Source organism: Elephas maximus, chromosome 12, assembly GCF_024166365.1.
Source record: "Elephas maximus indicus isolate mEleMax1 chromosome 12, mEleMax1 primary haplotype, whole genome shotgun sequence".
NCBI classification, from domain to species: domain Eukaryota; kingdom Metazoa; phylum Chordata; class Mammalia; order Proboscidea; family Elephantidae; genus Elephas; species Elephas maximus.
Genome location: NC_064830.1, coordinates 48,002,754 through 48,146,932, shown reverse-complemented (window position 1 = coordinate 48,146,932; position 144,179 = coordinate 48,002,754). Strand labels below are relative to the sequence as shown.

Here is a 144,179-nt window from a genome sequence, read left to right as displayed (position 1 = left end):
TTCAGCAAAGTATCAAGATACGAGATAAACAAAAAAATCAGTTGAATTCCTCTACACCAACAAAGAGAACTTCAAAAAGGAAATCATCAAACTGACGCAATTTACAATAGCCCTGAAAAAGATAAAGTACTTAGGAATAAACCTAACCAGAGACATCAAAGACCTATTGAAAGAAAACAAGACACTACTGCAAGAAACCAAAAAAGACCTACATAAGTGGAAAAACATACCTTGCTCATGGACAGGAAGACTCAACATTGTAAAAATGTCAATTCTACGCAAAACAATCTACAGATACAATGTAATCCTGATTCAAATTCCAAAAACATTTTTTTACCAAGATGGAGAAACAAACTACCAACTTCTTATGGAAAGGGAAGAGGCCCCAGACAAGTAAAGCATTACTGAAGAACAAAGTGGGAGGCCTCACACTTTCTGATTTTAGAATCTATTATACCTCCATTGTAGTCAAAACAGCCTGGAACTGGCATAACAACAGATACATAGACTAATGGAACAGATTTGAGAACTCAGACATAAATTCATCTACCTATAAGCAGCCAATATTTCACAAAGTCCATTAAATGGGGAAAAGACAGTCTCTCTAACAAATGGTACAGGCATAACTGGACAACCATCTGCAAAAAAATATGAAACAAGACCCATACCTCACACCATGTACAAAAACTGATTCAAAATGGATCAAAGACGTAAATATAAAATCTAAAATGATAAAGATCGTGGAAGAAAAAATAGGGACAACGCAAAGCTAGGAGCCATAATATATGGCATAAACAGAATACAAACCATAACTAACAATGCACAAACACCAGAAGAGAAATTAGATAACTGGTAGCTCCTAAAAATCAAACACTTATGCTCATCAGAAGACTGCACCAAAAGAGTAAAAAGAGAATCTATGGAGTGGGAAAAAAATTTTGGCTACGACATATCCAATAAGGGTCTAATCTCTAAAATATACAAGATACTGTAAAACTTCAACAACAAAAAGGCAACTCAATTAAAAAATGGGCAAAGGATATGAACAGATACTTCATCAAAGAAGACATTCAGGCGCTAACAGATACATGAAGAAACGCTTGGAGAATGCAAATTGAAACTACCATGAGATACCATCTCACCCCAATAAGGCTGGCACTAATTCAAAAAACACAAAATAATAAATGCTGGAGAAGTTGTGGAGAGACTGGAACACTTATGCACTGCTGATAGGAAATGTAAAATGGTACAACCACTTTGGAAAATGATTTGGTGCTTCCTCAAGAAGCTAGAAATAGAAGTACTGTACGATCCAGCAATCCCACTCCTTGAAATATATCCTAGAGAGATAAGAGCCCTCACACGAATAAATAAACGCACACCCATGTTCATTGCAGCACTATTCACAATAGCAAACAGATGGAAATGACTTAGGTGCCCATCAACAGATGCATGGATAAATAAATTATGGTACATACACACAACGGAATACTATGCAACGATAAAGAACAACGATGAATCTGCAAAACATAACACGGATGAATCTGGAGGGCATTATGCTGAGTGAAATCAGTCACAAAAGGAGAAATATTGTATGAGACCACTATTATAAGAACTCAAGAAAAGGTTTAAACACAAAAGAAAGCACTCTTTGGTGGTTATGAGGGTGGGGAGGGAAATCACTAACTAGAAAGTAGACAAAGTTCATCTTCGGTAAAGGGAAAGACAACACAGAATACCGGGGAAGTCAGCACAACCGGATGAAAGCAAAAGCTAAGTTTCCTAAAAACATGTGCAAACACTGAGGGACAGAATAGCTGGGGCTGGGGCCTGGGGACCATAGTTTGGGGGACAGCTAGGTCAATTGGCATAACAAAATTTATTAAGAAAATGTTCTGCATCCCACTTTGGTGAGTGGCGTCTGAGGTCTTGGAACTCGTAAGCAGCTATCTAAGATGCATCAATTGGTCCAACCCACTTGGAGCAAAAAAGAATGGAGAACATCAAAGGCACAGGGAAAATAGCAGCCCGAGAGACAAAAGGGCCACAAAAACCAGAGATTCTGTAAACCTGTGACCAGAACTAGATGGTGCCAGTCTATCACCAGTGACCGCCCTGCAGGGAACTCAACAGGCAGTCCTGGACGGAGCGGGAGAAAAGTGTGGAGCAGGACTGAAATTCACGTAAAAAGACCAGAATTAATGGTCTGGCAGAAACTGGAGGAACCCCCAAAACTATGGCCCCTGGGCGCTCTGTAACCCATTCCTGAAGCCCACTCTTCAGACTAAGATTAGAGTGGACTATAAAACAAAAACTAATACTCGTGAGGAGTGTGCTTCTTAGTTCTATCAGATACCTAAGACCAAATGGGCGTCTCCTGTCCCGAGGCAGGATGAGAAGGCAGGAAGGGGCAGGAACTGGTTGAATGGACACAAGAAACCGAGGGTGTAAAGGTGGAGTCTGCTGTCACATTGTAGGGATTGCCACTAATGTCACATAACAATATGTGTATAAATTTTTGGATGAGAGGTTAACTTGAGTTGCAAACTTTCACCCAAAGCACAAAAAAAAAAAAAATCTATAAAAGAATCCTGATCAAAAGAGAGAAAATGCAGAACAGAATTTCAAATTCTTATGGAATCTAGACTTTCTGGAGGTGTGGAGGAAGGATGAACCCCTGAAACTATTGCCCTGAGATAATCTTTAAACTTTAAACCAAAAATATCCCCTGAAATATTCTTAAAACCAAATAATAGTTCAGCTTAACTAGTAAAAATTATCTGCCTTCAGCATTATGTTCTTTGAAGAACTATGTATATGGAATCAAAGTGACAACAGCAACTTGAAAGATTAGGGGGTGGCAATTCTATGCTAATGAGGGAAGAACAACTCAGAAAAGGAGGGTGAAGATGGTTGCACAGCTCAAAGAATGTAATCAATGTCACTAAATTGTACATGTAGAAACTGTTGAATTGGTGTATGTTTTGCTGTGTATATTTTCAACAGTAACAATAAATAAATAAAATTCAGAAAAAAAGAAAAATGAGTGGCACTGAATAAAGAGCGTCCTAAATTATTTGGAATAGTCAAGAAAACTAGTCTCCAAAGTACAGGGGCTGACAGCTGACCCTCCGGGCAAATACTTCAATTTTGATCATTGCCTTGGAAACAGCTTTAGCCACTTAGATCAAAGGTTTTCACAAAGATGATCCAAGCTAGGGCCTAAATCCCAAGAGGAGAAGAATTTACACAAAGAGCCCTTCAGATGAGCCTTTCACTCTATTAAAACGGCAAGGTGGAAGGGGTGAGGAGTCCTCCCACGTGGCTCCTTGTTTACTGGCGCAGCCCAGCCTGTGACAGAAATGAGACAACATCCTGATGCCTAACACAGCTCGCCCCCAGGCACTGATTCAGCTTTTTGTTTCCCATGAGCTCTGCTTCAAATAAACAGATGAGAGAACTTTATTAATTATGCACTCTGGGGCATACGCTGTGATGGGCACCGGGCTCCACACAGCCACAGCAGCTACTCTCCAGCTTGCTCCTGCAGAAGAGGCGTCTCTAAGTCTTTTCTGTTTCTGACACCCTCCTGACGCCTTCGCTGTTGCTTTCATTGGTGGCACAGGGCGCAGTAACACAAAATGAAGACTATAAAGTCAAAATACCAAATTTGATTGCAGTAACTTAAGAAGAAGCTCCAAGATGCTCAATGCAATTTTTCTATTAGGAAAATTAAAAATTGACAACAGTGTAAATAGCCAAAGATGGTTTAAAAAAGCCCCCCTTCCTTCTGCCGACAATGGGAATCATTGTGTGGTAAAAGCAGAGAAATTAAGAGCAGTAAGACATTAGGAACATCTCGAGGCAGCAGTGTGTGGGCAGAGAGGCAACGAGCACAGACACAGGAAGGCCAAACACCCTGATCCAGAGAAGGCTCTGGGCGCACCAGTAGGCAATCATTTCCAGACGATGCAGGGGAAGATCGAGGTTTGTTCCTTGACAAACCAATGAGTTTTCTTGGATGTATATTGTTCTAAGTGGCCTGGCTACCAGGGAGAAAGGAATAAGGAATTACATTTGGTGGTTTAGTAGTAGACTTTTTACTTGCTGTCCATGCAATAGACCCGGGTTTGATTCTAGCCAGTGCACCTCAGGCACAGCCACCCCCTTTCTGTCACTTGAGGATTACAGGCTGCTATGCTGCTAAACAGGTTTCAGTGGAACTTCCGGACTAAGACTAGGAGGAAAGGTCTAGCCACCTACTTCTGAAAACCATCCAATGAAAGCCCTATGGATTACAATGGTCCAAGCTGCAACCTACCATAGGGATGGTGCAGGACCAGACGGCATTTTACTCTGTTGTATCTGGGGTCTCCACGAGTCAGGGACCAACTCAATGGAAGCTAACAACACTGCCACCATCTGCAGGCAGTGGTCCAGTTACCAAGCCTTAATTGACTTAGTCCCCACAACAGTTCCAGGAAGCAGATACCATTGTCCCCATTTCAAAGATGAGCTCTGGTTCAGGAATGTTAAGTAACTGGCAAAAGATCCCCCCAACTAAAAAGAGAAAAGTCAGGATTTAAACCCAAGCCCTTACTCTAAACTTTACTGACAACAAATAAAGCTTGAAAGGAGTTTAAAATGGGTGCTGCTACCCTTAGCCACAGCCAAGGGCACCATGCTCAGATTGAGTAGAGAGCTGTGCTTAGAAAGAAAAACACATTTTTTCCCCTTGTGTTCTACTTCTAACGATTAAATGGCTCTCCACTGCCCAATTTGAGCAGATTTTCCTATGAGAACTTTGTAACAAGCCTCCTCCCATGAAGTGTTGCCCTTCCTGAGTCTCCACGGTCCATAGTGACGGGCCTTGAGCTCCATATGGCAGAAAGTTTTCCTGCTTCCCCCTCCCAAACCATGGAGGATGGCTTCCCTGCTATCTAACTCACTTCTCCAATGTAAAGGAAAGCAACCTTGTCTTCCTTATTCTCTGATTAGGAGACATTCTCTATCACCAGAGTCATAGTGTTGTTATAAATCACACAAACAACAATGCATTGCCTCAGTTACTATCTATGTGTTTTTTGAGGCCCTTCTGACCACAGCAGGTTGGAGCACACTCAGCTGGTTTGCCCTTATTCTGAAGGTCACTTTTCTACCAAGATTTGTAATCGGGGAGCCCTCACTTCTCTTCCACAAATGCATCTCTTCCAGAGCCTTTTGCAATTATGCCTCACTTTTCTGGGTTTCATACGGCAGGCATCTGAACAGAAGTAAAAGCACAAGCAAGTGCAAAAATAATCTGCTTCCCAATATAGTAAACTCTGAGAAGTTCTGTATTAGAACACACTGTGAGCGCTAACTGGCTGGGGCATGATTAACCTAATAGGCTTAAAGCTGCACTTGCCATCCACATCTGTCAGGACACGGGCAAAACACAGGCCTGTAATCCCTGAGCCTGAGGCCCCTAACCTTCGCTAACAGCACAGGTTCACAATAACAGAACCACAACAGGATGGCAGACACCACTACCTCTTTGCAGGGGGCCAAGTAAGTTGGCATCAAGGGAAGCTGGTTTCAAGTTTAGGACATTGTGCCATAGACTTCTGGAAACTGCCTGGATGGACTAGTAAGACTGCCTTTTGTTTCCCTTTCAAATACAATTCTCTGAAAATTGTTAAGGTTGTGGGTAGAAGATGATGATAAGCTGAAATCATGGGGTGCACACCTTCCCACAGTGACATTGTAAACAGCATTGCAAAGAATGGCATTCAGTTTTTGAAAAAGCCCAAGGTTATTTTGCCAGGGCGTCAGGAGGACAATGAAAGATGCTCTGTCCCTTTGCTGCTTAGAAGCCCCACCTGCCCTGACTCTGGCAGTGGCCAGCCCCAGGGACAAAGGCCAGCCGAGGAGCAGCCAAGTTCCAAGTGGAACCAAACTACAACTGAAGGTCTTTGTCAGCTCACAGGAAATCCTGCTTCAGGCAAAAGGAAAGATATGGAAGGATGGATCCTAGAAGCCAAAACCTCCCCATCCCAGCTGACCAAATCACAGAGCCACACAGCTAAGGATATTCTTTTTAAGACACAGAGCTCCCACAGGTCACAGGGGACACCCTTTTCTGTGGAATTGAGTGAGGAAAGTAACACCCAGGAGACCTCCACCCAGGAAAGGAAGCCAAAATGCCACAGACTGGGCGAACAGGGCCATCGCTCCCAAACTGTCCTTCCTCCTCATGGATCTGCAGGCAGGGTGGACTTTCCAGAGCCCCTGGTAAAGGCCCATCACGACACTTACACCTACCTGCACTCCAGCCTCTCCGAATATGAAGCAATCCTGCGCATTGTCCATCAGGCCGCCCAGACCCAGGAGCTGCTGCAGCCCATGGTCAGCTTCCTGCTGCTCTGCTTTGATGAGGTCAACCAGCTCATGGGTAAGATATCCAAGGATGGAGAAGCACTCCTACAGGAAGTTAGGGCTGATCTGGCTTGGCCGTTGAAGGAAGGAGAGCCCCAGGAGCAGCCAGATCTCCTGGAGCAGCTCCTGCAGTACACAATCAGCAAGCTGCAGGGGCTCAGGGGCACCGTAGACTCACTCACCTGCAGCCTCCTGGAGGGCTCAAGCAGCTACTTCCACTCTACTGCAAGCCGCTTGGAAAAGAAGCTAAGCATAAAGAGGGGCATGGATGAGCACCTCTTAAGGGTTCTGGGGCAACTAGAGAACTTGGCAAGTGGCCATGGTGACCCCGGGGTGCAGGGTCTCCCCTTGTTCTCTGAGGACAGTGGCATTGGTGCTGAAAATGAATCCGGGCAGTCCTTGGACAAGCTGGGAAAACAAACCAGTTGGGACTTTGTGCTGGAGCCCATAGAACAGAAGCCAGTCATTTCACCCCAAGTGGAAGCTAGGCCGTCAGGATATGCCTGGCAGCCAAGTCCCTTCTGGATGGGTTCAGACAGACCCCAAGACTGTCCACTCTCAAGGCCTCCTACTGCAAAGTTTCAGCCAGCAGCAAAGGGAGAAGCGGGGATTCAGTGTTCATCCAACACAGACCCAGAAAGTATTTCCTCTGGGCCTTTTTGGCCAGGCAAAAGCACTCCACATGATTCCCTTGGAATTGGGGTCCCTGTGGAAGCATGTCTCTCTAAAGGCTCCAGTTCGATGGACTCTCCATCCCTCAGTGAAGATGAGGACAGCAGCCCAGACAAGGAGGAGGAAGATGAAGTTAGCAGTGTGAGTCTGTGTGCATGGCAGGACACAGCTTTATTTCCAAGGCCACAGTCTTCACCTGCTAGCCGGGAAAGCACGTTTCAGCCTCACTCCAGGAGATTTAGGAACCCCCCGGCCCAGGAAATGATTCTGAAGATGAAGGAAGCCATTAGTGAAAGGATCAAATTTGTCCCCGTGCCCTCTGGGCCCCAGGACTGGGCTGAGGAGGATGATAGGAGAACGATGGTCCCGCCAAGACCCAGCACGGTCAGTGGCAGCAGAAAGGCTCCAGTGAGGCAGAGGAGGTCCCAGTCGGAGGTGAGTCTTAAGAGCCACACAGAGGACCCCACCCTCCAGGAACTTCGGAGGGTCCAGAGAGACCTCAGCCAGAGGCTGGAGGCGTTCTATGCCCTGGGTGCACAGCGCCAGCAGCACAGCACAGAGCAGATTCTGAAGCCTAGAGCAGCAGGTTTGTGGCCAGAGAACAACTGCCGGGCGACCCCAAGTAACACCATCAGCAAATTGAAGGCATCCCTCACCAAGAATTTCAGCATTTTGCCTAGTCAGGACAAGAGCATTTTGCAGAAGGGCAGTCCCCACCCCAAAGGTGAGCAGCCCTGGCAGAGGACAGCTGAGCAGCATGCCAAAACTACCCCATCAAGTGAAAAGGGAAGCGAGGTTCCTGGGACCGAGGACCACCACATCAGAGGCCATCCCACAAGAACTTCAGTCAAGAAACTGATTGAAACTTTCAGTCCCACAGACCATCTGAGGACACTGGGGGATTCCAAGGACTCTGAGCCAAGCCCCTGCCTCAGGAAGTGGGGGGTCCCCATCATGCAGCCCAGATTTCCCATTTACAGGGGGCTTGCCCCCTTGTGCCCTAAACTCCACATTTCTCCAGCAGCAGGCAGAGACGCACTCAATGTGGGCACAGGTTGGAGGCCCTTCGCACCTATCTTTCCCCCTGCATTTACAGCAGAAGCCTCCAGAAGTAAAGATGTCAACGGTGAGACAGACGAGGACCCAGAGCACCTCCCTCCACCACCTCTGGAAATCCTGATGGACAAATCATTCACTTCTCTGGAGCTCCCAGAAAGCAGTGCACCAGCAGGGAGCTCCCCCAAAGGGACCGGCATGCCAGGGCTGGAAGGGGTTGGCCCTCCTAGGAGAACGTGGGCTTCCCCAAAGCTAAGAGCCTCCGTGAGCCCCATTGACCTGCTGCCCAGCAAGGGCACCGCCAGCCCCACCAGGCCTCGAAGCACAGGGCCAGGGAGCATCAAGAGTGGCTGCAATCCAAGAAAGTTTGCCTTAGACTTGAACCACCCACTAGCCACCAGCCAAAGCCCAGAGGCGGAGGATAGGGCTGAGAGTCAGGCACAAGCAGAGAAGGCTACGAGCCTTGGCAAGCATCCCTGGAAGGCGATAACCTGGCATCACTCCAGGCACACATCTGGACAAAATGGAACCTTAGAACCCAGCCAGGCCAGGCCAACCCGAGGGCCACATTCTCCTGAGGCCTCAAGGCAGAGCCAAGAGAGAAGCCCCCTGGTGCTCAAGAAGGCCTCTCCCCCAAGGGTGCACTGGGCACCCCGAGCCGAAAAGAGGCACCCTAGCCTACCCTCCTCCTACAGGCCTGCCCAGCCAATCCTCCCCTCCGTACACAGGTCCCCTAGCCCACCATTCAGCACTGGAGCTCCGAGCCCCCCAGTCAGCCCCAGGGTGCTAAGCCCACCAACACCAAAGAAACGAACATCCCCACTACCCCAGCACAAGCAGCCCAGCCCCCCACCGGTGAGCCCCCCTACCCAGAGCAGAGAAGCAAGTTCCCCTTCGTCTGGGCCCTCTCCATCCACCCCAGTGTCTCCCTCTCAGGAGTGCAAAGAAGCAAGAGATTCTGAAGACTGTCCGTCAGCCGTGGTCAAAGTGTCTGGGAACACCTGCTCCATATTCTATCCAGCCACCTCCTCTCTGTTTGAAGCTAAGGTGCCACTCTCAAGACCTCACCCACTGACCTCACCATCTCTGCCACCAGAGGCTGGGGGCTCTCTTGGAATGCCAACAGGGTGTTGGAGGAGCAGCTCAGGACCACGACGGAGGGTGGAGTCACAGAGGAGGGTGGCTCTGTGTGCCCTCAACCCTCAGCCTTTCATCAGAAGGACCGCTTCAGACCACCGACAGGGCACCCGACTGCAGCTGCCGGTCTCAGGGTGCACTGGCGCAGCCAGTGAAAGCCAGCTCAGCCACCGCAGGTAAGGAGCCATCCTGCCGTTACTTGGAATAGAGAGGGGCAGAGCTAACAGGCCCTAGGATCTTCTGGGTCAGTAGTTCTCAAACTGTGCTGCAAGAAAAGAGGCAGCTGGGAAAAGGGGCCCAGGAAATGGAGTCCCAGTCTCCCCCATTTCAACCTTGAACAGCCGTGTTCTTACCTATTACACATTTTGGGCTTCTGAGAAAGATTCATATTGAAAAGAGGTTCTACTATATTAAAAGTAAGGTTTAAAACCATCAAGTTAGCCCCAAACAATCAAGTTAGTCCAGTCCCTCCTCCCTTATTTTACAGATGGGGAAGCAGGCGAAGCGACTCACCTTGGTGGTTAACTCACGTCACTCTGCCATCCCAGCCCGATCCAGCAGCCTGGCTTCTGTTGGTGCTGGTTTGCTGCAGTAGACCAGCATCCACAGTAGGCATTCCCAAATGTTTTGGTCCCAGGACTCTTTTAAACTCTTAAAATTTGAGAACCCAAAAGAGCATTTGTTTATGTCGGTTATATCTAATGATTTTTGCTGTATTCAATTTATTAATTACATAGTGATCAAAAAACTTTAAGAGAAGGAAAATCAACCCATTATGTGTTTACGTAAATAATATACTCTTATGAAAAATAACTATATTTTCCAAAACAAACAAACAAAAAATGTAGTGGAAAGAGTGGTATTGTCTTATATTTTTGCAAATCTCTTCAGTGTCTGGTTTAACAGAAGGGAGCCAGATTCTTATGCTGGCTTCTGCCATAGATCTGTTGTGATATCACATGTCATGTAGACTCTGGAAAAGTCTCTGTATTCACAAGAGAATGAGAGTGAAAAAGGTAAATAATATTTTAGTATGAAAACCCTAAGGAGCCCTGGCGGCATAGTGGTTAAAGCACTTGGCTACTAACTGAAAGATCTGCAGTTCGAATCCCCAACTGCTCCTCGGGAGAAAGATGTGGCAGTCTGCTTCTGACACTCATGGAGTCATCGTGAGTCAGAATCAACTCGATGGCAACCAGAGGTGGTGGTGGATTATTATGGAAATAGTTTAGGCCTCCTGGACCCCATGAAAATGTCTTGAGGATACCCAAGGGCCTCCAAACTGTGCCTTGAGAACGGCTGGTCCTGGAGGTTTGGCGTGTAAATGTTTGGCTTCTCCATACCCTCAAGTATCTAGCCCCACTTTTCCTCAGACCAAATCAGGTCTCTGCCTCCCCACCAGAGTCGCAGAGTAAGAACAACACTTCATGAGGGATTCATCAGAATCCAGGCTGACAGGTGCCGCCTCTGCCCTTGGCAGACTGAGCGCTAAGCACACTTTTCTCATGGTGGGCAACTAACTTGTATGTCACTTGCCCAGCCATGCAGACAGGCCTGGGCGTTGGGGCATTGGGGCATGAGTCCAGGTATCGCCATTGCTCGAGCCATTGAAAGAAGGGTTCACAATCCAAGTGGTCATTTCACAGGATACACAGGAAAGTGTGCCTTTTCTGAAACTCTGGCTTGGGGGGAAGAAAAATGTAAATTTGAGGCTTACGGGAGAAGGACTCTTCTCAGAATGTCTTGATATCAGAAAAGACAAAGCTCAAACAACACCAGTCCCTGCTACCTTTGTGTTGCCCTTGTGTAAATCAGCAGTTAATTTCTGCCAGAGTGATAGGTGTTGCAGATCGTAGTCTGCCAAGGCATAAATGGTAATTTTTTACAAAGTACCCGGCAGTCAATCTTAAGTAAAGATACTATCTCAGGAAAGTTTTGCATTATTATGGTTATAAAAACCACTTGAAAGAAATGAAATATTGATTATTTTTTGCAAGAATCTTAACGTAATACTGCTCTTTTCTTAAATCTAAAATGAGCTTCCTACAGCACAGTGGTCTTCATCTAAGAACCTCTACAAATGTTAGCGCATTATTCTCCACACCAGCACTTACTCGGTTATTAGATTTCTAAAACGGTATCCTTCAGAAGAGCTTGCGAGGACAGGGACGATAAAACAGCATTAATTAAAAACACTTAACATTTTAAAACAGCAGGAGCAATAATAAAGTAACATAAAATTGTTCAAGAAGAAAACAATGCCCTTCTCTCAGGCTTCTCCTCAGAATAAAACCCGTTGCCATCAAGTCGATTCTGACTTATAGAGACCCTATAGGACAGGGTAGAACTGCCTCATTGGGTTTCCAAGGAGAGGCTGGTGCATTTGAACTGCTAACATTTTGGTTAGCTGCTGTAACTTTTAACTACTGAGCCATCAGGGCTCCTCCTCGCCTAAAAGATTATTTTGGAAACCCTGGTGCCATAGTGGTTAAGTGCTATAGCTGCTAACCAAAAGGTCGGCAGTTTGAGTACACCAGGCGCTCCTTGGAAACTCTGGGGCAGTTCTACTCTGTCCTATAGGGTCATTATGAGTGGGAATCAACTCGACGGCAACGGGTTTCAGGTTAAAAGATTATTTTATGTCCTGGATCTCTATTTGGGGGGTGTGTGTTGGGATGGGGAGGGGGAGGGAACTTGCATCTTTGAAAGAGAGGACATTCCCAAATAGGGGCCTTCCCAAGGTCGGCATGGAAGGTCATGTAATGATACCCATTCCCCTGTCTCCCTGTAAGACCAAGCCTCTAGGCCATCCCAAACTGTGAGCATGTGATGGGAAGATGCTCAGTCCTCAGCCCTGCCCCAGGTGTAAATTTGGCATCTGGGAACAGAAACATGCCAGCTGTGGACTTGCCACTGTATAGATGGCAATCATTTTTCTGCCATCCTACATCTGGGGAAGCAATGCCAGGGAACTGGGCATGGTTTCCCCAAGGCCATGAGACAAGCCAGTGCCAGAGAGCCAGGAACGGCTTACAACAGGGCTGTTTCCCCACACAGGGAATTGCACCCACACCCACCTTACCTCACAGCCCTGAGGCAGACTTGCAGGGGAAATCTGTCCCACACCTGCCATGGATCCCCTTCTAGCCATTCCGTGCCAGGCATGAGCCCGTTTTCTTAGGAAAAAAAGGATGATGTTTATATCCTCCTGATCTTGGGGCCCTGGAGGATGGGAACAGTCCTCTGAGGCTTACCCAGAAAGCTCAGTTACTGAGCTTCAGCTGTTACTTATGTGTCGAATCCCCTAGTCAAGTTACCAGTCTCCAGCTCTCAGGATGTTGGAGCACTGGGTGTTCAAGAAGAGTCTGCCTTTCTCCCTTAAATGCAGTGGTCATCAGCCTTTGCCTGGACAGGACTGGCCAGGCAGGGGCTCTCTGCAGCCCCTCGCTCAGAGTCCTGGGCCAAGTGTGGCTAGGGGTCCAGTGGGTGGGCAGCCTGCTTCCCGAGCCGTTCCGGGAACAGGTAGAACCACAACTATGTTGTGGCAACTGGGAAAATGAAGGCCCTAGCCTGAGCCACTGCAGATGTGGAACCTAAGTGGGGCTGGGGAAGATACAGTATAGGACAGATTGTTTGTCCAGCCGCAACATCAGCCTCACAGCATCCTGCCCCAGAGTTGCCAGCCGAGGACTTTCCCCTGGATGTGCCCCTCCCATTTCTGCCAGTCCGGTCAGAGGCAGCAATGGGTGGAGTTACGGAGGGAGAAGAAGTAAGTAAGGTGGGAGCCAGTGGCTCACAGGCTGGGCCCTGATCACCTGCAGGGCTTCATGATCAGGTCAAAGGCTCATACAAATGAGATGAGCTCTTAACAGCACGGTGGGCTCCTCACTGCGTCTTAGACATCTCCAACGTGCCTAGAGATCACATATGCATGCCAGACTTAATGTGTCTTCTTGTCCGGATTCAAATGCAAACTTGTCCTCCACTGGTTTGGTGTCCCCTGTAAGCCTGATCACACGGGGCTGAACACGCTACTTAATAAAGCTCAGGGAATAGGCAAGATCCTGCTGTCATGAGCAGAGAGAAGGGCTTCTGGTCTGTGCATGTGGGGCCCTGGGGTCAGGGCTAGGCCCTGAGGTGACTGATTGTGAGGCTCTGAACAAGGCCCCCCAACTCTCTGAGCTTCAGATGCCCACCTTCGTATGACTTGGAGTCCCTAGTGTTCTCTCCAGGTGTGACTTTCTGTTAATTCTATAAAGCTGCACCACAGTGACAGCTAACCATGTACTGAGCACTTCCTATGTATCAGTTAGTATGCAAAGAGTTCACATGCATCTAATACTGCTATCTGTGAGTGCCCTATGAAATGGGTACTATTTGTATTTCCATTTTACAAACGTGAAGCTGAGGCTCAGAGAGATTACATGATGAGAGTCGCACAGCTGGTAAGTGGAAGAGCCAGGACATGAACCCAGGCAGCCAGGCACCTACCTCTACCCAGTAATCGCCAGCATATAACCAAGCGTGGCTTTCTGCGCTGGTCCACCCTTCTAGCCTAGGCTTGCTTATGCTCATGTCCACCCTCCACTTCATGTTCCCAGAGCCTGCCCATCACACTGAGGTTCATTTGCTGGTGTCCCCAGCCCCATGCAAAGCCCCTCCTAAGCTGTGTCACATGGGGCTTGGCAGCCGGGAAGCCCTGTTCTAGCTAAATGCTGGACCTGGGCTCTGCCAAGAAGTTTCCATTTTCTCCATTCAGGAAATGGGTGGTGAATGAGCGAAGCAAGGTTTTTGTGTGTATGTGTGTGTGTGCGTGTGTGTGTTTTAATTCAAGTAGCTAAGCCCAGACCTTTATTAAATAGAAGTGTTCATAAAACAAAATAAAGGCCCAGCTCCCACAGCTCCTGTGGGAGTTGCTTTGTTCATGCAGCAGGATCCTGGGCATCAGGGAAAAGGACACAACTCAACCTCAGCCAAACCACCTCGAGCTGTGTCCCCACAGTGCCCAGCCTCAGCAGGCAACACAAGGACAGCAGCCTTCAGGGCACACCTGTTACAGAAAGGCAGACTCCTGGCACCCAGGGGTCACCAGCTATGGGTGAGGGAGAGATAGGAAGAGACAGTCAGCAGGCGAATGGAGATGGGGAAGGGGCAGAAGGAACCACAAAGGAAGAATGTCACCTGCACCTGTCTTCTCTCTGCAGCAGCAGTGAGGAGAGCCCCAGGAAGGGCAACGAGGCTTGGAGCAGCTCCTACAGCCCAGAACTGAAGCAAAGGCGTGTTTCTCCCCCAGAGCTCTGCATACTGGGCCACGGGTTGCAGAGGGAGGACAAGCCCCAGCTGGAAGCACAGCCCCAGCGGGAGGAGGCAGCCTGACTGGCCAGCCAGCAGAGTCACAGTGATGCCAGTCGCCCCAAAAGGCAAAGGGTGACCAGCAACCATCCAGGTTGCCTCATAGGTGGGGGGCAAACCAAACTCCTACTGGGGTGTCCTGGAAATGCATGCAGGTGCACTGCCAGGTGCGTCTGCTGAGACTGGCTTTGCAGGAAAAGCAGGCAGGGAGGCAACTTTTAAGCAATTATCATTTTCAGTCCTAGTACCTGGTACTAGTACCTAGTACTTGGTTGGCCTTGGGGTTCAAAGGGTAATCATAAGTTTAGAGCCCCACAATGACAGTTTTTAATCCTCCAAGTGCTGGCCTTAAAGGAAAAAACAAAAATTATTCATTGCATGCTTCATGATCAGGTATTTTACCTGCGGTGTCATTGTTGTTAGTTATTATCAAGTCAGATCTGACTCATGGCAACCTTATGTATAACAGAACACAACATTGCCCAGTCCTGTGCCATCTTCATGATCATTGGTATGTTTGAGTCCATTGCAGCTATTGTGTCAATCCATCTCACTGAGGGTTTCCCTCATTTTTGTTTTCATTGACCCTTCATTTTACCAACTGTGATGTACTTGTCTAGCGATTGGTCTCTCCTGTGTTAGCTCCATTAAATCATTTAATTCTTACAACGATGGATGAAGTAGACATCATTCTTCCAAGGGGGGAGGGAGCCAAAGTGTCTTGCCCAAGGTCACACAGCCAGAAGGAGAATACAGGCAGCCCTGGATGACCAATTGTTCTGTCCTCAAGTCTGTCTTTAAGTCAAATTTGTACATAAATCAGAACAGTTAGCTACTCTTCATATCTAACATCAGTTAGTCAAATGTTTCTCTTACTATATAGTATATAGTATACCTTTCTACGCATAAAAAACACCAGCAAAACACTTCCAGGTACCATAAAACATCTTTAGCATAACACAGTCATAATAATAACAACACTTCGATGTGGTCACAAAGTAGCGCCCATTTGTTATTAGGAACCATCGTATGTACCTTCTCCACAGCTGAAGAGATACAACAGGGCAAACGTTACTCAAAATGCTCAGGAGATTCTGTTCTGTAAAATCTTGGAGACCAATTAGATATTTTAATGAAGACTCCTAACTAAAAATCTGCATTGTACCACCAGGCGGCATTTCTGCTGGGTTTTGAACCCTCCTCAGCAGACGCAGGAGGGTTGGGAGCCTGGGTAGGATGGTGCTGGGACCAGAGGGATCATTCCCCCATCACTTCTTCATCACATTGTCAGCCCCACCACCAACTAGAGCCCCTGCCTCGGGATACAAGGAGGAAAGTGCGGCTCTGGATGTGCTAAGAGCCCACTGCCCAAGGGTTGGGAAGAGAACTCTTAGGGAAACTCAGATCTGAAGTTCTCCACAGACTCCTGGAAACCGTATGGACATACAGAGGTCAGGAATCTAAGACTGCCCACCACCACCAGCAGCCACCAAAAGGCCAAGAACCGCTGCAATAGTGAAATCCCACCTATGTAAGCTAGGGGAAACAGAAGCCCAGAGAGGTGCTGTGATGGCCCAGGGCTGCACAGCACGGAGGGCCAGGCAGGATCGGTTGGGGCGGAGCTGGGTAAGGGGGCACCCCCGAGGCCCAGCGGCGCGCCCAGGGCGGCATGCTAACCGGTTGTACTCGGAGAATAGTAGAGCGCGGCGCCTGCGACCTGGTCACCGGCCACCGCCACCTGCAGGCCGCCATACGGCGAGGATCGGCAGTGCACGGGGCAGGCGGACGGCGGGGAACCGTTTCTGAGCTCTGAGGGAGGCGGGCGCATGTGGGCTCCCCGCTCGCTGCTGCGGGCCACGGCTGGGTGCACCACGTCGCAGGGCCTCGCCCGCCGCCAACGGCTGTCCAAGGACCCGCTGCGCCACCTGCGCAGCAGGAGAAGGGCGGCCGCCGTGAGAGCCTGGGGGCCAAAACACCGAGTCAGTTTTTCCTGACAGGCTTTATGGGGGTTGTTTTGTAACTGCGGGTTGTATGTAAGTCTGACGTTCTTAACATGGGGACTTCCTGCAGAGCAAAAATTTGAACAGATGTGTCTGGCTCTTTTTATGTATGGCGTTTCTTTGCCAGTGGCTCTGATCACTTCACCTGTCTAAAGCATTCAGAGATGTACCAATAGTTGGAAAGCTTTGTTTTTTAAGTTTAAATGTTGGTTCTGCACTGACTTCCCCACTGAGAGTTTTGTTTATCCAGAGATAAGAAGACTGAGCCGGAATTAAGACGCTCAGCCCCACCCGCCCTCCTCCCTCTCTTCCCAAACCCTGCTCCCTCTCAGTGCTGCAGCCAGGCTGCCTTGCGGTCGAAGTATGTCTGAAATACTCTCGCTGCCCTGTGCTTCTCAACTGAGTGGGTACAACCCAGCCTCCCGAGCAAGGTGCCTATTCTTTCCCCGTAGTGGGTGCTGGAGCTCTCCAGGGTGGCGAGGGCAAGGCACACGCTCACGTCAGTCCATCCCTCAGGCTCCTAGAGCCAGCTGCATTCCCACACGATCTGCAGGATTTCTGCTGTGGTCGAAATAAAAGTGAGGAACAGTCGTTCATGCCAAAAACCTGCTTCTGCCAATGAGCTAGATATTCGCTGCGTATCTTGGAATTTTTCCATCCAAGGCTGTGGAGTGCTTTTATTTAGAAAAGAGTTTGCAGTCACTGGGTGATTCAACGCCAGCTCAGTGCATTGTCAAAAGACAAGAATTCTCACCCACAGGGTGGAACTAAGGGGTATCCTCCAGATCTGCTGAAAAGCTTTTTTTTTTTTTTTTTTTAATTTGGGATAGCACAGTAGTTCGGAGCTCGGGCTGCTAACCAAAAGGCTGGCAGTTCGAATCCGCCAGCCACTCCTTGGAAACCCTATGGGGCACTTCTAATTTGTCTTGAGGGGTTGCTATGAATCGGAATCAACTCCACAGCAATGGGTTGGATTTATTTGTTTGTATGGGTCTCAATTCTTTGATTTTTTAAAACAGATTGCAGGCTCAGGATCACAGTCCTGGGGACCACAACTACCTCTCCGAGGAATAGGCTATGCTCCAAGTAAAGAAACCCCACCTCAACTTGCACAGTTATTAAAATGGGGATGACAAGGATTATCTCTTTGAAGCATCCCCAAAGAAGAGTTGATTAAACTACTAAGGGGGGCCACAACCCACTGCAGTATTATCAAATGCCTGCATGCAACACCCATCTGCCCTCAGTTGCACCAACTGCATCCATCAGCAGAGCAGTGCTCAGGTCAGAGCAGGGTCAGTGCCAGGCCAAGCAGACAATGGGAGGAAGTCCAGCTGCCCAGGCTGGGCGGGTTCTAAGGGGAGTGTGTGAGAACAGTCATTCTTAGGAAACTTGCTTGTTAAAGATCTGGGCATTCTCCCTGAATGGCTAGGCAGGCAGCCTGGGTACCAAGGGAGTAAGTCCTGGGGAGCCCACACCACTGAGAAAGCAAGAAGCTAACAGTGCAGAGAGATCATCTCCCAGGTGCTTTGGAAAAGACTGGCCGGAAAGTGGGCCACATCCTGTGCTAGGGTTTAGGGCCAGGATTCCAGGCCTGGAGGGCTGAAGAAACAGCCCCAGCTGCAGGAAAATGGGAGAGGGACACAGCTGATGAAATCGGGATCCAACATGAGGGCATACTACAGGGAGAATAAAAAGTCTGGTTCCTGGAGCCAGGATATGAATCGGGAGCCAGAGCAATGCTATGGAGAAGTGAGGCTGCGCCACCAGCTAGGCTCCCTCCTGGGGGCAGGGCTGAGTGGGTAGGTACTGGCTGAGTGTACCCAGCTGTGACGATAAAAGCTGGAGATGGGCTGCTGGGAGCCAGGCAGTTTATTACATCAGAGAGGGGTCAGCATCTTAGAGCACCTGGGAGAATCTGGCAGGAACCACTGCTGCCCTCCGTGAGCATCATGGCAGGAGGGGCTCCCTGGGACTAGGGACTGCTTCTACCCCAAGCAAGGCTGGTCAGCCATAGGAAACACTTATCCCCCCTCCCCCCAGGCTACAGGCAGCTCCCAGGATTCCTGCCATCCAGCCATGAAGCAGTGCATGATCCCTCCTCATCCCTCTGGAGGACCGTTACATTTATTGAGTACCTACTGTGTGCCAGGATACTGTTGTATGTTCCCATTCACAATTCAGTGAGAGGCCCCAGCTGCCTCCAGGCCCAGGTAGCAGAAACACTGAGCTCTTGTAGCTCCCATGTTGTCCAGGGACCCAAAGGCTATAAGAAAACCCAAATGAACTTTCCCAGAGCAGATGGGGAGGGGCTGCCAAGGCCAAGGGGCTGGGAGGCAATAATGGTCAAGGCTGAAGCAATGCTGAGCTGTCATTGGAGCAGGTGAGTCAAAGATGTGGGGGGGGTTTGTTTTCTCTTTTTGTGGGGGCATGAGGGAGGGCTACCGTACCAACTACCAGGCTTGGCTCAAATTAGGTGTGAATTAGACTTTCTGCAAACTCGTGTCCATGATTCTGCCTTGAAGAGCACTCTGTGACGTACAGGCCCCGTTGCACAGCTGCTCAGAGGGGCCACACTGCCTGCCCTCTCTCCTCCACCTGAGAGCCAGTCCTTGGCTGGGCCAAATCCACTTCCCTTGCTCAAGAGCGAAGGGAGGGCAGCCCTTTTTGTTTGTTTAATGAATTAAGCCACTGGACCCAACCTATCAAGGATTCATGAGTGTGCACTTTTTCTTCATGTAATTAGAAACCAAGAAGGAATGTTGAATCTGAAGACAAGGGGAACCCACCAGAGGAGATCAATTGATGGGGTGCATATTATACCAGTAGTCCCAGGGTGGCACAAACAGTTAACGCTCTCTGAGGCTAACAGATAGAGGCTCCAGTCTACCCAGAGGTGGCAATCTACTTCCGTTAAATCAGCTATCAAAAACCCTATGGAGCACAATTCTACCCAGACACATGTGGGGTCACTATGAGTTAGTCAGCTTAACGGCACTGTTGTTGTTGTTGTTGTCAGGTGCCGTCGAGTCTGCTCCAATCCATAGCGACCCTATGTGCCACAGAACAAAACACTGCCCGATCTGCCCGGTCCTGCGCCATTCTTACCATCATTGTTATGCTTGAGCCCATTGTTGCAGCCAATGTGTCAATCCATCTTGTTGATGGTCTTCCTTTTTTCTGCTGACCCTGTACTTTACCAAGCATGATGTCCTTCTCCAGGGACTGATCCCTCCTGACAACATGCCCAAAGTATGTAAGATGCAGTCTTGTCATCCTTGCTTCTAAGGAGCATTCTGGCTGTACTTCTTCCAAGACAGATTTGTTCATTCTTTTGGCAGTCCATGGTATATTCAATATTCTTCGCCAACGCCACAATTCAAAGGCATCAACTCTTCTTCGGTCTTTCTTATTCATTGTCCAGCTTTCACACGCATATGATGAGATTGAAAATACAATGGCTTGGGTCAGGCGCACCTTAGTCTTCAAGGTGACATCTTTGCTTTTCAACACTTTAAAGAGGTCCTTTGTAGCAGATTTGCCCAATGCAATGCATCTTTTGATTTCTTGAATGCTGCTTCCGTGCGTGTTGACAATGGTACTGGTTCTTTTTATGTTATACCCAAGTCCTTCCAGTGGTGTACAGCCATCATCCACACCTATGGAGGCCCCTAGCACTGTGATATAACAAACAGTTCTGCTCCAGGGCAAGAATACAATTTCCTGGTTCCATCAAAAGAATTCATGGAGGAAAAAAAAGCAAATATATGTATATGTATATATATATATATAATATTCTGGCAGAACAGTGATAGCTTTTTGCAAGTATAAATACAATCTTTAAGATGAAATATAACTACCCCCTGTGACCAAAAAAAAAAAGTTTTTTTTGTTCTGTGACTTGGGTCTGTACTGTTTTTACTATAAGCAGCATCTACTTTCTTTCCTTACATCATATACCTAGTTCAAAACCTAAAATGATCTGTGTTGATAGAAAACGCAGGGCAAACAGATCAAAGAAACTTTTCCTTCATTGTGAAGAGCTTGTCTTTGACAAGACTTGCCTCATAAAGCCTGTTACGTGAATGAAAGAGATTTTGAGAAAAACAGATTTTTTTTCCTACAATAAACCAGGGTTTTGCACGTATCAGGAGAGCCAAAACAGTAAATTATAAGTATCGATAGGTTTGTCAACTGATCATCTGGTTGACTGCTTACAGGCTGCCAAGCACTTACCATATCTTCCAAAGGAAATCTTTTCGAAGGTAATATATGTTTAAGTAGCCCCACGTCAAAGATTCTGTTGAAGTGCCATAAAGAAAATGTGTTCTGAGCCTGTATTAACAGAACATGTTATATGGCACTATCATTTACTCCGTGTACCTACCTGAAGTTTAAATAAAGGTTCATCAGTCCACCCAGATGTTTTTATGAAATGTAATTAAAGACGCATTACACACAAAGAGGAGCAAACCTTTAATTCACTCAGCGCTCTAATTCAGTTTTATGGAGGACTCTGGACACTGCTGGCTTGATTACACTCAGGGACTTCACAGAGTAACTTCGCTGGTTTTCTGTAGACCCTACACCAGGTGATGATAGAATTCTGCTGATCTAGGAGCCCAGGTTCTGCATGTTGTAATTCCAGAATCCCTGGAGTCTAGCAACCAAGCCAACAACCTTCTGGCCTGGAGATTGATGGTATCAGCAGGGCTAAGTTAATGCCCATAGACAAACCCGATGGGCTGAAATTGGAGGAAAAGGAAGGGAGAAGAACAAAAACGGAAAAGCAGGAGAAAGGAAGGAGGCATGGGTAAGTGTGACATCACCCCTAGGAGCCATAGTCTATCATACTCCTGATGGTGGGAATGAGGGGACAGGAGGCTGAGTCCTGCCAGCTCCACTGCTTCTGTGGCCTGGCTTTTAGCAGCCTGTTGCTTCATCTGTAAAACAACAAAGATAGCACCAGCCTGCTTATCCTGCCATCCGCAAGACATGGGCAATTCTGTCCTTTTTAAACCATCTTTTTGAGCCATCTTAAGGAACTGAGCTCATAATCCCTTTGGCCATTTTGTTTTAAGGCTCACTTCTGCCACCTTGCACTTGAAGATTCTGATTAAGAGAAGAACTCAGCGCTATTTGTCCCCAGTTCCAGATACTTGGAGAAATTTAAGGAAAAAAAAAAAAAAGCTGTCAAACTAAGCTAAAGTTAACTTCCTTCTTTGAAGTTTTCCATGTCTTTCAAAGTAAAGAGGAAAGACACTGAAAACATTTTGCTTGCCATCACGACTACATGTGTCAAATATACCACACGGAAAAAACAAATGAAGCCTCTCAGTCTCCCATTTATTCCCTTGTTGAATCATGGCGGTGCCTGTCAGTCAGGTGGTTGACAATTACTTTCTGAGCACCTCCTGAACAGCAGGTTCTACACCAAACACTGGGATGAGTTAATAATAATTACACCTCGTCTTTGCATATAATATTAGACTTCTTCAAAATACAATTATCTACGTTGTGTCATTAAGTCTTTGAAAAACTCCAATGCGATGAACAAACTATTTTTTTTAATACTTTTTAAAAATTAAAAAAACAAAAAACGGGACTAAAAAATGTCAAATGTCCTGCTCCAAAGACACCTTGCCAGCTAGTGGCAGACAGGTCTCCTAGCCCCTGGCCAGCCTTCATTCTAACATTTATTCTGCAGAGTACGTACTTAGATTACCCCAGGGAGGCAGCTCGAGGGGATACCACAACCTTCTTTGGAAGAAATTCTCTGTTTTTCTCAACATTATTCTTCATCTCCACCCAAAATTCAGCAGTCTGTAATGTTAGCCCTTCCTCTTAAACCAGCTTAGCTGGAAACTTGAAACAAAATTCCTAGGAGAATTTTAAAAATAATAACCTCCTTTACCTGCCCCTCAACCATCCCCAACCCTGCCTACACACATACACACACACACAAACTGTCCCTAGTGTTAAAAAAAAAAAAAAAATCCCAGAAATCTTTGCTCCTCATTGCCACGCTTCCAGGGGCAAAGTGGGCTTCCAGGTGGAAGGTGCCCTGAGGACCAGACACATCTCCTTCAGGAGGCAGCTCTTGCTTTATTGCAGTTGCCCGAAAGCAGCAGAAACCAGTGGATGAGACAGAAAAGAAATATAGACCCTGGGAAACAAATCTTCATGAAAATTATTTATCTCCAAAGGGGGCAGGGGGGAGGAGGGAGACAGGCGGGCAGGATTGGCTGTGTTTACAAACCTGTTGATTCTTTAAAGCTATTGTTTAGTTAACAGCTTCTGACACCAGAAGCTGAAGGGCTGGAGCATTTTCTAGATGTAAAAATTCTCAAGGAGAACCCAAGGTGACACTAATAAAAGCTGTCAACCTACAGAGAGGTAATTATAAAGCTGGGATTAAAACAAAACAAAACCTTCAAACATTACCTCCTTCTTCACTGTAACACCAGGTGACAGGATACAGCAAAGCCATAACACCCCCTGAATAAATTCCATGATGCTAAGGGCCAACCTTGAATTCTCAAAGAGTCCCTGACTCAGAAACCCCCACTAGTGAGCAACCTGGGCAAAATGATGCTACCATTCCTGCCTGCCCACCGTGGGACTCCTGGTGCCCTGCTAGGAGTGGGCGAAACCACCCAGGGTGCTACATAAATTTACATATTCCCATACTGTTACCGAACCAGGAAGCTGAGTCCTAGTCCATCGCGCTCAGACTTGCCAATTATCTGGACCGGTCTTTGAGAAAGAGAAAGTAACTTTATTGCAATGTGCAGAGCAAGGAGCCGGGAGGACGTTCCTCAGCTCCAACTCCCCGAGCTACAGGGAAACAGGGCTTATATGTGATTTGGGCAGCAAGTGGCCACTTGGGGTTACTGGGGAGGGAAAATTCTAGAAGGCACCTAGAAAACAAGAGGTGACCTTGTTCTTGTCGAACCTCTCACTTCAGAATAGGGTCCAGGTGATAATTCTCCTTTGGATTCGTTCCACCTGTTGCCTCCACCCCTGAGGTCAGTTAGCAGTCACAGCTGGCCCTTCTGCATATGCGGGGCGGGCCAACTCTGGTTTGGGCTAGTTTAAGAACTAATGGAAATTTACTGGCATCCATAGGGTCTGGTTACACTGCCGTATTCTCTTCTTTCTACTCCAGAGGTAGCACAGCCCACACAACTCCTTGGTCCTTAGCTGCTCCTAGATCAATGACCCCCCAAAACTGAATGACCAATGTTTATCAAGTGCTTCCTGTGCTCAAGGTCCGGGCTAAGGACTTTACAAGAATTATCTCATTAATCTTCACAACAGCCCTATCAAAGCTGGTTTTATTGTTTTGAAGAGAAAAATTAATAACAGACATCTTAATTTGATTTTAAGGTTTTCCTTACCACGAAACCAAAAATTAACCGTAAAAAAAAAAAAAAATCCTGACCAAAAATTAATACTGCCAGGGGTCCTTTTCACCTAAAATTGCTAATCTTTTGCTTCCTGTTCAAAGCCAGGCTTACTTAACTTAAATTTCAAAACATATCATGGTTGCAGGTGGGTGGAGGGCTAGAAACCACTTTGTGATCTGATAACAATTAATCTCGGCAAGAGGGGAGGGCAGAGTTCAATCCATCATGTTAAGATAGCCAATGGTTGATCTTCTAATCTCCTCCTCTTTGCCTCATTGTAACTAGCCTACTTTGAGCCATTTGCTTTTTTTTTTGGAATCAGAATGGTCTCCCTATATGCATATAGAATAACCGCTCAGAATAAAATCTTGGTTTTCAATTTCTCTCTCCTCATAAGGAAAGCAAAGATCAGAGAGGTTGACAAACTGGTCCCAGACCATACCCAGCAGGTGGCTGCTCAAGGGCTTGAGCCCTGCCTCTCTGCCTCCAGGACCCCACTTCAGTCTCTCTTCCCAACCCAAGGACACCCAGGCGAAGACACCTGGGCCAGACCAGAGCCACGCCACTTTTCCTCACCTTTGATTTTACTGTGGTTCTGAATCTCAGCCATCCATCACAATTACGTGGGGTGTTAAAAAAAAAAAAAAAAGAAGAAGAAGAAGAAAATACAGCTTCCTGGGCCTCACTCTAAACAACTGAATCTCTGGGGGTGGAACCCAGACATCAATATTTTTTTTAATCTTAGCCATGGAAAAGATGGAGCCTACAGGAAAAGTTTCCTAGAATTTGAAAAATTCCACTTTATAAGAAAGAAAGTCCTAGCAGCTATATGTTATCAGACAAGTCTTTGGACTATGATTTTCACACTAAAGAGAGGCAGACGTCTTCCGTAGCTAAATTTCCAGCCCAAGAGCACCTTAAGTAAGTAATGTTCCTGGCTGCTTGCCTAGCCAAGCAAAGAATGGAGTGGGCTCAGCCCAAACCCACTCTGATTTTCAGGAAACCTCCATTTTGCATGTCAGGCCTTTCCATTAGGACTCGTTCTTGCAGACACTCCCAACAGGCCCAGGCCTATGTTACTAATGTGCTGTCATCCTTTTGTTTTAAAACTAATGATGTGGGAAAATCTTTTCAGACGGAAATTTCCCAAGGTTCAGCAGAACTACCCTGCCTTCGAAATCCCTGCCAAGAGCTATGTCCCTGGGCTTCTACAGTTCTAAAAAATCCTGGAAGGTTCTGGTAGGTTATAGGGCCTTCTTGTTGTTAGTTGCTATCAAGTCAGCTCCGACCCACCACAACCTCTTACACAACAGAATGAAATGTTGCCCAGCCCTGCGCCATCTTCATGGTCACTGTGCGCTTGACTACATTGTTACAGCCACCGTGCATTTTGACTGCCCTCCAACCCAGGGGGCTCATGTTCCAGCGCTATATGGACAATATTCCGTTGTGATTTACAGAGTTATCATTGGTTAATTTTCAGAAGTAGATCACCAGGCCTTTCTTCCTAGTCTGTCCTAGCCTGGAAGGTCCACTGAAACCTGCCCACCATGGGTGGCCCTGCTTGTATTTGAAATACTGATGGCATAGCTCCCAGCACCACAGAAACATGCAAGTCATCACAGTAGACAAATTGACAGACAGGTGGTGGCTAGGACCTTGATAAGCAGGAAATGCTTGTCTCCAACCAGAACAAAGAAGATTACTCAGACTACAAGCAAACTCAAGTAGTTAAATTGTGTAAGACTTTTAAAACAGCTAAAAATAGCCTCTCGGCATCTTTGCCCAGTTCCCTGTCTAACACGCCTTTAATCTGGGTCTTTCAGAATCTTCAAAATGCAGTGTGGTTGCAGGGAAACCCCTGCTGTGGTCACAGTTAGGTGAGATGCAGCTTGTACTGGGACTGGAATTACCCAAGGTCACACTTAAGCCACCTATTAAAAGACCAAGTCCCAAGATGATTGGGCAGTGCCCAACCTCACCCCAGGGCACTGGGAGGGGACTTCACCCATAGTTATACTGGCAACTCAGGCAGAGATGGAAAGGTGGCCTTCCAGCCCAGGGACATCCACAGGGTTTGGGAACATATAAATTAACAGCTTGGGGGCTTCCCAGTCTGCTCTGGGCCAGACTTCTCTGGAGAGGCTAAGAACAGTGATGTGGAAACGATGTCAGATTTGGGGATGGGTGCCAGTGGAGAAGGGTCCCAGGACACTTGCTGGCATAAGGCTAGGGCCTCAGGGCCCCAGCAGGTCTGGATCTGGTGTGGGTCTGGGGTCTCGGACCCTGACTCATCAGCAGAGGCTGGAATGTGTCATTTCAGATTTCACCTTACCAGGCCTGCCTCACCCTTATGTGTGAGGGAATGACCTGAGCTCTGATTCTTCCTGGTCACACTGGCCCAGTCAAGGCAGAGCCATTCCTACTGTGTCCAGAGCGCGAGCCCAGGCTTCCCTTCCCACTGCCAGACACCATTGCTCTGGCTTCTCTTTCTCTTATGTCCTGGTCCATCCTGTGTCCTACACACCTCTCCAGCCTTGTGCTATGGCCCAGCTGGAGGAGCCCGTGCAATTTCAGAGCCCCTACATGACATCTGTATACTGTGTGGTACTGTATTCTCACCAACTCTTTTCATTTATGGTATTTCAAGTATAAAACAACACTGAGTACTCTTCAGAACTCGCCAGAATGCCAGCTTCTGGAGAAGGCTTTCATAAGGCAAATGCCAAATTCTCTCTGCCTTTTGATAAGCCAGACAGATCCCACTAGAAGTTTCCCATAGGAACAAACAGACATTGCACTGAAGGCTTTCAAGGCAGAAGTACAGTGCTCGTGCAGATGTTACATTCGCCTCATATCAGACCAGAGCATGCGGGCTGGATTTGAATCTCCAAATCACTGTCTCTGGGCTTCCAGAGGGCTTGTCCAGCTGTTCACAGATACAGGTGGCATCATTAAATTTTACTTTAACGTTGGTTAATCAGAGGCTGGTGGCTCAGTTGTTAAGAGCTACAGCTGCTAACCAAAAGGTCAGCAGTTCAAATCCACCAGCCACTCCCTGGAAACCCTATGGGGCAATTTTACTCTATAGGGTCGCTATGAGTAGAAATCAACTTCACAGCAACGGGTTTGGTTTTGGTTGGTTTTTGGCTAACTTTGGTTACTTTAATTTTGGTGGTTAAAGAAATCCTCCCACCCTTTTGTTCCAGAGAACTGCTCACTACAGATAACTGACTAAGAATAAACTCTTCTGCTTAAATAAACTTTGTTGTCATTAGCTGGCACCTGAGCCTGGTCCTGTGCCATTCCCATGATCAGCTGGGGATCAGATAGCTGTGATCTAGTTCTGATTCATGTGGTTCTTTCTGATCTGTCTTAGTCTGGAAGCTCCCCTGAAACCTCTTCAGCATCACAACAACATGTAAGCCTCCACTGACAGATGGGTGGTGGCTGCGCATGACCAGGAATCGAACCCAGGTCTCCTGTATGAGAGGCAAGAATTCTACCACTGAACCACCGCTGTCCCCAAACTAACTTTAGAATAGACTATTTCCTATCTCATCTCCCCAGCCTTCTTCCTCTCTTCCTCAGTCTTTACAATGTCCACGCACCCAACCAGAGAATCTCTTGTCTCCCTCTCCCTCCCTGAGGGTCTCCCAGGATCATGTGTCCTTATCAAAGGAAAACATTCCTGTCATGGATTGAATTGTGTCACCCAAAAATATGTGTATCAATTTGGGTAGGCCATGATTCCCAGTATTGTGTGATTGTCTACCATTTTGTCATCTGATGTGATTTTCCTATGTGTTATAAATCCTGCCTCTTTGACATTAATGAGGTGGGGTAGGTGGCAGTTATGATGGTGAGGCAGGACTCAATCTACAAGACTGGACTGTGTCTTAAGCCAATCTCTTTTGACATATAAAAGAAAGAAGTGAGCACAGAAACAGGGGGACCTCATACCACCGAGAAAGTAGCACCGGGAGCAGAGCATGTCCTTTGGACCCGGGGTTCCTACTCAGAGAAGCTCCATAGTCCAGGGGAAGATTGATGACAAGGACTTTCCTCCAGAGCCAACAAAGAAAGTCTTCCCCTGGAGCTGATGCCCTGAATTTGGCCTTGTAGCCTACTGGACTGTGAGAGAATAAGCTTCTGTTTATTAAAGCTATCTACTTGTGGTATTTCTGTTACAGCAGCACTAGATGACTAAGACAATTCCAAACAAAATGGCCCTAATTGCAACCTTTATAAATCACTCACCCATGCCAGTGATCGACCCTCCAACTTTCTTTTAAAAACCTGGGAAGTCTTTGTCCCAGTGGAGTAGGAGCTGGTCTCTCCTCCTACCACACAGTACCCCTTCTCCTATTGTGGTGGTGTTTCCCTCCCTTCTCGTAGCCCTCTCCCCTCCCTTAGAATAATCCTTTTTTGAATAGAGTTGTCCTTGCCTGTTTTAACTCTGTCTGGTGCAATTTTTTCTTTGGCAGTTCCTATGCCTGCAAATGACTGCACCATGTGGCTCTGTGCTGCATTTTTCTTCCTAACTCTTGGTTTCAATATCCCTGCAACTGGTTTTGTTGTTGTCATGTTTTGTTTTGTCCCAAAGCCAGCTGGCGTAAAGTTCTCTGAGGTTAAAAAAGTCCAAGATCATAAAATCTTAGAAAAATAAGTGATTATTTAATTTCTACTTCAAAATAAACTATGTACATCTGAAATTCTACGGGAACATACACTAGGAGATTAATCCATCATAAAAATAAAATTAAAAATTGAATGCCCATTTCAGATCTGTCTTCCATCCAGCGGAAAGGGGCATGAGCTGCCGGCTGTGTTGCAGTAGGGAGCCATCCTCTGTCGGTGACTTGGAGGTTGTCTCACAGGGGTTCCATGTCTAGGAGGTCTTGCAGCATTGTGAGGGCGTGCTTTGGCTGGCCAGCAGCAAATTCCTGCAGCCGGGGGCCCATGTGCTCCTGGAGGCTCCGGGACAGCCGGCTCACAGCCATGCGCACGTTCCCGCTACGCCCAGGCAGGACACCATTCCCAGTCATGTTGTTCAGGAAATACCAAAGGACGGGAAGGACATGGCGCTCCACGGCCTGAGGCTTCTGTGGGTAAACCGAGGTCACCAGCACTGTTGGCAGAAAAGGGAGAGCTACTGAGTCAGGCACTCTCTCCTCTCCCACTCCCTTCTTGGGACGCCAATTCTGTTCCCAAAGGGCAGGCGGACCCAGGGCCGACCTCTCCACTGGGCACTGTGCCTATGGACCACAATGCTTTTAGAGGCTCATGAAAATGTTGTCATTTCATTTAAAATCAGAAGAAAGAAATGAATATATTTGGCTTGGATTATATATTTATTTTATAAAATAAAGGGGTCCACAAAAGCAAAAGTGTCCAGAGCCTATGACAGTAAAAACGGGTCCCGACTGTCCAGGGGAGGGGAACGAGGCAGACTCAGTCAATTATAACCCTGCTTCGGCTATTCCCTAGCTGTGTGACCTACAGAAAGCCTCCCAGCCTTTCTGAGCCTGCTTCCTAATCTGTAAAATAAAGATAATGATCCTGAACCGAGCCCTTAAGGTGGTTTCAGGGATTTGATAATGAAATGTACGTAAGGAGCTTGGCACTTGGTGGGCAGGCATGTGACAACCGGCAGCCAGTACTAGGCCTGGCATTGCTCTACTCACCATCAGCACCAGTGACAGTGCTGACACACAGAGAGAGGCTGTGGTAGGCAGAGAAGTCAGGTTCCCTCAAATGAAGCGTCTGGCCCATGGAACAGCTAGTCGGAGATGAGACAGCCCGGCCCCCGCGGACTGATGCCAGGCTTCATGGATAGGACCAGCGGCAGTTCCTGAGCCATGGCGCTCTCCACACAGGCCCTCCATCCCAGTGATGAGCCCCCCAAATCCGCTTTCCCCAAGTCACGCCAAAAAGTCAACAGCAATTTAATTGCCTCATAAGATTTTTTAGCAGTTCAATTGTTTGTTCAGAGTAAGTCCCCCATATTGTTGTCGGCTGTTGTGTCTTTAAGTGTTTTTAAAGCATAGGTTCCCACTCCATCTTTTTTTTTCTCCTCTTGCAATTTGTTTGTTTGTTTTCTTCTTTTTGTGTTGTTGTAAATGTATAAATACAACACATTTGCCAATTCGTCATTTTTCACGTGTATAATTCAGTGAAACCAACTACATCGATCATACTGTGCAACCATCACCCAATATCTGTTGCCAGGTTTGCCATCACCATAAACAGAAACTCAATACTTCCAAACCCTCAAACCTCTCTAAACTCCAGAAAACCCAGAAGCCAGCTGGACCTGCCAGCATGCCCATGCTTCAGCCAATGTCACAGCCACACCGAGTGCTGCCCCACTTGGGAGGAGCTGCTCCGTCCCTCCGCTGTGGCTGGGCTGCCCAGAGTACATGAGTGCTAACAGTGCTCATTTTACAAGTAGCGCGCTCTGCCTGTCATCCTGCCAAAGGATAAGTGCTGGTGAAGGTAAACAATGCTGAGAGCAGTGCTTTATTTACTTATGGGGCGAAGAAAATGGAACATTCCTTGGGCCAGGATATGTCCGGGAAACTAGCACTGCCTGAGCACAGGCGCAGAGCTTTACAGCACCTGTCAATTTCATCCCCCCGGCCACCCTGAGAGAGCCACCCTGAGAGGCGGACAGGGAAACCAAGGCTCAGGAGTCAGGAGCTTGCCCCAGACCACACAGCTAATCAGGGCTGAGCTGAGACAGAGCCAAATCTGCCTTGCCTCCAAAGACCATGCTCTTTCCGCCCCACACTGCCTCCCATAGCTCTAGGAGATCCACTTTTTAAAACTTTTTTCTACCAGTTTTATATAGAGATTTTTTTTTTAATTGTGGTAAATATATAGGTAACAAAATATTTGCCATTTCAACAAACTTCAATGACATTGAGTATGTCCATCATGTTGTTCAGCCATCATCATTTAACTGAAGCTCAGTGTACCCTAAGTGTTGCCTCTTCCTTCCCACTCTAGGGGCTTCATTGTTCAGAGGCTGGTCTGGAGTTTTATTTTTAATGAAACCCCCAATCTGTCCTCCCCTCATCAGCATAACTCACCAATTCCCCCAGGATATTCCAAGAGCTCCATGGGGGTGCCTCTCATTTCAGAGCCAACCTGGGACAATGAGGCGCCAAAAGGGTGACCTTGCCACCCCTCCACCTCAGCCCGACACCCTCTCAGTGACGCTTCCCACAGAATAGGTATGTCAACTTTCAGGCCATATCCTCAGGGTTCCTGCACCCCATTCTGTGGGCCCCCAGGGATCCCCAAGTATCCTAGAACCCCCAGAAGGTTCAGTAAAGGTGTTCTTTATCAGTGGGGAAGGCAGGACTGCACCCTACACGTCAACCCAGCCACATCAGCGTTCATAGGAACTTTCCAGGGGACAGGGGCTGGAGCAAGAAGGTGCACTGGTTGAAAAGAGGTAAGGGTTCCGTTCCCAGTGTTTGGAACCAGGGCTTCAAAACTTTCAGTTCCACCCCCCCCCCCCCCGCCAATACCCCCACTCCATTCGAACCCCTGCTGAGAATTTCCATTCTAACAAGTTCCTAGCTGAGAATTTGCATTTCCACCCCAGATACACTGAATCTGGAACATGTTAACTGGAAAGCCAGCCTAGTCAACTCCAAGGATGGAGGCTGGGAGCAAGGGCAGAGTAAGCGGTGAGAGGAGCAAGGGGAGGTTAGCAAGGCAGCAATGAGAGGGGGGAAATGGATTATCCTAATTGGTTGCCTTCACTGAAAAAAATGTAATTCAAAGGTTTCCAAAATCTCCACTGAATCTCACCTACAGAAGAGGTGAGAGCTATCCCACCTTGGTGGCCTTGGTAAGGCACCCCTCCCCCACTGCTACCACCAAAGGATAGAGTTCATCTGCCTTTCCCATCTGCCCACACCTTACCACAAGGCTGCACTTCAGACCAGAGCCTCACCCCCTTTGAACAGTGAGGCCCATAGTCACCCCAGACACACACCCCCAGGAAGCTCACACCCTAGTCAGAATAACAACACCCGCCCCATCTCAGCTCCTCAGCCCACACTTTCTTTTCTGCTCTTTGCTGACTCAGAACCACATTCCTCAGGAATGAGGACCTGGAGCATCACCTGGCTGACAGAGGTCTTTCAAGTTGACAGAGGCTACCGTGGCCCTTCTGGGAGTCATCATGAGGAAGAGAACCCTATTAAACTCAAGCTTAAAAGGCAGCTGAAGTAATTAGCTAAAGATTTATTCCCATTAAAGAGTGCTACTATTAGTCTATGCCTTGTGTCAACTGCAATTATCTCCTCTGTTCCGGGCTGAAACTGAGGAACACACACGCTATGGAGAAACTGTTGCTTTGGGGTCTCTTGGAAATAGATGGAAGAAATTAGAATGGATGGGTAATCTAAAGTGAGGAGGCTCTCTCACCTCTGGGCCCCATAAATTATCTAGACAAGTGCAGGGAAGGGTTTCACCCAGAGAATGCTGAGTTTGAGCAGCAGGGATGGGTTTCTTATCTGGCATTCAGGGTGGTCTTGGGTTTACGCCCCTGTTGCCACCCCAGGGTGCCCACGACATTGCACTGTGCCAACATCGTGGCCCCCCAGCCTTGCTCACTTGCCCTACCTGCTTGGTGAAGGCCTGGCCCCTGCTAAGGGGCCACATCAGGGATGCTGGGAGGACTAAGCCAGGGCATAGAGATGGGGCAGTGGAGGAGGTGCAATGGGCATTTATGTCGCCAATCAGTCTATATTTGTCAGCATCTCCTGAGTGCCCAGCACTGCGGGGCACTGGCTGGGGCCAGCAGACCCATTAGAGTACCGTGTGGGGCGTGCTCTTAAGTGGCTCACATAACTCAGGAAGAAATGCTAAGAAGAAGGGAGACAGCCAGCAGTGATGTATCAAGGGGACAGCACCGGCCCTGGGTACATGGCGCCACTGAGCAGTTTCCATTAACCCAGTATGGCCCAATGTCCCTCCTCAAACACCAAAAAAAAAAAAAAACCACCAAACCCATTGGTGTTGAGTCAATTTCAACTCACAGCAGCCCTATAGGACAGAGCAGAACTGCCCCATAGGATTTCCAAGGAGCGAATGGTGGATTCGAACTGCTGTCCTTTTGGTTAGCAGCCATAGCACTGAACCACTTCGCCACCAGGGCTCCTCCTTAAGCACAGTAATGTGTTAATGAAAAGATTAACGGGCTTGACTTTTATTTTCGAGCTGATATTATGGTAAAGTTATCTAGAAAAGGGATGTCAGATGTTTGAACAGGGGCACAATTTGAGTGCTTACCAGAGGTGCCATTTTCCATAGATATGCCTCTGGCCACACCAGGTTAAAAGAAACTGCTCAGTGGTGCCACGTGCCGAGGGCCAGCACAACTTCCACTCTACCTGCCATCTTCCAGTTATGCCCACTGTCACAGGGACAGGGGAAGTGCTGCCAGAGCCAAGTGGACATCGCCTGGTGGAGGAAGAAGGATGGAGAAGAGCTTTCCAGCAGGGAAGCAACATATGGCAGGCAAAGAGCCACGAGAGAGGATAGAACCCCGGCCGGGCCTACAAGGTGGGCACAGCACAGCTGTTGAGGCTCAGCTCTGCAGCTAGGCTCGGGTACACAAATCCTCCACTACCTGCCAGGGGCCTTGGGCACTTAACCTTTCTGAGCTTTATTTTCCTCAGCTCTGAGAAAGGATAATCATGGAATCTGTTATGGATTGAATTGTGTCCCCCCAAAATATGTATCAACTTGGCTAGGCCACAATTCCCAATATTGTATGGTTGTCCTCCATTCAGTAATCTGATGTAATTATCCTATGTGTTATAAATCCTAACCTCTATGATATTAATGAGGCAGGATTAGAGGCAGTTATGTTAATGAGGCAGAGCTCAATCTACAGGATTAGGTTGTATCTTGAGTCAATCTCTTTTGAGATATAAAAGAGAGAAGAGAGCAGAAAGGAGAGGGACCTCATTACCACCAAGCAAGAAGAGTCAGGAGTAGAGCAAGTCCTTTGGATCTGGGGTCCCTGCGCTGAGAAGCTCCTAGACCAGGGGAATATTAATGATAAGGACATTCCTCCAGAACCAACAGAGACAGAAAACCTTCCCCTGGAGTTGGCACTCTGAATTTGTACTTCTAGCCTCTAAACTGTGAGAGAATAAGTTTCTGTTTGTTAAAGCCATCCACTTGCGGTATTTCTGTGATAGCAGCACTAGATGACTAAGGATCTATATCCTCCTTGCAGGGCTGTTATGAGGATTAAGTGATACAGGGCACGTAGCTAGGGTAGAGGGAGAAGAGGGCAGAGCCTGGACAGGTGAACAGCCACGCAGTGAGGGGCCTGGTGGGCCCACTGCAGGGAGCCTAGACACTATCCTGAAGACGACTCGAGAGCCATGGAAGGAGGTAAAGGCATGATCAATCAGCATTTAGGGGAGCCCTCCGGGATCTAGAGAACGGGCTGAGTTCTATTCCTTCCTCCCTCAATGGGACCTTCTCAAAACAGGAGAGCGGACTTTTGGCAAGTGAAAAGAATACTAAAGCTAAGTGAAGTAGCCTGTTCAAGCTCAGAGTTGGCAGGTGGCAAATGGGTCTGTGGATCCCAAAGCTTGTGTCCTTACCATGCAGCCACAGTAAAGGCCACAGTAGCAGGTTTTGGCCCTGGAATGAAATCCCTTGACACTTTCCCTGTAGACTCAAAGCAGAAATTGAACTGGAGCAATCTTTTCTCAGCTGAAGCTTAAACAGGGCAGAGCAGTCCAGGTTGAGTCCCCATCTGCCCACAAACAGTCCTGGACACCTGGCCAGGGGCCGAGTGGGGATAAAATCCAGCCTGTGCTCTGCCTGCCAGCTATGCATACCAGAGAAGGGCCAACTTCTCTTAATCCTCACAGTAGTGCTGTCTGCTTACCACACACACACACAGGCACTCTCCACCTGCAAGGGGTAGCATTCTTTAGTTTACACAAAGGTGCCCTATGGGCTAGTGGGAGTCTGTTTGCAAAGAGGAAAAAATACACAATAGTTTTTTTTTTTTAGAAACCATTTTGGTTATGTACAAACCTGCCTCACTTTGACCAAAGATTTTCTCCTGGCAATATACGTATTGTCACCCCCCGCCCCACAGACACACACAAAAACACCCAGAATATAAAAATAATTTAAATGACCTATGGGGATTATTCTAGGCCTAAAATAAGTTTAACCATATGCTAGGAGAGAAGAACAGATATCACTTGGAAATCTTTGGGGGCTAGGAGAGTAGGGCTGCTTACCTGACAGACGTTCTGTGACATCAAGCATTGCACGGCCACTCAGGAAACGCACCCGCCCAGCAAATGCTTGCAGGAGGCACAGGTTGTCTAAAGAGATGGAGAGTGTCAGTGACCATGATACTGTGGACCTACACACAACAGCACCAGGTGTTCACAATGCCAGGTACCCACAACAAGAAAAGGCCCTTTGGGGAGGTGAATTAATTTTCTCAGGTCATAATGAGGCACTTAAAACAGTGAGTGTACACAGGATATTTGGGGAAGGATAGGTGGCCCAAAATCATTAAAATGGCTCCCAAACAGGCCTCCTTTCCTCCCATAGAGTCCTCTGAACTGAAAATTGTCCTAATTTATATTACCTTTGCTTCCTCAAATTGCTGTGAAGTTTAGGCAAAAGAAGGATGGGTGGTCAGACGGACAGATGGACGGTCGGATAGTCGGACAGGCAGACAGACAGATAGATATTCACATATACCCATCTATCTATCTGTACACACACACACACTATAGTTTTAGGGGAAACTGAGGCAATGAGCCACGTAGGAACGTATCTATGGTCACACCAAAAGTAAGTGAAGAGTTGGGGTCAGAAGACAGAAATTACGACTCTCATCGAAGCCTGAACTTGTGCTCTACCACAGTGAGGGCAGTTGGTTATTTCACACATTGAACGTTGGCTGCTGTCCTCTGTGTAACAGGCATGGAGCCAGGAGCGAAATAAGACACATTCTTCCCCCTCTGTATCAAGAGGCCCCTTCTACAAGGAGGCAGATATTTCTCGTTCTAACACAGAAGAGGAAGCAATGTGATTGTTTTAACCAAGATCCTTCGAAGTACAAAGTTAGGGTGATCAGCTCTAGTCCTAAGATTTCCAGTCTGCCTGGGACTTCGCTGATTTTAGCACTGAAAATCCCATGTCCCAGGACATCTCTCATCCTGGGCAGATCCGGACAGGGGAGCAGCCTATCTGGAGCAAAGGTACTTGGCTTACTCTGATAGGGTCAGAGAAGGTGGGGTATTGTCAGTAGGGTGGGTAGGAGGGAAAAGATTCCATAGATATTGTAGAGGTAAAATCCATGGGATTTACAGACCAAAACAATGGGAGAAGGAGGAGTTGAAGATGGCACCTGGCAGGTGGGATGCCACTACCAAGATACTCCATCAAAGATGGGGAGGGGAAGAGGGGAAAGAGTGCCCAATGTGATAAACACTTTGACTTAGCTAACTTTGTTGTGACCATTTAATGACTGCTGCTGCCTCCAGGATGCAGTCCAAAGGTCCTCAGCCTCATGGCTCTCCCTTCCTGGTGTCACCCCCACTCAACCTTTTCTGACCCAGCTGTCCTATACTCCAGCTATGCCACTTTCACTCACCTTCCCCAAACGCATACTCTAATTTCATATCACCTTACTTTCACTCAAGGTGGAATGTCTCCCTCCCCTACTACCACACCTTTCCCAACTTTGCTCATCTTTCAGGGTAGCCCCTCTTTGCAGAGCCTTCCTAGTTGCCCTTAATGGAAATTAATCTCTCTGCCTACCCTCGTCTGTCTGTCTATATCTCCATTCTAAAACTCTACATAAATATTAAAGATACTTTCGTACATATCTTACACTCCTTTCAGACCCTGAGCCCCTGGAGGGCAAGAACGATGTTCTATGTAATTTTGTGCCTAACAGGCCCCTGCACACAGAAGAGGCTCATCAATGTTTATATAACTGGATTATATGTTCTCCTCATTTTACAGATGACAGAATTTGCTGCGGGGGAAGGGTTTAGCCCGTATGAGCAACCCGTCATGGTTGGTAAGTACAGACTCAGCAAAAATGAGGGAACCCCTCCATGATGAGATGGATTGACACAATAGCCATACCAATGGACTTAAACATACCAATGATCGTAAAGATGGCACAGGGCCTGACGACATTTTGTTCTTTTATACATAAGAGCACTATGAGTCAGAGGTGACTCTATGGCTCCTAACAACAACCACCTCTCAACTGGTTACACATGACCTCCCTGCCTGGTCCTGATTGCCCCCTTGGTTATCCTCCCCAGGTCGCCTGAGGCCCAGCATGGACATACTTGCAAAGATAGCAAAGTTTATCCTCCACATGCCCCAATTCTGGAAGTTTGGGAAAAAGAGGGATTTTTAATCTTTTTTTTTTTTTTTAATTGACCCAGAGCCCTCCACTGCTGGCCAACTCCAACAGCACTCCAGCCACATCCAGCCTGAGGAGCCAGCTCTCCCTGCTACCCAGCCACACTCTTAGGTAAAGCACTGGCCCTCTAGTTCTCTTGAAAGAGAACTAAAATACTAAGAGTGTTTACTGCAGAGATAAATCACAAATGGCCAAATCCCAGGTAAGTAGGGTGGGGAGTGCTGGAGGGTGAAGAGACTCTCTGGCACCCTTTGTACTTCTAAAGTTAACTCCAGCAGGACGCACTAAATCTAGAAACTGATGTTCTCTATTCTAGTTGCCTTCTCTTTCTCAGACTATTAAACTTGAAGCTCTGCATTCCTCACAAAGACATGCAAGGTGAGGAAAGTGGCCCTTCAGCTGACAAAGGTGTGCTAGCCTAGGAAATATACGAGATTGAAACAGTCTCCCCTTACCATCGGGTTGCCCCTGACGTGAACCGTGGAAGCACCCAGCATGGCCAGCTCCCAGCATTTTGCAACCACTGCAGTCACAGTATGATTTAGTGGGAGGTAGGGCAAGTTTAAAAATGCATTTTCCAGGGGTGTGGCTGTGGGGCTTGTTTGCACCTGTCAGGAACGTGAAGCAGGACAGCCCGCCTGGGTGTGAGCACAGCTATGCCCAGTGTCCTGGGGTTCCATTTGGTGACCATCTTCCAGGCTGTATTTCTCTTTGCAGGGTACAGAGATTAAAAGCCTGCCTGAAGAAGCCTTTCCAGATGGTTCTGAGTTCCCTGAGTCCCTTCTCACAGAAGCCTGCCTGAAGAAGCCTTTCCAGACCGTTCTGAGTTCCCTGAGTCCCTCCTCACAGAAGCCTGCCTGAAGAAGCCTTTCCAGACGGTTCTGAGTTCCATGAGTCCCTCCTCACAGACCCTTAGCATCCCATGGCTGTGCCACCCCTTCGTCCCTTCCTGGGAACTGGGCGCATTCCCACCAGGCAACAATTCTAACTACAGCTAAGCCCTGCTTCCCTCGCTCTCCTCCGGAGACCGGTAAAGGGTACAGAGGAGAAAACGCACTCATGTACATCTCTGCTGTTTGCAAAAGCTCTATCCATAAGGCAAAAATCTTTAAAATAATTTGTTCAGGGAGATTAAAAAAAAGATGCCAGCTCCTAGGATACTGCAGTTAACAAGAAGTGGTCTCAGGGTATCTTGGCAAAGATGTAATTGTTTAAATATGTTTCTATATCAATAGCATCTGTATTAGTGTTTCCAAATGCTTCTATTTGTCCTGGAAATCCTGGTGGGGTAGTGGTTAAGAGCTACAGCTGCTAACCAAGAGGTCAACAGTTTGAATCCACCAGGCGCTCCTTGGAAACCCTGTGGGGCAGTTCTACTCTGTCCTTTGAGTCGCTATGAGGCGGAATTGACTCAATGGCAACGGGTTTGGTTTTTTGTTTTGTTTTTTTGTTTCTATCTGTCCCACCCCAACATTAGCCGTAAGCTCACCTTTGAGGGCAAGGAGTTCTCCTTCCTGGATTTCCCCCCACAACACTCAGTCCAGGACATTCTCTGGACACAGCTGAGCCTTTACCCTCCTCGCCGCTGACATGGGCTTCCAGAACCAGAAAGAAGTAGACTTGGGGAGTACTTGAAAACACACATCCAGCAGACAGCTGTGCCCAACCATACTCCCACAGGGGCTGGCACACGACAGGTACTCGATAGATGCTTGCAGAGTGAAGGCCAGTGCTAAGACAGAGGCGCTGTGTTTGCCCAAGCTGGGTTCTAAGGCCCGGAATGCTACGCCTCGGGTAGCTCACCTCCCTTCCTCTGGCTATGTCTGTAGTGAAGGCTCACCTTTTGGTCACACCCAGGTTTAAAGGGAGGCAGGAGAGCATAGGGATCTGGGTCCAGACTGCCTGGGCTTGGGTCCCATTTTTAAGTTAACTATAAAAACCAGCTGCCATACAGTCAGTTCCGACTTATGGTGACCCCATGTATGTCAGATTGGAACTGTGCTCCATAGGGTTTTCAACGCAGGCCTTTCTTCTGAGGCACCTCTGGGTGGACTCAAACCTCCAATCTTTTGGTTAGCAGCTGAGCACATTAACCATTTGCACTACCTAGGGACAAGTGAACTATAAAGACTTATGCATAGTAGCATGGGAAACTGAAAACAATATGGTATTTTAAAAAAGAATCAAATTCAAAATTGTATTTACCTTACGGTTTTTAACCAGGGAAATTTGTATACATAGAGACAAGAAACAGAAGATAACAGAGAATTTTTAAACAGTTGGTATATTAGCAGGGTATCACAAATGAATTTTTAAGCTTCATTAACAATATAACGTTGGTCATACGATTTATATAAGGCAATAAACTCAAAGTCAGAGAGCAAAGCAACAGAAGGAAATCTGAAGCCACCCCCATTCCAAGCTTATCTGCTCTCTCCGGCACTGGCCAGGGGCTGGGATAAATTAAAGGGGCTTCTTTTGAAGGCAAGAAGACTGAATGTGGGGCTCTGATCTGGGGGCGGGGGAGGGGGAGATGAACTGTCAGCAGCTTGATGTTTTACTTAGTGAGGTTTCCCCTGTAACTAACCCAGTAACAGAGCCCAGCCATTCTGCTCCAGGCACTCCCCTGGTCCCCGGAATAATTTGCCTGTAACCAGAAGGCCTTGGTGCTGAGCAGAAAGGACACCATGCCACCCTTTGCTATGGAGGGCCCTTTCGGCTTGCAGTGTCAGATGGCAGAGGTTAGGGAGCAAGCTGCCAGGCACTCTCCTCCCTCACTTCACCAAAAATGGGTTATTGCTGTTAGTTGACATCAAGTCAATTCCAACTCATGGAAGCCTCATGTGTTGCAGAGTAGAACTGCTCCATAGGGTTTTCTTGGCTATAATCCACAGAAGCCAATTGCCAGGCCCATCTTCCATGGCAACACTGGGCGCATTCAAACTGCCAACCTTTACATTAGCAGTTGAGTGCAAACCGTGAGCACCACCTAGGGACCTTATACCAGAAGGGGGACATTCCCAAACCATTCTTTCACTAGCACTCCACCCAACCCACCTACCCTAGGGAAAACCGGGGAACTAGAAGAGATGCCTTTAGGCTGCTGAGTCTGCTTTATCACTGAATTCCAGCATCAAAAGGGCTCTTAAGAGGTCACCTAGCTCCAGACCCCAGGAAGACCATCTTCAAGTTTGGTCCAGTCTGGTCCTTTCTAATCCTTAGGTCAGTCCTAGGACCCAACTAATGACTAGAGAGGAAAACAGTCCCCCTCACACCTGGCTCCACTCTCCCCCCACTGCAGGTTCTAGCTGATGGACCAGAAGGGGCTTACCCAAAGAGACCCTGGCTAGGAGGAAAGGAAAACTACAGGCATCTTTCTGGTAGCTGCAGCCCTGCCTGAAGGTGTGGTCCAGTCACAAAGGTAATCATCCCCAGGACCCCTTTCCAGGGTGCCCAGGCCAGGTGGGCACACCTTGGCACCACGTAGAGGGGACCTGAGTCCCTGGACATTGTGAGACACCAGAATCTGCAGCCCAGAGCTCCCAAGCTCCAGCATGCTCCAGGAGGCTGGCCCTGAGGTAAAATGGGAACTAAAATATCTGGAGAGGGAAGGGTTAAGAGCGCCTCTCCCCAGAGAGGGGTGCTTAGCCTCTTCAAATAGCTAAAGACTGTTTTGCTTAGTGCAGGTTTTCCCAGTAAATCCAGGGCCTGCAGTGATTTACCAAGAGCCTTGGTTACTGGCAACAGCAATCTCACTTACCCAGAGCAGCGCTGAGAACAAGCTGTAATTTAGAGCTGGATTTATATTGTTTGTTCTACGGCAACAAACTCAGCAAATCATAAATTCCCTCTGAGATGAAGAACAGAAATTGACAATATTTATGAACTTGTGAGGCGGAGAAGGGCCTGACCAGGCCTTTGATTTGTAACTGAAACTTCTCCTGGAGGACCCAGCCAAGGACACAGTGACTGTCTAAGCCCCAGAGCTGGGTTCAGGCCAGGGGGAGGTGACAGGAGGGCGGGGTGGGTGGGCATGCCAAGAGGTGCTTCCAGCCCTGCCATAAGGATGGTCTGTGGGTGCTCAAGGAAGACGCATTCTATGCTAAAATGGGACACGCAGCAGTGAGCAAACAAAGGCAGTCCTCGGAGTCTCAGCATCTCACACTGATGCAAACCAAACATTGCTTATGAAAGCCCACAATTCTAGCCATCCGGACATACATCTACCCATATCCTACTTTCTCAAAACATGCCCCCTCCCACCCCCGTGACATTTTGAACTTGTGTTCTGTCTATGTACTGGATACACCAAAAATCACCTTGTAATCATCCACGGAGGGAATACAAGAACAGAAGGGGAGGCACCACAAATTCCACCTAACACTCGAGAATCAAGCTGTGACACTGTAAAAGCAGTGAGTCATGACCCTGGGGGAGCCATGTCCCTCATGTATACCAGGAGGTTAGACTAGATAATCTCCAGACCTCTCCCACTTCTAACCATCTAAGATGCACGGATGGCGTGACAGGGAAAACCTGCCAGCAAAGGGTCTCAGAGGTCCCAGGCTGCCCACCCCTGCTCTATGCAGCTCTGGGGGAAACATTTGGCCTGAGAACCATCCAGTGCCTTTAACCAGTCTGCTGAGTCCCAAGCGCGCACAGCGGTGTGGTGAATGGGGAGCCGGCCGCCTACCACAGCCAACCCGGGGCTGAGGCGGGAGGCTCACCCAGGCTCTCGATCATTGCATCCAAAGCAGCTGCGGCAGCGGCGTAAATCCCCGAGTTCTTGGAGTTGAGGTTGTCTGCAAGAGCGACGATGATGGAGAGCAGCATGGGGTGTAAGCTCTCTTTAAGGAGGGGAATCATCTTGGCGAGAGACTCCAGTGCACACTGGTTCACTTTCTTGTTGGAATCCTGAAGCCTTGGGGTGAAAGCATCAAAGACCTATTGAGGGAACAGAAACCGAGAGCCCGGCTAGACAGGAGTCCCACACAGCCAGGTACCTTGGTGCTCACTAGCCCAACCAACTGCCCCAGCAGGGATGCCTTCTGCATCCCTGCCAGGGGTCACTTAACCTACACCAGAGCACCTCCAAAAATGAGAGGAGGAACTAGCATGTACTGAGCACCCACTGTGGGCAAAGCATCTTGTTAGCTACTCTGCACTCTTTCTTTCATCAAACGATCACAACCACCAATGAGACGTGTGTTATCATACACTCTTTACGTACATACATACAAACTGTGGCTCAAGGAGGTTAACTGACTTGCCCAGATCACACAGTAAATAGGAACCTTGAATGGTAACCTATGTCTGCTGACTCTGAGCTTGTGTCCTAACTAGCCTTACTCCAAAAAGAAGCAAGCATCTTCCCTGTGAGAGGCCTGTACCTACTCTTAACCCACCCTGCCCAACCACATGCTGTGCCCACAAAACATCATGCACTTAAATAGCCCAGAAGCAGACCCGAGGCCTAAGCCACAGCCCCCTGTACCTGTACCTCCTACCCTCCTCACCATAAATCTGCTAGAAGGATGAGAGACACCAAGGTCATCTCTGAGCAGTTTCAAGGTACCCGGCAGGAAGTAGTACTCTCGTCCCCTTGGTCACTCCAGTTAGTCATATGTTGTTACAAATGTCCACTGGACAGCAAGTATTTACCAAGCTCCCTATAAACTGGCACAGTGTCTAACCTGTTGAGAGTTTTCCGATTTGAGGTTGCAACCACAGGAGAGACGGCAGGGGGGAGGGGGGCGGCAGGCAGGGATGGAGCAGTACTCACCTGGACCAGGTTGGCAGTGATGAGCTCTGGCTTGGTCTTACAGTGCCCAAGGAGCTGCCCCACACCTTCCATCCGAGACTGATATTCCTTGGCCTCTAGCAGACGCATCAACTGCCGCAGCTGCTCCACCATTTCCACGCCACACCGCATGGAGGAACGCAACCCCATCAGCCGTGGGCCGTTGAAGCCAGGTCTGTGGGGAAGGAGCGTCTGACCCCAGCAGCCCCAGGGGATGGACACACCTCTTGTTCCATGACCATTCCCATGGACATGTGGAACAGAGACAAGAGTGTCACCTCCAGCTTAGTCCACCCCCAATTTCTCCTCTACCTGCTGCTTGGGGAACACTGGCCTTGGTGACTCTGTAAATCTCTTTTCCTCAGGGGTAACAACATGGTCACCTAGAGCCCTGTGCCCTTGTCGGGGGGGCAGGGCTGTCTCTTCCTGCTCTTTTGTTCTCTCTGTTCAAAAGATGAGTGGTAAATGGGAGGAATAAAGCTTAGCGCGAGGAGGTGGGAGCCCAAGAAAGGGTGACTGGTGCACATTTAATCAATCTTAAGAGTAGGGAAAGGTCTTGGAGGTCATCGCACCCAACCTTCTGTACAGAGCTTAAACCCTGGCTGTCTAGCCTCTGCTCACCCTCCTCCAGCACTGGGGAAATGTTAGGGATCCTGTCCTCTTGAGTTGGAATCACATGCCCATCACATCCCCTTGCCCACTCCAGCCAGCATGAGAACAGCTTCCTACAGAACCCTTATCATCTCACCCCCAGATCCAAGCTGAGGCCTTTGAGCTCATGCCTTACACATGGGCCCACACAGCCTAGTATTATTCATACTGTCATTCATCCCTATGCTCTACACTCTGCCTACTGAGGCCAGGAGCTCTGTTAGGCACTGAGAACAATGAGATGGGAGACATAGTCTTTGCCCTGGAAGAGTCACAGACCAATGGGAGTTAGGTAAGGCAACAGACTGACAGAGGAAGAACGGGGGACCTCCTGCCCACCCTGTGGACATGGGGGGCACAGGTGTCAGAGAAAGCTTCTGGAAGACGTGACAGGTGAACTCAATCTTGTAGACTAAATAAGCATGTTCCAGGCAGAGATGATACCAGGCAAAGGAACAGTGTAAGGAAAGTCACAGCAGAAAAAGAGAACACGGAGGGCAGGAAACACAGCTGCTCTGCTCCGGCTGAGAGGCTGCACAGGAGAAAGCGCAGGAAACTACTCTTGCAGAGGTGGACAAGGGGCTTCTCCGTGTGCCCTGTGGAGCACTGCACAAGGGTTTTAATCATAGGAGTGATGGTGAGATGCCTGACTGGTTTCTGATTCCTCCCCTGCACTCACCCTCCAGCCCCATTCCTTCTCATCTTCTTTTATCCCAGCTCTGTCTCCAAATTAGTCCTGGCTAATCACTCTGTGATGGTCACAGGACTCGTTGACCTAAGTTAATGGAGAAATGCTGAGCTCACACAGAAAGCCCAGCCAACAGTGCACGCCATCTGTACTAGTGGAATTGCACCCACTCAGTCCATACTGCAGCAACCAACTTCTGAAAGATGTCCCCAAGCCCAGGATTTGGTCTCTCTGAGATTTGGGATGGGGGAAAACGCCCTACAAATTCATCCATCAGTGCTGGTGACCCAACTAGGCAGCCTAGATCCACACCTCCTCCCCAGAGCCACTCTTGGCCAGGGGCAAGAGGGCCGCCTCTGTCAACAGTCTCACATCTGGAGCCCCAGAGAGACAAGAGCAGCCATACCTCTCCTCAGGCAGCCCGTTCTCACACACCACCAGACTCCTCGATACCTTGCAGCCTTTGGCAGATGGAAGTTCATCATTACCTTCTATTCCCTTGAAAAATATACACAGAACATGAGCCAAAAGGAGTGCCCTCTGGGGAGCTATCAGACCCCCCAGGATAGACCACAACAAGAGGAACAACGCCTTCCACTCGGGAGAGCTTCAGAGGTCACAACTGAGCCTGCCACTGCCCTGGAGGTAGTCAAGGCAGGGGTCAAGGCCCCCATTTAACAGACAAAGACATGGAAACCCAGGGAGGCTCGAGAAACATAGGCAGTGGGAACCAGGGGGAGGTTCTGGTAAGCACAGGTGAAATGAATTCCATTTTCCCACCTGTCAGGAGTAGTGGATGAAATTAAAGCCTTCTCAAGAACTGGAAGTTTAGTCTACCTACGGTATCCGCTCCCCCTTCCCTTGGCCGTTGTGAGGTCGGCCAGACTCAGCTTTGATTTCCTTCTCTGGAAGAAAGAACCTACTCACACAGCACGGCACTCACCCTCTGTTTAATGGCCACCATGACCTTCCGCAAGTCATGAGATGGCAGGGACTGCTTCAGAAATGCATCAAACTTTGTGTTGGACATCAAGATATTCACCATCTTCCGGCCATAAAACCTGCCACAGAAGAAAGGGCAAGATGGAGAAATAGCCACAGAAATGCATCATAAATTTGCTTTACATCTTTACATAATTTTCCTAGTTACAGTAGCAGAGTTTTTAATACTTTTTCTAATTATGAAAGTCACACCTACCCAGTTAAAAAAAAAAAAAAAGAATAAACAGCAACCATGATCCTACTACCAAGACAAAACCACAGTTACATCTTTTTAGTCTTTTTCCTGTACATGTTTAGCTGGTATCAGAGCATAGTATATACAACTTGCATCCTGCTTTTTTTCACTTTATCATTAATCATCTTCCCATGTCGTTTAAAACTCTCCACAAACATTCTTTTAGTGGCTACATAATATTCTGCTGGTTGGTAATACCAACATGTCCTGAACTTTTTCCTGGTATGGGACATTCAGAAGTTTAAGGGCACAGTGGGGCAGCAGAGGAGGGAGTAGCCAACTCTGCCTGCTGAACAGTGGTGGGTAGGAGGAGGGAATCAAGGAGGGCTTCAGAGAAGAGATGACCCTTGAGTTGGGGCTTAAAATATGAGTAGGAGTTCACATGTGGTACAGGATTAGGGAGTAAGGAGGAGGAGGAGGGCCATTCCAGGATCCATAACACCAGGCAGCGCATCACCAGGCCTGTGACTGGAGAATAGTGATCAGGAGCTGGCACAGGACAACATACGCTGGAGAATAAGGTAGGACCCAGGTCCGGGAGACCTGAAAGAGGATAGCTTTAGCCTACAGGAAATGGGAAGCCAAGAAATAATGAGATTTGCATTTTAGTAAAAACGTCTCTGGCAGCAGCGTGGAGGATGGATTGGTGGGGACAAGGCTGGGGCCCAAGGGTCTTTAGGAGGCCATCATAATAGTCCAGGCAAGAAATGATGAAGACCCGAAATAAGGCAATAGAGTGGGGTTGGAAGCGGTGGCCAGATAAAACAGCCATTCAGAAGGTGAAACGGCAAGACTTGCTAACGGATTGGAGATAGATGGTAAAGATCTAGAGTTATCAGATTTCACTCAGCCTAAGACTTTTGGTTGTAAAAAGCACCATTACTTTATTTTCCAGTAAGGAAGATAAAAGACTGCCTTCACTTACACTGCCCCATGTGTGAAAGGCAATCCTCTGACATGTTATCTCAGAAACAAAAGGTACCATTACTTGTAGGTATTTTCCTTTCTGAAGTCATGTATAATACTTGGTTGTTGCTTTGCAAGAAAATGGGAATTTTAGTCATTCCTTTGACAATGAAATGTTTGCTTCATTAATATTTAACTTATGACCCACTGCTCTATTTTCATGCCTTTCACATACACAATAACTTTTCATTTCAATGCTGAATGACAGTGTCATACTTCTAAGACACTTTAAACATCAATTACATCCAACAGTTCTCCACTGAGCATCCAAACTGATTTTATAAAGTAAATCAAAGGGCTAACAAGCAAAGAAAACTCATAGTACAGTTCCTACAAAGCATATTAATTAAATAGTTTGCTTTATGGGCAATAATGACCAAGTTTGAGGATATGCAGATAATAAAACCCAACTCATAATTGCTGCCTGGTCAACAGCAACTGTGAGATGCCTTGGATTGTAAGATACATGACAATTTCAAACACATTAAATGGGGGGGGGTGTATCTTAGAATCAAAGAAGTACTGAATTCCCCTCTTTGTGTCTTGGGTGACTCAGTAAATAATGATGACTTTTAACAATATAGTCGCTGGGTGGTACAAACAGTTCATACACTTGGCTCATAACCAAAATGTTGGAGGTTTAAGTTCACCCAGAGGTGCCGCGGAAGAAAGGCCTGGAGACCTACTTCCCAAAAAAAACAGCCATTGAAAACCCTATGGAGCACATGTAGAAATTGTTGAGTTGGTGTATATTTTTCTGTGTTACTTTCAACAACAAAAAGAAAACACTATGGAGCACAGTTCTGCTCTGACACACATGGGGTCAGGAAGAGTCTGAGTTGACTTGGCAGCAACTTGGTTAGATAACAATAGAGAGAACAAAACCAGAGAAGCAGGATTGAGAAGAAAGCAATATGTTTGTTTAGAGACACACTGCACTGAAGACGACAGTGGGACTTCCAGAGATAGGCCCTATGGAGACATTAGAGACATGAGACTACAGGGTCTGTGTTGGGTGAAGAGATTGGGAAAATTAGGGCTTGCTGGTGACTGAAGCCATGAGAAGGAATGAGACCTCTTAGGGAAAGTCAGAAGAGGGGGACAAGGACTAAAGACACACACTCTGCAGGCACCTACACTCAAAGAGCAGGCAGGGTGGAGAAATCCACCACAGAGGGATGAAGGAACCAGGAATGTGCTGTGCATGGAAAGCAGGAGGCAAAGGGTTCCAGAAAGGAAAATAAAATGTAGTCAACATTGTGCAATGTAAAAGAGAGGTCATAATTGAGAAAGATATTAGATCTGGACATAGAATTCTTAATTTCCCTCCCCCTGTAGCAGTTGTTGTAAAACGTTGAGTGTATCTCTCCTGAATTTAGAGACCATAATTTTTTTTTATCAAGAATAGATTTGATGCATTAAACACTAATGACCAAAGATCAGAGGAGTTGTGGGTGACATCAAACATGAAGAAAGCAAAAGGTCATTAAAAAGACAGGAAAGAAGGAAAAGACCAAAATAGATGTCAGAAGAGACTCTGAAACTTGCTCTTGAACACAGAGTAGCTAAAGGAAAAGAAAGAAATGATGAAGTCAAAGAGCTGAACAGAAGATTTCAAACGGCAGCTTGAGAAAACAAAGGAAAGTATTATGATGAAATGTGCAAAGACCTGGAGTTAGAAAACCAAAAGGGAAGAACACCCTCAGTATTTTTCAAGATGAAAGAACTGAAGATAAAATTTGAGCCACGAGTTGCAATAGTGAAAGATTCTATGAGCAAAATATTAAATGATGCCAGGAAGCTTCAAAATCAGGTGGAAGGAATACACAGAGTCACTATACCAAAAAGAACCGATTGACATTCAGTCATCTCAGGCGGTAGCATATGATCAAGAACTGATGGTACTGAAGGAAGAAATTCAAGCTGTACTGAAGGTATTGTTCTGAAGGCTCCAGGAATTGACAGAACACCAATTAAGATACTTCAACAAACTGATGCAACGCTGGAAGCTCACTTGTCTGTGCCAAGAAATTTCGAAAACAGCCGTCTGGCCAACTGACTGGAAGAGATCCATATTTTACCTATTCCAAAGAAAGATGGTGCAACAGAATACAGAAATTATTGAATAATATCACACACAAGTAAAATTTCTCTGAAGATCATTCAAAAGCAGTTGCAGCAGTACATCGACAGAAAACTGCCAGAAACTCAAGCCCAATTCAGAAGAGGACATGAAACGAGGGATACCATTGCTGATGTCAGATGGATCTTGGCTGAAAGCAGAGAATGCCAGAAATGTTTACCTGTGTTTTATTGACTACGCAAAGGCATTCAACTGTGTGGATCATAACAAATTACGAATAACATTGTGAAGACTGGGAATTCCAGAACACTTAAATGTGCTTATGAGGAACCTATACATAGACCAAGAGAAGGTCATTCAGACAGAATGAGGGGATACTGTGTGGTTTTAAATCAGGAAAAGTGTGCGTCAAGGTTGTATTCTTTCACCATACTTATTCAATCTGTATGCTGAGCAAATAATCTGAGAAGCTGGATTATATGAAGAAGAATGTGGCATCAGGGTTGGAGGAAGACTCATTAACAACATGCGTTATGCAGATGACACAACCTTGCTTGCTGAAAGCAAACAGGACTTGAAGCATGTACAGATGAAGATCAAAGTCTACAACCCTCAATATAGATTACACCTCAACATAAAAAAAACAAGAATTTTTACAACGGGACCAATAAGCAACATCACGATAAATGGAGAAAAAATTGAAGTTGTCGAGGATTTCATTTTACTTGGATCCACAATCAATGCCCATGGTAGCAGCAGTCAAGAAATCAAAACATACTACACTGAGTAAATCTGCTGCAAAGCAAAGATGTCACCTTGAAGACTAAAGTGTGCCTGACCGAAGCCATGGTATTTTCAATTGCCTCATATGCATGCAAAAGCTGAACAATGAAGAAGGAAGACTGAAGAAGAGTTGATGCATTTGAATTATGCTGTTGTCAAGAGTATTGCCGGAGGAACAAACAAATATGTCTTGGAAGAAGTACAGCCAGAATAGTCTTCAGAAGTGAAGATGGTGAGACTTCATCTCATGTACTTTGAACATGTTTATCAGGAAGGACCAGTCCCTGGAGAAGGACATCATCCTTGGTCAAGTAGAGGATCAGCGAAAAAGAAGGAAGACCATCAACAAGATGGACTGACACAGTGGTTGCAACAATGGACTTAAACACAGCAATGATTGTGAGGATGGTGCAGGACTGGGCAGTGTTTTGTTCTGCTGTACGTAGGGTCGCTATCAGTTGAACCAACTCTATGGCACCTAATAACAACAACACAACAATTAAAGGAGTCCCTGAGTGGTATAGATAGTAAACATGCTTGGCTGCTAACTGAAAGATTGATGGTTCAAGTCTGCTCAGAGGCACCTTGAGGCCTGTTTATCTACTTCAAAATATCAGCCATTGAAAAACCTATACAGCACAGTTCTACTTTGATACACAGGGGGTCAGCATAAGTTGGAGTCAACTTGATGGCAACTGGTACAAACAAATCAAGGCCCTACTTCTCCACCAATATTCCCCATTTCAGTAAATGGCACCGTCATTCACTCAGTCATTTAGTTTAAAAACTTAAGAGTCATTTTCAATCGCTCTTTGAAAGCCTCACACTCATATCGTGTTGGCTCTGCCTTCGAAATATACCCTAAATCCACCCACCGCTCTCCTTAGCCCCATCCTATAGCCCCTCTTGCTTGGGCTGTGGAGCAGCCATTTCACTGCCCCACCCCCTTCTCATCTTCCCCAACTATCAATCCTCCATGGAGCAGTTAGTGATTTAAAAAAAAACCAAAAGGCTAGCAAGCATATAAAGAAATGCTCAAAATCATTAGCAATCAGAAAGCACTCTGACACAACAACGAGTTATTAGCTTTACCCATTATACTGGCAGAGGTTAGAAAACCAGGCATTGCCACACGTTGGGAGGCTGAGATGTAGGACCTCATGCACAGCTGGAAAGGGCAGTCCGGGCAGCACCCTGGAAGCTCCTGGTAGAATGCCTGCCCCTGACCCAGCAGATCTGCTCATGACATCTGCCCAAAGACATCTCACTTGGCTCCTAAGGGGACCTGCAGGGAGAGGTTACACCGGCACTACTTGCAGCGGTGAAGGACAGAAGGTACACCATGCACAGCAGCCCCCTAGGGCTTCCCACTAGGACTGTACTCCGTGTGAATACACAACACAGCATCAGTGTGGATGGCATCCCCTGGAGTGTGGCAGAGTGTCCAGTGAGAATGCGGATGGGAAGAAAGGGGCTAGGCATACATACTGGCATCCAACCAGACACAATGACAGTATGCCATGAACTGAGAGGTATGACAACTGAACCTCAATGCTTGCTTGTGGGGCCAATCAATCAGAACCTGTCACTGTCATGCTTAAAACCCCCTAATACCCTTATGGCAAAGTGGTTAAGAACTCAGGCTGTTAACCAAAAGGTCAGCAGTTCCAATCTACCAGCCACTTCTTGGAGACCCTATGCGGCAGTTCTACTCTGTCCTATAGGCCACTATGAGTTGGAATCGACTCGACAGCAAACAACAACTATACCTTCCCATGCTCCTACTAAGAAATCCAGTGGCTTCCCATCACATCCAAGCCAAAATCCCAACTCCTGACTATCGCCCAGAGGCCCTCCATGACCTAGCCCTGCCCACCTCTCTGCTTCATCACCTACCACTTCCCTCACTCGCCTCTGCCTTTCTCATCTTTGAACAACAAGTTTATTCACACCTCAGGGTCTCTGTACTGTTTCTATTTCCTGGAACTCTCTCACCTCAGATCTTCAAAGGGCTGGCTCCTCCAAGTGATTCAGTTCTCCTCACAGATGTCACTCTTCAGTAAGACCTTTCCCTGCCCCAATCTAAAGTACCCCCACCTCACTCATTACATCTTCCTGGTATTTTCTTTTATTTCCCTTATCTGTATCTAAAATTATCCTAATTTGTTTATCTGTCACCCCAATTAGGAGGTAAGCTCCAAAAGAACAGGGGTCTAATTTTACTTATTCATGGTTGTATCAACAATCAATAAAAGAGTGGTCATTAAATACCTCCCGAACGAATGAATGAATGAATAGTCTTATAGAGAATGGAGCTATGGTGGGATAAGAACAAGAGCAAGATTGCAATGGGTTTAGGATGAATGCAAGGTTAGAAATTTGAGGCAGGGAGAATTTACCATTCCCCAAATGGTCTTGGCTATGATGGTGGGGCGAGGGGTGGGACAGTAGCCAGAAGGAAAGAACACGGCTTCCATACATCCAACTGTATCCTGTATGATCCCAGGAAGCTGAGTTGTGAGGGCCCAGGCCCATCTACACCTGGATGCCTTGTCTGCTCTGGGACTGGCCAGTGGCAGCAGCCCCCAGCCCCCTAGCTCTGCCATCACCTGGTGTCCTGGTTGGAGTCCTGGGCCAGCCTCACCAAGTTGTGCACCAGCATGTCTGTGCTGTCCCTGGTGCCAGAGAGAAGCTTCTCGGCGCCAATGTTCTCCAAGACAGTTGAGAGGTGCTCAGCAGTACATTTCCGGACTGAAGGGTTTCGGTGGCTGAAGGGAAACACAGCACAGCCAAGAGGTCACACTCCTCCTCCTCTGAGTATGGTCCCCCCCACCCCCCACCTCCCACCTCGCCCCACCCTGCCCCCCCACCCCCACCCCCCCACCAGCAACATTAGCATCTGAATCAGAATCTGCATTTTAGTGGGACGGGGGTGTTCATATGCACAAAGCCCTGTTGTAGGATCCCCTGACACCTGACCCTGGTTCTTAGTGACAAGGGTCGGTAGTGAGCAGGTTGGTAGTGCTGAGTACCCTTACCCCTTACCTCTTACCAACCCCATGAGCTACTACTAGTGTCATCATTTTGCTGATGAGGAAGCTGAGGCAAAGGAAGGAATCCAGGAAAAGGTGCAACTGATTCCCCCAAGTCAATAATAGCCTCAGTACCACTCAATAAACGTTAGGGATCTCTAAGTGCTCCTACATGAAATCAATTTGTTTACTCCTCACAACGCTATTATTACCCCCATTTTACACATGAGGAAACAAGGCACAGAGAAATTAAGTACCCTCACCCTCCCCACCATGCCACTGCAATTAGCAAGGGTCTGCTGGGCTGTATCAGGGAAGCCTCATAGAGAAATGTGATGACTGGCTTCCTGGGGTTGAGAGGTGTTTTGCCCTGTGGGAGAAAGGGCTTGGGAACCTTTTGGTTTTGGTTTTTTCTTAAAAGGAAAGCAAATCTGGGTACAAAAAGGTCCCAATAGTAGCCAAGGATCCTCCTCCACCCCCAGGAGGTGAAGCAGCGCCAGCTGCTAGCTGAAGTGTTAGAATCAATCATGCCTTGCTCTCCTCACTAGCCCAGGTTTCATCAGAAAGGAACACTCTCCTCTGGGAGAAGGGCAGGCCACCTAGACAGCCCAGGGGTGGGGGGTTACCGCCCATTGTGTGTCCTCCCCCAACCAACCCTCCCCCGCCTCCACCTTGGAGCAGAGCAGCACAGCACCTCTCTTCCAGCCTGGAGCTCAGGCCTGCCCTGAGCTCATCCCCTTCCTCCTCTCCTTCTGGCCCAGGAAAGGTGAGGGGCCCCCAGGAAGCAGGGGTCTTCCTCCCTCAACTAAAGATGTGAGGTGCTTGCTGTAAAGCCTGAGGTGGGGTCCCTTCTTCATTCTAATCCACGACTATTGCCTCTTCCTTCACAACCAACCCTTCTATTGCCTTGCTTTCCTGCCTCCCCTTCCCTTTCCAGCCATCTCTCCCTTCCTCCAGCCTTCACCCACCTCCCTCCTCCTCTCCCTCCCCAGGACCCCTGCCTGCCTCATCTTCCCTGACCACCCCGGCCACAAATAAGGGCAGCACATACTAGATGCCAGCTGTGGTGAGGGCCACTAGGGAGCGGGCAGGGGTCACATGCTCCACCATGGCCCCCAGCGACCGGTTAGCTGCTCTCTGGATGAACTCGCTGGTGTTACCCATCTTCTGGAGCAAGCAGCGGGCGATCTCCTCGGCCTCCTGGTCCATGTTCTTCTTCAAGGCCTGGAAGAGGTCTCCCAGGGTGCTGATGGCCAGGCGGGACACCTTGGAGCGGAGGTTGGTGACCTCGGAGAAAAAGGGGAGAGGGCCCTCCAGGATTGCTGGTCCCTGCCAAGGGCTCCGGAAGATACATAGAATGGGGCCTCGCCACCCCCTCTAGCCACCTTCCCCTCACCCCAGGCCCAGCCCTAGCCAAACTGGAAATGAAAACCTTGCAGCTCTTGGCAAAATGGCCTCATTAAAATAAAACTACTATTATTGTTATCATCATTATTACTAATTCTATCATTTTATTACCTGAAATTTAGACGACACTTGATCATCAAAATACTTTTACAAATAATATCCCATTCAACCTCCATAACTACTGTGAAAGTGGAAATATGACATCCATTTTGCAGAAGAAACCGAGACCCCAGGCCACATGCAGGAAGGGGCAGAGCTGGGAAGAGCCAGGTCTTTGTCTGCCAAGGCAGAGTCCTCTGTATTCCTAACTTCCCCCACTCAGCAGCCTGATCCCAGGGATGGGGCCCAGCCTCCACATGTGATAAAATGTATCTCAATGCTCTCCCAGGCCCAGCCCAGGCCAAGCCTCAGGCCCCTGGGAGAAAGGCCTTGGGAAATGTTACAACTAGTCCTGAAACTGGGGATCTGGCCCACAACACTCCACCCCTCCTCAGGCATTTTGAGTACAGATGACAACACAGAACTGTGACAACTGGGCATACCAGTACCCAAAGATTATAAATAAGTAGACCCCAGGACTCAGTTTTCCAGTTTTCTGAGAAATGGGTGGCTACCTCCCATCTCAGTGGCAGGGGGCTAAGAAACAAGCAGGGGACACCTGTGCTCTGCGGAGCCATAGGCCCTGCTATAGCTGCTGTGTAGCCCACACTGAGCTGAGGTTGCACCAGGGATGAGGGAGGGGTTGGGGAACACACAGTGCACAGCTCTCGGGGATGACTCACCTCGCCGGTGACGGCCAAGGACACATCATGCAGCCTCCCAGCGAGGACCTCCGAGTGGCAAGCCGCCAGGTGCTGGATGCTCACCAGGCCCTTCTCTTTCATCTGCCTGAGAAGCAAGTCCAGGCCCTGTCACAGGTGGGCACGGAGGCACCCAGTTCCCTCTGCAGGTGAGGGGCAGCCCACATTACCACCTCACCCTCCCCCATGGCAGGGTGAGATTAGATATCCTCAGAGACAAGGATTTCCTCTGTAACACTCTGACCTGCCTAAAGTCATGGTGGTGGTGGTTGTTGTTGTTGTCGTTGTGTGCCTCATAGGGTGCCTAGAAATCTTTAAGAAGCCAATTGCCAAGTCTTTCTCCCACGGGGTGGCTGGTGGGTTCCAGTGGCCGATCTTTTGGTTATCAGCCGAGCTCTGAACCATTGCACCACCAGGGCTCCTGACTGAAGTCATTATAGTTTAGTAAAAGTCATTTCATGAGGACTCTGGTTCACCCTCAGCTTTGGCAGTGCTGGTATCAGAGCCCACTCCTGGCACCTGGGCCTGTGCTTAACACAAGCCAGTACCCACATGGTCAAGCCTTCAAGAGCAGGGGCTGGCTTGAAGAGTAAAGAGTGAAGAGCAGGGAGGGCTTCCCACAAATGTTCTGAACCCCATGTCCGCACCAGCCCAGTGGGAGGAATTCTCAGAGCGGATTAAATTTGACTCAGAGAATAAAGGGCTGTGACTTTTCTTTAACCACTGCTGTGGAGTCAAATTCATACTTGCCATACCTGGCTCGGAAACCCAGGTAGTGTAGTAGTTAAGTGCTACGGCTGCTAACCAAAGGGTCGGCGGTTCAAATCCACCAGGTGCTCCTTGGAAACTCTATGGGGCAGTTCTACTCTGTCCTATAGGGTCGCTATGAGTCGGAATCGACTTGACGGCAGTGGTTTTGGCTTTTTTTTTTTTAATACCTGGCTCAGGTGAGCCACAGAGCAGTGCACAGGGCTGCTTAGAAGGACTCTGGGCAAACACAGGAAGCTAGAGACAAACCCCCATTCCAGCCACTACACATGCACGTATGCACACACACTCCCCAGGAACCAGAGCCTGGGAGTAGGAAGCACAGGGCAGCTGGGAGGCAAGAGCGAAACTCTGCCCCAGGCCATGGTGCATTGGACACGGCGGAAGGTGTCTCCTTACCAGTCGCTGCTGTTGAGGCACTGTAGGGCATCCGTCAACTCCAGTTCTGGGTTCGAGAAAGGCCTCAACTCTTTAAAGGCTCTAAGATCCAACTCTTCCTCCTCTTCTTCCCATTCAGGAGACCCCAAAGTGAGCACCGCAGGTAATGAGTTAGCTACGCTCATGAAAAAGAAAAGAAATACAGCAGGTCTCACCCAGGTGGACCGGCAAGAGCCCGGGATTGCTGCTTCTTCCGCAGCCTCAGCACTCAGGCCTGGCCTGCAGCACTTGACAAGCTCTCTAACAAGAGGAGAACGCAGAGGGCAAGGGGCGGGGACGGCTGTGAGGCCACTCCCTGGGAGCCAAGGAGACTAAATCTCTACCTTTTGCTAACTTTTCCATTCCCCCATTGCCAACCTGATTATTTCATTATAAGCAGAAAGACTGGTTTGTGACATGCTGCTTGATGCCATGGGACCAAGCCTACCAAGTCATTCACCCACTTCCGATCCTGCTGTATCCGTGGTTAGAGTGAGGCCCAGGAAGTCTGTCAGTGAGGAACTCTAGGGCCTCTGCTCACTCTGGCAGCATTCTAACTTCATTCAGACCCAGGAGCCTGTGTTGTCAGCTTCTTCTCCTTTCCCCCCACTATCCATCCTTTTGTGAAATTGCCTGTGAGTGAGGAAGTGGTCCAAAGGCAGATGGCTGGAGGAAGGCAAAGGAACTGCAAAAGGCACTGACAAGACATGGGATATCTAACCAGCACCCACATGGTCAAGATGGGGCCCCACATCTAGAGACCAACACTGAGCAGGGATATTATTAAAAACTCAATTCATGTTTCTAGGCTCTCCTTCCTTGGGGACAGATGCCAGGATCATAAAATCTCAGAATAAGAACAGAAAGGGAATTTAGAGGCCGTTCCTTAGTTCAATACCCTAGTGACACATCAGTGGCCCAGGAAGGCTGGGGGATCCTCCCACGGTCCCTCAGCTACTCTGTCAGCAGAGCCAGGACAAGAAGATCCCCTTCTCTGAGCCAAGAGCTCTCGCTACCACATCTCACTTTCTAACTAGATCTCTTCAGAGGTTCACCTCCACTGGGATGGTTTTTACTAATGTATACCCAAGAGGCCCTGAGAATCTAAGTTGAGAGGCCATCCTTTCTTTAAAGCCAAGACACAAAGTCACATTCCTAGATTCTCTTCTCAGCTCTGCTACTGGTGTGTGAAAGTCCCTAATCAGCCCTTCAGTTCACCCTCTGGTGTGTAAGAGGCGACATCTAACCTCCATGTCCTTCCCTGGAATACACAGACATGAATTTGATGTTGTCTGTGACTCCCACAAAAAAGGCATTGGTATTAGAGAGAGAGCAACCCACCCTCCTACCACCCAGCCCTGCCTCAACCTCACCTTCTCCTCTGTGTGGATTGAACTGTTTCCCCCCCCACACCCCCCGCAAAATATGTACTGAAGTCTTGGTCCCTGTACCTATGGATGCGACCCTGTTTGGAAATAGGGTTTTTCATTTATGTTAATGAGGTTACACCAGAGTAGAGTGGGCCCTAAACCTAATCACTTTTGAGTTATAAAAAAGAGCAGGATAGACAGAGAGAGACACACAGGAGGAGATGCCATGTGAAGACACACACACACACACACACACACGCACGCACACGGCAGACGCAGCTACAAGCCCAGAAACGTCAAGGATTTCCACAGCTACTAGAAGCTGACGTAGACAAAGAAGGACCTCCCGCTAGAGCCATACCCCAAATTAGGACGTCTAGCCTCCTGAACTATGTTTTAAGGCCCGACTTGGGGTGTTTCAGTTACTGCAGCACTAGGTAACTAAGATGCTTCCAATGGCATTCAGTATCCATCTAGGTTTAAAGACAAACACACAAAAGGCACCAGCAGAGGGAACTCCAGCCTCTAGTCTCTTGAGGGCCGGGTTTGTGTTTGCCTATGCCCACCTCTACCCCTGACAGCTCACATTTCAATAATTAATACCTTTGGAGCCCATAATTTCCATTCTGGGACTATATCCTAAGGAAATAATCCCTGATAGGGAAAATGTTCTTTGCATACAAGGAACAGAAGGACTTGAGCAGACCCAGCTGAGTTCACCTAAAGCAACCCCTTCTCCCGTGAGGAGCAAGACTGTCACAGAATTTATTAAGAAAATCAGGACAACCAAGTGAACCATCCTGAAATTCTGTCCTTTCCAGCCAGACCCAAGAGTAGAATCAGGCGCAAATTATCAAGCAACTTTATGTGATTCTTTGTTCACCATCAGGAGAGAGAAGAAGATTCAAATTCAGCCTCCAGTGAGGGTGTGAGAGGTGAATGTTGGTTTTTTGTTTTGTTTTGTTTACTGTGCATCAGGTGAAAGTTTACAGAGCAAATTAGATTCCCATTCCATAGTTTGTACATAAAGCGTTTCATGGCCTTGGTGTCATTCTCCACAATGTGTCAGTACTCTCCTCATTTCTGTCCTGAGTTCCCCATTTCCTTTCGTCCTAGTTTTCTACCCGTCCCTTCCTTCTGATCTTTGTGTTTGGGCAAATATTGGCCTTTTGATCTCATATAGTTGATTGTTCTAAAGAGCACGTCCCTCTCAGCTGTTATTGTTGATTTTATTGACTTGCCTATTGTTTCTGTGGAAGGTGGTCTCTGGGAATGGCTTCAATTTCATGTCCGAAGGGTGTCTTAGGGTCATAGTCTCAGGGCTTCCTCCAGTCTCTGTCAGATTAGTAAATCTGGTCTTTTTTGTAAGTTTGAATTTTTGTTTTACATTTTTCTTCGACTTTGTCCAGGACCGTCTATTGTGATCACAGTCAGAATAGTCGGTTGTAGTAGTCGGGTACCATCTAGTTCTTCTGGTCTCGGGGTCATGTAAGCTGTGGTTCATGTGGTCCTTTAGTCTTTTGGACTTATTGCTCCCCTCAGCCTTTGGTTTTCTTTACTCTCCTTTGCTCTAGATGGGAAGAAATAAATACCTGTATCTCGCACAGCTGATCACAAGCTTTTAAGGCCCCAGGTGCTACTCATCACAGTAAGATACAGAACATTGTCTTTATGAACTATGATGTCCCCTGAGTCTATGGTCCTTTGCCTTCAAGCCTAAGAACTTCATCCCACGAGATGTTTGGTTATGGCTGAGAGGGTTCCCTGACTGTGCCCCTTGTATGCTCTATTGCCTATATTGATATATGAGGAGCACCAGCAGTCATATATGTAGAAATACCCACCACCAAGCCTGTTATCTGCTGGTGGGTGTACTCCCTTACACCCCCCCGCCCCGCACCTCTTGGCATATCTATGTCTCCATTTGTTAACTCTATTGTTGCAGGATTGTCTATGCCATGGTAGTTACCAAAAAAACCAAACCCAGTGCTGTCGAGTCGATTCCTACTCAAAGCAACCCTGTAGGACAGAGTAGAATTGCCCCGTAGAGTTTCCAAGGAGTGCCTGGCGGATTTGAACTGCCGAAGCTTGGGTTAGCAGCTGTAGCACTTAACCACTACGCCACCAGGGTTTCTGTAGTTACCATAAAAAGTTGTCCTTTATTCCTGCATTCCTCTCAGTGTCTTCTCTTGCCTTGGTCATGTTGTGCTGACTTCTCCCACATTGTGTACTGCCTTTCCCTGTACCAATTTTAACATGTGTCTTCTATCTATTTGGTAATTTTCCCTTCATTCCCCTCCCATCCCTGGTAACCATCAAAGAATTTCTTTTTATGTGTGTGTGTATAAACTCTTTGTTGTTACTTTATAATAGTGGTCTCATACAGTACTGGTGCTTTGTAATTGACTTATTTCACTCAGCATAATGTCCTCCAAATGCATCCATATTGTGAGATATTTCACAGATTCATTATTATTCTTTATCGTTACATAGCATTCCATTGTGTGTAGGTACCACAGTTAATCCATTCATCTGTTGATGGGCACTTAGGTTATTTTCATCTTTTTGCTACTGTGAATAATGCTGAAATGAACATGGGTGTGCATATGTCTACTTGTCACAGCTCTTGTTTGTTTAGGGTATATACCTAGGAGTGGGATTGCTGGATCATATGGTATGTCTCTCTCTAGCTTCTTGAGGAAGTGCCATATCATTTTCCAAAATGGTTCTACCATTTTACATTCCCATCAGCAGTGTATAAGAATTCCAATCTCCCCACAACCTCACCAACATTTGTTATTTTCTGTTTTTTTTTTTTTTTTTAATTAGCACCAGTAATGGGGTGAGATGGTATCTCATTGTAGTTTTCATTCGCATCTTTCTAATTGCTAATGATGGCTAGTGTTTCTTCCTATGTTTGTTAGCTGCCTGAATGTCTTGTTTGGTGAAGTGTCTGTTCATATCCTTTGCCCATTTTTGAATTGGATTGTTTGTTTTTTTATTGTTGAGGTGTTGAAGTTTTCTATAAATTTTAGAGATTAGACCTTTGTTGGATATGTCATAGCCAAAAATTTTTCCCAGTCTGTAGGTTCTCTTTTTACTCTTTTGAAGAATTCTTTTGTTTGAGCCTAAGTGTTTAATTTTTAGGAGGTCCCACTTATCTAGTTCATCTTCTGCTGTGTGCATTTTTAGTTTTGTTTGGCATTCTATGTATGCCATACATTAGGGCCCCTACTTTGTCCTCCAAGATCTTTATAGTTTTAGATTTTATATTTAGGTATTTGATTAATTTTGAGTTCATTTTTGTATACTGCATGAGGTATAGGTCCTATTACATTTTTCTACAGAAAGATTGTGTGAGGTACTACACACAATTCAGTTTTGCCAGCACCAGTTGTTGAAGAGACTGTCTTGTCCCCACTAAATGGACTTTGGCCCTTTGTGGAAGATCAATTGTCCATGGGTGGATGAATTTACATCTGGGTTCGCAATTCTATTCCATTGGTCTATGTGTCTGTCATTGTACCAGTACCAGGTTTTTTTTTTGACTACCATGGCTGTATAGTAGGTTTGAAGGTCAGATAGCATGAGGTCTCCTACTTTGTTCTTTTTCAATAATGCTTTACTTATCCAAGGCCTCTTTCCTTTCCATATAAAGCTGGTGATTAGTTTTTCCATCTCAAGAATGCTGTTGGAATTTGGATCAGGATTACATCGCATCTGTAGATTGCTTTGGATAGTACTGACATTTTCACAATGTTAAATCTTCTTATCCATGAGCATGTTATGTTTTACCACTATGTAGTTCTTTTTGTTTCTTACAGTAGTGTTTTGTAGTTTTCTTTGCATAGAAAACTGTTTACATTTATTCCTAAGTACTTTATCTTTTTAGGGGCTATTAAAAATGGTATTGTTTTTGTGATTTCCATTTCAAAGTTCTGTCTGTTGGTGTTTAGGAATCTAACTGATTTTTGTATATTGATCTCATATCCTACTACTTTGCTGAATCTTTCCATTAGTTCCAATAGCTTTCTTGTGGAATCTTTAGGAAATTCTATGTATAGTATCATGTCATCTGTGAACAGAGAGAGTTTTACTTCTTCCTTACCAATTTGTATACCTTTATTTCATTTTCTTGAATTATTGCCCTAGCTAGGACTTTCAGTACAATGTTTTTTAAGAGTGGTGATAAAGGAAACTCTTGTCTAGTTCCCATCCACAGTAAAGGATCAGTGAAAAAGAGGAAGATCTTCAAGGAGGTGGATTGACACAGTGGCTACAACAACGGGCTCAAGCATAATGACAATTGTGAAGATGGCACAAGATCAGGCATTTTTTTGGTCTGTTGTAATAGGGTTGCTATGAGTCGGAACCAACTCGACAACATCTAACAACACAGCAACAGAATTTTGTTGAGAATTTTTGTGTCTATATTCATGAAGGATATTGGTCTATAAATTTTTTTTTTTTCTTGTGGTGTCTTTGCCTGGCTTTAGTATCAGAGTTATGCTGGCTACATAGAGTGAGTTCAGGAGTATTCCTTCCTTCTCTATGTTCTGAAATAGTTTGAGTAGGTGTGGGCTTTTCTCTGAATGTTTGGTAGAATTCTCCAGTGAAGCCATCTAGCCCAGGGCTTTTTTTTTTTTTTTTTTTTTGGTGGCGGTAGGGGAGGGAAGTTGGGAGTTTTTTTAATTACCTCTTCAATCTCTTTTGTTATGGGCCTGTTCAGTTTACCTACCTCACTTTGTGTTAGTTTAGGTCGGTAATGTGTTTCTGGAAATTTGTCCATGCCCTTTAGGTTTTCAAATTTGTTGGTGTACAATTTTTCATAGTATTCAGTTATGATCTTTTTTATTTCACTTGGTTCTGTTGTTATACCACCCATCTCATTTCTTATATGAGTTGTTTGCTTCCTCTCCTGCTTTTATTTTGTCAATTTGGCCAGTGGTTTGTTGATTTTATTGATCCTTTCAAAGAATCAAGTTCTGGTCTTGTTGATTCTTTCTATTATTTTTCTGTTTGCTAATTTATTTCTGCTCTAATCTTTATTATTGCCTTTTTTCTAGTGCCTGTGGGCTTCTTTTGCTGCTCTATTTGTTCAAGTTGTAGGGTTAATGTTTTGATTTTGGCCCTTTCTTCTTTTTTGATGTGTGCATTTATTGCTATAAATTGTCTTCTGAACACTGCTTTTGTTGTGTCCCAAAGGTTTTGGTAAGAAGTGTTTTCATTCTCATTTGATTTTAGGAATTTTTGGATTCTGTCTTTGATTTCTTCTATTACCCAGTGGATTTTAAGCAAGGTGTTATTCAATTTCCATGTATTTGATTTTTTTTTCCCCCTTGCTCTTCTTGTTAATGATTTCAACATTTATAGCATTGTGATCAGAAAAAATGCTTTGTATTATTTTGATGCTTTGGATTTTATTGAGGCTTGCGTTGTGCCCTAAAATGTGGTTTATTCTGGAGAACGATCCATGTGTGTTGGAAAAGAATGTATACTTTGCCGCTGGTGGGTGAACCGTTCTGTATACGTCTATGAAGTCAAGTTGGTGATTGTGGCAATTGGCTCTTCTGTGTCTTTGTTGCATTTCTTTCTAGTTGACCTGTTCTTCACCAAAAGTGGTGTGTTGAAGTCTCCTACTATTTCTCTTTTCAATGCTGTTAGAGTTTGTTTTATGCATTTCGATGCCCTGTCATTGGGTGTGTATATATTTTTTATGGTTATGTCTTCTTGGTGAATTGAGCCTTTGATCATTATATAATGCCTTTCCTTGTCTTTTGCGATGGATTTTGCCTTAAATTCTGTTTTATCAGAGATTAACATGCCACTCCTCTTTTTTGGTTACTGTTTGTTTGATATATATTTTTTCTATTCACTGGTTTTTAGCTTATTTATATGTTTGTGTCTAAGATGTGTCTCTTGTAGACAACATATTGATGGGTCATCTTTTTTTATCCACTCTGTCTTTGACTGGTGCATTTAACTCATTTACATTTAGTGTGATTATCAATAGGTACAAATTAACTCCTGTCATTTTGTTATCCTTTTTTTGCGTGTGTGGTGTTGACAGTGTCTTTGTTCCCCTTGCTTTTCTGTACTGAGTTCTTTTTGCTTATGGAGTTTCTTTTCTTTTCCTTCATTGTTGTTGATTTTCTGTTTATTGAGTCTTCATGGCTTTCTTCTTCATTTCTTTTTTTTGGCAAATAGGATTATTAATTTTCTTTGTGATTACCCTGAAATTTACCTTCATCTTCCTAGGTTTAAAACAGTCTGTTATATCTTGATATTGCCTTGACTCCCTCTCCACGTGGAAGTTCTGTAACTACACCATTTATTCCCTCTTTTATTTTGAAGTTGTTGTCATTTACAGATTGACATTTCTAGTTCCCTCTTTTTCCATCTTGTAGCTTTAATTTATTTTTGAGAATTCTTTGTCTTCGTTGGTATTTGGGTGACACTTAATGTGTCTTAATCTCAGGTTGTTGTCTTGCGTTTTTGTTTCTCTGACCAAAGGATTCCCTTTAACATTTCTTGTAAGGGTAGTCTGGCTTTTACAAATTCCTTCGATTTTTGTTTATCTGGAAATGCTCTTATTTTGCCATTGTATTTGAGAGACAATTTTGCTGGATATATAAAATTCTTGGTTGGCAGTTTTTTCTTTCAGAGTTTTATGTTCTTGCCAACACAGTTTCTGCTGAGAAATCAGAGCTTAGTCTTATTGGTTCCCCTTTGTAGGTGACAGTTCAGTTTTCCTGAGCTGCTCTCCGGATTCTTGGTTTGTTCTTGGTTTTGGAAAGTTTGATTCTGACATTTCTTGGTGACTTTCTTTCTGGGGTCTATCCTATATGGGGTTTGTTGAGCTTCTTGGATGGATATCTTCTCATTTTTCATGATATTAGGGAAGTTTTCTGCCAGCAATTCTTCAAAAAATTTTTCCATGCTTTTTTTTGTCTCCTCCTGTTGTGGGATTCCTATCACATGTAAGTTATTCTTCTTGATAGTGTCCCACATAGCTCTTAGGCTTTCTTCATTTTTCTTCTTTCTTTTCTTCTGAATGTTTCTCAAACAAATTCGTATCGAGGGATCTGTCCTTCTCACTGATTCTGTCTTCCATCGATTCAATTCTACTCCTATGTCCTTCCATTGAGTTATCTATTTCTGAAATTTTTTTGTTAATCTCTTGGATTTCTATTGGCTGCTTTTGGATGGTTTCTAGTTATCTATTTATTTTGTCATTTTGTTCTTATATTGTTTTTCTGAATTCTTCTAGGGTTTTGGCTGTGTTTTCGGTGGTTTTGTCTGTGTTCTCCTTGATCTGTTTAACGACCCTGTATATAAGACTTTTGAATTCCTTATTAGGTAATTCCATTACTGTTTCTTCCTCAGGAAGGTGTTCTGCCTGTTTATTTTGGTCATTTGCTTGAGCCATCTTGTCCTGTTTCTTTAAATGATTTCATATTGTCTGCTGTCTCCAAGGCATTAAGGTGTTATTTATTTATGATTTTTTGTTTTGTTTTGATATATCAGTGTGGGTGGGTCAGGTGCTTTGCTGATCCTTCATCTGGCAGCACAGGACTATTCACCACCTGTCTCCAGGTGGGTGTGACTGTGGTATACAGGGCAAGCCCATGTCGCTGCTCACTGTGCATGAGAGACATCTGTCGGCGTGCTGGACGGGTGCTGACCACTGGGTGCCATCTCTCTCCGGTGCAGTGGCACAGGAATGCTCACAATCATGGAGGTGCTCCCTCTGCCTGCTCGATGGGACAGTGGGCAAGGGGCAGGGAGGGGCGGGGCATGCAGCTGGGGAGCACAAAGGCAGTCTCTCCTGTGCGGGAAGGGCTAAGCTTGGAGCTGGGAAGTGTGCAGGCACTCTGCAGTGGGGGAGGAGTGGGGCAACCAGCCAGAGTGTGTATAAGCGCTCTCTCCAGTGGAGGAGGGGCAGTGTGCAGATACTCTCTTTGGCAGGGGAGGGTTGGGGCAGCCAGCTGAGGTGTGTGCAGGTTGGGCAATGGCTAGGCAGATGGATGGAGAGGGCACAGGTGCTCTCTCCAGTGGTGGGGGAGGGTTGGAGCAAACAGCTGGGGAGTGTGGGGAGTAAGCAGGTGCTCTCTCCTGCAAAGGACAGATGGAGGAGGCTTCTGAAGCATGCTCTTTCTCTACACCACTGTCCACTAGGCAGGTGTAGGGGGTGGGGAGGGAGGGCAGTAGACAAGACTGGGTGGGGGGAGGGAAAAAGAAAAAGAAAAAAATTAGAGGAGCTCATACCAAGGTCCCTGGTAGCTGGAGCAGTAGGGATGTGTGGGGGTTCATGCCACCAATCACCAAGAGGGTGGGGAGAGGGAGAACACACTCCTATGGTCACTGGGTGGGGATGTCTGTGCTATTCTTGCTGGGCACAGGCAGTAATCGGTACCTTGCTTTGCTCAGAGTGCATCTTCATAGTTTCTCTGTCTTTTCTTTGGTGCTCCATGATGCTGCCTTCCTATGCTCCTCAGCTGGGATCACTGCTGGCTGTGTCTCAAGATGTCCACGTTGTGCTGGCCAGTTGGCAGGGTACCTCCTCCTTATTTCTCTCCTTATTTGCTGTTCTCACTCAGTTTCATTTTCCAGTTGATGTTTGACCCAATTCTGTATCCTTTCTATTGATGCTCGAATTCCAATACTGTCATCCATATTTGTTTCACTACTAGGCTACCATCTTAGGATTCCTCCAGTTGGTTTGTTTTTTACCTACTACAATTCAGTCTGCCTAAAGGTCTTATTTCTTTCAAATGCACATACCCACACACACACACACATAAAAACCAGTTGCCATTGAGGTGATTCCAACTCATGGAAACCCCATGCGTGTCAGAGCAGAACTGTGCTCCATAGGGTTTTTAATGGCTGATTTTTCAGAAGTAGAATACCAGGCCTTTCTTCTGAAGTGCCTCTGGGTTAGTTCTAACTGCCAACCTTTAGGTCAGCTGCCGAGCATTTACACAGTTTACATAATGGGAAGCAACAACACACTATACTACAGGTTCCCTGACTTACAATGTGCTCAAGTTACAACGAACCGCACTTGACGACTATCCATTTTTGTTTTTGTTTTCATAAAACTTATTGTTAGTAATAATGTTGCAGCACATAATTTGCTGATGCTGTCATTCTCAGATGTTCGCTTGCAGATGTTCGATTTTATGATGCACTGTTCGAAACACTGCCAGATTTATAAAGATACTGATAATAAAAGGCAATAATAATGAATACTAAAAAAAAAAAAAAAAAAAAAAGAGGTTATTTGACTTATGTCAGAGCCAACTTATGATGGAGTCGTCAGAAAAGAACCCTGTTGTAAATCAGGGACTACCTGTATATCAAGAGTCATGAGCTGAGGTTTTAGACCCTACATACCACACTCACCTTGAGTGAACTTATGTCTCAGTTTTGCTATCTACAAAATGAGTGAGTTTGCTAAGATAAAGCAATGTTTTCTAAGTGTCAAGCATTCAATTGCCATCTGGATGATTTTTTGCCATATCTCTGAATTACCTGTACTTTTATTTACATTGTACTTTTCCTCAAATTAACCCACTTTTCAAATCCTAAGTAAATTTATTTTAAAGGGAAATTTATGTCACTACTATAATTGGCAGACCAATAATATTTGCTATAAATATGACAAATATTTATAATTAAAAAAAAAATGTTATAAACCCTAGCTATAAAATTACAGCCACCCACTGATGTCTCTGAGCCTGAAGGAGGCTCTCTTTATTAAAAAAGTAAGATTCCCAAGTCGTAGAGAGGTGCTAAAAACTAGCACCAAGACTTTCTACTTGATGAAATCAAAAGGATCTAAAGAGAACTTAAAAGGGAGGTGAGTCAAAATTATCTATCTACAGCATCAAAATGATGCTCTAGTCTGCCATCATTGTCCATATCTCACCCTTAAAGACATTCTGAACCAGGCTGATTGTTTTCAAATGTTTTTTAGTAGCAAAATCTTTTCAAATGGAATCTCACATGAGTGTCCAGTGTACAAAAAATTTTGGTAAGATAGAAGTTCCTCTGGTAAAATGAAGACAGGGTCTCACCTCTGGTGCCTCCCCGAGTGAAGCCTTTGGGCTCCTCTGATCCCCACTTGTAAACAGCATGGTCCAGCCCTGACATTTTATGACCCAGCAGGCAGGAAACCAACATCTCCCTCAAATCCCCTCTTTCTGGAATTTCCAGCTAGTTCCTTGGATGCTGTTTTCCAGCATCTTTCGGTCCTGTTGCTCTTGAGGCTCCTTTAGGACATGTCACACAAGCTGGGCATACCTGCCTTGACCTCCACCACAATTGTGATGTCCTGGATCCCCAGCTCAACCCACAGATGCTTACAAGTCCCAGGCACAGGCTTCTCTCTCTCTCAAGGTGACCACCACCCCAGGCTGCCCCCTGGCCTAACATGGGCAACAGGCTGAAGCAGAGCAGCCAGGCCACTTTGCTATCCCCTAAGCATCCTGAGGCACAACACAGGGAGGGGACATCTGCCCCAGGCAATTGGGTCTGAGCCCCACCTGAAGCATGGCGGGCAAAGCTGGGCTCCTGCTTGCTGATGGAGATGCTGGGGAGTGAGGATCGGTTGGCCCGCTTCCTCGGGATGATGCCGATGTTGTTTCTGCGTGTGCTGCTAAGCCCATTGGGCACAGACTGGGTCCCGCTGCCCCGGAGAGGAAGGAGGCCTGTGGAGGCAGAGGAAATCCTAGGGCTGAGCCGATTTCTGCCTGCTCCTGCCTCATGTCCACCTCTGGAAACAGGCCCATCCGTGGGCTATGAGAGGGTAGGCATGGTTTCCTGTTCATCTCAGGATGAGGAGGCTGAGGGGCTGGGGCAGTCTCTCTTTGGGAGGGCTGAGAACCCAGGAGTTGGCCAAGATGTTCCCCCAGGCTGTGGGAGTCCCATCCCTAGGCACCCAGTACCTTCCTTCATCAAGGCTCTCCGGGAGCCCAGGCTCTGGGCAGCAAGCTCCCTTGCCTGCTCTGGCTCCTTTGCCCTCCGAAACAACTCTATTTCCTTCATCTGCTTCAGCCGCATCTTCTCCTGGGCAGACTTGGAGATGGTGACTTGGATCTGGCACAAGTTCAAGGAAAACTCTATTACCCTTGGGGATCCAGCTCCACCCCCAGGGCCCAGAGCACACAAAACATTTAGGAAGGCAAACAGGCCAGAACAAGCCAGGCCATTCCGAGACACATTGTTCTGGTTCTGTCTCCACACTGACTGCCTGAGGGTCCTTCTTTTCCACGGCTCCTGCACTGTCTGAGGCCTGCAACAGTGCCCTTAAGGCCACTTCTAAGAAGTTCCACCCAACTGTGGCCATCCTTCGGAACCCTATTCAGATGTCTCCTTCTCCCAGAACCACCCCTGGTCCCCATGCCCAGGCAGTCATGCATTTCTTCTCTGTACTTTCATTCATTCAGTCAACAAATTCAATTGACAAAAACATGAGTGCTTCCTATGTGCCTGCTATCGCTGTTCTGGGAGTGAGTGAAAAAGAGAGAATCCTTACTCCCAAAGAGCAACATGATGACCAGTCTGCAATGCCAGGGAAAAAGTGCTAAAAGAAAAGTAAGGAGACAGAGGGTGACAGGGCTTCCTTTTAGATAGGAAAGCCAAGAGGGACTCCCTGAGGGGGTGAGATATAAGCAGAGACATACGTGAGGTGAGGGTGCAGGCCAGACGATTTCTAAGGCAGACTTGTCCTAAGCAGAGGAAGCACACTGGGCCTTGTAGTCCATGGTAAGGACTTGGGATTTTTCTCTGAGGGAGATGAGAAGCCATTGGGGGTTTTAGGCAGAGGAGTGACATGATTTGAATTTCATTCTGAGAGGAGGGTGGTGAGTCCTCTGAGTTGTTTGTTTGTTTATTTGATTGTTTTTAAATAACTATTTGAAAATAGTTAGACTCATAAGAAGTTGTAAAAATAGAAGCAAGAGTTCCCTGTACCCCACTGCTTTTGCTGATGTATGAGGTGTGGGGTAAGAGAGAAAGAGAGGAACCAAGGATGGGCCCAAGATTTTAACATGAGCAACTAGAATTCTGGAGTTGCCTTTTACTGCCATTCACTGATGGGGAAGCCCCGGAGAAAGAGGAAGTGTCAGGGAGTGAATATTCAAAAGTTGAGTTTTGAACATGGTAAGGTTGAAATATCAATTATATACCTAAGTGGAGATACTGAGTAGCCGTTAAATATATGCATCTGGAGATCAGAGGTCTGGGCTAGAAAGGGAAATTTGGGAGTCCTCAGCATATAGATGGTACTGAAAGCCATGGACTGGACTGAGTCGCCCGGGGGCGGGTAAGTATAACTGGGGAAGAGGCCAGAGGACTGATCCCTGGGGGACTCCAGCATCTAGAGGTTAGGAAGATGAGGAGTGGGCAGCAAAGGAGGGTTGAGCTGGCCTTTGATATAGGCAGAGAGGCAAGAAAAAAGCCATCTCTTTGCCTCCACCCCTAGATGGAAATTTTCAATAGGAATGAGTGACAGCTGTATCAATAGCAACTGATGGGTCAGGTTAGAAGAGGACTGAGGCGTGACTGCATTTGGGAAGGTAGAGGTCACTGATGACCCCAACATGGACAGTTTTAGTGGGGCAGTGAGGACTAAAGCCAAATTGGACTAGGCTCAGGAGAGAATGGGAAGAGAGATGTGGCAAGAGTTTTGGTTGTGTTTTACTAAGATGAAAGAGATAACAGAACTCTAATATGCTAGTGGGAATGATCCAGTCAAAAGGAGAATATTGCTGATGTAAGAAAGGGGACAAATGCTGGAGTTGAGGTATTAGACGGATTGAGTTAGAACACTAGGAGATGGTAGTAACAGAATGGGATGCCTGAAATTTAGATAACGGAGAAGATGAAGTTGTTGGCAATCCCAAGGTCTATGGTACAACTATGGGAGTGAGTGGAAGGTGGAGTGGAAGATGAAGTTATTTCATTGCACTCAATTACATATTTTGTTTCACATTCTGTCACTCTCGTTGGAGTGGGAGGTATGTGGTGACTGGACTTGTCATAGTCATCACTGAATCCCATTTTCTAACATAATACATGCACATAGTAGGCTTCCAGGTTGTGTTTGCACACATGCCCCCCATAACAATGACTCTTCAAGTTTTGCTAAATTCTCCCAGACCAGGGAGGAGAAACCACCTCCCCAAGGTCACCTTAGAAGTACAAGGTATTTCTCAGCCTGTCAAGCACAGCCTTTGGCTGTCCGCCTCTGAGTCAGCTGCCTCTTGGTTGCTATTTTGGGTGCTGGCTCAAATTACGCAACTTGGTTCACCTAAGCCCTGTTGTGCTTTCCCCCACATCCTGCTTCCTTCCAAACTGTGTGACCTCCTTGTGTCCTCCCTTCTTCCCTCATCCCTCCCTTGCCGCTCCCTACTTTACCCTTCCCTTCATCCAGAATCCACCCTATCTTTCTCTCTTATTTCTCTTTCTTTCTTCAGCCCTCACCCCCAAACCAATCTACAGTTCTAAGGTTCTAGCCTTAAGTACTAGGGGCAGTTGCCTTGGGGCTTTTCCTTGCTCTCCTCCATTTTCCATAAGCTCTTCCCATGCTTGGCTATTTAAGAAACATGCTGGCACTCATCCAGTAGTCCACTTTGACCCCACCTCCTCCTCTCCTGGCTTCAGATACCTTGGTGCTGCTCTCCTTCTGATCCTCTTCTTTTAGCAAAGGAGGGGCTTCTTTGGCATGGCTGAAGGAGAAGGCTGTCAGCGTAGGAGCAGACTGAGATGAAGGCAGAGCAGGCTTCTCAGCAGCGGCAGACCTGTCTCTGACCACTGGGGCTGACAGTCTTGGCTCTGAGGAGTCAAGAACAAAAATGGAGCTGAGGAAACCCAGCACCCTGAAGCAGCAGCCATCCCTTTGGTCTATCCCTGGGCCTCTATAATCCTACAGTTGGTGTAAAATTACTGCCTAAGCCCTCCACCCTCAATTCTTCTGCAAAACACCCCTTTGGTGGAGAAAGACACAAGTTAAATGTAGTCTATAAAGCAGCATTGGCAGACACAGAACTGGCTGCCTAAGGAGCAACATCCTTCCATGCCTTCATTCAACAATTACTCCATGTCTATTCTAAGACAGGGGAGGGGTGGGAGGCTGGGCACAAAACAGATCTGTTAGCTCACATACTTGCTAAGTTCAAGATAATGACTGAGAATAGTAAGCTTTATCTTCCCTGGAAGGTATGTGCCTCAGGAAGAGAAGAAATAAAATGGGCACACTGAGCATTAAGTACCACGAGAGCTTGTCTGAATCTATGGCGCAAAGTTCAAGGCTAAAGCTGGAAGGGCCTGAGAACTACTGCTAGTCCAACCCTCTCATTTCACAGTTGGTAAAGCTGAGGCCCACTGACCATTGAATGATCTTGTGGTTGATAAAATACAAATTCATTTCCAGATGACATTAAGTCCATTGTATCTCTGTCAGTCTCCATTTTCCCAATCAATGGATGTTAAAAGGACCTGTCTTATTATGAAGGCAAGGTGGGGCAGGTTCATTAACTTCCTTTTTTATGTTAAACGGTTTCTCCCAATCACAAATTTGTCCTCTGGTAAACCTGCAAATCAGGAGTCCTCTGGGTAGGGAGCCACCATCTGGGGTTCTGGACCTCTGCCCCACCCATGCCTTCTGCAAAAGATCCCTCTGCTTGGTGCAGGAAGTGCCAGACTTGAAAGAAGGACCAAGGGCCCAGAGTGAAGAGGAGCTGGTGGAGTCTCCATCTGCGCAAAAGTGAGGGGCAGGGCAAAGGGTACAGTGTCCGGTGCCAGGTGACCAGGGCAAGGACTGTAAGAATGTCACAAGATTCAAGGCAGTCCCCAGCTTCAGATAATACCATGTGAGTCCCTATTATGTGCTAAGCACATTACACGTATTGACTCACCAGTCCCATGGGATGAGCAGGTTATCCACAGGTGACAACTGGAGGGTCAGAGCTGATTAGCAGAGTGACCTGGGGGAAGCTGGCTGGGGAGACTCCACCCCCTTCTGCCACCAGCACAGCAATTGCCCTTAAGGACTCTGCTGTTTTGTACCCCGCCCCTTTACCTACACCTCTGAGAGACACCCTAGAAAGCCCTGTCTAAGGCCCCTTGCCCCAGACCCTGAGGAACTTGTTCTCAAGCAGCAGGTCTGGTGAGCCAGAGGAGGGGGTCGTTACTGATGGCTCCTGGCTGAAATTTCCACAACAGCATTCTCAGGACCAGCTCCATCCAGCACTTGGGGTGACAGAGCTTCCCGTTGCAGCCTGGCCCAGGGGGCCGGGCAGGGGCAGCTGTCACAGGGGTTTCTGGACCAGGCCTGCCTCACAGGCCCAACTTTGTGCCTTGATCCTGGGGCACTCTTGGGCAACAGGCTCCCCCTCTTGCCAACTGACCCATCTGCTGAGCTGATCAGCAGAATGACCTGCGGGGAAGGCAGGGTGACTCCTCCCCCTTCTGCCACCAATACAGCAATTGCTTCCAGCCCACCCAGGTCCCTGCACCCACACCTGCCCTCCAGCCACCCCTCCAGTCTCTCCATAGAGTTACCAAACCAAAACCAAACCCGTTGCCGTCGAGTAGATTCTGACTCATAGCTACCCTACAGGACCGAGTAGAACTGCCCCATAAGGTTTCCAAGGAGCGGCTGAGGGATTCCAACTGCCAACCTTTTTAGTTAGCAGCCGTAGCTTTTAACCGCTATGCTACCAGGGTTTCCCCACAGAGTTACATTATCCTCTAAAGAAGAACCCCTCCGGTCTCATCAAAGAGCCTCTCTAAGCCTTAGTCTCCAGCCACCCCCGGCCTCTCTTCCATTCCAGGGCTGGCCCCGCCCCTCGCTTCACTTCTATTCAGGGCTGTCCCCGCCCCCTGTCTCACTTTATTCTGGGGCTGGCCCTAATCTCCTGACATTTAAACCTTTAAACCTCTGCACCTGTCTAAGGGGTTTGTGGGATGTGGTTAATTTCTCTCTCAGTCCAGTGAGGAATACTTCTCTGCTGGCTTAAAATGGGGCAAAAAGGAGCAGAAGTATGTGGCCAGAGTGCTGGCCTTTGGGGCCTCGGGGTGCCCTGAGCTCACTTGCAGCAACCCGGCCTAGGGAGCCAAGTTGAAGAGAAGCTGGGGAGTCTTCACCTGCCCAAAAGTAAAGAAGCAGGGCAAAGGGCACAGGGTGTGCTGCCAGGTGACCAGGCAAGGGTTGTAAGAATACCACAAGATTTAGGAAGGCCCCCAGCTTCAGATAGCACCATCTGAGTCCCTACTGTATGCTAGGCATGTTACACATATTGGCTTACCACTCCCATGGGTAAAAATTCTGGCAGGGCCGCACTAAGTACTGTGAGGCTGGGGCAGCTGTCCTGCTCTCTGAGCCCGGGTGTGTCTCCTGTCTGTAAAAGGAGGATAACCTTATCTTTATCGGGACTGCATGAACCGGCAAGCCTGCACAAATCCGGCTCCATAAATGCTGCTTCTCTGCGTGCGCGCGCGCGCGCGCACACACACACACACACACACACACACACACACACACACACACACACACACACACACACACACACACACACACACACACACACACACACACACACACACACACACACACACACACACACACACACACACACACACACACACACACACACACACACACACACACACACACACACACACACACACACACACACACACACACACACACACACACCAATCCAGGTCTGCACTAACCCTACAGTGAGGCCCCAGGCGACTTCAACTTTCCTGTCCATAAAATGAGAGGCTGGACACAAAGTGGATTAGGTCTCCACCCAGGAATGCAGAGAGTCCAGTAACAAATGGGGGTGAACATAGGGAGTACGTACCCAGAGATTTAGGGATCTTCTCCTGAGGCACACTGTCCCGAACCAATCTTAAAAGAATGAGGAGGGAAAAAACACCATGAGAGAAGGCGAGCTGCAGGTGCTGCTGTGAGGGACCTGAGGTTGCTCCAGACTAGGGTGGTAGCTGAGACGGGGGACACTGTGGAGGGGGCTCTGGGTAGCCCTGTGAGGAGGCTCTTGGCCAGGGGTTCAAACCAGTGGGGTATGCAAACACCAGAGCAGGGTGACCAACCGCCAGACCAGGCCAGGCAAGGCATCCAGACCAGCTCTCAGCACCATTTCCTGGCTGCGCATCCCATGGATTCCCCAGGGAGCAGTATCTGCATGGAAACTACAAGCCCTAAAGGAAGCTCCTCCCCTGCTGTGGCCGTGGGGCTTGGGGAGCAGGGGGAGAGCAGATGCGGCAGACAGAGATCATTACCTCTAGCTCAGATGAGAGTGGCCTCAAGTTCCCAAAGTGCCCCTACCCCACAAGAGCTCAAAACCAAAACCCATTGCCGTCCAATCGATTCCGACTTCCCCATCAGAACCTCTGCCTTTCTCCATGTGGCATTCCAGCCCCTCCTCCCTCTGCCGAAACCCACCACCACCTGAGGGTTTCCCTAGACCCTGGGAGAGGGATGGGAGCAGCAAAGCTCTGTGTCCTGCAAGAGCCCTCTCCCTGCTCCAGGCTGATGCCTCTACACACCTCCCAAGGTCTCAGGACACTGCAAGTTGAACCCACCAGAAAATGGACTCACCACTGCCCCTAGCCTGTCTCTCCTCCAACTCCCTGTCACTGAAGCGGGGAGCCCCAGCATGGTCCCTAGCTCGCCCTATCTTTCCCCACATCCTATCTGTCACCAAGCCCACTCATTCCCCCTTCAACTGCTAGCCCCCCTGCACCCTCTCCATCATAGACCCACTACTCGGCCCTGCCCAGCTGCCCATGGCTTCTCTCCTGGATTCCTGCGACAACTCACCCCCTCCCTTTTACACTCTGTCTGCCCCTGTCACTCTGGGGTTGCCGAAGTGGCCTTTCTAAATCAAAGCCGATAATCACTCCAGACCAAAAAGCCTTCGATGGCACCTCATTAAAAAAAAAAAAACAAACAAATCCATTGCCATCGAGTAGATTATGACTCATAGCAAATCTACAGGACAGAGTAGAACTGCCCCATAGAGTTTCCAAGGAGTGGCTGGTGGATTCGAACTGCCAACCTTTTGGTTAGCAGCCGAGCTCTTAACCACTGTGCCACCAGAGCTCCAGCATCTCATTACTTCAGGATAAAATTCTCACTCCTAAGTTTAGCACATGAGGCCCTTCAACCCAGCTTACTTCACCCACCTGTATCACACAAATACAGGCGCAGCCATGCAAACTCCTCTGGCCCTCTGCATCACTCACTCCTCCTTCATGTCTCTCCTCTTCTTTGTCTTGCAAACTCCCCTTCAGCCTTCAAAGCTCAGCTCAGGCCTTACCCCCCAAGAAGTCTTCCCAGACTAATTTAGATCGTTTTCTACTAGGCTCCCCACCATGGTGGGCAGCCTCTTATCTTAGCACTTAACCTCACAAGACTTTGACTGATTTTCTTGTAAATCTCTCTCATGGGCTCCTAGAGCACAGGCACTGTCTTATTCAGTTTTGTTTCAGTAGCAGCAGCACCTGGCACATAGTAGGTGCTTTTTAAGTGAGTAATGGATGGATGGACGAGTTACTGTTATAGATTGAATTGTGTCCCCAAAAAATGTGTGTCAACTTGGCTACGCTATGATTCCCAGTATTCTGTGGTTGTCCTTCATTTTGTGATCTGATGTAATTATCCTACATGTTGAAAATCCTAACCCCTAGGACGTTCATGAGGCAGGGTTAAAGGCAGTTATGTTAATGAGGTAGGATTAGGGGCAATTATTTTAATGAGCCAGGACTCAATACACAGGATTAGGTTGTATCTTAAGTCAATCTCTTTTGAGATATAAAAGAGAGAATCAAGCAGAGAGGACAAGAATCTTATACCACCAAGAAAGAAGAGCCAGGAACGAAGTGTGTCCTTTGGACACGAGGTCCCTGTGCTGAGAACCTCCTAGACGAGGGGAAGACTGATGACAAGGACCTTCCCCCAGAGTTGTCAGAGAAATCCTCCCTTGGATCTGGCACACTGAATTCAGACTTCTAGCCTCCTAAACTGTGTGAGAATAAATTTCTGTTTGTTAAAGCCATCCACTTGTGGTATTTCTGTTATAGTAGCACTAGATAACTAAAACAGCAAGAGAGTGAGTGAATAAATGAATGAATGAAATGGTGACAGGATCTCCTTCCCACCCATTTGCTAGAGAGCCTCGCAGAGTCAATGAGAGAAGCTGGCACCACAGCCTGACAGCAGGTGGGCAGATATTCACTGTGTATCTAATCCAAGCCAAGCACCATGATCAGCACCAGGGAACAACAGATATGTCTCAATACAGTCCATGCCCTCTAGTGCTCCAAGTTAAATAACAGGATAAGGTTTAAATAAAAGTTAAATAAAATAAACCAGGGAAGGGGGTCAGGAAGTCCATGTGAACAGAGGGCAGAGAAGGCCACTTCCTCTCCTTGTCACTCCAAGGAAGGCAACAAAGACTTTCAAGCAAGAGTAGACGTGAAATTGGGGCTGAAAGAATGCTAGAAACTGAACAGGTGGGGCAAGTGTGAAAGTCATGCAGGGATGGTGTGAGGGACAGCCCCTCAGATGGAGGCTCCCAGTCAGAAAAGCACATCCCCGTGGGTCTGGAGGGGAAGGAAGGCTCCTGCAGAAGAGGAGAAGTGTGGAGTGGCAGGCTGGGGATGTGCCCTAAATATCAGACCCAGGAGACTGCTCTTTAAGTTCTTGGCAACAGGAAGTCACCAAAAGTGCAGTGCACAGAGGGGTTGTTGTGCTGGGTAAAAAAAAAAAAAATTCAAATGGAGAGCAAAAGGCTGCAATGAGACGGGTTGGGGAATATTGCGAGGGGCCAAGAAGGAGCTGGGAAGTGCAAACTGAGAGGAAAAGGAAGGGCAATAGAGGGGTGGGTTTTTGTTTTTGTTTTGTATTTTTGTGTGTTTTAAGAAAGACATAAAGGGATGTGGCAATCTGTTACAAGCCAGAGACAGCAGCGGCAGGAGTCAAAGATGATGCCAAGTTCTGAAGACCAAGAAGAGTGGTTGCACTTTGACAAGGAGGTCCTGAAAGGGAGACAGGTCCCTGGGTGGTACAAACGGTTTTTGCTCATCTACACATGAAAGAGGCAGTTCAAACCCACCCAATGGCACCGTGGAAGAAAGGTCTGGCGATATACTTCCAAAAAATCACAACCACTGAAAACCCTATGGAGCATAGTTCTACTCTGACACATACACGGGGCTGCCATGAGTCAGGATCAACTCAAATATATGGCAAAGGGTTAGGGTTTCTGTTTACATTTTTATTTTCGGAAGAGAGGTAGACAGTTTGGAGAAACATGAATAGCTCCGTGTTGGCCGTAGTAGCGGGATATTTTCCTTGCTGACCCTATAACACACATCTGCATCAGCCAGGAGAACACCAGAGACGCCCAACAGTAGGATGGAAACACAGAGGGAGCCTGACCTCTAGCGAGGCATCAGGGCTAGAGAGGACTTGCAGAAGTCACCTGCACCCAGGGGATCTCGTAAACCCCAGGCACAGATAAGAGCACCAGGGAAGAATGAAGAGATGGGGCAAAGGGCCCTAGGAAAATTTTCAAGGAAGATTCTATTTAAGAGCTGGATGAAGGCCAGGAGACTGACTAAAAGGTTGAGGGTCAGGTAGAAGTTCAAGAAGGCAAGGAAGAGAAAAGTTCAAAGGCTCAATAACAGTTCAAACAATGCAAGGAAGTTGGGAATAATGAGATCAGAGGAGAGGCCACTGGTCTAGGGCTACCGGCTCACTATAACCACCTATCAGAATGAGGAAGAGGTAGGTGTCTGAGCAGGAAAGAAGGAGGAGATGTCACATGGGAGGAAGGATAGCAGAGCAGCTCACCTGCCTGAGGCTGATGGTGAAAATGGAGCAGAGAACCCAAAACCAGCAGCGGGTACATAGACAGCTACCCCAACAGGGTTGGAAAGACATGGAAATGTGTGCAAGCAGAAGGGAAAGCAGCACGGGAGATGGACTGAGTGAAGAACCTAGAGAGAAATGGAAGGATTCAGTATGCAAAGGACTTAAAGAAACGGGAGAAAAGTTAGTGCTGGCAGGAACACAATCGCAACGCTGCCCCACAGGCCAGGAGCACACACAGACACACACACTTTCTCTGACGGCAGTGTGGATGGACCACAGAGAGATTCCTCACTACCTGAAGAGCACTATCTGTCCCCACTTACAAGCCATAAATACAGAGATCCTCAACCCCACACATTCCCGGCCTTTTTGGGTATAAAGACTCCTTTTAGATCCAAAAGTTTTGTGGACTTCCCACCCACATGATAATGATTTTACTTTTAGTATCCCTTAATTGAGAAAGGGGGGGGGCAGTGGTAGTTCAGTGGTAGAAGTTTCACCTTCCATGCAGGAGGCCCAGGTTGGATTCCCAACCAGTGAACCTCATGAGCAGCCACCACCTGTCTGTCAGTGGAGGTTTGTGTGTAGCTATGATGATGAACTGGTTTCAGCAGAGCTCACAGACTAGGAAAAAAAGCCTGATGATCTACTTCCAAAAATCAGCCAGTGAAAACCCTATGGAGCAAAATAGTCCAACATGCAACCAATCATGGGGATGGCACACGGCCTGGCAGCTTTTAGTTCCATTGTGCGGGGATGAGATTGCCATAAGTCAGAGGCTGAATGAAAGGCAGCTAACAACAACATTCAAAAAAATACATAATAGGAAGCCAACATGGCACTATAGACAGAAGCACCACACCATCCCTCTACAGCAAAGACCTGAAAAACTAAGTAAAATAGATACAGATGCTGGAACCCTAAGCATCAAATGAAGGGATAAAGAACTCAGCCAAGCACTGAATGGAATAAGACAATGACAGAGAACAGAGAATGAGGAGAGCTACAGAGGGACACAGATTCACTGTCTTGGACCTCAGCCACCAAGAGCAGTGGACAGAGAGTACAGAAAGGCAACTTCACGGAGCTCCTAACAAGAGACAGAGCACTCAGTAACCAGTGTCTTAGTCATCTAGTGCTGCTATAACAGAAATACCACAAGTGGATGGCTTTAACAAAGAGAAATTTATTCTCTCAGAGTCTAGTTGGCTACAAGTCCAAATTCAGGGTGTCCACGCCAAGGGAAGGCTTTCTTTCTCTGTTGGCTATGGAGAAAGGTCCTTGTCATCGATCTTCCCTTGGTCTAGGAGCATTGCAGCACAGGAACCTCAGGTCCAAAGGACATGGTGTGCTCCCAGCGCTGCTTTCTTGGTGGTATAAGGTCCCCAACTCTCTGCTAGCTTCCTTTCCTTTTATCTCTTGAGATGTAAAAGGTGGTGCAGGCCACACCCCAGGGAAACTCCCTTTACATTGGATCAGGGATGTGATCTGGTAAGGGTGTTACAATCCCACCCTGATCCTCTTTAACATAAAATTACAATCACAAAATGTAGGACAACCATAGAATACTGGGAATCATGGCCTAACCAAGTTAATACTACACACATTTTTGGGGAGACATAATTCAATCCATGATACAGGGATACATGCTTTCCCACCCCCAACCCTTCTTCTCTCTACATGGCCTCCACTGATTACCAATGGGCCATGGTTGCTTGGCCAGCTCACTGCTACCCGGGTCCACCTCGCTCCCACTGGCTGGCTCCTTCAGTGCCATTTGTTTGTTTGTTTGTTTTCCCTTTGCTTTTTTTGCTGGCTTCTTTCTTCTCTCTCTCTCCTCTCCTTCCTTTCCTTTCTCCCGCCCACCTAACCATAAGTGCCATCCCTGCTCCTTCTTGACGGGCTGTACCACACTGCTCGGCTAGAGAGCCACCAGCACACAGCCTCCTCAGGTCTGCACCACTCCACCAGCAGGCTCCTTCAGAGCCTTTTTTTAATCTTTCAGTTTCTTCTCTCACCCTTCCTTCCCTTTCTTTCTTCCACCCACCTAGCCCCATGTGCCATCCCTGCCCCTTCTTGATAGGCTGTGCTGTACCACTTGGCTAGAGAGTCTCAGGCACATGGCCTCTCCAGGTCTGTGCCACCCCTGTAGGATGGATACCTCAGTGCCATATTTTTTATTTTTCTGTATCTTTCCCCTTCTCTTTTCCTTCTACCTCCCATCTAGGCCCTGTGCTGCCTCCACCCCTTCCTAATGGATCACGCTGTGCCACCCAGTAAGAGAGACATCAGCTCAGTACCACCCCAATTCTGCCCACCCCCAACAGCTGACTCCCAAGCACCATATTTATTTTTGTTATTGTTGTTGTTTTTTGTTTGCTTCTCTCTATTTCAATTCTTTCCTTTCCTTTCTCCTGCCCATCTAGCCCAATGCACCACCCACATCCCTTCTTGACAGGCTAAGCCACACCACTCAGCTGGAAAGCCTCCAGCGCATGGCTCACCAGATCTGCTCCACCCCCACCTGCTGAATCCTACTGCACTGCCATTTTATTTATTTTTTCTTTTTCCTTCTTTTTTTTTGCTTTTTTTGTTTGTTTGTTTCTGTTTCTCTTCTTTCTTTCACCCAGTTAGCTCCACACATCAGATCACCTCTCTTCCCTCCTGCCTCTCTGCACTATGCACCAAGCATCATGCTCTGAGTGGGACAGGCATGGACCACGGGACCCCACTCTGCACTGTCCTTGGCCCCACCCCGTTGGCCCCAGTACATGCCACAAGTGACCCATCCCTGCCTGTCCAGCCCTGCTGGACCTGGCCTGCTGCACCATAGCTGAGTGACCAGCCCTCCCCTCCTGGGCAAGGTAGTGAGAAGTATTGTGCCCACAGACGAGCAAGTAACAAAGCATGTCCAGCCTGTCTGGCCAGATATCACCAAATAAAACAAAAAAGCTGAATGAAACAAACAAATCTACAATCTATAAACAAAGAAAATAACTCCTGAATTTCCCAAAGACAGCAGACAATATCAAAACATATGGAAAAAAAAAAAAAAAAAAAGGGTGGCTCCAGAAAGCAAACAAAATAAAACACCACTTGACATTCCGGTAGAAGAAAAGGCACTGGAACTGCCTTGCAGGGAATTCAAAACTCTAATTTCAGGACTCTCCAAGACATGAAGGAAAATACAGACAAAAATAAGAAAAAAATAGACAAAACAATTGAATAACTCAGGAAAATAACACAGGAACAAAATGTCAAAATAAACAACCAACTAGAAACCATACAAAAACAGCAATTAAAAATCCAAAAGATAAACAACAAGATTTCAGAAATGGACAATGCAATAGAAGGTTTTAGGAGCAAATTTGAAATAATGGAAAACAGGATCAGTGAAATTGAAGGCAAATCTTTGGATACTAATTTGTTTGAGGAAAAATTAGAGAAAAGAGTTAAGAAACACTGAGAACAATGTGGAATACAATCAAAAGCAAAAATGTGCATGTGATTGGAGTTCCAGAACAGGGGGAGAAAAATGGAAACACAGAGAGGATCATTGAAGATTTGCTAACAGAAAACTTCCTTAATATCATGAAACATGAAAGGTTAACCATCCAAGAAGCTCAACCAACCCCATATAATATAGACCCCAAAAGAAAATCACCAACAAATATCATAATCACACTTACTAAAACTAAAGACAAAGAAAGAATCCTGACAGCAGCTCGAGAAAAACAAAAAGTCACATATAAAGGGGAGACAATAAAACTAAGCTCTGATTACTCAGCAGAAATCATGCAGGCAAGAAGGCAATGGGATGACATATGTAAAACCTTGAAAGAAAAAAACTGCCAACCAAAGATAATGTATCCTGCAAAACTCTCGCTCAAATATGATGGCAAAATTAGGACATTTCCAGGCAAACAGAAATTAATAGAATATGTAAAAACCAAACCAAACTTACAAGAACTATTAAAGGTAGTCTTCAGTTAGAAAACCAACAACATCAGACAACAACCTGAATCTAGGACACAGGGCAGCATCGGTCAGACACCAACCTAGGAAATGAACACTCAAGGATAAAACAAAATTAAAAGATTTACAACAGGGAACCAGAGAGGCCAATCTATAAAGGACAACAATGTGAGAACAATAAAAGAGGGAATAAACAGTGTAGCTATAGAACTTTCAAATGGAGATGAAGTCAAGGCATAATCAACTAATAAAAGACTAAGCTTAGGAAGTAGGGGAAATTTCATGTAGGGGTAACCAAGAAGAAAACCTGTGCATCAAAATAAAGAAGAAAAACATAAACTCCCAGTAAACACAAAATCTACAAAAACAAAAGAAATGAAAAAAATCCACAAACAGGAGGAATTCAGCGCAGGAGAGTAAAAGAAACAAAGAAAATGTCAGCGCCACACACAAAAAAAAAGTACTACAAAATGAGAGCAATAAACTCACACCTATCAATAATCACACTGAACGTAAATACCTTAAATACACCCATAAAGAGACAGAGAGTGACAGAATGGACCTAAAAAAAGGACCCATCAATAGGCTGTCTACAAGAGACACAACTTAAAAACAAAGACATAAATATATTAAAAATCAAAGGATGGAAAAAAAATATATCAAGCAAACAGGAACCAAAAAAGAGCAGAGTGGCAATACTAATCTCAGACAAAATAGACTTTAAAACAAAATTCACCATAAAAGTCAAGGAAGGATATTCTATAATGATTAATGGGACAATCCACCATAATACATATCTACGCACCCAACAACAGGGCTCCAAAATACATAAAATAAACTCTAACAGCACTGAAAAGAGAAATTGGCAGTACCACAATAATAGTAGGAGACTTCAACACACAAACTTGGTAAAGGACAGAACATCTAGAAAGGAACCCAACTAAGATACAGAAGATCTAAAAGCCACAATCAACCAACTTGACCTCATAGACATATATAGAACACTCCACCCAACAGCAAGAAAGTATATATTCTTTTCCAACAGGCATGAAATATTCTCCAGACTAAACCACATCTTAGGCCACAAAGCAATCCTCAATAAAATCCAAAACACTGAAATAATACATAGCATCTTCTCTGATCATAACACCTTAAAAGTAGAAATTAATAAGAGGAAGAGCAAGGAAAAAAAAATCAAATATATGGAAACTGAATAATGCCTTGCTTAAAAATTACTGGGTAATAGAAGAAATCAAAGATGGAATAAAAAAACTCCCACAATCAAAAGAGAATGTCCGAGCCAGAGCAATTAGGCTAGATAAAGAAATAAAGGGCATCCAGATTGGCAAGGAAGAAGTAAAACTATCTCTATTTGCAGATAACATGATCTTATACACAGAAAACCCTAAGGAATCCTCCAGAAAACTACTGAAACTAATAGAAGACTTCAGAAGAGTATCGGGATACAAGGTAAACATACAAAAATCAGTTGGATTTCTCTACACCAACAAAAAGAACATCCAAGAGGAAATCACCAAATCGATGCCATTTACAGTAGCCCCCAAGAAGATAAAATACTTAGGAATAAATCTTACCAGAGATGTAAAAGACTTATACAAAGAAAACTACAGTACACTTCTGCAAGAAACGAAAAGAGACTTACATAAGTGGAAGAACATACCTTGCTCGTGGATAGGAAGACTTAACATTATAAACATGCCTATTCTACCCAAAGTCATCTATACATTTAATGCAATTCCAATCCAAATCCCAATGACATTCTTTAATGAGATGGAGAAACAAATCACCAACTTCGTATGGAAGGGAAAGAGGCCTCGGATAAATTAGGCATTACTGAAAAAGAAGAACAAAGTGGGAGGCCTTACTTTACCTGATTTTAGAACCTATTATACTGCCACAGTAGTCAAAACAGCCTGGTGCTGGTACAACAATAGATACATGGACCAATGGAACAGAATTGAGAATCCAGACATAAATCCACCCACATATGAACAGTTGATATTTGACAAAGGCCCCAAAACAGTTAAATGGGGAAAAGACAATCTTTTTAACAAATGGTGCTGGCATAACTGGATATCCATCTGCAAAAAAATTAAACAAGACCCATACCTCATTCCTTGCACAAAAACTAACTCAAAATGGATCAAAGACCTAAATATAAAATCTAAAACGATAAAGATCATGGAAGAAAAAATAGGGACAACATTAGGAGCCCTAATACATGGCATAAACAGCATACAAAACATAAAGAATGTAGAAGAAAAACTAGATAACTGGGAGCTCCTAAAAATCAAACACCTCTGCTCATCCAAAGACTTCACCAAACGAGTAAAAAGACTACCTACAGACTGGGAAAAAGTTTTTAGCTATGACATTTCTGATCAGCGCCTGATCTCTAAAATCTACATGATACTGCAAAAACTCAACTGCAAAAAACAAATAACCCAATTAAAAAATGGGCAAAAGATATGAATAGACACTTCACTAAAGAAGACATTCAGGTAGCTAACAGATACATGAGGAAATGTTCACGATCATTAGCCATTAGAAAAATGCAGATCAAAACTACAATGAGATTTCATCTCACTCCAACAAGGTTTGCATTAATCCAAAAAACACAAAATAATAAATGTTGGAGAGGCTGTGGAGAGATTGGAACACTTTTACACTGCTGGTGGGAATGTCAAATGGTACAGCCACTTTGGAAATCGATTTGCCACTTCTTTAAAAAGCTAGAAATAGAACTACCAAACAATCCAGCAATCCCACTCCTTGGAATATACCCTAGAGAAATAAGAGCCTTTACAGGAACAGCTATATGCACACCCATGTTTATTGCAGCACTGTTTACAATAGCAAAAAGATGGAAACAACCAAGGTGCCCATCAATGGATGAATGGATAAATAAATTACGGTATATTCACACAACGGAATACTACTCATCGATAAAGAACAGTGAGGAATTTGTGAAACATTTCATAACATGGAGGAACCTGGAAGGCGTTATGCTGAGTGAAATTAAAAACCCAAAATTAGTCAGTTGCAAAAGGACAAATATTGTATAAGACCAGTATTATAAGAACTTGAGAAATAGTTTAAACTGAGAAGAAAACATTCCTGCATGGTTCTGAGAGGGAGGAGGGAGAGGGGGTGGGAGAGGGACATTCACTAATTAGATAGTAGATAAGAACTACTTTAGGTGAAGGGAAAGACAGCACACAATACAGGGGAGGTCAGCACAATTGGACTAAACCAAAAGCAAAGAAGTTTCCTAAATAAACTGAATGCTTCGAAGGCCAGTGTAGCAGGGGCAGGGGTCTGGGGACCATGGTTTCAGGGGACATCTAAGACAATTGGCATAATAAAATCTATTAAGAAAACATTCTGCATCCCACTTTGAAGAGTGGCGCCTGGGGTCTTAAACGCTAGCAAGCAGCCATCTAAGATGTATCAATTGGTCTCAACCCACCTGGATCAAAGGAGAATGAAGAACACCAAGGACACAAGGTGATTATGAGCCCAAGAGACAGAAGGGTACACATGAACCAGAAACTACATCATCCTGAGACCAGAAGAGCTAGATGGTGCCCGGCTACAACTGATGACTGCCCTGACAGGGAACACAACAGAGAGCCCCTGAGGGAGCAGGAGAGCAGTGGGATGCAGACCCCAAATTCTCATAAGACCAGACTTAATGATCTTACTAAGACTAGAAGGACCCCGGTGGTCATGGCCCCCAGACCTTCTGTTGCCCCAGGACAGGAACCATTCCCAAAGCCAACTCTCCAGACATGGATTGGACTGGACAATGGGTTGGAGAGGGATGCTGGTGAGGAGTGAGCTTCTTGGATCAGGTGGACACTTGAGACTACCTTGGCATCTCCTGCCTGGAGGGGAGATGAGAGGGTGGAGGGGGTTAGAAGCTGGCAAAATGGACACGAAAAGAGAAAGTGGAGGGAGAGAGCGGACTGTCTCATTAGGGGGAGGGTAATTGGGAGTGTGTCGCAAGGTGTACAGGGTTTTTGTGTGAGAGACTGACTTGATTTGTAAACTTTCACTTGAAGCACAATAAAAATTTAAAAAAAAAAGAGAGAGAGAGAATGAAAACACATCATACCAAAACCTTAGGGAACCAGCAAAGGCATTGTTCAGAATTCAATTTATAGCAATAGATGTACACATCAAAAAAAGGGACAAAATCAAAACATTAGCTATACAACTTGAACAAATAGCGAACAGCAAAACAAGCCCACAGCCACCAGAAGAAAGGAAATAATAAAGATCAGAGCAGAAATAAATGAAGTAGAGAATAGAAAAACAAAAGAAAGAATCAACAAAACCAAGAGTTGTTTCTTTGAAACAATCAACAAAATCGACAAACCATTGGCCAAACTGACAAAAGAAAAACAGGAGAAGAAGCAAAGAACCCAAATAAGAAATGAAATGGGGGACATTAAGACAGATACCACTGAAATAAAAAGGATCATGACAGAGTACTATGAAAAACTATATTCCAACAAATTTGAAAAACTAGAGCAAGTGGACAAATTTCTAGAAATATACTACCTACCTAAACTAACACAAACTAAGTTAAAAAAAAAAATCTGAACAGACCCGTAACAAGAGAAGAGATTGAAAAGGTAATTAAAAAAAAAAAAAAAAAAACTCCCAGTCAACAAAAAAGCCCTGGCCCAGATGGCTTCACTGGAAAATCCTACCAATCATTCAGAGAAGAGCTTGCACCAGTACTACTCAAACTATTTCAGAACAAGAAAAGGAAGGGACACTTCTGAATTCATTCTATGAAGCCAGCATACCCCTGATACCAAAGCCAGGCAAAGACACCACAAAAAAAGAAAATTATAGACCAATATCTCTCACAAATATAGACACAAAAATTCTTAACAAAATTCTAGGCAATAAAATTCAACATCATATCAAAAAAATAATACACCCTGACAAAGTGGAATTCGTACCAGGTACGTAGAGATGGCTTAACATTAGAAAATCAATCAGTGTAATCCACCACATAAATAAAACAAAAGAATCACCATGATCATCTCAATCGACACAGAAAAAGCATTTGGTAAGGTCCAACACCAATTCCTGATAAAAACTCTAAATAAAATAGATGAAGAAGGGAAATTCCTCAACGTAATAAAGGACATCTACACAAAATCAACACCCAACATCATTCTTAATGCACAGAGGCCGAAAACATACCCTCTGAGAACAGGAACAAGACAAGGATGCCCTTTATCACCACTCCTATTTAACATTGTGCTAGAAGTCCTAACTAGAGCGATAAGGCAAGGAAAAAAAGGGGGGGGGGGGCATCCAAATTGGTAAGTGTCTTAGTAATCTAGTGCTGCTATAACAGAAATACAAGTGGATGGCTTTAACAAAGAGAAATTTATTCTCTCACAATCTAGGAGGCTAGAAGACTGAATTCATGGTGCCAGCTCCAGGGGAAGGATTCCTCTCCATGTCGTCTCTGAGGAAAGCTCCCTGTCATCAATCTTCCCTAGTCAAGGAGTTTCTCAGCACAGGAAACCTGGGTCCAAAGAACACACTATTCCCCTAACTCTTGTTTCTTAGTGGTATGAGTTCTTCATGTTTCTCTACTCACTTCTCTTTTATATCTCAAAAGAGATTGGCTTAAGACACAACATATTCTTATAGATTAAGTCCTGTCTCATTAATATCATAGAGGTAGGATTTACAACACACAGGATAATCACATTAGATGACAAAATGGTGGACAATCACACAGTACTGGGAATCATGGGCTAGCCAAGTTGACAGTTATTTTGGGGGGAAATACAATTTAATTCATGACAGTAAGGAAGAAGTAAAACTGTCCCTATCTGCAGATGATATGGTACTATACATAGAGAATCCAAAAGACTCACAAGAAAACTATTGAAACTAATAGAAAGATTCAGCAGAGTAGCAAGATACAGGATCAACAGTTGGATTCCTATACACCAATAAAGAAAACTACAAAAAGGAAATCAGAAAAGCAGTGCCATTTATAATAGCCCCTAAAAAAAATAGAATACTTAGGAATAAATCTAATCAGAAATATAAAAGGCCCACACAAAGAAAACTACAAAACACTACCGCAAGAAACCAATAGACACCTACATAAATGGGAAAACATACCATGCTCATGGATAGGTAGAGTCAACATTGTAACAATGTCAATTCTTCCCAAAACAATCTACAAATACAATGCAATCCTGATCTAAATACCAACAGCATTCTTTAACAAGATGGAAAAACTAATTATTACCTTTACATGGAAAGGAAGGAGGTCCCAGATAAGTAAAGCATTACTGAAGAAAAAGAATAAAATGGGAAGACTCGCACTACCTGACCTCAGAATCTACTCTACAGCTACAGTAGTCAAAACAGTCTGGTGCTGGTACAATGACAGACACATTGACCAATGGAACAGAATTGAGAACCCAGATGTAAATCCATTCACCTACAGTCACCTGATCTTTGACAAAGGCCCAAAGGCCATCAAATGGGGAAAGAAAGTCTTTTTAACCAATGGTGTTGGCAAAGCTGAATGTCCATCCACAAAAAAAAAAATGAAACAGGACCCATACCTCACATCACACACAAAAGCTAATTCAAAATAGATCAAAGACCTAAATATAAAATGAAAACTATAAAGATCATAGAACAAAAAATAGGGTCAACGCTACAGGCCCTAATACACAGTATAAACAGGATACAAACTAACAATACACAAACACCAGAAGATAAGCTAGATAACTGTGATTGTTTAAAAATTAAACACTTAGGCTCATCAAAAGATTTCACCAAAGAGTAAAAAGGGAACCTACAGACTGGGAAAAGAAATTTGGCTACGACAAATCCAACACAGGTCTAATCTCTAAAGTCTGTAGGAAAAACCAAAACCTCTAAAACAAAAAACAAATAATCCAGTTAAAAAATGGACAAAGAATATGAACAGACACTTCACTAAAGAAGACATTCAAGTGACTAACAGACACATGAGGAAATGCTCCCGATCATTAGCCATTCCAAAACCCATTGCTGTTGAGTCAATTCCGACTCATAGCCACCCTATAGGACAGAGTAGAACTGCCCCATAGGTTTCCAAAGAGCACCTGGTGGATTCAAACTGCTGACCTTTTGGTTAGCAGCTGTAGCTCTTAACCACTACGACACCAGATTTTCCCCCAGCCTTTAAAGAAATGCAAATCAAAACCACAATGAGATACCATCTCACCCGACATTACTGGTACCGATCAAAAAAACAGAAAATAACAAATGTTGGAGAGGCTGTGGTGAGATGGGAACTCTTATGTACTGCTGGTGGGAATGCAAAATGGTACAACCATTTTGGAAAACAATGTGGGGCTTCCTTAAAAAGCTGGAAAAAGAAATACCATACGATGCAGTGATCCCACTCCTAGGAATATATCCTACAGAAATAAGAGCTGTCACAAGAATAGACATATGCATACCCATGTTCATTGCAGCAGCATTCGTAATAGCAAAAAGATGGAAACAACTTAAGTGGCCATCAACAGACGAATGGATAAACAAACTGTGGTGCGTACACACAATGTAAAACGATGCAACGATATAGAACAATGATGAATCTGCAAAACATCTCACAACATAGATGAATTTGGAAGGCATTATTCGTTGCCAAAAGAATGAACAAATCTGTCTTGGAAGAAGTGGAACCAGAATGCTCCTTAGAAGCAAGGATGGCGAGAAAGCATCTCACATACTTTGGACGTGTTGTCAGGAGGGATCAGTTCCTGGAAAAGGACATCATGCTTGGTAAAGTACAGGGTCAGCAGAAAAGAGGAAGACCCTCAAGGAGATGGATTGACACAGTGGCTGCAACAATGGGCTCAAACATAATAACGATTGTAACGATGGTGCAGGACCAGGTAGTGTTTTGTTCTGTGGTGCATGGGGTCAGAATCGACTCAATGGCACCTAACAACAACAGCAACATGCTGAGTGAATAAGTCAATCGCAAAAGGACAAACACTGTGTGAGACCACTATTATAAAAACTCATGAAAAGGTTTACACACAGAATGAAACAATTTAGATGGTTACAGGGGAGTGGAGGTGGTCAGGAGGGAAAAACACTAGATAGACAATAGGTTAAGTGGTAACACTGGTGAAGGGTAACACAGTACACAATACCAGGGAAGTCAGCACAACTTGGCCAAGGCAAGGCCATGGAAGCTCCACACACATCCAAATTCCCTGAGGGACCAAATTACTGAGCTGAGGACTGTGGGGATATCATGGTCTTGAGGGATATCTAGCTCAATTGGCATAACATAGTCTACAAAGAAAATGTTTTATATCCGACTTGGTGAGTAGTGTCTGGGGTCTTAAAAGCTCATGAGCAGACATCTAAGATCGTCCACTGGTCCCACCCCCATCTGGAGCAAGGGAGAATGAAGAAAACCAAAGACACAAGGAAAAGATTAGTCTAAAGGACTAAGGGACCACATCTACCCCAACCGCCACCAGACTGAGTCCAGCACAACTAGATGGTGCCCGGCTACCACCACTGACTGCTCTGACAGGGATCCAATGGAGGGTCCTGGACAGAGTTGAAGAAAAATGTAGAACAAAATTCTAACTCATGAAAAAAGACCAGACTTACTGGTCTGACAGAGACTGAAGAAACCCCGAGAATATAACCCCCAGACACCGTTTTAACTCAGTACTGACATCGCTTCTGAGATTCAACTTTCAGCCAAAGATTAGACAGGGCCATAAAACAAAATGAGACAAAATGGGCACACCAAGCCAGGGGCAAGGACGAGAAGGCAGGAGGGGACAGGAAGCTGGTAATAGGGAACCCAAGGTCGAGAAGGGGAAAATGTTGACATGTTGTGGGGTTGGCAACCAATGTCACAAAACAGTATGTGTATTGTTTAATGAGAAACTAATTTGCTCTATAAACCTTCAACTAAAGCACAATAAAAAAAATACATAATAACAAAGAGCTACCATGAATTCAATGGTGCTTTAAAATAGTTTCTATTTTATTCATCATTACAGCAACCACATACACTTGGAAACTCGAAGAAGATAGAGATTTGAGGCCTTATTTATTGCACCTGAACAGTGGCATCACTAGGAGGGTGTGGGGGATGCAGACTGCACCAAGTGACACTGTCAGAAGGGGTGACACCAAAATGACTGCCTATAAAATTTTTGTGCAGTGTTTCAGCAGAAATTTATTATTTTTTATAACAATACCCTGTACACCTACTCCTCACTTATCGGCTGTCTCATTATCCAACATTTCACATTTACAATAGTAAAAAATTTAGTCTCCAACTATTTTGCATGTTAACAACATACATCCAGCAATAATGAACATCAAGGTGCAAGGCAAATATAACACTGGCTGTGATGGTTAATATTATGTGTCAACTTGGCCGGGCCATGATTCTCAGTGGTTTGGCATTTATGTAATGATGTAATTTGGCAGTTACGTGATGATGTAATTTGACAGTTATGTAATGATGTAGTCATCCTCCATTTTGTGATCTGATGTGGTCATCCTCCATTTTCACATAATGCCAATTTTTTGCATAATGACTGGGTCTTTGGAACCTAACTACTTCAGTAAATGATGCGTGGGTGTAGTTAGTTACAACAACAACAAAAAATTTTGTAGGCCCAGCTTACGTGTATCAATATACAAGGCTAACTTACTTTTTGAACCTTCTAATGCCCTCCAGTCAAAGCAGTCATTATTACCCAATTACAATGATGCTTCAAATCACACAGTTTTGTCTGCATGCACTACAAGTCCACACTGTTGTTTTCCTTGTTGCCAGTGTTTTGTAGTTGCTGATTTTGTCAAATTTTCTGGTGTTTTAGCTACAACATTGTGGTAATTAGCATGGGATGGATAATACTGTGAGTTTCATCAGGTGACACCAACCCTCGTTTTGCCACTGCACCTGCACACTCAGCCTAGTGGAGTCAAAGATCAGGGAAACCTTGGCAACGATGCTGTGGCCTCCCCAGGTCTGTAGCCCACAAGTTGGGGACGTTGCCCTTCACACACCTGGTGCCCCCAGAGCTCTGCCCTGGCATGAAGTTTCAGCCATAGGGAGGCAGGCAAATCCTGGGGGAATGAAGGGAGAAGAGCTTGACTTAGGACCCCTTACCGTGTATGTGGGGCCCTCAGACCCGTGAGGATGTCCTGGCCCGGAGGCAAGGGGTTGGGAAGGCAGCAGGATGCACCAGAGGAGGTCTGAGCAGGCAGCTGGGCCTTGGGGATGGGCGGAATCACAATGCCTCCCAGAGACTTCCGCATCTTCTCATCACTGCAGTGCAGGTATTGTGGGGAGATCTGTACCTGGACAAGGGGAGGGTATTATGGATGAAATTGTGCTCCCCAAAATATGTATTGAAGTCCTGGCCCCTGTACCTATGAATGTGATTCTGTTTGGAAATAAGATTTTCTCTGTTATGCTAATTAGGCCAACCCTGAGTGTGGTGGGTTCTAAACCTAATCACCTCTGAGTTATAAAAAGAGTGGAAAAGACATAGAGACACACACACAGGGTGGTGGGGGTGCCACATGAAGACAGACACACAAGGCTGATGCAGCTACAAGCCCAGGAACACCAAGAATTGCTGAAGCTTCTAGAAGATGACATAGACAAAGAAGGACCTCCCCCTAGAGCCGTTCCCTGAATTTGGACTTTTAGCCCTCAGAAATGTGAGAAAATAAATTTCCGCTCTTCAAAACACCCACTTGTGCTATTATTTGTTACAGCAGCACTAGGAAACTAAGATGGAGGCAAGGGTTCTGGCCCATGGGAACATCCCACTCTGGCTGCTTGCCTTCCAGCACCCCACACTGTGTGGTCTCTGTGGGGAGCCCCCTAGGGCGAGAGTGCTGGAAGGTATCCTCCTTTTCTCTTCACAATATACACAACTCTGGGGCCCCCAGAAAGCACATGGATCCTTCCTGCTCCAGGTAAAAAGGCTGCAAGGGTGTTCCCTCAACCCCACTCCGCACCCTTTTCTTGTTGCTATTATTCATTTTTCTGTTCTTCGCGTTTCAGAAAAATCCTAGCGCATCCAAGGTGGAAGTGACCTGCAAGAAGGTCTAGTGCAGCCCCCTCTTTCTATGGATGTGCAAACCGGGGTCCAGAGGGGAAGTACTTGCCCAGGGTCACGCAGCCATCAAGGGGAGAACTCAGCAGAGCCCACCTCTCCTGAGTCCTAGCCCAGCATTCTTTCCCTTCCTCCATACTCCCTGGCTTAAAATGGAGTCAGAAAGCATAAAGAATTCTGAAACATTTAGACAGGAGAAGGCCTAGGGACCACCAAATCTAGGACAAGTGGTCATGCAGCCTCTGCTTGAGTACTTCCAGGAACAGGGAGCTCATTACCTCCAGGGCAGTCACAGAGAACTCCAAGGGTCCCAGCTAGAAAGGTTTTAGATGCTCGGGGAAGGTGAGATGGAAGTCCTCAGTCTCTCCCAGTGCCCTCCCCTCATTCTTGGTGGCAGCTCCTGAGACAGCTCCAGAGAACCGCAGGACCTCAGAACACAGGTTGCCAAGCATGGATGGCATAGTCCAATTCCTCATTCCACCACCGAAGAAAATGGGGGAAAGGAAGTAGCTTGCCCAAGTTCACTCAGTGAGTTAGCGTGGTGCTAAGGCTAGATCCCAGCTTCCTCCTTTCTGTCCCTTTCCCTGTTCCTGGTGGGTGAAATGGAGGAGCTGCACAGCATGGCCCAGAGGCAGCTGGGGGGCAGCCGTAGTCCTCCAAGTCATAATTCCAGATCACTCCACCCTGCCCCTCCTCCACCCCATAGGAGGAGGGCAGCCCAGACCACCCCTACCCTTCCCCATCCAGGGAATTTCTCTGAGGTCCAGACCCAGAGTACTCCAGGGTCAAAGTATGCTTCCCCAGCCCTCACCATTCCCAGAAAAAATGAAGGAAAGACAGAAGAACAGGGAGGTATGAGAAGCTGCAGGCAAGACTCATCGTAACTGTGTTACCTCCTGGGCACCAGGTCTCAGCTCCTGGGGACCCTGGCTACTTCTGGGTGGGTCCAGGCCCTTCTCCTTGGCTCCACCAGCCTCAGGGGTGGTAGGGATGCTCTGGATGGGCGGCATCGGCCTGGGCACCCTCAGCAGTTTCTGAGAGGTGGCGTGGGGGACAGCACTCCTCAGGGGAGCTCCTTTGAGGCCTCCCCCAGAATCCAGAGAGGCTGTATGGAGTGGAGATGGGAAACAAGTTAGTCCCAGGAAAATGGGGGGATGGGATCCACCCCCAGCTCCACACCCACACTAGGGTGAGCAAGCAGACGGTGCTCCGTGCCTTTTTCATTCCTGCAAAATTTGCCAATCAAAGTCACTGATTTAAAATTTGGAGGCAGTGTGGGTAGGCAGGGAACCATCAGCTCTAGAGGAGGCATGTAGACCAGCGGGCTTATCCTGACCTGACATGCGAGAGCTCCGCGGCTGCACAAGTCACTACTCTGACCCCCATGTGCTCTCTGGAAGTGAAAGTGACTGCATCACAGAGTTGTCACACAATTCGATGACATCGTTTCTAAAATGCCAAGCAGGTGTCTGGCCCATGACATGACAGGTGACAATGAATTACTCCTACTCCCTTTCCTTTTCAGCTAATGATGTGGGGATACAGATGCTTTGACACAGGGACGCTCTGACATAGTCTAAAAGACACACTTCCAGTTCTTAATTAATAACCTGTGCACCCGTGGCAGCATCCCCCATGCCATTCCTAGGACAAAGGCACAGGACAAGAGGGACAGGCATGGGCTAAGAGCTCAGAATTATCTTTGCAAACATTGTTGGCGGCTGGGGGGGTGGGTGTGAGAAACTTAGCACTTTAACTTCCAACCGCCATTTTACTCCAGCTACATCAAAATGGCTGCATCAAAACCACCAAGTCAAAGTATCTGCTTTGCTCCCCGCACACCCCCACCCTGCCCAGAATGCCTGCTGTTCCCTTGCCCACTGTGTGTTGCTGTCAGCACTGTTGGTGTGTTGAGGGGACAGAGGTAAGGGGAGTGGTCACAGGCCAGTAGCATGGCTACCTCGGCCCCCACCTGAGCAACTGCACAGAGAAGCCAGCACAGTCCCAACACAGGGTGGCAGGGCAGCCTCAGCCCTGTTCCGGCTGTCAGAGATCCCTGTCCCCATGCATTTGCTGAGGGTCTTGATGAGTCATGGATCACTTTCAGGGCTCTCAGTTTCCCCATCTGTACACTGGGTACAGCAACTCAGATATGAACTGGCCTGTTTACCTGGTTTATCTACTACCCAGATGAGAGGGAAATATAAAGTGCCCACTATTCAGCCCTTCACTCCTCTCCTACAAACATTTCTTGAGAACCTCCAATTTGCCTAGCAACTGCACCTAACACTGAGGACTCGGTCCTTGCCCTTATGGAGCTCACAGTCAAGTACAAGATCCTGATTTTAAACAAATAATCACACAAATAAATACACCAATGAAAACTGTGAGAGGGCCTAAGAGGAAATACCTAGGCCTTCTTTGAGAGAATCACATGGACAAATGCAGATTGTGGAATCAGGGAGGCCTCTCTGAAGAAGGCTTTCAGGCCGAGACCCAAGGATGAGTACAAGTTAGCCAGGTGGGGAAAGAAGGGAGGGTGGGAGCAACAGCAGGCTCTAAAGGCCAAGGCAGGGAGGCCCACCTGCTCAAGGAACTGGAAGACCAGTGTGTCTGACATCCAGAGAGCAAGGGGGGCAGACTCAGGCGAGGCTGGAACCACAGAAGGTCTTATGCACATGGGAATACTAGAATCTCACTCCACGTGCATCGGATAATCATTGGGTGTTTTTAAGTATATTTGGTGGGAGAGGAGGACAAAATATGATCAGATTTGTGTTTAAGAAGGGTTCCTCTGGAGAAAATGCTAGAAGGAGGCAAGGGTGGAAATGGGAAAGCCAGCTGGGGATTGCTGCTGAGGCCCAGGTAGTCCAAGGAGGTAGCCCAGGATAGAGAGAGAGGATGCTTGCGGGGCACCCCTAGACCAGCCTCCAGTGGATCTCAGCATGCCACCTGTCGACCCCCTGAGCCTAATGCCCGGGTGGCCTGGGGTTCCTGGTCTTGAGGTGGTAGGCGGCAGGTGGGCAGGGCCCAGGGCTCACCTCGGGAGGATGCTGCCAAGCCCTCTGACAGCCTCCTCTTCTTGAGCTTGTCCTTGATCTGGATGGTGTCCCGGACCACACTGCTGGCCTCCGACTCCAGCGAGGGGAGGGTTGAGAAGGTAGGAGGCCCCAAAGGCAGGGCCACCAGGCCCCTGGAGTGGCCATTCCTGGCCTGCCAGCCCTTCAAAGGGGTATCCAGCTTGAAGCTGCCAGAATCCCCAGGTCCACTAAGGAGCTGTGATGGCTTCTCCAGCAGGGTATTCGGCACAGACTGGAGGGAGGCTGAGGGAGACAAAGGCATGAGTGGCTGGGCACACAGTGTCCGGGTGGCACCAGGCACCGGCAAAATCTTTGTGGTTGGAACAGTCAGCCACTCGCCTGGTGAACCCCAGCACTCAAGGTCTCAGGCGCTCCTTCACCAATTCATTCACTCGACAGTGTCTATGAAGCACCTAATCTGAACCAGGCCTGAGCCACGAGGTATTTTGGAGACAAAAGGGAGATCAGATACGCAGTCCTCTGACAGCAGAGACAACGGGCTAGACATGCTTATGAACAGGCCTGCCGAGGGACCACCATCCATCCATCTCTGCATTCCAACACATGCATTCCGTATGACTGAGCACCTGGCATGTACCAACCCCAGATGGAAATGAGAAGTCCAGGTGCTTCCATGCTCACACGGAGACACAAACTTATCCAATGGCTCACTCAGCAAACATTTAATAATCACCTACTATGTGCAAAGCAGGAGCCCCTGGGTGTGTAAACAGTTAACGCACTCAGCTGCTAACAGCAAAGTTGGAGATTCGAGTCCACCCAGAAGCACCTCAGAAGAAAGGCCTTTTGATCTACTCCAGAAAACTCAGCCACTGAACCCCGTTTGGAGCACAGTTCTGACACACACGATGTCACTAGGAGTCCGAGCCGACTCATCAGCAACTGGTTTTTTATGCACCAAATAATTTTGAAATACCAACTGGGCAGCGGAGATACAGATGTAAGTGAGGCCTGGTCTCTGTCTGTAAATAGGAACATCACAAGGTAAAAAGTGAGACATGCAGTAGAGAGAGATGAACAAAATGCCTTGTGCACTTAGAGGAGGGAGAGGCTGGTCTGGAAAACACGCATGAAGTGGTGGCCTTTGATCTGGGCCTTGAAGGAGCCCTGAACATGGAGGCGCAGGGGAAGCACAGACAGGCAGACCGGCTTGCAGAATCACTGTTCCACCCGCAGCCTCAAGGAGGCCTTTGATGCCACAGACCTGCTACCCGGCGCACAGGTACTGGACTGGGACTGGGCCCCCAGACCAAGCGCAGCCCAACTCTGAGCCAGCCCCTGGTGTGTGGGAGCTGGCCTGAAAGCTGTGCCCCATCACGGATGAGGGTGATTAATTGGAGCATTCGCTTCTCCACCCAGACACTGTGGGCAGAGGACAGCTCGCAGCTGGAGGCTAGAGTGGAAAGTCACCAAGTAGGAACTGGCAGAGAAGCTAAGTTTCACGTCATGAAAATCACCACCACAGCAAGAGCTGGCACACTGGATGTGCCCACTTCCCCAACTCCACCCAGGGTGTTGACTGCCTCCCAGTTCCTAAGGCGAGGGGCCTCAAGGGGCAGCAGACCACGGGCAGGATGCTTGCACAAATGCCCATCTCCGTATTCCTGCACACCCCCCTCAATACACCTCCATCCCCTGAGGTGCAGAATTGAAAGAACCTACCTAAAACTAAAGAGCATTTTCAGCAGGGGCCACAGTAAAGCTAGCATCTATCTGCAGGTCGCCTTGGAACACGGCCAGGCATCTAAGCACACTCCTTTCCAGATCTCCAATCTGCCCTGAGTCAGTGGCCCTGACAGGGCAGCTGCTAGGTGGACCTCCCATTCTTTGGCCAAAGTCCCCCTAGAGGCCACCCAGGGCACCTCTTGGCTTGGCCAGGTTGGCGCATTTCACCTTCTTCATAGGCCTGAAGCCTGGAACTCATGCTGCCACTCGGGAGCGCAGGCAGCCCAGCACTAGTTCGAGGGACACTTTCATAGTACACGGCCACCGAAGCCAGAGCCTTGGCTGGGGACAGACCATAAGGAGAGCAGCATCTTAGAGTCCTCTGAGACCAGGGCAGGGAGCAAACAGACCACAGGTGTCATGCCCCTGAGCACCTGCAACTAGGGGAGGCTCCACCCATCACAGCCCCTAACCAAAAAAGTCTAAAGGCATGCAACCTGTCCCCCCAAATCAGACTGGTCCTCATAGCGGGCCTGCCACCTGAGCCCAGACAGCCCGGATACCCACGGTCTCCACTGCATTCCCCACACGCTTGTCTTCCCAGTCCTCTCAGGCTAGCTGCTCCCTCTTTGCTCACACTCAGCTTGCCTTTGCCCTCCTGGCTCTGCCCCAACCCTCTGACCATGCCTCCTCTGTCTCCTCCGTAGGCTCCCCTTCTCCACCAACCAACCACCCTGAGCCCTGGCATCCTGGCCTCCGTCCGCCACACATATCACGCTAGCTGCTCTCACGGGCCACCTGCTCACTGCCATGCCTTCAGTGATCACCCACATGTGGAACTTCCCTGAACCTGCATCTTCTGCCTGACCCCCGCACCGCCACCCCGCGCCTGCAGGGAAGAACATCAGGTCATCTGCAAATCTCCCCTCCCTTGGAATTCCTCAAGCACCGCGTGAACACCTGTCCTCTTATCATCTCAGCCTCCCCCAGCCAGCCACTGGCAGGCATTGATTGAGGGCTCACTCTGTGCAGGGAGGTGCTAAGCCCTGATGACACGACAGTGGCCAGGCTGACTTAGTCCTTGCCCGCAGTGGGGCCTGCAGTCAGCTGGGGAGGGTGATGATTATCAGGCAATAATGCTGGGGGGAGGAAGGACTGTGAGCCTGAACAGCAGAGCAGCTACCCAAGCCAAGGGCAGGGACAGGAAAAGCTTCCCAGAGGAAGCATCACTGGTCTGAGAACTCAACAAGAAGCAAGGATCCACTGGGAACAGCAAAGGGCTGCCCTGAGGCATCCGTTCCTTTCAAAAGTTTTCCCTGGCCTCCCTGCTCCCACAGCACCTCAGGCACCTTGTTTTACACCCCAAACTAAGGTGTCAGATGGAGGTGCCCGTTTTACACTCACCTCTCCATACATCTATCTCCTGCCCTGCCCTGTGGCATCCTCGGGGCAGGGACCAGGTCTTGTTTATTTTAGTATCATAGTCCCTGGGTAGTGCAAATGGTTAATAACACTCAGCTGCTAACTGAAAGATGAGTGGTTCGAGTCTATCCAGAGGTGCCTTGGAAGAAAGGCCTAGCAATCTACTTCTGAAAAATCAATCACTGAAAACCCTGTGGAGCACAGCTCTACTCTGACGCACATGCAGTCACCATGAGTCAAAGGCCACTCAATGACAACTGGTTACCTGACACCCAGTAGGTGCTTTAAAAAGATGTGTGAGCTGAGCCCTTGGTCCTACACCCTCCTGGCCTAGCCCCGCCCGAGCAAACTTGAGAACCTCCATGAGACTCTTACTAGCCATATGGAGAAGCCCCCACACAGGTGGAAACCCAGAGCACCCACCCCAAGGCTGAAAAGTCTTTGGGGATCAAGAGTCTGGGCTCCAGACCTGTTTCTGCCACCTGTATGACCTTGAAGAAATAAGTTAATCTCTATGAATCTGTAAAACAAAGGAGTTGGACAAAGCTGGGCTTCACATACTATGTCCACCAGAAAGCAGCAGCCTAAAGAATTGGAGGCTGTTTTTCAATGTTGACAAAAAATCATATTAATGAATAACATCTTCATTTTCTATCTAGATTTGTAGATTTTCCTTAAGCCTTCAGCACTTCCCTAATATCGAGCAGTATCTGATTTAGCACTAAATTATGCAGTTGTTTTGTTTTCATATTAATACATCAAAGCCCCAGAGGGTTCCGTCCAGGGTATCCTGATATTGTTTCCTGAGAGGCCCTGCTTTCAGGCATTCTGTGGTTCTCTACAGTCCTTCCAAATGGTCATCTGGCCCCTGCTTTAACCCCTCACAAGCAACCCATTTCCTCCAGGGCAGGACTGACCCCTCACTTTCCAGAGGTCTATGGTCACACAACTGACCCCCAAGTAGCAGAGCCAGGCCTAGAACCCCGTTTCCTGATGCTAGTCTGCTATACACTGTTCCCATTGTTCTGCCTGACCAGCTAAGTAAAAGGGCTCATCCAGCCCTCCCTGAGGTCTCAGCCCCACATCCTCTACCCACACACAGACTCCAACCACAGAAATGTGTCAGCCCCTCAGCCACTGGAGACCAAGCTCAGCATAAGTCCCTGGAATGCTCTGGGCCCCTCTGCAGGCCAGGAAGCTACCCAGACACCACACTCAGCAGGAGAGCTGGACCAAGTTAGGCAGGCACAGCCACCTGACAAAACTCCCAGACAGAGCATAGTCCCTGGGAACAGCTGAGAAGACCCTAGCTCCCATGGCCCATCCCACTCCCAGCCTGGGAAGCACCAGGAACAGGCCTCCCTAGGTGCCCCTTACCTGGGGGGACATCATCGCGTGTGCCCATGCCCAGGTGGAGAAGGTGCCTGGGAGGTGGTCCAGAGGCAGCAGCTCCTTACTGGTCTGGGAGTACAGTCCTCAGGGGTCGAGAGGGGTCCAACCTGGAACATCCAGGGACCTGTGGTGGAGCGGAGTAGACAGACTTCAGTAAAAACAAAGAAACACTTTCTAAACTGCTTCACTGACAACCCTGGTTGGTGCAAATGGTTGAGCACTTGAATGATAACCAAAAGGTTGGCGTGAGCCCACCCAGAGGCACCTCAGAAGAAAGGCTTGGTGATCCACTTCCAAAACATCAGCCACTGGAAACCCTGTGGAGCACAGTTCTACTCTGACACACATGGGGTAGCCATGAGTGGGAGTCTACTCGACAGCAACTGAGTTGGGTTTTTTTTGGTTTATGAACTGCTTCACAGCATGCCTGCCAGGAGCTAAAACATTCTCATAATCTGCCACTGGACCTACTGACACTTCTTTTTCTGACATTTTCACTCTCTCAAATGCTTCAGAGTGTCTACGTACCAGCCTGCTTGTCTCTGTGGGAGAGCTCATTAGGACGGCGTCAAAGGAACCAATCAACCTGTCTTCACTTGGCGTTTGGACATGGACACCTCTAGGGTCTCGGGGAAGGTGGAATTCTCCAAGGCAGAGTCTGATATTTTGTTTCTCCTTCAGCTTCTGTTTTCTTCAAAGCCAATTACTCTCAGGTGAAACGCTCACCAACAGATGAAATACTACTGTGAAATACTACTCAGCCATGGAGAGAAATGAAGTCCTGGTGCAAGCCACAACACAGGTGAACCTTGAAAATATAGTGAGTGAAATAAGTCAGTTGCAAAAGGACACTGTATAATCTCACTTATGCGAAATAAGCAAATATATAGAAACCAAAGATTATTAGTGGTTGTCAGGGGTGGGAGGCAGAGGGAACGGGGGAGTTTGGGCTTGGAGGACGCTGAGTTTATGGTAACACTAGCAGAATGACTTGGGAAAGAATAGTGAGAACGGTTGCACAACATGAAGAATGTAATCAATGTCACCGAATTGTACATGTAGAAAATGTTGAATTGCCGAGTGTTTTGTGTGTATTCATTTTCACAACAAAATAACAATAATAATTTAAAAAAAAAAAAAAACATTACTCTGCCAGGCTCACTGAAAGCTCACGATGAGGGTTGCGCTTGGTGCTTCCACTTATCACTCAGGTGTTCACTGGGATCTCCCCAGAAACCAGCTTTCCAGTTTTTTTTTTTTCCAGAAAGTAGCTGTCTCTGCCTGAAGTCCTTGGCCCTCATTCTCTCTACATTGAACACGCCAAGCTTCTAACCCTCTCCGTGTCTCACGGCCCTGTGGCTGACCGCTGGACCACTTCAAGCCTCTTCCCAGCCTCCTTTCAGCCTTGCGGGCCAGTCATCAGCTCTGGCCCTTGACCTAACTTCATTTTCTTTCCACATGACAAACTATGACATCACACAATTTTATTAATATTTTGATGAAATGCTGGTCCATTTTCACCCTGACAGGCGAGGGAGGTGAATGACCAGAGCTGTTCAGGGATAAAATCAGGTTAAAGCTCACATCTCCCCACTTCTACTCCGGAAGGTTGCTTCCTTGAGATATCATCTGGCAAGATCCACTACCAAGCCCCTTTCGCTGACCAACAAGTCCCAACTCAGGAATTGAGAAAACTTGGCCTCCATCTGGAAGCCAGCCTGCCACTGGCCCTAACCAGGTCCCAGAAGGCAGAGCAGCTCCTAGCAACCACTCTGGCCAAACAGAGGTCCCAGCCCAGCCCAGCCACCCCAGGCTCAGCTCCGTCCTCTTCTGGTCTCACAGCTAAGGACTGCTGACTGAGGAGAATTTTCCTCACAACCAGGAGAGAAGGCAACTCCCTGTCTAGTGGCTACTGAAATAAGAATGATTCAGCCACATGGTTGTGAAAAACAGCCATGAATGTCTGTGAGACACAGTATTCCTCCCGAGCAAGGCGGGGGAAGATTCCATTCCAAAGGCACCAAAACCCAGCCCAGTGCCCCAGGGGGCCAGGGAGGAGACTCAAGAGATTGCCAGAGCCCAGCAAGAGTATGCCAGGCTGAAACAGACCTTCCACAGCTGAATTAAAGCAAGAAAGCTGGAGTCCAGAAGTTTGGGGCCAGAGAGAGTTACAGGCCCCACAGACTCCTACTAACCATATCTCTAACCAGAGCACAGACTATGCAAATTGTATGTAGAAAAGAAATATATAGCCACAGCCCTTGGTCTCATTGCAAAGACTGGGAGTTCCAGAGCACTTAATTGTGCTCATGAGGAGCCTGTACATAGATCAAGAGGCAGCTGTTCAGACAGAACAAGGGGATGGTTTAAAGTCAGGAAAGGGGTGCATCAGGGTTGTATCCTTTCATCATACCTACTCAATCTGTATGCTGAGCAAATAATCTGAGAAGTTGGACTATATGAAGAAGAACATGGCATCAAGATTGGTTGAAGACTCATTAACAACCTGCTTTATGCAGATGACACAACCTTGCTTGCTGAAAGTAAAGAGGACTTGAAGCACTTACTGATGAAGATCAAGGACCACAGCCTTCAGTATGGATTACACCTCAACATAAAGAAAACAAAAATCCTCTCATCTGGACCAACAAGCAACATCACGATAAAGGGAGAAAAGATTGAAGCTGTCAAGGATTTCATTTTACTTGGATCCACAATCAGCACCCATGGAAGCAAGCAGTCAAGAAATCAAAAGACCCATTGCATTTGGGCAAATTCGCTGCAAAAGACTTCTTTAAAGTGTTGAAAAGCAAAGATGTCACCTTGAAGACTAAGGTTTGCCTGACTCAAGTCATGGTATTTTCAATCGCATCATAAGCTGGACAACGAATGAGGAAGACAGAAGAAGAATTGATGTCTTGAATTGTGTTGGCAAAGAATATTGAATATACCATGGAGTGCCAAAATAATGAACAAATTTGTCTTGGAAGTATAACCAGAATGCTTCTTAGAAGCAAGGATGATGAGACTACGTCAAATATACTTTGGAGATGTTGTCAGGAAAGATCAGTCCCTGGAGAAGGACATCATACTTGGTAGAGTACAGGGTCAATGAAAAAGAGGAAGACGCTCAGTGAGATGGATTAACACAGCAGCTGCTACAATGGGCTCAAGCATAAGAACGATTGTGGGCATGGCGCAGGACCAGGCAGCGTCTTGTTCTGTTGTACAAAGGATGGCTATGAGTCAGAACCGACTCGACGGCACGTAACAACACCAACAACATTGTCTCAACCTTGCTGTGGATCAGAATCATCTGGGAACTAATTAAAATGGCAAATTCCAAGGCCCTACCCGGACCTACCAAATTAGGGTTTTCTAGGGTGCAGGCTGGAGCCTTGGTGGCACAGTGCTTAAGAGCTCAGCTGCTAACCAAAACGTCGGCAGTTCGAATCCACCAGCCGCTCTTTGGAAACACCGTGGGACAATTCTACTCTATCCCATGGGGTCGCTGTGAGTCAGAATTGATTCAACGGCAACAGATTTGGTTTTTGTTTGTTTGTTTGGGGAGAAGGCCATGGAGCCCCTGAATGGTGCAAATGGTTAACACACACAGCTGCTAAATGAAAGGTTGGTGGTTCAAGTCCACCCAGAGGTGTCTTAGAGGAAAGGCCTGGTGATCTGTTTCCAAAAAATCCTACAGAGGATAGTTCTACTCTGACACACATGGGGTTGTCATGAGTGTCAATGGCAACTGTTTACTGGTAGGAAGCAGGCCACAGGGATCCAGATTTTTGTTTGTTTTTAACTCCTACATGATTTTGATGTTCAACAAGACTGAGAACCACTGAAGTATAGTTCAGATTCATGTAATAGTAGATCTCAGCCATAGGTCTCACTTTATGCTATCAAAGTGATTACTGCTGCCTCACTTTCCCCAAAGTGACCACTGTCTATGAGGCTAAAAAGAAGGCTTGGAGCTGCCAGAGTGTCTAGACAGCAGGTTCAGCATCCACCTCTACTGCAAAGGCCTCTGAACAAGGCTGCCCCCAACCCCTTCGGCAGTCAGAATGGCAACAGGCCAAGTGAGCCCCTTCCCTCCATGTCCTAAGGGACACCAGCAGTACAGTTAGAAAACCTAATGGCCACTCTATAGCTTCATCAACAAAGAATACTGAAGACACCATGGACTCCCAGAAGAATGAACAAATCTCTCCTGGTAGAATTTCAGCCAGAATGCTCCTTAAAAGCAAGGATGGTGAGGCTTTGTCTCATGTACTTTGGACATGTTATCAGGAGGGATCAGTTCCTGGAGAAGGACATCATGCTTGGTAAAGCAGAGGGTCACCAAAAAAGAATAAGACCTCAGTGAGATGGATTGACACAGTGGCTGCAACAATGGGCTCAACGATTGTAAGGATGGCACGGGACAGGACAGTGTTTTGTTCTTTTGTACATAGGGTCGCTCTGAGTCAGAGCCAACTTGACCGCATCTAACAACAACAGCTTTCCATAGCTTGCCAACGGATCCCATCAGGCAGAGCCCCTTCAGGCCCACCCCTGCGTGGGTCTGCACCTTTGGCCCTTCAGGCCCCTAGGATCTGCAGTACAGGATCTGGGGTGCAGGATATCATAGGCTACTTCCCAGGGAGAGGGGGCCAAAGCTGCTTATGAACAAATAATCAGCTTTTATGGAGGAGCAACAGGTGGTACCTCCCCAGAAAATCACTTAAGCTCAGGGAAATTTAAAGACCCATGTCTAATTTAAAGACCCAATTTATGCACAAATGTGGACAAAGTTTTGGGATTCAGCATGGACACTTACTTACTGCCAGAACCCCAGGGCACACTTCATGGAGCCCTGTTTGCAGCCAGCACTGCACTGGGCACTGAGGGGTTACTCTCCCGTATCAGAACGGCCCTGACCTAAAGGCCCACCAAGCCCATGGACTCTGGTGACCAGTGTTCTGTCCTCACTGTCTGGTACTCTAGATTGCCCAAGATGCTGGCTCCTCCACTGTCAGCCTTGGTTTTCCAACTCAGCAAATGGGGTGGCCCAAGGTAAGTAATCATTGTCTAGTTCTTCCATCAAGAGCCATGACTACAGAGGTTCCATGGTGACCAATGCCACAGGAATGAAGAAAGGCAAGAGAAGGGACTCAAGTTTCAAGTGGAAAAGAAACAAAAGCTAGGACCGGCCCAGTAAAGAATGTCAGCCCCAAGGACAAAATTCCAACCATCCTGTAACCTTGCACAGCCCACAGGAAGCCAGCACCCACCTCCCTGCCAAGGTAGCTGGGCAGAAAATCTTTCCGTAGAGAACAGCCTCAGACAGAAAGGTTAGGTTAGAGCTTCCTGGAGGGAGGAGGGGTCAGAGAACAGAGAGTAGGGAGGGGAGGGAGAAGATGAGCCCACAATTCTGAGATCCGGCTCCACCTGCCTACCTTCCCAATAGCTGCCATACCCAAAGCCTCTCTTGACATGGCAATGACACTACCGCTTCTCCTTCTGGAGACCTCTGAGGGACATCAGTTCCAGGAAGGCAGAGTTCTCATCTCCTCAGAAGCATTTGGAGGGGACAATAGTGCCCATGCCAAGACAAATAGAGAAAGGGAGTGGCCCAGGTTGAGGGGAAAGATGAGTTTACAAACCTAATTTTTTAACCCAAAAGTATGTCCCCTGTTGAAATATTCACCCTCTGAAGAGAGGCTTCTGATCTAGGCACCTTCTTGTCCCACACCTCACTGTCCAAAATGTTCCTGAATGCCTGTGAATTTGGGGCCTGACAAGTGGGCCTACGCCTGGGAAGGTGGGTGAGGACCATTACAGAAACAAAATGTTCTGTAAAAAGGCTGGGCTTGTGCTGCAGGCAAAAGGAACTCCAAAGACTTCTCAAGGAAGGGAATGGCATTATCTGGCCTGTGTTTTCATGCAGACCTCTCAACTGGGGTCTGGGAGGGACTTCCTAGGGAAGGAGGGCCCCTGACAGAATTTTAATGCCAAAACTTAGAAGCCACTAGCCCAGCCTCTGGACTGGGCACAAGGAAATAAGCCACTTAACCAAGATGTGCACTAGTTATTGGCATAGTTGGATAGAACACTTCTTCCTATGCCCTGAACTATCTCTCTGAGGATGAAGTGTCAGCCACCTGCCTCTCTGCTCATTGTACACACCCACCTCATCCCTCCACCCACCTCCACTCCCCTCACAAGAGGCAGCCTATTCCATAGACCTCCAGGGAAAACTCTGTATGTTCTCAGGTGACCTCTTGGACTCTGACCTCCAGAGTTCCGTCTATCATTAAATGTCTGAGATTTCCTCTTTCATTGAGTCAATTTATATCAGCACCTACTATGTGCCAGGCCTTGTGCTAGGTACCAGGATACAAAGGTGAATAAGATTAAATTCCAGCACCTGCTAGCTGTGTAACCACAGGAAAGGTATGGTGCAGGGTTGTCTGACCTCCTCTAACTTCACAAGGGGGTGAGAATCATTATCAGCACCAACAGCTCAAGGCTGACTCCTGTGAGGCAGAGGTGAGACATACCTCCATCCTCCAACTTTCTTACCAATTCTGACAACAGCCGCCCCCTCACAGCACTCTCTACTTCTCTGTTGGGTTCGATAATTCATTGCAATGGCCACACAGAACTCACAGACCATTCTCACAGCTATGGGGTTTATTAGGGAAGTAACAGGTTACAATTCAGGATCAGGAACAACTCAGGATACAGTTCTTCAATCAGGACAGCCTCTCCTCGGTCATGCCCTCAGGCAGGCCTGTTTCTGGCCCTTGGCCTCTTGCCCATCTGCCCCTCTGCCTGACCTCTGCTCTGCTCTGTCAAATGTTACAAAGTTCTTTAGCTCTGCCAGTAAGTACCCAGAGGCGCCCCACTCCACCAATAAGCCTTAACCCGAAGGTGCTCAGCTTTCTTGCTCTGTGGATCAGCAAGCCTAGCTCCACTAACAAGTGCCCAGAGGCAACCCACTCCTCCAGGAACACTTCTGCCCGAAGGTGCTCAGCTATCTCACTCCATAGGTCAGCATACCCACTGTAACTGCCTTGCTGCATGGGCCCGGAAGCCCACTGCACTATCTCACGCTGGCCTCCTCCTCCTGGTTCTCCTGCTGCCATTTCTCTCCTGCTGCTTCTTGCTGTCTTGCATCTCCGGTGTTACAGCTCTCTCAATCTCTCTCTCTCTCTCTCAATCTCTCTCTCTCTCTCAATCTCTCTCTCTCTCTGCGTCCTGGGTCTAGGAGGTTCTCAGCCCAGACACCCTGGGTCTAAAGGGCATGCTCTACTCCCATCTCTTCTTGGTGGTGGTGAGGTCTCCCTCTGCTCTGAGATTGGCTCTCTTTTAAGCCTAGTGGGTTGGCAAAACTGACCAATCCCCTGGTTAGTTTTGCATGATTCCACCACCCCCCACATAGGTTTCAGGTACCTTATTTGCATTCTTAGCAACCTGACCAATCCCCTTGGTGTGCCGCAAGCACCTTATTTGCACAGTCCCACCCAATCATTTGGTGGGAGTTACAAGACCATGGCGAGAAAGGCCATATAAAAGTGATCCATTGTACCAGTTACTAAGCTTCTCTGAGCCCTGGTTTCTTTAACTGCAAAATGAAGATAATAATAAACTAACACACAACACTAACAGTGACATTAGTATTACTGCAGTTAACAAAGATCACAGCAGCAGCAGGCAGAGGACAGACTTGTAATTCTAGCAAGAGAAGATAAGAGTCTAATATAAGGCAGTGGTGGTTCACGGGGGGCGGGGAGGGCACAGATCTGAGAAATAGGAGGTCAAGTCCGTAGGATTTGGAGACTGATTTGATAATAGGGATCAGGAGAAGGGGAGTGTATATTGGCTCCTAGGTTCTGACATGGTGGGCTGAAAGATGAGATGCCTTTAACTGAAAGGGCAAACACAGAAAGACACTGAGTGCTGGGTACAGCAGGTTGGTCTGTGACTCCTCCAGAACACCCAGGTGGAGCTGTCCAGAAGGTTCCAGGAACAGAGGTGTAGGCTAGAGTTATAGGCTTGGAAATCCAATAGGATAGTCTCGGTGTTTTCAAATATTATGCCAATACTCAGATGGCAGTTGAAACCACAAGAGTAAATGCCATCATCTAAGAAGACCTGGCCATGAGAGAGAACCCAGAGCTAAGGAGGGCCCAGAGAACAACAGCACTGGGCAGAGGTGGGCAGAGGAAGGGGCAGCCATAAGGGAGGCAGAGCCAGGACAGACAGGGAAGCCAGAGAAAACCCAGGGAGTGTGGTGTCAGGAAAGCCAAGTGTGCAGAATGTCAACTCAGCAAACAGGTTGACAGGAGTAAGGACTGAGGAAGACGCTTGGATTTGACTATGAGGAAATCAATCATCCAGGAGGTTAGGGAGAACCATTTCTGTGTGGTTGGGGGAGCGATGGGAGCACAGAAGGCCGCTGTGGACTGAGGAGTGCTGGGAAGGTAAAGAAATGGAAACCAGACAATTCTTTGGATATCTTGACTAAGGAAGAGAGGAGAGAGATAGGGTGGTAGCTGAAGGGAAATGAAGAGTAAATTAAATTTTGGTGTTTTGTTTGTTCTCTGTTTTTTCAAGGATAGGAACTACTAGAGCATATTCACAGAAGGAGGAAAAGGAGCCGGTAGAAGGGAAAGGCTGAGGAAGTGGGGGAGGAAGGACAGCTGATGGAACAAGACCCCAGAGTATAGTGGACAGGGAGAGGGCACAGGCTCAGGAGGGAATTTGCCCTGCGCAGGAGGGGGCACCAGGTCCTGAGAGACTGGAAAACAGGCCAGGCAGTGCAAAGAGAGAAGGAGGTTAGAATGGTCAGGTGGGAGGCCTAGATACTGTCAGTGAAGGGGAGGTAAGACTGCTGAGCATGAGCGGATGGACTCAGGCGAGCAGTGATGTTCTGGAATAGTCTCACAGGGTGCATTCTGATTCCGAAAAGCCAAACTAGTCTACCCCTTCCCCACCCTCACCCCCAGCCAGGTGCCTCCACCTTCCCTAGCCTGTGGCAGGCTGATTTCCACAGTGACCCTCATCTCCCAGATAAAGGCTCACCTCCACCCACAATGGATGCCTGCACCCACCAGATCCTACTGCACGGGGCACTAGGGGCCTGGCTTAGACTCCTGGCTCCAGCCATGACAGGCACATGGACCAGCAGGAAGGCCCTGTGGGGATGGAGGTCACAGAGGAGAAGCCCCATCGCCACAACTGCCCCTTTCCTGGGCCCCCTTCACCAGCTCTGCCACCCCCACTGGCTACAAATGCCGTCTCCTCTGCCCTCATGGTATCAGGTGAGGTTCATGCTCTGTAGTCCCTCTGCCTCAGACGACATGAGGCACAGGTCAGTAGCAGCCCGTGGGAATGTAAAGAAATACGGATAAAGTGCCAAACACAGTACCTGGCACACAGTATAACTCAAAAAATGTTTGTAGCATGAATGAATGATTTCAAAAGTACAGCACATCTTCACAGATAGTCCTGTTGAGAGGAAACTGAGTGTTAGTTACACGCTGCTATATGCCAGGTACTGCGCTAGATATTTCCAAATATTACACCATTTAATTTTTGGAATAGGGCAACGAGATAGATAATGTTGTTGTTGTGTGCTGTAGAGTCCATTGTGACTCATAGTGACCCTATAGGACAGAGTAGAACTACCCCATAGGGTTTCCTAGGCCATAATCTTTATGGAAACAGATGGCCAGGTCTTTCTCCAGCAGAGCCACTGGTGGGTTCAAACCTTGACCTTTTGGTTAGCAGCTGAGGACTTAGCCAAAGCACCACCAGTGCTCCTTAGATATTTTCCTCAATTTATATATAAGAAGGTTGAGGCTCAGAGATGTTAAGTAACTAGCTCAAGGTCACAGAGCTACTAAGAGCCAGAATTTGGACTCAGGGCTGATGTTCTCTCTGCTGTGGGAGGTGGTAGAACATAATATTTCAGAGTGTACACTTAGGAGTCTACAAACCTGGCTTAAAATATATTACCTACTAGCTATGTGACCTCCGGCACATTGCTACACTCTGAGCCTCAGTTTAACTGCAAAATGGTGAAGATAATATTTATTTCACGAGGTTATTGAGAGTATGCAATAAAACAAGAAAAGTTAATGCTGCGTCTAACAAGTGTTCAGTAAACAGTGGCTACTAATGTATTGCTTGTTTAGTAACTGTTTCGCTGTGTTCAGATGTTCAGGCTAGGAAAAAATAACGTCCCTTTTTGAATGTCTTTGGGGCATGAAGCTACACAGGCCTGGCTGAGACTGAGGAACAAAACAGAGGTGCTGCCTCGTGGGGCAGGGTGTTCCTCCATTTCCTAAGTTTTCTGGGGTGAGCAGGAGGCAGCAGGTAGTCTGGGACAGCTCAAGCACCACCTTGCTGGGAAGCACTCCAAAATGTCCCTTCTTAACAGGACAGGCAGTCTGCTAAGGAGGTGGTTAACACCTACATTTTAACGACCTTCCAGGAAAGGGTGGGGCTTGTGGCCAAGAGCCCAAAGCTGTGCTTCTCGACTGTTCTTATGGTCAACACAGGTGAGGGATGTGGCCTTCCACCTGCATTAAGTAGCTCAGTGTGTGTGTGTGTGTCTGGGGAGACGGGCGGGAGAGGAAGAGGAGGGGGATTGGTGCATGTATGTCCAGGGATGTGGCATTTGAAACAGCCCCCCTACCCCTCACAGAAACTCATTGGACTAGAAGATATGTGGAAGCCTGTATGTAAGAGAAAGTTTTGTTTAAGCTACGTCTGAAAAACAGTGAAGGTAGGTGACACGCCGGCCTGCCAGGTTTGATTATCCAGGCTGTGCACTGCACAGAGGCATCACAATTAAGGGGGCGCCATTCACACTGCAGATTCTGCGATTTGTCCATTATTGCAGCCATTTTATGGTGAACACAGTGTCTTGAGAAAGAGGCGCCATTTTCTATTTCACAGGAAGTCACTATACTAACCGGTGGTACCCCAGGGAAAAGGGTGGTGATGTAAATTTATAACATTCAAATTTTTCTGACCCTGGCCCCACCTTTGGAAACCCTGGTGGGGTACTGGTTAAGTGCTACAGCTGCTAACCAAAAGGTCAGCAGTTCAAATCCACCAGGCGCTCCTTGGTGACTCTAGGCGGCAGTTCTACTCTGTCCTATAGGGTCGCTATGAGTCAGAAACGACTCGACAGCAACGGGTTTGGTTTTTTTTTGTTTGTTTTTGCGCACACCTTTGTATATCATGTTGCTGCAAATATAAATTAGAGGTTACTCAAAACATGTGCTAGTATTCTAACAAAACTTTACATTGTGGAGAAAGGAAGTGCCTGTACCTGCTTCTCTAGTCACTAAATTTTGAGTTGGAAGGGATTTTGAAGGCCAGCTAGCCGCCTCGCTAGGAAACGAGGGGTTAATCTGAGGCCTGGAGAGGCTGCGTGACATGTCGAAGGGCACCCAGGAGCCAATGCCTATCCCAGGGCCCTCACACCACAGGCATCACACTGGCTGTGTGATGACAAGTACCTGACGGTCCTCAGCGTGGCCAGGAGGAAGTTCTTTCCCCAAGCTCCCACCAAGGCCTCTCCAAAACAATCACCTCAGCACTGGAGCGCCAGGTCAGAGCCCACGACAGGGCATTCCCAAGGTTTAAGGTTCTTGGTGGGTCTGGAAGCCACTGGGTCAAAGCCAGCTTGGAATTACAGAGTCATTGGCAGAGACTCTGAAGCTTTCTGTCTACCTTGAGATTTCCACCGTTGAGTGTGAGTTATTCAGAGCTCAGTAACAGTCCTGGGGTCTTGAATGAAAACTGCCCTGGTCCGCTGCCCCAGGAATGCTTTCTGCATGGCTTAATTTTTAAGGACCCCTACTTGGGTGGGCCCTAGCTATAGCTCAATTCTTCAAAATGTACTTTAGTACCAGAGGGGCCAGAGGGAATGGGAAGAAATAAAACATATTGCCAATCCGAGTCTCAGCAAAGTTGTTTTGACCCAGAATCTAGCATCTAAATATCTGTCACATTCCAGAAAAGGGCTCCTGGTAAAGATCCTTCTGCAAGAAGCTCAGAAGAGATCAGGACCACCATCTCTGTCCTTCTCCAGGTGGCCCGAGGATAAAGCAGACTCTCTTGAACAGGAGCTACAGTCTTCCAACTGACCCCTTCAGAGCATATGCCAGCTCTTGCCTGGGAACCTTAAATGGCTTCTCTGCAGGGTTGTTTTCTCTTCTGTCCTAATTTTATTGAACGGAAGCCTAAAGCCCAGGCTGGGTTGTGATTTGAGCCAAGAATCAGAGGTTCTGAAGCAGAGCTGAAGTGGAAATCTTAGCCCTCCAGACAGCTGCTCTGGAGCCTGGGTCTGCAGCCCAAAGATCAACAAGAGAGAAACAACGTGGACTGGCTGTTGGTCCTCCAAGGAGAATGGGCAGAGGGACAGAGGGACAGGGGGCAGGGAGGGCAGAGAGGAAAGTGGAGGTGGAAAGAAGGGGCACAATGAGAGGTTGAGAGGTGGAGACAGGAGAAAAGGGGCACCCAAAAGGGAAGGAAATGGTGTAGGAGGGAAAACCCTGTGCTCCATAGGGTTTTCAATGGCTGATTTTTCAGAAGTGGATCACCAGGCCTTTCTTCTGAGGCATCTCTGGGTGGACTCAACCCTCTAACCTTTTGGTTAGCAGTCGAGTGTGTTAACCAGTTTATACCACCCAGGACTCCCTCATAAAGTTAAAGACATGCAAACCCTATGCTCAGCAATTCCACTCCTAGGTCTACACCCTGGAGAAAATCCTGCACACGCGAGCCAGAAGACAAGCACCAGAATGTTCACAGCAGGTCTGTGGATGTGATGGTTAAGACTGTGTGTCAACTTAGCTGGGCCATGATGCTCAGCGTTTATATGTGATCACTCCCGTGGTGGGGTCTGCTGTGAGTAGCCAAGCAGTTGAAAGGGAGTTTCCCTGGGGGTGTGGCCTACATCTGAGTATAAGCAGACGTTCTGGCTTTTTGCTTGCTCTGGATCCTGCGGCTGCCCCCTGTTTGTCTGACCTCCGGTTCGTGGGACTTGAGCTATCAGCTTACCTGCCGATCTTGGGATTCCTCAACCTCCACAGCCTTTGAATGGAGCGCTGCTCTCTGATCTACCGATCTTGGGTTCACCTGCCAATCATGGGATTCCCTGATACAGCCTGTGAGCAAAAGCCCTGCCCTCTGTGACCTGGGTTCGCCAGCCCCTGCAGCTACATGAATCAAGAGAAGCCTCTATTCTAATCCACGGACTTGGGACATTCTAGTCTCTACAGTTGCATGAGCCATTTCTTTGATATAAATCTCTCTGTATAAATATTTACATGCTTTATTGGTTTTGCTTCTCTGGAGAACCCAGCCTAAGACAATGGATAAAGTCCAAAATCTGGGAAAAAATCCAAATGTCCACCAACAGTAAAATGGAAGAATAAATTGTGGTACATTCACACAGTGGAATATTACATGGCCATGAAAATGAGCAAACTACTTCTCTACTCAACACCACGGATGACTCCCCAGCACAGTTTAGTGAAAGAAGCCAGACACACAAGACTACAAAGCATCTAATTGAATTTACATGAAGTTCAAAAGTGGACAAAATTAAACTGTAGTGTTTAGAAACACAGACACAGATGGTAAAACTTTATAGAAAAGTAAGGAGAAACAAGGAGAGTGGTTAACCCTTGGGGGAAGGGAGATAGCTATGACGAGGGAAGGGCCCTGACATAGGGGGTTTCTCAGTGCCACCAACATTCTATGTGTTGGCTACACAGATATTCACTCTATAATTAACTTTAAACTGTTCATGTTGTCAGGAGGATCAGTCCCTGGAGAAGGACATCATGCTTGGCAGAGTACACGGTCAGTGGAAAAGAGGAAGACCCTCAACAAGGTGGATTGACAAGTGGCTGCAACAATGAGCTCAAGCATGACAACGATTGTAAGGATGGCTCAGGATCATGCAGTGTTTCGTTCTGTTGTGCATAGGGTCGCTATGAGTAGGAACTGACTCGACAGCACCTAACCATAACAACAACAACTGTTCATGTATTTTATACATTCTCTCTGTAAAAGGTTGAATTAAGAAAAAAAAGACAAAACCAAAAACGTCAAGTATCCATACTGGTAAGCCAGGTCTGGAGCCTCTGGGTCGGCCTCGGGGGCGATGGAAGGACACTGCTGCCTTCCAAGGAAGGCAGGACTCTCCACAGCTCAGCCTGACATCTCCCCCTGCCTGCTCCCCACTATATTCCCCTTGCTTCAGACCTGCTAGGCCAAGATTCCAAGGTCCAAACCAGGCCAGTCTAGGGAGCCAGCCAGCAGAGCATGGAAGGCTGAGGGCCGTCCTGCCAAGGCATGGTGGGGAAAGTGCCAGCCTGCCTCTCTCAACACTGCCCTGCCTGGCCCTGCACGTCCCAGGGGCCGGGGCCAGCCTGCTCTGCAGCCAGGCCTCAGTGACACACTGACCCAGCCAGCTCCCGGGGAGGGCAGGGGGTAGGATAAGAAACATCAGGCCTTCAAGGTCCCAGTGCAAACATGGGCTTTTGTCCCAGAGAGGTGGTTTGCAAAGTTTAAGGAGGCCGAAATCTGCACCAGAAAGGAACTTGGTAATCTAATCTCAACAACAGTAACAACATCCACAAAAGTAGTTTCTGTTCAGCATATGTGCTAACATACCGGTAGCTCTCCTTCCTATCTCCGTTCCCCCCAAGCAGCGCCAAGAGAGGCATCATTTTGTCCCCACTTTACAGGTGAGGAAGCTGAGGTTCAGAGAGGCAAAGATCCCAAGTCCACACAGCCAGGAAGGGGTGAAGCCAGAATTCACACTTGGAGCAGAGCCCCTCAACCGCCTCTGGAGCCTTAACTGCTCACTCCACTGTCCCCAGGTGAGGTGCACACCAATCCCCATCCCCCTCCCTCCCCCGGCATCAGTGTCCTGGACACTCCAGGGGAGCCACGCCAGGTTGGTGGCTGCACTGCTCTGAGTTTACCCCTACCCCAAAACTGAAAGCACCACCCACTGACAGAGGCCAAGGCCCAGGAAAGGGGATTGCCCCCAGCTGCTCCTCCTTACCTGGCTCCCAGCTGCTCAGACAGCAGTAAGTTCAGCCTTCACCCTTGGAGCCAACACCTGAAGTCCCAGAGAGGGGAAGGCATAGCCCCACAGTCACACCGCTTCCACTACATGGCGTGATGCCTTTCTTCACACCACGCTCATTTGGCTTGCTCTGGGTCGGGTCTTTATCCTTCCCTGCAAGGGCTTCAGGGGTCCTGACCCACCCATCCAGGCCCCGTCCCACCAACCCCCTGCACAAACAGCTTTGTAGTCACATGACCCCTCACCTCTCTGTCCAGAGGCCAAATCCTTGCCACTGGAGGAGTCCAAGCTCCTTTGTCTCTCTGGAGACAGTACCACCTGCGGGTCCAGGGAGGCAAGGGCCGGGACAGCCCCACACCTATGGCCCGGCCCAGCCTGGTGGCCCTGGGCTGTGCCTCCTGTCAGGGCAAGTGTGGAAGCCGCAGCTGCCCTGTCGCTGGCACAATCCTCTCTCCTCAAGGCTCTCCTTGAATAAACAAGGCTGCATAGCAACCACTGCTCCGAAGGAGTCCACAGCTCCCTGCGTGGGGCATAGAGGGAGCTGGGAGAGTTCTCCTCTGTGGCTCGCCCGGGCCCTGGGCACTCCCAAGTGGCCGGCCTCTCCCGTGGGGCCATGGATGCCAGAGAGAGAGCTAGCTGGGCCTCACTGGGTGGTCAACGCAACAAGGGAGCGTGTGGCAGCCTTGGGCCAGGGATAGCGCCGGCAACTGAGCCACTGGTTTTGCTGCAGCTGGCCTCTGGGCCCAATTCTGGTTTCATTCACAAGCTGCTTCAAGGGGCAAGAGGGCAGATGGGGTGAGCATGCAGATCTCTGCAGCAGGCAGAGGTGAGTTTGAATCCTGGCCCTACTTCTTCCAGCTGTATGAACTCTGGCCAGTACTTAACCTTTCTCAGCCTTAATTTCCTCAGCTGTAAAATGGGGATAATGCTAATACTGACTTGATGGGGCTGTTGTAAAGATTAAATAGGTACATGTAACAGGCTTGTGATTAGGTCTTGGCGTGTAGTCCCCCCCATCACTTTCTGTTCCCTTCCCCAGAAACACTTGGCATAGCAGGAAGCCTGTGGCCTCTCCCCAACCAGATTCCTCTGCCCCTTTTGGAAAATTTAAACCCTAGCAGTCCATTTTTGTTTTGTTTTGTTTTGTTTCAGTTGTTTTGTTTTTGTTTGTTTGTTTTTATTGAGGTAAATGTATAGGTAACAAACATTTGCCATTTCTACAATCTTCACACATGCAGCTCAGTGAGAGTAAATTACATTCATTGTGTGGCCCAACCATCACCATTAACTGTCCCTGAATTTCTCCATCACCCTTAACAGAAGCTCAGTGTCCCCTGAGCATTTTCTTTCGTTTCACCTCTCTCTCAGCCACCTCTGGTAACCACTAATAAACCGGTGTCGGTACACTTGCCTATTCTAGCTATTTCATATAAGTGGGATCACACAGTATTTGTCCTTTCATGATTGACATATTTCGCTCAGCATGATGTTTTCAAGGTCCATCCATATTGTAGCATGTATCAGGACTTCGTTTCTCTTTAGGGCTAAGAGGAGCCCTAGTGGTGCAGCAGTTAAGCACCTGGTTGTTAACCAAAATATCTGCGGTTCGAACCCACCAGCCACTCCACAGGAGAAATCTGCGGCAGTCTACTTCTTTAGATTCCGAACAAAAAAAAAAAAAAAAACACCGCCACTGAATCAATACAGACTCACAGCAACCCTATAGTACAGAGTAGAACTGCCCACGTAGGATTTCCAAGGCTGTAGCTCTTTATGGAAGCAGGCTGCCACATCTTTCTAAGATTAGAGCCTGCAGCAAGGGCCTCAGGAAGGAAGTTTCTTCCAAATGAAACCAGCAGCAGTGAGGAGCAGGAAGACTTCATAAGTGGCTTTCATTTTATAGACAGGGAAACTGAGGCCTGAGAGCTTAAGCCCTTGCTCCAGTTTACGCAGCTTGTAAGACAGAGTAAGTCATCAATGGGAGTCCCAGAAAGGGTGGGGATGGGATGAGAGGCTTCCGTGTGAGCACCAAGGATGCTCCTTCCTCCTGAAAACCCATCCTCACACCCCCGCCCAAGAGTTAGGGCTCCTACAACGCAGACCCATAGTCACTTCAAGACAGAGCTCACACGTCATCTCCTGGAGCAGCTTCCCTGCCCCAGTAGAGCTGAGGATTCCTGCTCAGGCCCCAGTGCTTGCTACCTCCTCTCACCCGCTACCGGTTCTGAGCCAGAGGCTGACCTCTTTGGTCTCCATCAACTGGCCCTTCTGCCTTTCCTTGGGTTTGGTCAATGAAGGGAAAGAGGAGAGTAGGGATAGGGTCCTATTCCGCTTGCTTCCTCCCCACGGGCTCACCTGAAGGTCATGCCTCTCACCTAAAGTCACACCCTCACCTGAGTGTCACAGCTGAACAGTCCTCTCCACACAGCTGTCTGGGCTTCTTCCCTTTGACCCTAGAAACCTATGGTGATAAAGGCACCCATCATGACCCACCTGAGGGTTGTCTGAATCCTGCTTCAGTCACCCCATTTCAGCATGCCTCCAGCCAGTCCAACCCTTCCCTGTCATCCCACCTGACACATGGCAGTGTGCTTGATGGTCCCTGTGTCTGTGTCCCCACTGTTCCGTGAGTTCCCTGAGGGCAAGGACCATGAATGAACCATTTCTGGGCAAGGTCTGGACCCTGGAAGTCTTCAACAGATTCCTGAAATGAATGCCCTTAACTGACTAATGGGCCATGCAGAACCCCAAGCCAGGAGGAGGGCTGTGGAGAACACCAAATAAGTAGTCCCTGCCCCACCTACCAGTTGCTGACAGAGTCCCTAGAAGGTACAGTAAATGCACTCAGCTACTAACTGAAAGGTTGGAGGTTTAAGTGCACCCAGTGGTGCCTCAGAAGAAAGGCCTGGCAAACTACTTCCAAAAAATCAGCCGGTGAAAACCCTATGGATCAGTTCTACCCTGACACATGTGAAGTCACCATAAGTCAGAATCAATTCCACAGCAACTGGCCAGATCCACACAGAACAGCCCTCATCTAAAAACACCAAACCCAGTGCCATCGAGTCAATTCCGACTCAGCGACCCTATAGGACAGAGTAGAACTGCCCCATCATCGAGTTTCCAAGGAGCACCTGGTAGGTTGGAACTGCCGACCTCTTGGTTAGCAGCTGTAGCACTTAACCACTACCCCACCAGGGTTTCCAGCCCTCAACTACCACAGAAAATATCTCAAGAAGATCTCGAAAGTGGATATTTATAACTTCCAATGTTGATGAATTTGGTCAGTGAAAGACAATTAAAGACTGACCCTGTTCCCACAATAAAAATGTTACTGGGGGTCTTCTTGGCCCTTGCTGACTTATAAAATAAACCAGGCTACTTCAACATCTAGCTATCCTGAACATATTTTCCTTTGCAAAACACAAGGATGTTCTGGTTAAAATACACCAATAGCTTCTAAAGACATAGCTGGGCTCAAAGAAATTAAGGGAATCCCAAAGGTCAAAAGAGGGAACTGGCAAAAAAAGGCATGCTGGAGCTGACACCAGGCTTGAGGTATGCTTATCCCTGTATCTTTATTTAAAAGGCTGAGGGGACTGGGGAAGAAAACACACATAATGAGCCTGGATCATCTTGTGGTGTCAGGAAATAAGAGCTCAAACAAACAGACAAAAAACTGCATTGACAGGGGCATGTCGAAGGAGCCAGCGCCAACTGAAAGAGCTCCCAGTGGCCAAAAACTGTAACAACTTGAGCAACAAAATAAATAACACAGCATTGGATTATAACCCAAAGTAAAGAATAAATGTCCTTGGGCCCGTATTGCAGGATTTTTTTCCCCATATTTAATCTTTCTTTTTTTTTTTCTGAAAACACAAGACAAGAGCACTTTAGAAATTAAAAAGTAACACTTAAAAACTAGAGCAAAAATATTTTTATATAATTTGCAAATAACCTGTGGAAACTAAGGCACAAAATAGTCTTAAAAATAATGCAATAAATGACTGAATAATAAATAAATAGGAGAGAATAGATAAATCTCCTGTGCAGACAAATCACAAATAAAGCATGTCGATACCTGACCCCCATGGGTGTGGAGCATAACTCCCCACTTAAGTGTGGCTGCACACAGTGACTTCTTCCAAAGAGCACAGCATGGAAAGGGGTGAGGTAGTGAACATGACTGAACAGTGGAGAAATCTGACAAGCGCAACGTCAGCCCGGCGAGCAAAGCCAACATCAACAGTGATAAGCCATGTTGATAGTAAGTGCCCTTGATATCAAGTACTGAAAAAGGCACTGTACCTCTGTGGTCTTCTTCTCAAAACCCACAACCCCAGTCAAACCATGAGGAAAAACACCAGGTAAATTCCAATAGAGGGGCATGCTACAGTATACCTGACCTGGACTCCTTAAAAACTGTCAAACTCATCAAAAGCAAGTCTGAGAAACTATCACAGCCAAGAGGAGTCTAAGGAGACATGACAACTGAGTGTAAAGCGGTATCTTGGATGTGATCCTGGAACAGATAAAGGATGTTAGGTAGAAATTAGGAAATTCGAATACAGCATGGGCTTTAGTTAACAATAATGCACAAGCGTTAGTTCATTAATTGTAACAGATGTACCACACTAATGCAAGATGTTAATAGGGAAACTGGGTGTGGGGTATGTGAGAACTTCCCTGTACTAGCTTTGCAATTTTTCTATAAACCTAAAACTGTTCTAAAACAAAAAGTTTATTTAAAAAAAAAAAAAAAGAGCAGAAGAAACCGGAGACAAGGCCTTGTACCCAGGAAAAGGACTGCAGTTATGGGGTTCTCGAGCTGTCAAAGTGTAGACTTGAAAAAATCTGCTCCCCAGCAAAGGGAACATACAGAACTTACTGGTCCAGGCCAGGCCCTGGGTGAGCAGAAAAACTGCTCTGAAAGGCTCATGTCCTCTAAAAACACACCCCACACACCCCCAAGCAGAGAAATAGCACAATGGAGGCAAGCTGGCACTGTTTCTGCACTGACACCTGGGCTGACTTATCCTCCCAAAAAAATATCACTCATGAGCCCTCTTATCCCCCTGCTGCCTGCCTAGCCCCACCTGTGAGAACCTCAGAAGTGCTGACTACACTATAGGCTGGGGTGCTTACCACCAAGGGGGCCTAAGGCCCAGATACTGCCAAGGGCACAGAGCAGGCCCCACCCAGTCCACATCCTTCTCTGAGCTGGCTTATTTCCTAGAAAGAAAGCTCCTGGAAAACTCCAAAATAATACACACAACCTAACAGGTTCAGAAAACATGAAGGGACAGAGAAAGAACAAAGTCAAATCCTTCATTAAATGAGGGAAACCGAGGCCCAGAGGGCCACACAGGAAATCAGTGGTTGTGACAGGAGGTGGACTGAGCCTTCTGATTACTCTGCTTCCAGCCACAGCTGCCCCTTACCACTCATAAATTGTGCCCCTTCCTCCTCTCTCCCAAAAATGGAGTGTTGGAGAAGGGCAGCTCGATACCCCACAGGAGGATGCATGTTACTTCAACGATGGATGGATGGACGGATGGACCGATGGACTGATGGACGGATGGGCGGATGGGCGGGTGGGCAGATGGATGGATGGATGGAAGGATGGATGATGAATGGATGGATGATGGATGGATGGGAGAGGGGGAGAAAAAGAGGGAGGGAGGGAACTAGTATATGAATGTATGAATGAATACTAAATAAATGAAATTAAAGAATGAATGCAAAGAAAGAGACAAAGGACAAGGGAAAGGAAGAAGCCAATAGATGAGAATTATTCTGAGAACCAATGGAGAAAAAAGTTGATACATTTTTCTTTTATAAGAACGTGCAAATAAGAAAATTCTTAAAATGCTCCCAATTTCCAGTTTGTGAAAATTCATTGAGCTTATGATGCACAAACTCATGATATGTGAACATTTATGTATGTATGTTTCAACATTTTTTAAAAATGGCTCCACAACAGGGCCCAGTGGGGCATGGAACTTCCACCCACCCATTGGCAGTGATGTAAGCCATGGCAATATGAGGCAATGCTCTGATTTTTCCTGGATGGCATCAACAGAGCCCAGTAGGGAGCTGAACATCACCCCACCTGGACCTACCTGTTGTTATTGTTGTTGTTGTTGTGTGCTGTTGAGCCTATTTCAACTCATAATGACCTTACATGACAGAGTCGTACTACCCCATAGGGTTTCCTAGGCTGTAGTCTTTATGGGAGTAGATTGCCAGGCTTGTCTCCCTTGGAGCCTCTGGGTAGGTTCGAACTGCCAAGCTTTCAGTGAGCAGCTGAGCACTTAATCACTGTGCCACCAGAGCTCCTTAAACAGAGTGACTGTCTGCAAAAAAAGATTAAATAGGATCCAGAGTTGAGGAGGAGGTGAAATCATTCTCAAGGTAGTAATCACTTTTTGCTTATGGTAATGGGAAAATTGGTACTGAGTGTGGATGAAGTATGTACAGCCTGACTAAGGTAGGTGATGCCACTAATTTGTGCACAAGAAAAATGATGTTTTGGTAAATGCTATGTTATATATAATTTCACAACAATAACAATAACCTATATATATATATATATACATGTAGAAATGTATGTGTATATAAATATTAAAACAGAGGCCACAGATACTGATACTTCTTAGATATAACCAATTACTTCACTGAATTAGTTTTCTTAGTTTGAAGACTTAAGGAAATAGTCTCGTGGAATACTTGGTCAACTGGCATAATAGTTCATAAAGTTTATGTTCTACATCCTAGTTTGGTGGGTAGCATCTGGGGTCTTAAAAGTTTGTGAGTGGCCATCTAAGACACAGCTATTGGTCTTTACTCGTGTGGAACAAAAAAGAAATAAGGAAACCCAAGATTCAGAGAAGGAACCCATCTACAGGACTGTCTACATGAGCCATGACCTCCTCTATCCTGAGACCAGAAGAACTAGATGGTCCCTGGCTACCACCACTAAATGTGTGGATCAGGCCACAATAGATGGATCCTGATGGAAAGAGAGAAAAATGTGGAAGAGAATTTCAAATTCTCAAAAAAAAAAAAAAAATCCAGATTTACTGGACCCATTGAGACTAGAGGCATCCCAGAAACTACTGCCCTCAGGTACTATTTAAACCAAAATTATCCCCTGAAGTCATCTTTTAGCTAAATAGCAGGTCAGCTCATAAAGAATAAAAAAAAAACAAAAACTGGTTGCCACTGAGTCAATTCCAACTCATAGTGACCCTACAGGAGAGAGTAGAGCTGCCTCATAGGGTTTCCAAGGAGCTGCTGGTGCATTTGAACTGCAAACCTATTGGTTAACAGCCAAGCTCTTAACTACTGCACCAGCAGAGCTCATCATAAAGAATAGCACCCTTGAATACTGTACTTTAAAAAAAAAAAAAATCATCTATATGAGACCAAATGGTCAACAAATACTCTAAAACATAGATGAGAAGTTTGGGGGACAGTAAGACTAGGCTGATGGGAATGGAACAACTAGAACGGAAATAATGAGAATGTTGACACAATGTGAAGAACGTAACCAATGTCACTGAGCAATATTGCAGAAATTGTTGAGTGAGAACCTGTTTTGCTTTCACCAAAAATACAATAAAATTTTATTCAAAAAAAAATAGGATTGAGTCTCACAAAGTAATACCCAAAATGTCCAAGATACAACTGAAAATCACTCCTCATACTAAGAATGAGAAAAATCTCAACTTCAGTGAAAAAAGAAAATCAATGAATACCAACACCAACATGACACAGATCTTGGAATTATCTAACAGGGATTTTAAAGCAGCTAACAGAGCAATTTTTGTCAGAGAAACACTTCAGTGAGCAAATATGAAACAAATGAAAAAATAGAAAGTCTCAGCAAAGAAATAAAAGATATAAAGAAGAACGAAATGGAAATGTTAGGACAGAAAAATATAATAACCTAAAAAAAATAATCAATACAAATATGACTGACAGAGGAAAGAATCAGTGAACTTACAGAACAATAGAAATTACCCAATCAGAAGAACAGAGAGAAAATAGACTGAAAAGAAATGAACAGAGCCTCAAAGACCTGTGGGATAATAACAAAAAAGCTAGCATTTATATTACTGAGGTCTCAGAAGGAGAAGAGAAAGTGTATGGGGCTGAAAAAGGATTCAAAGTAATGACTGAAATCTTCCCAAATTTGGCGAGAGGCATAAACCTCTAGAGTCAAGAAGCTGAGCAAAACCGAAACAGAATAAACCCAAAGAAATCCACACTAAGACATATCATAATCAAAGTTTAGGAAACTAAAGACAAAAAGTCTTGAAAGCAGCTAGAGAGAAATGACACACTTCGCTACAGAGAAACAGCAACTCAATTCAAATGATAGTATATTTCTCATGAGAAATTAGGGAGGCCAGAAGAAAGTGGCACAACATTTTTCAAATGTTGAAAGATTAAAACTGTCAACCCAGAATTCTATATCCAGTGAAATTATCTTTCAGAAATGAAGATGAAATCAAGACATCCACAGATGAAGGATGAATTTTTCATCACTGGACCTACGACCAAAGTATGGCTAAAGGAAGTTCTTCAAATAGAAAGGAAATGATAAAAGAAGGAAACATGAAATATCAGGATTGAGAAAAGAGTAAAAATATAGGTAAGTACACTAGGCTAGTCTCCCTGCTGCATGGCTGGTACATGGGATGGCAAAGTCCTAAATACTTAGAAAGCCCCAGGCACAGCTCACACAATTGGACACCATCAATGGACAAAGTGAAGGAACATACTGAGGCATTTTGAGCCCTCCTGCTGAATGCCAGTGAGTACACTTGTAAAGCCCCTTTCTTGTTTAAGCCATTTTGATTTGGGGTGGCAGAGGTTCTGTTACTTGAAGCTGCATGCTTTCTAACTGACAACGAAGCTTGCTTACTGGGGTTGTCTGTGTAGTCAGTCTCCTGTGCTGAAGAGAATGTAATGACTAAAACCAAGTCTTGACAAATTGTCCTCACTGGGGTGATACCTAACTCAACCCATGTGAACACAAACAATGTCCTTGGAGTAGACCTGTGCGGCATGGACAGGCTATAGAAGAACCTTTCCCTAACACCTAGGAGCTACTACCCTGGGAGAGAGGCACACGAGTGAGGACAGGGCTGGCCCTTCTGGGCCGGAGACTGGGGCAGGCACAGCTCCTGGCACTGAAGGGAAATGCCAAGTGTGAGCTCAGAGCTGACCCTCCTTACCACACTGTGGGAACCACAGCCCATCCAGAGAAAAGAAGATTGACAGTGAGAGGCTCCAGGCCACGTCTTGTAGGCACCAGTGAAGACATAGAGAAAGAAGACTCAGAGGGTAGCGTGAGGGCCTCATTCAGCCACTGAAGGAATAACAGGCCACACTGGATTGGGTTTACCTGCACGGCTCCATGGTCAGGACACTAATGGTGCACAGCAGGATGTCTTCTTTATACTCTAAGAGAGGGCTTCCCCAGGAAACAATGAGTTCTCCATCCTTAACCCATAAAAAAAAAAAACCCACTGCTGCTGAGTCAATTCCAACTCATAGTGACCCTATAGGACAGAGTAGACTGCTCCGTAGGGTTTCCAAAGCTGTAAATCCTTACGGAAGCAAAGCGCCATATCTTTCTCCCACAGATCAACTGGTGGGTCTGAACTGCCCACCTTTCAGTTAGAGCCAAGCACTTTAACCACTGAGCCACCAGGGCCCATCTACATCCTTAGAAGTATTTAAGTAGAAGCCACACAGCAACTTTCCAGGGAATTTATTAGGGATCCGGGCCCCCCTTAGATGGACCCCTGCATTCCAGATAGACCCTATGTTCCATTCCATCCACGGCCTTGGCCACATCTGCCCCTGGGTCGGTGAAATCCAGTCCAGCCACTCCCCTACTGCGTTTTGTGGAAATGAATGAGAAATAAAGTTCTATTGTAAAGAAAGTTTGGGAGACATGGGCTTAAATAAAGTCAAACTAGTTTCTTCACTATACTGCTTCTCAAGGCCTTTAATGTATTCTATGCATTGTGACACTCTGATAAGAGGTAGAATATGTAGCAATTTCCAAATCCATATGACCATAGACCCATTTGCTCATGAAATATTTCCTAGGATCAGAGACTGACAGAACACACATTGCAAAACACTGCTCTAACCTGTCTCAAAGTCTCCAAAGTAAAACAGCCAGAACTTGAGCCCAACAGAATAACAAATTTATATTTCAACTTGAATCATAGCTCACCTCTTGGGACCATCAAAAAACAAAAAAAGTCAGATCTCAAGAAATGTGGCCAAATGAGTCCAGGTATGTGTCTCTTTCTCCAGTTGGTATGGAAACATTCTTATTACTTCCCTCCAGAAAAGTTATTGGAAGCAAAAAAGGGAGAAAGTCCCTGCAGAGAAAAAATATCTCTGAGAAGATAAAAAATCAGCACCAGGGGTCAAAAGAGGCAGAGAATACCCCTCCCCCAACAGAAAGTCAACCGAGGAAGCTTTTCCTCTCAATCCTTTCTCTGGAAACTATAAACTACTACCAAACACGGCACTTTTCCACCCCTTCCAAATGTGACTGACAAACACTTCTCCAGCTCCTCATTCCGTTACCTGAGGAGCCAGGCTTCCTGGGAGTTTTCTAAGGCAAGAAGTCCCAGTCCTGAGTTCTGAGTCTCCAGGATGCCTGCCTGCTGCTCTGTCAGCCAGGGCCCACTGGGAGGCCAAGCAGAGGGGAAACTGGCACACATCCCCTTCTGAGAGAAAGCTGGTGGCAGAGGGTGAGCCACCCGGTGGTCTCTGGGCACTGGCTCCGTCTGATGTGCACATAGAGAAAAGACTCTTGTTTCTCACTGTTCCCCTCAGTGACAGTTACCATGGATGTAAACCAATTTTTGGAGCCTGTCAGTCACTAGTTGAATATAAAGAGAGACTTTCTCTGAGCCACAGTCAAGCAGAGACACACACAAGGACAGAGGTTGGCCAGAAGCTCAGGTCTGTGCAGTGTGAACGAGGTGATGCCTGGCTCCGAACCCACCTGGGTTTCTAACATGGTGCACACCATGCACACGACCCCACACAGTACACACTGCCAGGGAGGAGTGATTTGACAAGGTGGATATGGATTAACTTCCCATTCCCCACGTTAATATGCAAGACACCCAGAACTCTAAGGGATACTTCCCTGGGACTGTCCAAAGGAAATACTGGAAAGCAAACCCCTGAGAGCAGGCCTTCTAATGGCTCATTTAACAAGAACTGAAGCTGCCAGTTGAGGCAACTCCGACTCATGACCACCCAGTGTGGGTCAGAGTAGAACTGTGCTCCCTAGGGGTTTCAATGGATGATTTTTCTAAGTAGATCACCAGGCCTTTCTTCCAAGGCACCCCTAGATGAACTCGAACTTCTAACATTTTAGTTAGCAGTTGAGCATGTTAACCATTTACACTATCCAGGGAATCCTTTAATAATAAGAGCTAACCAAACCCAAACTCATTGCCATATAGTCACTTCCAACTCATAGCAACCCTATAACCCAGTGCTGTCGAGTCAACTCCAACTCATAGCGACCCTGTAGGACAGAGTAAAACTGCCAAATAGGGTTTCTAAGGCTATACCCCAAACCAAAACCAAACCCACTGCCATCGAGTCGATTCCGACTCATAGCAACCCTATAGGACAGAGTAGAACTGCCCCATAGTGTTTCCAAGGAGCACCTGGTCGATTTGAACTGCTGACCTCTTGGTTAGCAGCCGTAGCACTTACCCACTACACCACCAGGGTTTCCTCCAAGGCTATAAATCCTTACAAAAGCAGACTGGCACATCTTTCTCCCACGGAGTGGCTGGTGGGTTCAAACTGAGCTTTTGGTTAGCAACTGAGCACTTTAACCACTGTGACACCAGGGCTTCTAATAATAACACCTACCACTTATTATTTGCCATTCTAAACACTAAACAGATATTATTAAATATTTTTATTTAAACACTAAACATTTAGCCTCACAATAACTCTTGGGGGGTAGATCCTTTTCTTGACCCCATTTTAAAGATGAGAAAACTGAGGCCCGCCATGTACAAAAACCCCTGCCTCTGAACCTGCTCCAACACTCGCCACTGCCACTCCACACCCTGCCAGGCAGTTACAGATGTGCAGCTGTGGGCAAAATTCTCCACCTTGCAGAGCTCAGTATCCTTGTCTTTAAAAGGGGCTAAAACCAGAACTGAAGATCATCATGTCAATTCTCATTCCCCCACTCCCAGTGGTGACCTTATGAGCAAGCCTTGCCAAGCCCCTGAAGGCTGCTGAGATTCTCCTGGAAACTCTGTGCACAGGGAATCCTGACGCCTCATCATAAAACACAGGTGGACATTTGTAATTATCCCTCTGAGTAGTGGATGTTACATTCTTGTGGTGATGTCAAAGAGCAAATGTCCTGGGTTCCTCCCATGCTAAGCTTCTCAGGGCTCACAGGGCTGCCTGGAGATGGCCTCATTCATCCTAGCGGCCAGATGGTGTTGCTTGGGGGACCCTCTGAAATACTGACTGTGGCCATGGGTGAAGCAATGGCTCAAGGGCCCTGGGCCAGCAAGCGGAGGACTTCCCCCAGAAGCCTGTTCAGCATGCCCACTTTCTAGGGTACATATGGGTGGGAGGAGGAAGGTATAAAGGACTAGGATGGCCTCATCTCAACCAAATAAACACATTGAGGAAAAGGCAGACTCAGAGAGAGAGAGAGAGAGTGCATCTCATGAGGGCGGAGCACACGTGTGAGTCCAGAGGTCAATGCAGCTAAGCCTAGTCATTTGCTGTGTTGTAGGAAGGAAAAGTTTAACTCTCAGCCCCTGCAGCTACTGAGAGTGGTTCTAGAGAAACAAAAGCTGATTAGTTAGTCTTAAAGATGTTGATGACTCTGTTTCCAGTAGTAAAGAGGGCACTGCTAATCCACGGCATGAGGTGCCAATAGAAATATGCAAAATATCACCACCAGGCTCTGGGTGAACCTGTGTTTGATACTTTTCCACAATTTGCTCAGAATGAGAAGAATGAGGAAGCTGAGTGGTTGGTCCTACTTGTGCTAGACAAAGGTGAAAGCAAGAGATGAGCTCAGATTTCAGAGCTCAAGCATCACATAAATGATCTCAAAGTTGCCACTTGTGCTCTGAAAGAAAGCCTTATTTCTTGTAGCAACATAGCTGATATTGCCGAAAACCAAACCCAGAGTCTTATCATAAGAGTGGCTGAATTACAAAGCCAATTAAATTCCCAAACTCAAACTGTGTAAAGTGAGGGCATTGGTTGGGAAGAAATGGGATTCTGAAACTTGGGATGGGGATATATGGGCAGATAATAAGAAAGCTGGGAACACTGGGCCCCTAAATTTCATTGAATCAGTCCCGCCAACAGAATCAGCCCTCTCATTCCCACCTAAAGAGATTACTCCATTTTTGTCTGCTAAGCCACCCTCTGCTTCACCCCCATCTGATGAGATTAACTCAGCTGTGTCTGAAGAGTGTTTGTCTGAGATATTGCCAGGGGAAGCATCTGAGTCATTGCCTGGGGCATCGCCTGAGGCACATGCCTTACAAAACATTGCTGAACTTTCTCAGAACACATAACTACCACCCGTTTTTGCTTCTAGACCTATAACTAGACTTAAGTCCCAACGAGCCCCAAAAGGTGAAGTGCAAAGTGTGACCCTGAAGGAGGTATGCCACACTCCAATAGAACTGCTTAACTTTTCTAATATGTACAAACATAAAGCTGGGGAATATGTGTGGGAATGGCTATTAAGGGTATGAGATAATGTTGCAAGGACCATAAAGTTGGATCACTCTGAGTTTATTGATACGGGCCCACTAAGCACAGATTCTTCATGCAATGCAGCAGCTCGAGAGGTTAGGAAAGGATCTAACAGGTTATTTGGTTGGTTTGCTGAAGTATGGATTATGCAGTAGCCTACACTAACTCCAGTTGAGGTACCAGACCTGCCTTGGTATAATGTAGAAGAAGGAATCTAAATGCTTAGGAAAATTGGCATGTTAGAGTAGATTAATCAGGTTAGACCCACAGACCCACACATGGAGTGCCCAGAGAACACACCTTTTACCACAATGGTGAGGAACAAATTTGTGAAAGGAGCCCCAGCTTTCCTGAAGACTACCGTGCCTGCTATTTTATGTAAGACAGATTTGACAATGGGGATTGCCTTAATTGAATTAAGACACCTAACTACAATGAAATTGGATCCCCGGTGGTGCAGTGGTTAAGTGTTGGCTGCTAACCAAGAGGTTGGTAGTTCAAATCCACCAGCACCCACCCCCCCAGCTGGAAACCCTATAAGAGGCATTTCTACTCTGTCCTGTAGGGCCATTATGTGTCGGAATTGACTTGACGGCAACATGTTTGTTTTGTTTTGTTTAACTACAATGGACACCATGGTTGTAGGGACCAAGTGGCATCACTCAAACCAACAAAGACAAAGTGGGCCTGGTTACCGTAATGGACAGTGGAGTCAATGCAGTAATCAGAATAGTCTGACTCGTGTGGACTTATGGCATTGGTTACTTAGTTTTGATGTCCCTAGGAGTGAACTAGGTGAAAAATCTGTTAAATATTTACTTACCTGTGCAAGCAGAAGAATTTTAGGTCAAGTGAATGGCAGTCTATCTCAAATAGCCAGAAGAAGTCATGGCCCCTCCATCGATTTCCCAGGCTTGAGCCAGTTTACAGACCCATGACCCTCTGAATGAAGGTGAGGTCAGGTACCCTTGAGGAAGGACCCCACTACACTGCCAAAAATTTACACTATTAAACTTTCTCCCAGCCTTCCCCAAAGGGATCTATGGCCTTTTAGTAGAGTGATCATTGGGGGAAAGGAAATAATCAGGCTTTTCAGGGATTACTGGGTACTGGCTCTGAACTGACATTAATTCCAGGGGACATAAAATGTCACTGTGACCCACCAGTCAAAGTAGGGGTGTATGGAGATGAAGTTATTAATGGAGTCCTAGCTCAGGTTCATCTCACAGTGGGTCCAGAGTGTCCCCAAACGCATCCTGTAGTGATTTCCCCAGTTCCAGCATGACTAATTGGAGTAGATACACTCAGCAACAGGCAGAGCACCCACACTGGATCCCTGACAAGTGGAGTAAAGGCTGTGATGGTAAGAAAATCCAAGTGGAAGCCATTAGAACTGTCCCTACCCAGGAAAAGAGTAAATCAAAGCAATATCACTTTTCTGGAGGAATTGCAGAGATTATTGCCACCATCAAGGACTTGAAGGATGCAGAGGTGGTGATTCTCACCCCATCCCCATTCAACTCGCCTATTTGGCCTGTGCAAAAAACAGATGGATCTTGGGGAATGACAGTAGATTATCAAAAACTTAACCAGGTGGTGATTCCAATTGCAACAGCTGTTCTAGATGTGGATTCATTGCTCGAGCAAATTAATAAATTTCTTTGTTCCAATTCTGCTTCTGTAAAGATTTACAGCCTTGGAAAAGCTATAGGGTCAGAATGAATGGCAGTGGGTGGTACCTGGTATGCAGCTATTGATCTGGCCAATGCCTTTTTCTTGATTCCAGTTTCCACGGAACACCAGAAGCAGTTTGCATTCAGCTGGCAAGGCCAGAAATACACCTTCACTATCCTACCTCGGTAGTACATCAACAACACTCAAGCCCTATATCATAATTTAGTCCACAGTGACCTTAATCATCTTTCCCTTCCACAAGACATCACACTGGCCCATTACATTGATGATGTTATGCTGATTGGACCCAGTAAGGAAGTAGTGTCAATGGCTCTGTACTTATCTGTGTGCTAGAGGGTGGGAAATTAATCCCACAAAAATTCAGGCACCTTCTACCTCAGTGAAATTTCTAGGGATCCAGTGGTGTGGAACATGTCAAGATATTCCTTCTAAAGTGAAGGATAAGTTATTGCATCTGGACCCTCCCACAACTTAAAAGGAGGCACAATGCCTGGTGGGTTTCTTTGGATTTTGGAGGCAACATATCCCTCATTTGGGTGTGCTACTCCAGCCTATTTATCAAGTTTGTCTTGGTCATCTAGTGCTGCTATAACAGAAATACCACAAGTGGATGGCTTTATCAAAGACAAGTTTATTCTCTCACAGTTCGGTGGGCTAGAAGTCCGAAATCAGGGCGCCAGCTCCAGGGGAAGACTTTCTCTCTCTGTCAGCTCTGGAGGAAGATCCTTGTCATCAGTCTTCCCTTGGTCTGGGAGCATCTCAGTGCAGAAACCACAGGTCCAAAGGGTGCAGTCTGCTCCTGGCACTGCTTTCTTGGTGGTATGAGGCCCCCATGTCTCTCTGCTCACTTCTCTCTTTTATATCTCAAAACATATTGGCTTAAAACACTATCAAATCTTGTAGAGCTCATCAATATAACTGCCACTAATCCAACTCATTATATCGTAGTGATAAGATTTACCACACACAGGAAAGTCACATCAGATGACAAAACGGTAGGCAATTATACAGTACTGGGAATCATGACCTAGCCAAGTTGACAGACATTTTGGGGGAACACAATTAAATCCATGGCAAAGTGAGTCAAAAAGCTGCTAGTGTTGAGTGGGGCCCACAACAACAGAAGGCTCTGCAACAGGTTCAGGCTGCCGTGCAAATTGCTCTGCCACTTGGGCCACATCGTTCAGCTGATCCAATGGTGCCTGACGTGTCAGTCGCAGATAGATGCTGTTTGGAGTTTTCAGAAGGCCCCTATCGGTGAATCACAGCACAGACCTTTAGGATTTTGGAGCAAGGCCTTGCCATCCTGGGCAGATAACTGCTTTCCTTCTGAGAAACAGTTTTTAGCTTGTAACTGGGCCTTAGTAGAGACTAAATGCTTAACCACTGGCCACCAAGTCACCATGTGGCCTGAGCTGCCCATCTTGAACTGGGTGTTGTCTAACCCACAGACCCATTAAGATAGATGTACAAAGCACCACTCCATCATTAAATGGAAGTGTACGAGACCAGGCCCAAGCAGGACCTGAAGGTACAAGTTGAATGAAGTGGCCCAAATGCCCATGGTCTCCATTACCTGCCCGCACCCAGCCTGAACCTATGGCCTCATGGGGAGTTCTCTATGATCAGTTGACTGAGGAAGGCAAAACTCATGCTTGGTTTACATATGGCTCTGTGTGATATGCAGGCATCACTCAAAAGTGGATAGTGACAGCACTAGAGCCCTTTTCTGGAACCTCCCTAAAGGACAATGGTTAAGAGAAATCCTCCCAAGGGGTAGAATTTTGAGGAGTGCACCTGGTTGTTCACTTTGCTTGGAAGGAGAAATGGCCAGGTGTGCAATTGTATACTGATTCGTGGTCTGTGGCGAATAGTTTGACTGGATAGTCAGGGCCTTGGAAGAAGTGTGATTGGAAAATTGGTGACAAATAGGTACAGGGAAAGATATGTGGCTAGACCTCTCTGAATGGGCCAAGGAAGTGAAGAATATCATGTAAATTCTCATCAAAGGTTGACCTCAGCAAAGGATGATTTTAACAATCAAGTGGATAGGATGATGCATTCTGTGGAAACCAGTGTCATGGATTGAACTGTGTCCCCCCAAAAATGTGTATATCCACTTGGTTAGGCCATGATTCCCGGTATTGTGTGGTTGTCATCTCTTGAGAGATAAAAGGAAAAGGAAGTAAGCAGAGAGTTGGGAACCTCATACTACCAAGAAAGCAGCACCAGGAGAAAAGCACATCCTTTGGACTGGGGTCCCTGTGTCTGAGAAGCTCCTCGACCCTGGAAAGATTGAGAACAAGGACCTTCCTCCAGAGCTGACAGTGAGAGAAAGGCTTCCCCTGGAGCTGAGGCCTTGAATTTGGACTTTTATCCTACTTTACTCAACTCGACAGCACTGGATTTTTTTCTTTACTGTGAGAAAATAAACTTCTCTCTGTTAAAGCCATCCACTTGTTGTATCTTAAGACAACCAATCATCCACTTTCCTGAGCCACTTCCGACGTTGCTGAATGGGCTCATGTACAAAGTGGCCATGGGGCAGGGATGGAGGTTATGCATAGATTCAGCAACATGGACTTCCACCCAAGGCTGACTTAGCTACACCACTGCTGAGTGCCCAGTTTGCCAACAGGAGAGGCTAACACTGAATCCCCAATATGGCACCATTCCTCACAGTGATCAGCCAGCAACCTGGTGGCAGGTTGATTACATTGGACTGCTTATATCATGGAAAGGGCAGCGTTTTGTTCTTACTGGAATAGACATCTACTCTAGATATGGATTTCCCTTCCCTGCATGCAATGCTTCTGCCAAAACTACCATTAGTGGACTTACAGAATCACTTATCCACCATCATTTTATCCCACACAGCATCACCTCAGATCATCGGACTCACTTCACAGCAAATGAAGTGTGGCAATGGGCCTATGCTTAGGGAATTCACCTGTCTTGCCATGTTCCCCATTATCCTGAAGCAGATGGGTTGATAGAATGATGGAATGGCCTTCTAAAGACACAATTATGGCAACAGCTAGCTGGCAATACTTGCAAGATTGGCACAATGTTCTCCAGGAGGCTGGATATGCTCTAAACAAGTGTCCAATATATGGTGCTATTTCTCACATAGCCAGGATTCATGGGTCCAGGAATCAAGAGCTGGAAATGGGAGTGGCAGCACTCACTATTACCCCTAGTGAACCACTCACACAATTTTTGCTTCCTGTTCCCACAACCTTATGCTCTGTGAGTCTAGAGGTCTTAGTTACAAAGGGAGGAATGCTCCACCAGGAGACACAACACTGATTCCATTGAATTAGAATTTAAGAATACCACCTGGCCACTTTGGGCTCCTCATGCTTCTGGGTCAACAGGCAAAGAAGGGAGTTACTGTATTGTTGGTGTGATTGATCCTTATTGCCAAGGGGAAATCAGATTGATATTACGTAGTGGAGGTAAAGAAGGGTATGTCTGCACACTGAATACAGTAGATCCCCTGGGGTGCCTTTTAGTACTACCACGCCCTGTGATTAAAGTCCATGGAAAACTACAGCAACCCAATTCCAGCATGACTACTAATGGCCCAGACCCTTCATGAATGAAGGTTAGGGTCACCCCACCAGGCAAAGAGCCATGACCAGCTGAGGTGCTTGCTGAGGGCAAAGGGAATATGGAAGGGGTAGTGGAAGTATGTAGTCCTACATACCAGTTACAATCATGCAACCCATTGCAGAAATGAGGACTGTAATTGTTATGAGTATTCCTTCCTTGTATGCGTTCATCAAGTATTTTTTTGTTTTCTTCGCTTATAAAATGTAAGATGTAAATGGATCTGTGTGTTCTAGGTTGTAAGCATGTTAGTTGTATTGTGTTAGGTGCAGGTATGGCTTTTTCTTTATTTAGTGTTTGTGTATGGTTTAAGGAGGTGTGTACAGGTGCCAAGCTGACAAGGGGTGGGCTGTGATGGTTAAGGTTGTATGTCAGCTTGCCTGGGTCATGATTCTCAGTGGTTTGGCAGTTATGTAATGATATGGTTTGGCAGTTCTCTAATGATGTTATTTGGCAGTTATGTAATGATGTAGTTATCCTCCATTTTGTGATATAATGTAATCACCTCCATGATGTGATTTGATGTGATGAGCCAATCGGTTTAAGGGGAGTTTCCTCAAGGGTACAGCCTTCATCTAGTATATATGGACATTCTGGCGAAATTCATCGGCTTTTGTTCACTCTGGGTCTTGCATCCAGCTTGTCTTCATCTGACCTCCAGTTCTTGGGACTTGAGCCAGTGGCCTGCTGTACTGCCTGTTGATCTTGGGATTCATCAGTCTTCGCAGCCTATGAGACTTACTACAAAGCTACTGTGTGGTATTGGCATAAGGATACAAATATAGATCAATGTAACAGAACAGAGAGTCCAAAATAAGACCTGCACCTATATCGTCAGTTGAATTTCAAAACTGAGGCTAAGGTAATTCAATAGGGAAGTATAGTCTTTTCAACAAATGGTGCTGGAACAATTGGAAATACAAGTGAAAAAAAAATGATCCACACTCCTTAGTTCACACCATATGCAAAGAATTTATTCAAAATGGATCTGAGAGCTAAACATAAAAACCAAAACTATAAAATTTCTGAAAGAAAATACATTAGAAATTCTTTTTAACCTTGGGATAGCAATGATTTCTTAAATAGGACACAAAAAGCATGAATCACAAAAGAAAAATAATATGATAAACATCAAAATTATTACTATTGTTTATCAAAAGACATTGTTAAGAAAATGAATAGACCAGCCACAGGTTGGGAAAAAAATACTCACAATACAAATATCTGACAAAGGACTTGTCCCAAATATGTAAATACTCTTATTACTCAATAATAAGAACACAAACAACCCACCAAATAATGAGTAAAAGATTTTAGCACATACCTCACCAAAGACATATAACTAGTCAATAAGCACATTAAAAACTATTCAACATCATTAGTTGTTAGGGAAATGCAAATTAAAAGCACAATTAGATACCACTACAAACCCAGTGGAGTTCCTGGATGGTGTAAACTGTTAACGCACACAGCTGCTAACCAAAAGATTGAAGGTTCAAGTCCCTCCAGAGACACCTTAGAAGAAAGGCCTGGTGATCTATTTCCAAAAAGTCAGCCGTTGGAAACCCTGTGAAGAAACTGTTCTCTGTGACACACATGAGGTCACTGTGAATTGAATCAACTCAACAGCAACTGGTTTTTTATGCACCCACTAGTATGGCTAAAATTAAAAAGATGACAATATCAAGCATTAATGTGGACATGGAGCAACTCGAACTGTCGTGTTTTTCTGGTGGAGTATAAAATGGTACAACCACTTTGGAAAACAGTTTGGTCTCATAAATACCATTACTACATATTTTCCTAAGAGAAAGAAAAACATACCTCCACACAAAGACTTAGGCAAGAATGTTCACAGGAGCTTTAGTCATAATAGCCCCAAACTGGTAATAATCTAAGTATCTATCAACAGGAGAATAAACAAATGCCGGCATATCCATACAATGGAAAACCACTTGACAATAAAGAGAACAAACTATAGCCATATGCAACAACATCAATACATTTCAAAAACATGTTGAGTATTCTGCATTGGAAAGCCAAAAGAGTACATTCATATGAGCTCTTTATATTAAGTTCTAGGAAAGATACCTATTCCATAGTGATAGAAGGCATATCTGTCATTGCCTCAGACTTGCTATGAGGAGTGTAAGGTAATCTGGGACTGTCTGGGATAGGTGGCACAGTGGTTTAGAGCTCAAGTTGCTAACCAAAAAGTCAGGAGTTTGAATCCACCAGCCGCTCCTTGGAAACCCTGTGGGGCAGCTCTACTCTGTCCTATAGGGTCACTATGAGTCAGAATCGACTCAACAGCAGTGAGTTTGGTCTGGTTTGGGAAAAGGTACAGGGAACTACCTAGGGTGATGGAAATTTTCTGTATCAGGATTGAGGTGGTGGCTATACAGACGTATGCATTTGCTGAAACTCATGGACCCCGTACCCTTAAAATGTGTACTTTTTATTGCTTGTAAATTACACCTCAATAAAGTTCGTTTTTAAAAATATAACATTCCCCAATGTCATTTTTTAAGGTGATAGAGAAACAAATCACCAATTTCATATGGAAGGGAAAGAAGCCTCGGATAAGCAAAGCATTACTGAAAAAGAAGAAGAAAGTGGGAGGTCTCACTCTACCTGATTTCAGAAGCTATTATACAGCCACAGTAGTCAAAACAGCCTGGTACTGGTACAACAACAGACACATAGACCAATGGAACAGAATTGAGAACCCAGATATAAATCCATCCACATATGAGCAGCTGATATTTGACAAAGGCCCAGTGTCAGTTAATTGGGGAAAAGATAGTCTTTTTAACAAATGGTGCTGGCATAACTGGATATCCATTTGCAAAAAAATGAAACAGGACCCATACCTCACACCATGCACAAAAACTAACTCCAAGTGGATCAAAGACCTAAACACAAAGACTAAAACGATAAAGATCATGGAAGAAAAAATAGGGACAACCCTAGGAGCCCTAATACAAGGCATAAACAGAATACAAAACATTACCAAAAATGATGAAGAGAAACCAGATAACTGGGAGCTCCTAAAAATCAAACACCTATGCTCATCTAAAGACTTTACCAAAAGAGTAAAAAGACCACCTACAGACTGGGAAAGAATTTTCAGCTATGACATCTCCGACCAGCGCCTGATCTCTAAAATCTATATGATTCTGTCAAAACTCAACCACAAAAAGACAAACGACCCAATCAAGAAGTGGGCAAAGGATATGAACACACACTTCACTGAAGAAGATATTCAGGCAGCTAACAGATACATGAGAAAATGCTCTCGATCATTAACCATTAGAGAAATGCAGATTAAAACTACGATGAGATTCCAACTCACTCCAATAAGGCTGGCATTAATCCAAAAAACACAAAATAATAAATGCTGGAGAGGCTGCGGGGAGATTGGAACTCTTATACACTGCTGGTGGGAATGTAAAATTGTACAACCACTTTGGAAATCTATCTGGCGTTATCGTAAACAGTTAGAAATAGAACTACCATATAACCCAGAAATCCCACTCCTCGGAATATACCCTAGAGAAACAAGAGCCTTCACACAAACAGATATATGCATACCCATGTTTATTGCAGCTCCGTTTACAATAGCAAAAAGCTGGAAGCAACCAAGGCATCCATCAACGGATGAATGGGTAAATAAATTGTGGTATATTCACACAATGGAATACTACGCATCGATAAAGAACAGTGACGAATCTGTGAAACATTTCATAACATGGAGGAACCTGGAAGACATTATGCTGAGCGAAATCAGTCAGAGGCAAAAGGACAAATATTGTATAAGGCCACTATTATAAGATCTTGAGAAACAGTATAAACTGAGAAGAACACATACTTTTGTGGTTATGAGGGGGGGAGGGAGGGAGGGAGGGAGAGGGTTTTTTACTGATTAATTAGCAGATAAGAACTGCTTTAGGTGAAGGGAAGGAAAACACTCAATACATGGAAGGTCAGCTCAACTGGACTGGACTGGACCAAAAGCAAAGAAGTTTCCGGGATAAACTGAATACTTCAAAGGTCAGCGGAGCAAGGGCGGGGGTTTGGGAACCATGGTTTAAGCGGAGTTCTAAGTCAATTGGCAAAATAATTCTATTATGAAAACATTCTGCATCCCACTTTGAAATGTGGCGTCTGGGGTCTTGAATGCTAACAAGCGGCCATCTAAGATGCATCAATTGGTCTCAACCCACCTGGAGCAAAGGAGAATGAAGAACACCAAGGTCACACGATAACTAAGAGCCCAAGAGACAGAAAGGGCCACATGAACCAGAGACCTACATTATCCTGAGTCCAGAAGAACTAGTTGGTGCCCGGCCACAATCGATGACTGCCCTCACAGGGAGCACAATAGAGAACCCCTGAGGGAGCAGGAGATCAGTGGGATGCAGACCCCAAATTCTCATAAAAAGACCAGACTTAATGGTCTGACTGAGACTAGAAGAATCCCAGCGGTCATGGTCCCCAAACCTTCTGTTGGCACAGGACGGGAACCATCCCCGAAGACAATTCATCAGACATGAAAGGGACTGGACAGTGGGTGGGAGAGAGATGCTGATGAAGAGTGAGCTAATTATATCAGGTGGACACTTGAGACTGTGTTGGCATCTCCTGTCTAGAGGGGGGATGGGAGGATAGACAGAGTTGGAGGCTGGCAAAGTTTTCACGGAAGGAGAGACCGGAAGGGCTGACTCATTAGGGGGAGAGCAAGTGGGAGTAAGGAGTAAGATGTATATTAACTTATATGTGACAGACTGACTTGATTTGTAAACGTTCACTTGAAGCTCAATAAAAGTTAATAATAAAATATATATATATATATAACATTCCCAGTAGTAGGATCATTAGTTATTGCCTTGCCTCCTGACAGTGCTGCAATTTGAGTACACAGCATTGTCTTTAATGTCTTGTCAAAACTGTTTAACCCAAATCTAATCAAGCCCTAAGCTCTGTGCTGTCTTGTTGTCCATAGCCACTAACCACAGGTGGCTATTTAAATGTAAATTAATTAAACTACACAAAATTTTAAATTCAGTCACTCAGTAACAAACTGACCACATTTTAAGTGCTCAATGGCTATACGTGGTTGTTGCTGCTGTTACCGTGTGCTGTCGAGTTGATTCCGGCTCATAGTGACCCTATAGGACAGTGTAGAACTGCCCCATAGGGTTTCCAAGGAGCGGCTGTTGGATTTGAATGGTTGACCTCTTGATATGTCGCTAGTGGCTAGTGTATTGAACAGTGTACATAGCATTTCCGTCATCACAGCATGTTCTACAGGATAATGCTGTGATATTACTTCCAGCTTATGGAAAATATAGGGGACAAAGGAAAGAGTTAAACACAAAACAGGGAAGCAATCAAATCCAGTGTGTGGCTCATTCTACAGGATAACTGGCCTGACCTCTTCAAAGTGTCAATGTCATAGAAAACACTAAGAGGTAGGGGGAGGGGAGTCAAGACTACTTTAGAACAAAAGCAGCTAAAAACTTAACAACCACGTATAATAAGTGAACCTTGACTGGATCCTGGTTTGAAAAAAGCCACCCATAAAAAACATCTTGGGAACAATTTTGATATGTTGAATATGAACTGGCTACTAGATGATATTCATGGATTACTGTTTGTTTTTTTGTGTGATAACGGTAATGTAGTTACACAAGAGAACATAATTTTTAGGAACTTCACACTGAAGTATTTAGGGGTAAAGTGTCATAAAAAAAAAACCCATAATAGCTCCAATTTACAAAAAAAAACCCATAACATCTCCAATTTACTTTGAACTAGGTTAACAGAAATAAATACATACACTTAAATATAGATGAAGCAAAATACGGCAAAACAATTTTTCAGTCTAAGTGGTATGCATAAAGATAATTGTATTGTTCTTTTAACTTTTCTGTATATTTAAGTTTTTCGTAAGTTGGGAAAAAGAGTTAAGGGAAAATCAACATTCTACCCCCACACTATCATCGCCACAATGTAAAATCATGGTTTCACGAACAAAACCTAAAAGGAAAATTAACAGCTAGTATTTTTTTTTTTTTTTATAAGTTGTAGGGAATTTTTCTCTTATTGTGGCTTTACCATTACTACTTCACTTTTCAAGGAAAGAGGAAAACATCTATGTAAACTTCCTATGCTTAGCAAATGGTACAGATTAAGAGCTGCTAGTACTTTTTCTGTCAGTTGAGCATTTTGTCAGGGTAGTGTCTGTAGTCATTTGGGGGATGTGGCCAGGTCCAAGATGGGTCAGAATAAACTAGCTGCCTGCTCAGGAAAGACTGCCTGAATCCGTGAAGCTGGAAGTGCCAGCTACCACCTGGAGACTAAATCCCTCAATCAGGATTCACTTCTGGGTCCCCCACAGTGATGCATGTTGTTGGGCTAGAGACATTCAGGGTCTGCTTCCGGACCTAAACCCCAGAAAAGAAAGTGACCTGGAAGCACCTTGGAATTATCTGGGCCAATGCCAGAAGGCTGGTGTACAGAAAACTCACAGACCCCACCTCAGTGGGAGTTTACCCCCGAAGAGCCCAGAATCAGCAGTTTTTTTCTGAAGGTGCCTGAATTTAGGTAAGGAGAAATTTGCACAAAGCAAGGCTGTCACCTTGTGGTTAATTTTTATATTGACATTGTACTTCTAACCTGAAAAAGTAACCAGGACAATCTGAATAGATCTGGTGGGTGAGGATCAGAGAAAATATAATTCTGGTGTCCTGGTCCTAAATGCAGCCGCCAAATAAAAGCAACAGCAATAAACACACACACAGTAAAATTCAAATTCAGAAGGTCTAGTAAAGGAGAAAGGACCATTTTGGGACACCCAAGAAATTTTTGCCATAAGCTCTGCTCTCAGCAAAACTCATTTTGGTTGCTTAAAACTAAATAATCTCCTAAACTTAGCTAAATCATGAACCTCAGTCTTAAGGTAGTAAGATGCAAGTTTCTAGAACATTCCTAGTAACAATCTATTCGCCGCTCACTTTCCTCATTCTTTCTTCCTAGGTCAAATGTACTGAAGCCCTAAAATCTCCTGACCGTTGGTTGGCAATGGATCGATTTCCTCTTTCTCCTGGCTCCTACAGCACTTCACTTACAGGAGTAAATGGCACTTACTTCATCCCATCTCGTATTCAAATCAGTTGCTTAACTGTATCGCCCTACTCATCCCCATACCTAAGTTGTAAGTGCCATAGCCCGACACAGTGACAATCAAGTGCGTGTGTGAAATGCAATCAACTGTGTTCAAAGCATGGAGCACCCAGCAGCTGTGCTAGAAGAGCGACCAAAAAAAAAAAAAAATCCTTGCCATTGTAGAGAGTTCCACTTATGCAGACCCCTGGACCCAGTCTTTCCTCACTCCTATTGGATTGAAGTTATAAACAAACACACAAAATCATTCATTCATGAGGTAAGGCTTTGGTAAATACTTTCTGTAAGAATCTTACCTATTTTGCCTAAACTGGGATGTTCCAATACATGTACTTCTAAAGGAGCAACCAGGTAATTTCTTCTAATGTAATTATCCCATCGAAAAGAGGTAAAAACAAGAACCAGAATTTCCCTATTAGAAAAATAATAATATTATATTCCTGTCTGGTGAGAAATTTTCATATTGTAATATTTCACGATGAAATAAATTCTCTTAATCTATTGGTTTATCACAATCCCAATAAAAATTCCCATAAAACCCACTGCCTTCGAGTGGATTCCAACTCATAGCAACCCTACAGGACAGAGTACAGCTGTCCCATAAGGCTTACAAAGGTATAATCTTTACGGGAGCAGACCGCAAAATCTTTCTTCCAAGGATTGGCTGGTGGGATCAAACTGCCCACCTTTCAGTTAGCAGCCAAGCACTTAACCACTGCACCACCAGGAATCCTAAAATTCCCATAGGATTTGTTTTTAGCTCGGAAGAAAAATTATTTGAAAGTTCATTTGTAAATTGTTACAGCCACACTGATAGGCAATTTGACTGTATCGATTAAAATTTAAAATGCACGTAGCCCGTGCCCTAGAATTCCGCTTCTCGAGATCCACCTAGAAAGACACTGGCACATTTGCACAAGTATGAACAAGATCACTGCAACATTCCTGAAAAATTGAAAGCCACCTTAGTGTTCCTAACTAACCACCTTAGTCAGGGACAGTTCAACCCAGTACCACAGCAGTGGGTCTAAAAACTGTGGTCACAGCACTGGCAGCAGCACCTGGAACTTGGAAATGCAAACTTGGGCCCCTCCAGGGCTTACCGCACCAGCAACTCCACGGTAGGCAAGGCAACCAGTGCTTTAACACACCCTGCAGCCAATTCTAGAGAGCCTTAGTGGCACAGTAGTTAAAGCACTTGAGTGCTAACCAAAAGGTCAGTGGTCCCAAACCATCAGCAGCTCCGTGGGAGAAAGCAGTGGTAGTCTGCTTCCACAGAGATTCACTGCCTTGGAAACCCTACGGGAGCCCTATGAGACAGCAGTGGGCTTGGTTTGGGGAGGCAGCTGATTCTGATTCAGTTAAATAAGAATGATGTGGGAATACTACTTACTACTCAGCCAGTAGAAGAAGAAAAGGAGCTTGAAGACATTATGCTGAGTGAAATAACTCAGTCACAAAAGGACAAATATTGCATGGCCTCACTTACATAAAAATGCGAGAAAGGCAAATGTGTAGAGAACAAAGTTTATTTGTGGTTACCGGGGCAGGAGGGAGGGGGGAAAGGGAGGTCAACAATGAGGGACAAATCACATTGACTA

General features: G+C 46.3%; 2 protein-coding genes across 2 annotated transcripts; one reads left to right on the top strand and one right to left on the bottom strand.

The window, feature by feature from the left end:
- The first annotated feature begins 5,715 nt into the window (after window positions 1-5,715).
- On the top strand, window positions 5,716-14,658 carry PCARE (photoreceptor cilium actin regulator). The gene is made up of 2 exons (XM_049904025.1): window positions 5,716-9,458; window positions 14,487-14,658. Exons 1-2 carry the CDS (start codon window positions 5,716-5,718, stop codon window positions 14,656-14,658), a joined length of 3,915 nt encoding a protein of 1,304 aa, XP_049759982.1.
- A 14,090-nt stretch (window positions 14,659-28,748) lies between these two features.
- TOGARAM2 (TOG array regulator of axonemal microtubules 2) lies at window positions 28,749-116,689 on the bottom strand. Its single transcript, XM_049904144.1, has 19 exons — window positions 116,520-116,689; window positions 101,145-101,283; window positions 96,621-96,902; window positions 94,473-94,684; window positions 92,622-92,812; window positions 74,385-74,431; window positions 71,180-71,346; window positions 68,457-68,607; window positions 68,055-68,219; window positions 56,117-56,270; window positions 54,932-55,037; window positions 53,794-54,029; window positions 52,320-52,478; window positions 45,585-45,702; window positions 45,048-45,139; window positions 43,285-43,477; window positions 42,230-42,446; window positions 35,341-35,427; window positions 28,749-29,174 (listed from the first exon to the last, which is right to left on the bottom strand). The coding sequence occupies exons 2-19, from the start codon at window positions 101,170-101,172 to the stop codon at window positions 28,918-28,920; spliced, it is 2,862 nt and encodes a 953-aa protein (XP_049760101.1). The 5' UTR covers window positions 101,173-101,283; window positions 116,520-116,689; the 3' UTR covers window positions 28,749-28,917.
- Between the last annotated feature and the right edge of the window lie 27,490 nt (window positions 116,690-144,179).

Excerpts from the sequence above, each read along its gene's own strand:
- PCARE (XM_049904025.1), top strand. The coding sequence starts at position 5,716 with ATGGGGTGCACACCTTCCCACAGTGACATTGTAAACAGCATTGCAAAG. Across the intron at positions 9,459-14,486 it reads AGCCAGCTCAGCCACCGCAG|CAGCAGTGAGGAGAGCCCCA; the intron begins GTAAGGAGCCAT and ends TTCTCTCTGCAG.
- TOGARAM2 (XM_049904144.1), bottom strand. The coding sequence starts at position 101,172 with ATGGGCACACGCGATGATGTCCCCCCAG. Across the intron at positions 55,038-56,116 it reads TGCCTCAACAGCAGCGACTG|GCAGATGAAAGAGAAGGGCC; the intron begins GTAAGGAGACAC and ends CTTGCTTCTCAG. Across the intron at positions 45,703-52,319 it reads GACTCCAACCAGGACACCAG|GTTTTATGGCCGGAAGATGG; the intron begins GTGATGGCAGAG and ends CTTCTGTGGCAG.